Here is a 144179-nt window from a genome sequence, read left to right on the forward strand (position 1 = left end):
GAGTAAAGTTTGGAAAACTGCAGTAGGAGGGAGAAAATACAAATACGGCCATACAGATAAAGTTTAAATCCACCTATGAAAAACTTGCCATCTTTTTACCTATGTGTCTGTTTTAATCTGTCAGAGCAGTGTACATTATAGCTCCTGAGAGATGGCTTTTCTCATTTTCTCAGCTCTGGCTCTTTAGAGAGGCTAAGATAACCCAGATGTCTAAACGCTGCATGCAGTGAGTTGGGAAATCTCCTTCTCCCGAGGGAAGGAAGACCACAAAGCTCAGCTTAAAGCTTCTACCTAACTGCAAGAAGATGGATGGACACCATTTGATAGCCTTGTTGGGACTCACAAACTCAGGTGTCTACAGGTTCAGAGAGCCCCAGGGCATGTGATACAAATGTTGAAATAAACTCTCCATCTAAAAAGAGCTTGAGAAAACTGCATAACAGAGAGTTTAACCAAAGCCATTTTGGGCTTTGGTAAAAGCAACTTCTGAGGATACCTTGGAGGTGCTGGAGGAGTCTGCTTTCTGGCATTTGAGCTGCAAGAGTCTTCACTAGCTTTATTTCTGAAGCTTCTAGTTCTTGAGCATCTGGTCTTGGGGTTGGTTGGTCGCTCAGTGATTCAACAGTCTTATTGGACAACTTCTGGTTGTGCAGGCAGTTTTCCATTGTCCTGTTCTTACGAGGGGGATCCCTGTGTCCTGCAGGGATCTCGTGGCCAGCTCGGTATATGTGGGACTGCAGTGCAGTCCTGCTGGCACAGGGGCAGCCGCAGGTGCCCTGGAAGGTCTTGCCACAATCCTCTGCGTGTCTTTGCAAGTCCCACTCAGTGCCATACGAATTGCTGCCCTTACTACACTGATGCTTCTTTTCGGCATGCATTTTCATAAAGTGCTGCTTCACGAGAGGAAACTGAGAGACTGGTCTGTCAGGGCCTCTAGGGCATCCTTCCGTTGGACAGCAGTAGAAGTGCGGTACAGTTTTCAAATCTTTTCTTATTGGTGGATTCACCATGTCATCCTGCAGGCGGAGGCTCTTGACCAGGTGCATGTTGAGCGCGGGGCGGCTGGGCAGGATCTTGCCGCAGCCGCGCACCGTGCACGGGAGGTTGATCCACACGGCCCGGGACAGCTCGCTCACCGACAGCTGGGCGAACTCCTGGGCCGCTGCCTGGCCACCATGGGTCGCGGCCGGCTGCTCCTCAGTTTTCTCCTGTGCCTGTCTTTGTGCCTACAGCCGACGCCTCAGCCCAGCCTGTGGTGTTGGGTGCCGATCATCAGGGCTCTGCCCCGGGTGCTGTGCACTTACTGCCCTTGTCCATCGGAAGCCTGGTCCTCGGCCTAGATTCAGAGGCTTGCTCTCTCAAGGAGAGCCTCCCTCCTTCAAAGATCGTAAATCCTGTTGCTATTGAGCCAATTAGCACAGGTGTTCCAGTGAACTTGGGTAAAAGTCCATCGAACCCATTACAAGAACTAGGGGACACGTGTCAAAAGAACAGCATTTCTTCAATCAATGTACAGACAGACCTGTCTTACACCGCACAACACTTTATACCGTCCGCACAGTGGGCTAGCCCTGATTCCTCTGCTTCGTCTTGTTTTCAAACCCATTTGACGTTTGGCTCTCAAGTTTCCCTTCCCATTAGTGTTCATACTCAAACCTTTTTGCCCCATTCTAAGGTAACCTCCTCTATAGCTGCTCAGACGGATGCGTTTATAGATACCAGTTTTCAGTCAGGTGGGGTCTCCGGAGAAACTCAGACCAGTGGAATGCAGAGTCCAGCAGATGATCGAGTACAGATGGACCAAGCTGTAATGTGTGGAGACATTTTTGAGAGCGTGCATTCGTCATATGGTGTTTCTACAGACAGTATGATAAGCAGCAGCTTAGTAGCAGAGACTGTGACTCATGGTTTGTTACCTCAGAACCACCCTAAAACTTTAAATCCGGATATTGAGAAATCTCCACCAATTATAAACTTGAGTGCACAGAATAGTGTGCTTTCTTCACAGAACATGACGGATAACCAGACCCAAACCATACATTTATTAAGCGATCTAGAAAACATCTTGTCAAGTCATCTGCCTGGGCAGACACTGGACAATCGTAGTCTTTTGTCTGACACAAATACTGGACCTGACACCCAGCTCCTGTCTGGCCCAACCCAGAATCCTGCAATTGATTTTGATATTGAAGAGTTCTTTTCCGCCTCAAATATCCAGACTCAAACTGAAGAGAGTGAGCTTAGCACCATGACCACTGAGCCAGTCTTGGAATCACTGGACATAGAGACCCAAACTGACTTCTTACTTGCAGATACCTCTGCCCAGTCCTACAGTTGTAGGGGAAATTCTAACTTCTCAGGCCTTGAGATGTTTGAGACGCAGACACAGACGGACTTGGACTTCTTTTTAGACAGTAGCCCTCATCTGCCTCTTGGGAGTATTCTGAAACACTCCAGCTTTTCCATGAGTACTGATTCATCTGACACAGAGACCCAAACTGAAGGAATCTCTGCTGCTAAAAACCTACCCGCTCTAGAAAGCAAAGTTCAGTTGAACAGTGCAGAAACACAGACCATGAATTCTGGCTTTGAGACTTCGGGGAGCTTATTCTTCACCAGCAATGAAACTCAAACAGCAATGGATGACTTTTCTGGCCGATTTGGCCTGGAACACAATGGAATCTCAATTCAGCTCTGTTGAAACCCAGACATGTGCAGAACTACACCCAGTCTCCAACTTCTGAAAGTGGAGTCCACATGGGGGATGGCATTTGAGGTTCCCTTCTGGATTTAGAAGATGGAGAGTGGGGACAACAGTATTAACTCTATTGAATGTAGTTGATGATACAGTTACTTCGATTCTTTGAGGTCTGCCTTTTGTACTTGTAAACATGAAATTTGCGTAAAACTTTGTGAGTATATTATAAAGTGTAAGATGTTGATCTAACAATGATTGTTTTTGTGTTGCCTACGTTTGCCCTTTCAGTGTAGTCTTCCCTTCTTAAGGGAAAAAAATGTATTTCACACCTTTAAAACCCATCTAGACATTTAGCTGAAGCCAAGCTCATCAGGACTAGGGTACAAACTTTTCAAACCTTCAAAACATTTTAGTCAAAGTATGACTTACTTAAATTGCACCTAAAATACTTTTCCAGTGCACGTTAGAAATTCTTGTGTCCTGATAACGTGTAAAGAACTCTGATGCTGCACCATCAGATTGAAACACCAATAGCTTCATCTGCTTTGACATCTTACTCTTCCCTGATTTGAAGACACAAAGGAAAACTACAGTTGTCTTTAGCTTTTGAGACAATTTTCATATAGTCAATGCCATCCCTCCTCTACGTGAACTCTTACTGATACCAACGTAAGTGAATAGTACTTTCCTCACAAGACATGTTGCTGTAAAATTATTGCTTAAGGAAGTAGCAGCAAGCACTTAGTGTCAATAGTGATCCTTTCAGTCTAAGTGACAGTAAGTCACCCAAACTATGGAATTTCAGTCTAAGTGACACCAAGTCACCCCAACTATGGAAACGCTGGACTGTGGAATCATGCCTGTTAGCTCAGACTGGGGTGTGTCCTATGAGCATCCCTCCTACTCCCTACAGAAGGCCAGGGTGGTGCTCCAGAGCAGTTCCTCAAAGCGCACCCACCAGCTAAGTCTGAGTTTTGTCTCTAAATGTTAAAAAAATACATATCGTAAGGAGAAAAGGACATTCCCCGCTAAATTTCCATACTTTGCATAAGCTTGATAGGGCAAGCGTGCAATCAGGAACAGTTTTAAAGTCAATCTTCTTTTCATCCACCTCTCATTTTTCCCTTAGGTGAGGAAACAGATTGGTTTCGCAAGGATAGCATGTGTGCCTTGAGGAGAACAATTATAGAGCAGATCCACCTAAAGTATGGTATTCCGCATTTTGTTGCTTTGTTTTTTAGAGAGGGTAATACCAAACAGTCTTCAAAGAAAATGAGGTGAAGGCCGATTGCTTCAATAATCAAGAACATCTGTGTTTTGAGATGGGTGTGTGGTCAAGTACGCTTTTGGGGTTTTCTGTATTTAGGAGATCCTGAGTCCTTGATTGTTGGCCAGCTTTCAGGCAAGTAAAAATCAGTGCAGTGTGTAAATTTTACTAAGTTTACCCAAAAAAATGCTCTGTTCCTTCTGCTGCACATGCTTATGCTGCTGAAGGGGACTAATCCTTCATTCAAGTAAATCAGTGGTGTTGCTACTAATTCGTATCCCAGAAGAATTGTCGCTAGTGGATACATAACGTATCCTGGGCAGATGAACTCCACCTGGTAGATGAAAGTTTGCTTTGGTCACAGTTGCCTGTGAATATGGGTTTCAAAACAAACATAAAGCCTTAACTTAGAATTTCATTATGTTTTAGAATCATCACTGCCTTAATGTTCACACATCTATTCATGTTCTCCTAGTAAGGAGAAATGCATATTTGTTTATGGCTTTTTGTAAATATATATGCAGTGATCTACAGCTTTAAAAAAATTCTGTGTTTCTGTGACAATGTTTGTTAATCCAGCCAGTTGAGTCATTTACAGAAAAAAGGAGCATGTAATAGTTCTTCGTGTACAAGTAAGAACTGTTTCCCCCTCGAAACCTTAGTTACCTGAATTGTTCTAAGATTATTTGTAAAAGCTGAAATTCAGTGATTAAAGAGAACTGAGAATTCTAAAAAAAAATAAAAAATAAAAAAATAAAAAATAAAAAGAGCTTGATGCCTGGGCATTTTTTCCGAGGTTTTTTTTTAAATAATAGTTATGTAATGGGTGAAAAAATCATACCTGCTGCTTTAAACAACACTTTGCATATTAAGTATATGCAACTATATGTACATATAATATATTATACATTACATTAAATGCATTAGATTAAAATGTAGTATACCAAATTACATTAAGTATGTGTCATACATGAAATATATGTAACTTCACTTTCACAAGGATACTTACACATTTTCATGGAGACAATGGGGTCTCCTCCTCTTCTTTTTGGTACGCTTGATAGAAACTTGTGCATAAGAAACAGTTCATGGTTCTTTTAAATTTACCCTAAGAAAAATGGCAGCATGAGGATGAGGATAAATGGAAAATGATGCAGGGACTGAGGGTCAAAAAAGGAGAGAGGGAGATGGAGCCTGGTGTAGGGGTAGGGGAAGAGGTGGAACTGGAATTTGAACAAAGAACATGGCTCTTTAAAAGGTATAGCCGACATCCAGTCCCTGTCAACAGTGATGAGAGACTACTTCCAAGCCCTTTCCAAGTTAGAACTGTGAATTTTCATATGAGGTTCCCTGATTATTAAATTAATTCCTGCTTTTAAAAAACACTCTTCCCTTTATCCATTTCTCTGTTGGTGGACATTTAGGTTGCTTCCATATCCTTGCTATTGTAAGTAGTGCTGCAATGGGCTGGGGTGCATGTGTCTTTTCAAATTATGGTTTTCTCCAGATATATGCCCAGGAGTGGGATTGCTGGATCCTATGGATAGAGAAGGTGTGGTACATATATACAATGAAGTACCACTCAGCTATAAAAAAGAATGAAATAATTCCATTTGCAGCAACATGGATGGACCTAGCGATTGTTTTTTTTTTTAAATTTATTTATTTATTATTTTTTGGGGGTACACCAAGTTCCATCATCTGTTTTTATACACATATCCCCGTATTCCCTCCCTCCCTCGACCTAGCGATTGTTATACTGAGTGAAGTAAGTCAGACAGAGAAAGACAAATATCATATGATATCGCTTATATGTGGAATCTAAAAAAAGCTTACAAATGAACTGATCTACAAAACAGAAATAGAGTTAGGTTAGAAAACAAACTTATGGTTACTGGGGGAAAGGGGTGGGGAGGGATACATTGGGAGATTGGGACTGACATGCATACTACTATATATAAAATAGGTAAGTAGTAAGGACCTACTATATAGCACAGGGAACTCTACTCAATGCTCTGTAATGGCCTATATGGGAAAAGAATCTAAAAAAGAGTGGATATATGTATATGTATCACAGATTCACTTTGCTGTATATCTGAAACTACTTGACATTGTAAATCAACTATACTCCAATTAAAAACAAAAACAAGGAACAAAAAACTCCAGGGACTTCCCTGGTGGCGCAGTGGTTAAGAATCTGCCTGCCAAACAGGTTCGATTCCTGGCCCAGGAAGGTCCCGCATGCCTCGGAGCAACTAAGCCCCTGCACCACGACTACTGAAGCCCACGAGCCTAGAGCCTGCGCTCCGCAACAAGAGAAGCCACCGCACTGAGAACCCCACGCACTGCAGCAGAGTAGCTCCCACTCGCCACAACTAGAGAAAGCCCGCATGCAGCAATGAAGACGCAGTGCAGCCAAAACAAAACAAACAAACACACAAACGAAAACCACTCTTCCCTCTGACAGCGTCAGCGAAGATTAAGCACTAAGATTGTGGTCCTCATACCGCTTCTTTCCACCTCTGCCTTGGTCACGTAGTGCAAGCTGATCAGGAAGGAGGCCAGGTCCTGGAAGATGAGATGAACTAGGTGTCAAGAGTCAACTGTCTTGGCAGCTGAAAGAATGAAAACAAATGTCGAATAAACACGTGACAGCGTTTTCACCTTCACGTTGATCAAGTGGGAAAAGTCACGAGACAGAATACCGATGAGAATTTTTTTTTTTCACTAAGCAAATATAAAATAATTATTTTAACTGCGAATGCCCAATTTTAACCTGGATACAAAGAATCTGTCCCTCTCACACACTGGCTCATTCATTCATCAGTGGAAATACAGACTATAATCATGAGTGATGGCGACCAGTCCCTGGCCTCACAGAAGGCCGTTTAGTGAAGAGGAACTTGGCCACGTGTATCAAATGCCTTGACTCTCCTTTGATCCCACACGTCAACATCTGGGAAATGCTTCTAAGAGAAAAATCTAGGAAATGACTTCGCTGCAAGGATGTCCATCTCTGTCATGTTTATAACAGCGGGATATGTCAAATACATAAATGTACAACACGGCCAGTAGTTAATTCATCTGGGGCACAGCTACTCAAAGAAACTCTGAACCCTATTTTATTTGGCAGGGTATACAGTGATTTTAAAAGAAGATATCTTAGCTTCAAAACAGTATTTCAGAATCAGCAATATTTGCGGTATTGACATGGAATGAGAGAAATAGCAAAAGAGAGTATTTCTCAGTGGTAGGATTAGGGAATATTATTCCTTTTATATGTTTGCTCCCTGCATATTTTATGAGCATCTATTCCTTCTGTGATGAGGAAAAAAGAGCAGTTTTTGAAGTTTCGTTCTCTAGAATCCTCTTAAACTGTTAACAATTATTGAGGACCTCCAGAATGCTTTTATTTATGTGGATTAGAGCTACAGAAATTTGCCATATTAGAAATTAAAACTAAGGCTTTTAAAAGTATTTACTTGTAAATTCACCAACTGAATGCACAGATCTTAGTGCTGGTGCTGAAATCTCTTCCGAATAGTCACCATGATCTCAAAGTTTGTTTCAGAATTTGCAAGCATCAAGTGTCAATCAAAACTGAAGCTGAAACACTAATGAATGTTGAATTCTCATGCTGTAGGTGTACTTCCTTTTTAGAGTTTTTGATTCTCTGCTATTTTTACTATACTGTTTCATTTAAATTTCCTACACACTAACTTTGTGCAATTGAAATAAAATTGCAGTATATAATAAATTATAAGCCCATTCCGTGTTAATATAAATAACATTTTATGAAAAACAACTCTTTTTCCAATAGCTTCCAACAAAACTATTTGGTTTGTTCCAAAACTGAAAATAAAAGGCAAACATAATGGTGTGGTTTTTCTTTTTTGCCAATCTTTAATTTCTGCCTTCAGAGAAGACAGCTGGATTCTCGTATCTGCTCTATATTCAGTGTGTTTCCATATGTTGCTTTGGTTAAAGTGCAGGAAGGAAATCCAGCCCCACACAGTTGCATAGTTGGAAAAGGAAGAACTATTTCAACAGCCTTTCTCAAATAATTGTGGGTAGCGTGCTATGAGGCTGCGCTGAAACTTGACGAGGGATGGTTTCTTTAGGTCAGTTGTAGTGTGAAATCTGCAACCATGTATGAGCTTTTTATTGTCTCTACACCTGTGCGAAGATGCGAGAGAGAAAGGCAAATAACATCTTAGGGACATCATGAAGACTGTGTAACCTCGTGGACCACCTAAAGGCTCAGAGACATCCGCAGATTCCTGGACCCCACTTTGAGAATCACTGCCATAAATTATCCACAAGAAAGTGTGTAGCTCTAGGCCATAATCCTAGGAGAGGTGGAGTGATAGCTCCATTTTTTTATTTGTTTGTTTGCATTTGTTTGAATAACCTTTTGAATTATTTATTTCACTTTTCCCCATGTGCATTTTAATTTAAAAAATCAACTTTCCTAAGGTCATTATCATAGATTGGTTCTATAGGATGCAGACTCTGGGATGGAGATTTGCCTATGGGGAGTTCATTGGGGTGTGCTCTTGAGAACCACTCCTGGGGCGTGGGGTGGGGTGAAGGGGGTGGGGCTTGGCAGAGGCAGAAGGGAAACATTGCCAATCTGACAGGGAGCTCTGGAGCTGAGTCCACCTTTCAGGGCTGTCCCCACTGAAGCAAGGTGACCAGGTCTTTATATCAGCTTGCAGCAGAGCAAGTTCCAGAGAGAGAAAGGGCCACCCACAGCCAACCCTTCCGGAAGCTGGGACCGGGCACTCAGTCCTGGAGGGTGATCCGGGTGGGCACTGCGGCCTCCCCTGCAGCCACATGGCTGATTCGGTGCCAGAGCTGGGATGAAACCCTGTCCCTCCATTCAACTCCAGAGCCTCTGTAGAGAGACCCTCTGAACACTTTCTTCATGTAATGTAGCTCTACCCATAGATCCATTGTGGTTGACCACCACAGCAGATCAATCCTAAGTTAATGGCATAAGAAGAAAGGGTGGGATCTGCACACCACCCTGTCCGGCGTGAGTGCAGCTGGCACTGGGCTCTCTGCTCCTCTCGCAGTGAGAATCTGATCCACTTGTCCTTTGCAAACATGATACGCGGCCCACGTGCGATTTGCTCTGGCCTCTTGCGGGATGGATTCTGGGAAAGTGGCGGACTTCTCCTGAAGACTCACACATTTTCCCCAGCATGATGGGAATAAGCTAACTGACAAGGACAGAGAAAGGCAAGTGCAGAAATCATGCCTTGAAAGTGTCGCCTGAGTCTGACGTGCTGTTAGTAAAGTGAAATAATCGACGTAGCCGCATCCATGCCCGTCTACAAGTTTGGAGATGGGGTTACCCAGCTACGGGGGCTGCAAATGCCTCTTACACCCACATGGCTGTAGGGAATACAGTAGCTGCCTGTGTCTCTCTGACACAGTAACCTTTTCTCTACTCTGGAAGCCCCCACAGAAAGAAATCTCTAGTTGGCATCTGTGTGGTGGCGCATGTTTGCTCTAAGGCAGAGGGAGACCTGAGGTTGTTTTCTGACCCTCCTGCTCAGGAAACCCCATCCACCTTCCCGAAATCAGGAAAAGAAAACAAAACAAACCCCTGCCTGCCCTTGGATCTATATTTCCTGCCTCTTATCTCATTCACTGTGAGCAGGAAAACCCCACAAGAATTCACACAAGGAGGGAAAATTATTCGCACCTCACAATACCATATTTCCAACTCTATTTGCAGAAGTATTTACAGATGCTTCTCATTTAAAACAGCTTTCTAACTGAAGTCTCTGAAGCAGAGTACATTGACCACAGGGCAATATTTAGTTTTATCCTATGTTCGTGGTAATGAAGTCTTGGAACAAGCTAGAAAGATGGGAGAAAACTGAGTCCTGTCCCCTTGCCATCCCCAAGAACAGGGGTTAACAGGGAGGCCATTCTTTCTACTGATTAGAAGAAAGAACCAAATGACTAAAGTTGTGGGACTCTAACATGGTGTTTGGTTTCCATGCCAGTCTGTGCAGATTTATGCACCTTCTCGGCAGCCTCTCTGTAGCTGTGCGGTTCCTCCCGTGGCCTTTCTGTCCCTGTGGACTCTGAATAAACATGTGGTGTGGAGACCACTGCGAAGCTGGTGTTGGAGGCTAGTCTCAGAGGCAGGTGAGTTAGACAGCATGAGCTCCCTTACCCCGTCTACGCTCGAAATCTAGTCCCCAAATCTCGACGAGGATCCAAACCTAGACTACGTCATATAGAAGCTAATGTCGTCCCTTTCTTTCCAAACCTAGAACCATACTTTGTGCCAGGCAGTGTGTGAAGGATTTTCTCATTTGCAATCATCAGTTATCTCATTTGATTCCCACAACAAGTCTATGACTTGGGTACTGCCAGTATCCCCGTTTTATAGACAATTAAACCGAAACACAGAAAGGGCAAGCTACCTTCTCAAGGTCACACAGCTAATCAGCTACTGAAGCCAGGATTCTGTTTTAGACTTCGTGGCTCCGGAGCCTGGGTTTCTAATCATGTTGGTCCCTGCATTTAGCCTTTTACTGACTCCAGTGTCAGTCTGCAGTTGGAGCAAGACATTTGTCTTCTCAGAACTTCTGTTTCCTCCTTTCCCAAGTATTGGGTTGGCCAAAAAGTTTGCTTGGGTTTCCCCATAAGCTCTTACGGAAAAACCTGAAAGAACCCAAACAAGCTTTTTGGCCAACCCAATAGATACTTCTTATGTCATAGGATTATACTAAAAGCACATCAGATAATGTGTAAGAAAGTGATCTGAAAAATGCCAAGCGAAGAGTGGACACGTAGATTCGATTTACTGTCTCAGCCAAAGCATGGTGGGCATGCATGACCACACTGTGATGTCTGGGTCATTCCCCATTCCGGGTCAGTGATCAAAACCATGGCTGAAATTGGCTCAGAGTGAGTAAGAGGCCTGTGTGTAGAAAGGAGGAGTGTGTCCCACGTTGGCTGGGGGTCCTGGGAAAGGTGCCAGAGAGACTTCAGATTTCAGATTTCCAGTGAATCTTCAGCACAGGGACCAACTCCAGTCCATGTTCCAGGAAAGCAGTTTGATAACAGGAACTGACAACTTCATGAGTTTGTCAATATTTGAAGAGGGGTGGAGATCGTAAAGAAAGAAGATTAAGAGGAGAACCAGGCCATGAGATGTGATGAACACCGCCTAAAGTATGTGTGGCTGGGAGCAACTCCCGCCATGGCGACAGTCACAAGTGAGTTCTTCCACCAAGAAGTTTGCAGACTCGCTGCTACCTCCAGCTAGGGCCCTGAGCTTGGTGTAATGCTCTGTGGTCACCATCTTGAAATCATTAACAATTTTATCTTTGAACTCACGTTGTGGAAGGACGGTTGGATGGGACAACCTATTAGAATGGTCACACCAGAACACTGACAACATCAAATGCTGGTGAGGATGAGGAGCAGCAGGAAATCTCATAGGTCGTTGGTGGGAATGCAAAATGTTATGACCACTTTGGAAGACAGTTTAGCAATTTGGCAGTTTCTTTCTAAACATACTCATGCCATGTGATCCAACAATCACACTCCTTGGCATTTACTCAAGGGAATTGAAAACTTAGGTTCACGCAAAGACCTGCACATGGATGTTTATAGCAGCTTTATCCATAATTGCCAAAACTTGGAAGTCACCAAGATGTCCTTCAGTAAGTGAGTGGATAAACTCTAGCATATCTATACAATGGAGTATTACCCAGTGCTAAAAAGAAATGAGCTAGCGAGCCATGCAGAGACATGGAGGAAACTTAAGTGCATATTACTAAGTGAAAGAAGCCCATCTGAAAAGCCTACAAACTGTATGATCCCAACTATATGACATTCTGGAAAAGACAAAACTGTGGAGATATTAAAAAGATTAATGGTTTCCTCGGTTAGGGGGGAATGAAGGATGAATAGGCAGGGCACAGAAGATCTTTAGGACAGTGACATTAGTCTGTATGATACTGCAGTTGCAGATAACATGTCATTGTACATTTGTCCAAACCCATAGAATGTATAACATGGAGACTTCCTTGGTGGCACAGTGGTTAAGAATCCACCTGCCAGTGCAGGCAACACAGGTTCAGTCCCTCCAGGAAGATCCCACATGCTGCAGAGCAACTAAGCCTGTGCACCACAACTCCTGAAGCCTGTTCGCCTAGAACCCCTGCCCTGCAACAAGAGAAGCCACCTCAGTGAGAAGCCCAAGCACACAACGAAGAGCAGCCCACAGTCGCCACAACTAGAGAAGGCTTGCTCGTCGCATCGAAGACCCAACGCAGCCAAAAAAAAAAGAAAAAAAGAGTGAACCTTAATCAAAACTGTGGATTTGGGGTAATTATGAAGTGTCGATGTAGGTTCATTGATTGTGACAAATGTACCACTCTGGTGTGGGAGGCTAATAGTGGAGGAGGCTGTGCATGTGTGGGGATCGGTGGTATATGGGGCATCCCCATGCCTTCCTCTTAATTTTGCTGTGAACCTGAAAAAAGAGTCTTTAAAAAAAAAATCCAATGGAAAAGGAGGCAGGTACGTGAGCAGAGGCAGTACCTGCAGTACACACGTCCGCTGTTCATTGCTGCCCATTCACAGAGAGCATTCATGGTGCCCCACAGGCAGAGATCCCAGTGGACCCTGATGGGTGGGTGTCTGGCAAGCCTCAAGGTGAGTATAAAGCAAAATGTGTCATCGTTACAACCAAGTTTGTAGAGGCACTAGCAGCCCTGAGAAGCCATCATCCATTCAAACCAGAAATTGTCTCAAGTGCAGAAAGAAGGCAATGTGTTCTAAGAAACACGAGCAAGAGAAGAAGAACCCTATCGTGTCCCTTCTTACTCATGTTACCTCCCCGCAGTGTGAGAAAATGATGACTTAGAAAAGGAAAGATGGCGCAACCAGGAGCTTCTTTTCCTTTCTACCCTTCCTTACTCCTCAAAACACTGAAAGTAGACAGTGTTGGTAGAATGCGTGAGTGTCTAGAAGCAAAATCAAAACAGTTGAGTCCGTTTGTGTGGCATTTACTCTGTTTCAGTGAAAAAAGAAATACGAGTCGTGTGATTTGGGGGATTCTCTTCATTGCATTTAAAACCGATATCGCACAATAGAAAAATGAATGGTAAAACTCACGCTAATAACTTAAATTTTTAATTTTTCTTTACTTAGAATGACATAGAACAGTACATAAAATACATAACACGTAGTGAAAGACCATGAGAGAAAAGAAAACGCTTTCTACTTTAGGACCTCTGCCAGTCCCCTCCCCTGCTTTTAGAAGGAGGGGCTCCGCGTCTCCCTCTTGCCCTGGGCCCTGCACATCACAGCCAGCCCTGCCCGTGCTACCACTGCTCAGGTAACAACTGAGGAGAGCCTGTGATATACACGGTGCCTGAATGATGTTCCTTCACAGCCCAAGTCACTCATAGCCCTAAACCTTATATTCTTCTGTAAAGTGGGTGCAAAGTTCCCACTCACAGTGTGGATGTAACTGAGATGGATGGATGTGAAGTGCTCTGCAAAGAGTAAAACACCATCCACAGGGCACGCATTTGTCGCAGATAATGACAGGGGAGTCAGTCCCATCAGGACGTGCTTGATGAGCACCTCCTCGAGGCGGCAGGGAGGCGGCCATGCTGTTCTGCAGGATGCTGGGAGTCAGGATGCAAAACCAAGCACAAAATGAACACAAAGGCATTCGCAGCCAGGAGGGGCGGCAGAGCCTGGTGGGGCAGGGACAGGCAAGCTGCCGGCTCCCACACGGCAGCTGGTCGGAGTCTGAACCCAGAGCTGGGGAGCCCAGGCCCTTGACGCCCAGGCCAGCCTGCTTTGTGCCTGTATGCTTGGCGTGCGCCCGCCAGCTGCTTAGCTATTGGGTTTATTTACATTCCGGATTTAAAGGTACAGCACTGAGCTGGAATCCAGTTTATAGACCTAATTATGGTGCATCCAGTTGTGAATTCAGTTTTTATTTCAATCGCATTTTTGTCTGTTAAACGTGGCTTTCTGAAAGGAACCTTCTCTAGCTCTGCCTGTTTCTCTCTCTTAACAGCCTCGGCTTTTGTTTCCTAATGAGGATGCCACTCTGTGACTCTGCTTATTTGTAGGGCACAGTGTTTAATTACAATGAGCCCAGGCAGGGTGGGGACAGGGCCTCTTTTCCTCACCCCTCTAAACGCAGGCCTGTGGATAGCCTGGTTCTTGACAAGTATTCATGATGGGTGCTTGGACGCCCATATTAATGAATAAAGCCACAATAATTACTAGTTTGTACTTCTCCTGAATATTTTCTCAAGAACACTGAATAGTATAACTTATCATGTTTCCCTTTTTGCATTGGCTATTAGGAAGCTCAAAGCCACATCTGTGAAGCCTTCAGAGCAAGTTTGTAAATCCACACACACACTTACTTGTGGTCCTGGTCCCATTTGATGTTCCCACTCTTATTTTTCTATCTTCTTTTGTTAACTTTGTATTTTTGCTTTCATACTGCACAGCATATGTCTTTCTAAGACACCTTAGTAAATATCCTTGCTGGAATTAAATAAATTTAAGAGCCTGTCTTGAATTTCTAGCCTGCACAGAAAAAGAATGCCCTTTCCAATGCTATGCTGTGTCTCCAGGGCAATAAGCCACCCTTAGGTTACCTGGCTTTCCAGGATCCAAAGCCCTTTGGGATTGATGTTTACATGACTGGGGCAGTGCAGTGGGTGAGATGCTATTTCCTCCCATGTAGGTGGTTGGGTGGTAGTGGAGGTGGTATTCTGGAAAGAATGAAGGTGAAAGGCAGACCAAATTGTAAAACCTTACAGAACATGTTTTCCCTGCTCTGTCCATGACTCATGGTTACTGGGGAAGGGAATTAGCTACCCAGGTCAACCCAAGTGGCTGCAGCCGGTGAGGGCAACCAGACAGGATGCTTGTGGTGCCAGGAAGGCATTAGCACAAGAGAAATCAGGTACTCAGGTTTTACTGGAGAGGTGAGAACAGCCCCCGAATCCAGGAAGAAAACCTGCTTCTATAGGGCAGTCCAGAGGAGAGCTCCACCCAGACTTGTGTTTGCCCTGCTCTGTGTATTCAGCCAGCAGGCTCTGGACAAGGAAGCAAAGGGCAGGGAGCCGGGCTCAGTTGACAGCCTGGCACTGGGCAGCACCAGCTGGAGACACGGTGCTCCAAGCAGAAGCAGCTCCAGGTGACACCGGAGGACAAAAGACACTCCCACCGGGGGCTCAGCAGGTAACTGCTTGCAGATCTTTTAAGCATGGCTGGAGGGTTTGTTGTTTTTGGCAGGCAGTGAAATGTAGGAGCCAGGGGTCAGAAAGGGTTGAGTCTGACCCCGGCTCTGCCAGTGAGTAACTGTGTGGCATTGGGTGTGTGAGAGCCTCAGTTTCACCATCTGTGAAATGGACCCAAAGATACCCTTACATAAAAGGATACGAGGATTAAATGACAATGTGGGCAGTGTCAAGTTGAAAGCAACAGAAATAGCTCCGATTTGCATGGAACCATTGAGTGTCATTTCAAATGTAAAACTTGGAGGAAGGTCAGTGGATGGAAGGGTGTGTTCTGGGGGACCACTATCTGGACAAGAATCCCCCCTAGTAAAGCCAACTCTGAGTCTGTGTGTAGCAGCTTTGTCTAAGGAAGTAAAGAAGACAGGGAGAAGGGCTCCTCAAGTGCCCTTTGTGAATCTGGCTCTTTACATAAATTCTTTTTTTTTAATTAAAAAAATTTTTATTGGAGTATAATTGGCTTACAGTGTTGTTAGTTTCTGCTGTACAATGAAGTGAATCGGCTATATGTATACATATATCCCCTCCCTCTTGGATACCCCCCCATCCCACCCATCTAGGTCATCACAGAGCACTGAACTGAGCTCCCTGTGCTATACAGCAGGTTCCCACTAGCTATCTATTTTACACATGGTAGTGTAATACCACACAGACATAGAGAATGAACGTGTGGACACGGGGTGGGGTGGGGGGCGGGGAAGGAGATGGTGGGATGAATTGGGAAATTAGGTTTGACATAAGTACATAAATTCTTATTTATCATTCAAGACTGCTCCTTGAGGTGGGTGCAGGATTCAGAAATTTGCATTGCCCTCAGAAACTCTCTTTCCTGCCTTGAAGTGTCGTGGTGACGAGAGAGTGGGTGGTCTAGAGACCAACTGACTGCCAGATGCCAGTCTCGGCCCCACCACCAGGCTGGCCGGGTGCCCTGGGGCAGATGACTTCACTCTCTGGGCTTCAGTTTCCTCATCTGTAAAATGGACATAATAACAGTACCGAGATCAAAGTGACATCCACGAGGGCTGAGGGGACCAGTGCAGGGAACATCTGTGTGCTTCACATGTTAGCTGTGATTTTTGCTGTTGTCATCTCCGTGTGATAATTAGGAAGTGAGGCTGAGGGAGGAAGTGGGTAGGAACTCCTTCTCGATCTCACAGAGAGTAAGTTGTGAAACCGAGATCCAGTCAGGGCCGAGACGTCAGTGAGGTGAGCGAGGCACTCACCTCAGGTGCAAGATTTGAGACAGAAAAAACTCAGTCATCGAGAGAAATTATATTTTAAGGCAATATTTTAAAAATTTAAAATCAATCCCAAAATATCCATGATGAGCAAAGTAGCAACACATTTAGTAAAGACAGGATCGGTCCAGCACTAATTTTGGTTTCTTAAAATATTGTAATAAAATATATGATTTACGTAGATGGCTGAGTTTTCTGGTGCCCCCTTAAATTTTGCCCTGGGGACCACCTGGGCGCATCCTCATCGCGCCCTGCTAGGATTGCACTGTCTTAGAGGCCTGGGTGTATAAATCCTTCTTCTCTCCCTAAATAAAAGCCAAGAGAGGGCTGTGCTAATGGAGTTTTCAAAGTAATGGGTCCCAAATCATGGCGGGATTTTTTTTAAGGGTTCTGAAACTTGGGAAGGGTTGTCTTTTTAGGAAAATGGCATATGCCTCAGGAGAGTAATGGGCCCAGAAGAGCCCATCCTGGCTAGTCTCCAGTGCCGGGGATGCAGAGGGAGAGGGTTGGAAAAGACCTAGGAGGGTCACAGCTGCCGCTCCTGCAGCCTTTTCAGTGCCAGAGCTGCTGGCGGGTTAAACATTTGTGGAGTGTCACTGTGTCAGCAGCTTCTCTCGCTGCCCAGAGCTGGGACCAGAAGTGCTTAACAGGATCTGAGTGCCTGAGTCACGTGGAACCAGGTTCAACCTTAGCTCTGCCTCTCCAGTGCTTTGTTTCTGATCAGGATTACTTTACTCTCCTTTAGCCATTTAATCAGCAAATGTGCATTGACAGCTCACTGTGCAAGCAGGACAAGCAGGGTATCTGCCTTCATGGAGTTTACACTCTAGGGATGAAGGGATTGCATCCCTAAGCCTCAGTTTCTTTATCTGTGTACTAGGGGAATAATTGGCTGCTGTTAGAGCAAACAGAGGCAATGTAAGTAAAGTGCCCGGCGCCAGGCACCGTGGGGGTAAAATGCAGGAGGCACTCACTCTCAGGTGCACATCTGCACCTGCCCAGCCTTGAGAAGGAAGCCTCCTTGCATTCTGTACCCGGACACCTCTCCTGCCCCACCCCACTCCTAGTCCTGCCCGGCTCCTGGTGAGCCTGCAGTTAATGTTACCTGCTATCTTTATTAGCTGAAAGATGTTTGGTGCAATGCTCAGAATCAGAGAGTGAGCTCTGATCCTTCTGGGAACAACAGTGAGTAAATGGATGCAAACACAATCGAGCGTTCCAATAGCAGGACATCAGTCACCAAGCATTCCTAAAACACTCAGCGCCACTTTGATAAAGGAGCCCCTTCTACTGGGCCCACACTGGCCCATACCAGGGCACGGGGCACAGGGCTTGGGGAGCACTGAGAGGGATGGATTTCAGTCCTCATGTGCTCCCTCGTGCAGGTGGCGGCCACCCATGTGTTGGGGACCACGGGGAAATGCAGGACCATGGGACCTGGCAGAGCAGTTCTCTTCTCTTTACTCCTCTTGGCCCTGCCTTTGGAATTGAGGGACAGAGGGCTTGTTCTGCTGGGCGTGTCAGCCTGTCCATGTTGGTACCGCCTTCAGTGGGTGGTGAGAAGGGCCCACAGTTTGCCTACATTCCATTGCATTGATCAGAGGTGTTTCTGTTTACTGGGTGACTAATTCTGTTACCATTCCACCCTTCGAGGTCCTCCTGCTTCCATTTAACAGTCATTTAGCTGCCGGCTGGTAAGGCAGCAGCAGAAATGCTCTTTCTCCAGGGCAGCTTGTACCATATTTGGTGTCTGTTCCCAGGGGGAAGGCATATTGTTAATCTGTAATTGAAATGAGGAGACATTGGCAGAGGAAGGGCTGGGAGGGGATAAAAGTGAAGGTGTTTAAGAGAACAAACTTGTAATGAGTAGTAAATAAGCCATAGAGAGCTAGTGCACAGGATAATGAATACAGACAATAATATTTTGTGATTGTGTAATGTGATAAATGTCACTACCTCGGCAATCATATTACAATATATAAATGCATCAAAGTAACACATGCTACACCTTAAACTTACACAATGTTACACATCAAATTCATTCAATTAAAAATCTGTTAAATTAATTGATTAATTAAATGAGGCCACATGAACACCAGTCACTGGAGTAAATGAGGAGGGATTTGAAGGAAACTTCCAGAATGCCCGATTTACTTGTGGATCAGAACACAGAGCTAATGGGATCGTAACATTAATAAGAGAAATAAATGGTAAGAACTAATATTTTTTCATCTGACTACTGCCAAGCCCTTGGGCTAAATCTTTCCAAAGATTATTGATGGCTTTTCAATTTTTGATTCCTCACTTTAGATCTTGCTACATTCCTTGACTAGTTATGATTTTAATTTCTCACTGCAAAAACACATATGCAATAAATATTTAATATTCTATGTTGCATTACATTACATACAAATACTTAATAAATATACCACAATTTCTATGGCAGAGGAGACAGGAAAGCAAAGAAAGTTAAGAGTTTGAACTCTAGAACTGGGCTACCAAGGGTTAAGTCCTGATGCTCCCTCTTACTAGCTGATTATCTGTATTAGTCAGCTCAGGCTGCATAACAAAAATACCATAGACTGGGTGGCTTAAAGAACAGATACTTATTTTCTCACAATTCTGGAGGCTAGGAAGTCCAAGATCAAAATCCTAACCAATTCTGATTTTGGTGGAAGTTCTCTTCTTGGCTTGCAGTCCTCACACCTCTGCTCTCTTGCTGTACCCTCACGTGGTAGAGAGAGAGAGAGAGAGGGAGAAAGATAGAGAGAAAGCTCTTGGGTGTCTCCTCTTATAAGGATGCTAATCCTGGAGGGTTAGGGCCCCACCCTTATAACTTTCTCTTATCTATCTCTAAATGCAGTCTCTAAATACAGTCACTTTGGGGTTAGGGTTTCCACATGTGAATCTGGAGGGGACATAATTCAGTTCATAGGATGACCTTAGGCAAGGAACTCAGGGTCCCTGGGCTTAGATTCTGTATCTGTACAATGGGGACAATAAAAATACCTGCTTCATGAGGTTCTTAGGAGGAGGTAACGAGTTAATACAGAAAAGCATTTAGAGCAATGCCCAGCATAGAGAAGGCACGGTAGAAATATTAGGTATGATTGTTATAAGTATGGCACGCTTTATCTGCTATTTACAATAGTAGCTAATCTATATTCCTCAGCTGCTGTGCACCAGCCAATGGGCTAAACACTGCATGAACTGCTTTCTTTTCAGCTCAGCCTCCATATAGTGACATTGGGGCCAGATCATTCTCTGCTGTGGGGCTGTCCTGTGCATTGTAGGATGTTTACCAGCATCTCTGGTCTCCACCCACTGAATGCCAGTAGCAGCCTCGCACCTTGAGTTATGACCATCAAAAATATCTCCAGACATTTCCAGATGTCCCCTGGGGGGCTCCCAGTTTGAGAAACACTGCTCTTGAATCATTGTGAGAAACAGAAGCATATTTCTAAGGAGAACATTTTAATATAATATAATAACATAACTCACCAAGAAATATGACAAGATCTGAAATATGAAATGTAAATATATAGTCCTGGATGATTGGGACAAAATGCCCCAGACATTATATAATTTAACATGCTTGCTCCGTGCCTGCTGTGTGCCTACCTCATTTAACCTTCCCCACACACTTCTATGATTTATAAAAGGATACTTGCACTCCAATGTTCATGGCAGCATTATTTACAGTTGCCAAGGTATGGAAGCAACCTAGGTGTCCATCAACAGATGAATAGATAAAGAAGGTGTAGCACACACACACACACACACACACATACACACACACAGAGGAATACTACTCAGTCATAAGAAAGAATGAAATTTTGCCATTTGTAGCAACATGGATGGATGTGGAAGACATTTTGCTAAGTGAAATAAGTCAGGGAAAGACAAATACTGTATAATATCACTTATATGTGAAATCTAAAAGCTACAACTAACTAGTGAGTAAAGCAAAAAAAGAAGCAGAATCACAGGGATAGAGAACAGACTAGTGGTTACCAGTGGGGAGAGGGGAGGGGGAGGGGCAGTATGGGGGTGGGGGAAAGGGTTATATGAAATCGTGTGTGAAACATTTGAAAATTCTAAAGCAGTGTAGAATTTAAAGACTCTTTCGTTTAGTTTAAAAAAAAAAAAAAAGAAAATTGAGAAAATAGCATCTAACCCAGAGAGTGGTTGCAAGGGCCAAGGGAATCAATGCACACAAATCAGGAGTGTGTGGCACATAGGAAAGATGAAAAACAGGTTTATTGCTGCCATCGTTACGAATACTGCCATCTTCCGCAAGAAAAATGCATTGAAAGGGCCCAGTGCTTTGCCCAAAGATGCACAGTCGTGGGGTTTACAGAGGCATGTCTCACTCCAGAGCTCTTTTTCTTGGGGGGAAGAGGGGGTGCCCAGAAAGAGAGGAGAGTGATGGCTCCCCGCTCAGGCTGCCCTTCCACCCTCCTCCCGTGGGGCACGTGCCCCCTCACTTCTCAACAATCAGTTGGGAGGTGAGGCTGTCGAGGAGCAAGCTCGCCCTGCACCCCCATCCTCAGGGAAGGAAAGCCGCAGACCCAGGAGGTTTCTCTTGATTTGCAGGCTGACAAAATAGAGGGCTCAAAAAGCAGTGCGGGACTTCCTGGTGGTCCAGTGGTTAAGACTCCGAGCTTCCACAGCAGGGGGTGCGGGTTCCATCCCTGGTCCAGGAACTAAGGTCACGCATGGCATGCAGGGTGTGCAGCCAGAAAAAAAAAAAAAAAAAAAAAAGGAGTGCTTTGAAAGGATTGTGAACGTTTTCAGATGCCTGGGCTGACTGTGATTTGTGGGACTTGAAAACCAATGCTTTCCTCCATCCGAGAATCCCAAGCCTGCTTCTGTGTATCAGGGTAGTCAGCATCCGGGAGAGTCCCTGGCCTGGAGGATTCTCACTCCCCCGAAATACCCAAAACAGCACCTGTCAGCCTCAGCTGTCATGGAAGGCACCCAGAGATCTTGAAAATATTCCAATGCCCAGGGCCCACCTCAGGGAGTCTGATAGAATGGGTCTGGCTGCGGCCGGGGCACGGGGGTTTAAATCTCCACCAGTGATTCTAACATGTAACCCAGTTTGAAGACTGGCCTCAAGGACACAGTCAGGAAATGGGGAAGTAAAGGGCCTTCCTCATCTGAATGACCCCCAGCCAAAGACTGACCCCACGTTCTCCAAATGCTAGGCCCTCAAACATGAGTCCAATTTCAAAAACAAACTCCTCTGCCACATGGAGGCTTGTGTTTAATGTCAGATAAGGTCATAAGAATAAAACAGCTCACACTGTTGGTTCATGAAAGGGCATTTTGACATCACCTTCAAATTTTCTTTTCCAAATAAAACCTAGCTCTCTCAAAAAATATGTTTTTCCTGATGGAAAAACTCATCATCTGATTTATGTTTCTCCCTTGTTGGAGACTGGAGAAAACTTTATCACAGACAGGAATTGTCATCTGGACCACCTGGAGCCTCAGTTTTGCCATCTGCTAAATGGGGATAAAAAGGGTCCTTGCCTCACAGAGCCCTTAACCCAGCTTCCAGGGTGATCAGCTCATTCTGGTTTGCTCAGGACTTTCCTGGCTTTAACAGGAAAGTCCTGCATCCCAGAACACCCTCAATCCTGGGACAACCTAGATGATGCTACCATCATGGTGCTTCCCCACATGTGCCTGATTGTGAGAATCACCTGTGTGCATTTGCTAAAAATACAGATGCAGGGCCCTAACCTGACTTTGGTGAGACAATCATGGGAATCAGAAATGCTGCCTAGATTTTTGTTTGTTTTTTTAAGATTTTTTGTTTGTTTTTGATGTGAACCACTTTTGAAGCCTGTTGAATTTGTTACAATATTGTTTCTGTTTCTGTTTTGGTTTTTTGGCCGGGAGGCACGGGGGATCTTAGTTCCCCTCCCCGAACCTGTACCCCAGTCATTGGAAGGCGAAGTCTTAACCACTGGACTGCCAGGGAAGTCCCAACTGCCCAGTTCTTTAGTTGATTGTATCAGACAATTTTGGGGGAAAATGGCTGAGAATATCAATGATGATCATGGTGATACTTGCGATCCTGAAGAACACCTTCAGTGTACTCACCGTGTGCCAAGCCCTGTTCGGGGCACCTTCCACGTATTAACGCCTTTAACTCCCACAACAACCTCTTAGGGGTGTGCCCATATTACCCCCATTTTACAGAAGAGGAAACCGAGACCCGGTGAGGCTCAGTAACTTGGCCAGGGTCACCCATTCAGTATGTGACCGAGCAGGGATTCTCAACTGGGTGTTTTGTCTCCAGAGCCCACAGTCTTATCCTGCTGCACTGCTCTCCACCTGGGATTCTCAGCACTGGGCTGGCATGTCACAAGGCAGCCGTGATCATCACTATTGTCTTATTAGTTGTACTATCTTTGGGGCATTAAGAGGGCTTGCCATTCTCTGGCCGACTTTTAATAGAAGGTTTAAGTGCTAAACGTAAAAGCATTTCCTTTGACCTCCCCAGACATTTCGACCTCGCCCTGGAGGCTGAATGTTCGTTTCCGTCGATACTGACATTGACCAATAGGTGGCAGTAACCGTTTGTTTTTGTCTCATGGAAATCTGGCTCACAAAATTTGCAAGAAGGGCAGGAGCAATTTCACAACACATATGTTGTAACTGCTGGTGGTAAGCAATGTTATCTGAGTCCAAGTTATCCCTGCAAAAGACGTGCAAATGGATTTTCCTTCTTTCAGTGCACTTGGCCTTGGATCTGCCAAGGCTCCTTAAAAGTTCAGTGATCAGGGTAAAACCTGAACTCCGTGGGTTGAAAAAAAGTTCTCTCCTGCTTGCACACATGACACCTCTCCTAGGCCAAAGACTGTATCACAACCTTAAACATTTTTATTGAAGGGAGCTCCCAAATTGGACTAAATTTAAATTGAATAATAGGATCTTTGAAAGTTTGTAAACCCATTGGTAAATAATTTTTAATTTTGTAAAAAGCTGGATTTAGATGGACACATCATCCAGTGTATGTAGGTTTTCGCCAGTGGCCTTGGTCAAGGCATTTAGCCTACAGATCTCAGTTTTCTCATCTGTAAAATTGGAATGATGATGCCACTGCCTTGGTGATTTGCTGTAAGGAGTAAATTCATTTACAGCAAGTAAAGCGCTTAGAGCAGCTTCTCAGCACATGGTAAGCACTCACCAAATTTGTTGCTATTATTATTATTACTGTCTTATCATTACTGTGCTTGTTAGAGTGTCGTTGTCCTTTTTTTACACAGTGGGTTCAAATTCTGGTCAGTCTTAATTTGGGCAACACTTAATCTCTCAGCTGCTTCAATCTCCTTATTTGCAAAATGGGTATATGTTACCCGGGATGATCTTGAACGGAACTGATAAAACTTTCTAGAAAGGCCAAGACAGTAAATATCTCAGGCTTTGTGGGCCATATGGTCTCAGTTGCAACTACTCAACTCTGCCTCAGTACGTGAAAGCAGCTGTACGTAGACTATACATAAATGGATGGGCGTGGATGTCTTCCAATAACATTTTATTTATGGATACCCAAATTTGAATTTCATATAATTTTCATGTGTCACAATCTCTGATTCTTCTGATTTATTTTCCAACCACTTATAAATGTAAAACCCATTCTTAGCTCAGCGGCCATACGAAAACAGGCAGCAGGCTGGATTTGTCCCCCAGCTGTCATTTGCCGACCCTGGCCTTGAATATTCAATATTGTATTCATAATGTCCCATTCATAGGTGAAGTGATGGCCTATTGTAAGTATGCATATCTTGGATTTTATAAATAGAAAATATTGCGAGGTAACTAGTGCTTGTATGTTTTAGCACTGCTCAGCTTTGTTACATGCTGTAATTAGTACACATAAAAAAATCCCCAGATTCTAATATCTGCCAGGCTCCCCCGAGGAAGCAGGTGGTGAGGTCTGTGACCCTTTTCTGGTCTCCTAAATTCCTGATTCCTCAAGTCTATGACCAGGGCATTAAAAACTCATACCATGGTCCAGAAGCCCACAGGAGTCCTTGGAGATGCACTGGCTGCTTTCAGCCAGAAAGCAAAAGCCCTGGCTGTTGTTCCGAGAGCCACCAGGGCAGGTGAGCCAGCAGCCAGGTCTTTGGAGACTCGCTACAATAGAATCATCTGTGTGCGTGAAAAGGAAGCTTTTAGGGAGTAAGGCAACTTGGAGTGGCTGAAAGAGCCCCACTTCTGGAACCCGACATACTCTGGGTCAAATCCTCACTTGGCCTTTCTCTGGATGTGTGCCCTGGGTGAAGTTGGGAGACTCAATTCCCTCCTTTCCAAGGGGAGGTAATAATGTGCAGAACATTCCAGTGGTTGGGAGCACAGGCAGCCTGTGTTTGAATCTAGCCTCTTCCATCTCTAACGGGCTGACCTTTGGAAAGTAATTTTACCTCCTCGTGACTCAGCTTCCTCTCAGCTAGACTGACATGATGGTAACACCTGTTTCACATGGGCGTGTAGGGCTACATGAGATGGTACAGGAAACGTTCTCGGAAAACGGTGCTTGGAACTGAGAATGTGCTAAGCTATTGTTAACTATTATCATTATTGTTATAACAAGGCTCTTGAGAGACTCAGCAATAACGTGGGTCAAGTGCCTAGTTCAGCGGCTGCCTGGTGAGGGGTTGTTACCAATGATCGTTCCCTCCACTCAACTAACAAGGAATAACTTAGCACCTGAACAATGCAAATGCAGTGCTGAGAATAGGAGATGCAACGGTGGGTAAAGACAGTCTCTGCCCTCATGGTGCTTACAATTTCTTGGGGAAGGGAGACAGAAGTTAAATACTCTGTTTTGCCCTCCAAGTCTGGACCAATTGTTACTTCATTTCAGAACCAGCCTATCTAGTGCTGCCACCTCCCGCCCTCTGCCATGGCCCCCCTCTTGTTATGTGACAAACGCCCTTTTTATTCATAGCATTGAACTCTGTGTTTTGATTAACAAGTACTTCTATATCACTTATTTAGAGCCACACATTGTTCTAAACACTTTGCAAGCATTAACTCATTGTGTCCTTGTAGCAGTCCTGTAAGGCCCAGAGAGACTAATTAACTCATGCAAAGACACACAGCAATAAGGGGCAGAGAGAGGGTCCAAGCCCAGTTTGTCTTGCTCCCGGTCTGTACTCATAACTAGTGTACCGTGCTGCCTGAACTATCGAAAACAGCCTGATTTGTGGATTTATTGTCTATTTGTTTATTGTCTGTCCACCCAGCAGATTTCAACTCCATGAAGTCAGGGGGCCTCATCCATTGAAGTCACAGCTGCAACCCTAGTGTCTGGCATGGCGCAAGGTGCAGAGCTGGTGCTGAATATCTATTTGTGCATCTGCAAATGAATGAAAATATAGCCAAATAAATATATAATTACACGTAGTGCTAAGTGCTATGGAAAAAACAATGCCAGTGCTATGAGAGGTTTTAACAGGGGACTTAATTTAGTTTGAGGATCAGAGACCATTAAAAATTATAAGTATTATTTTAACTGTCCCCATTCTAAAATCTCCTTGATATAATAGTTGTGACTGGCTAAGAAAGAAGAAAATGTTATCTACACAGAATACACTTTTCATGATGATAATATTCCCCCAGCAATGAAATGCTGTTGAAAATTGGGGCTGCATGTGACCTTTTCAAAAAATTTTTCTTGGAGTACAGTTGATTTACAATGTTGTATTACTTTCTGCTGTACAGCAAAGTGAATCAGTTATACATACACCCACTCTGTTTTAGATTCCCAAACTCTTCCTTACACTATTTTTTTTTTTTTTTTTTTTTGGCTGTGCTGCGAGGCTTGTGGGATCTTAATTCCCCAACCAGGGATGGAACCCATCCCCCCTGCAGTGGAAGTGCGGAGTCTTAATTACTGGACTGCCACGGAAGTCCCTGCATTTGACTTTAATTCTGTTGAATTTATGAGCCCCCAATCTCCCCTCATTCCCCAAAATAAATATAAGCAACTAGTCTGCCTGGGGCTTATGATAATACACCCACGGTAACTCGGCAGGTCTCTGCACTTTGGTTCCATAGGCAGGAGTGAGACTTCTCTTCGTCTTGGGTTTTCATTTTTGTCTCTCTCTCTTGCAGGAACAATGGGTAACCAAATGAGTGTTCCCCAAAGAGTTGAGGACCAAGAGACCGACTCGGAGGCAGACGCTCACAAGGTAGTGTAGTTCTGGTCACTGGGTCATCCGCTCCTAGTTGGGAGAGTTGGGGGTGACGGCAGAGTAAATGGCCTGCCCAGGGCTTATCACAGAGGCGTGATCAATGCTGCTGCTCTTCCCCAGGGGAAGACCCACCAAGGAGCTTGTTAGAAGTGCCGGCTCTTAGGCCCCACCCAAGGCCCGCTGAGTCAGAAACTGCAGGGCTGGGACCCTATGGAACCTGTGTCTCCATGGTGATTGGTTCCCGTGGGGCCAATGTGATCCCTCGTCCCAGGTGGGTTTGGACCAGTGGTTCTCCGTGGTGGGTTACTTTGCCTCCTTACCAGGGGACACCTGGCGATGTCTCGAGATGTTTCTTGGCTGTCACAACTGGGGCAGTGCTACTGGCATCTAGTGGGTAGAGCCAGGGATGCTGCCAGACACCCGACACTGCACAGGACAGTCCCCCACAGCAAAGAATGATCCGGCCCAAGTATCAACAGTGCTAAGGATGAGAAAGCCAGTTTTCCGTCAGTAGTTTGCTGCCGTGGCTGAACATTAGAATCACCTGGGAAACAAAAGGAAAGTACAAGGCTGGAGGTGCACCCTGGACCAATGAAATTGGAATCCGTGTGGGAGCAAGGGTAGCATCTGTATTTTCACGGCTCCTCGGCTGTTGCATGCTCAGCCGACGTGGAGAACTCCCTGTTTGTGCATCCCTCCGTTAGAAGACTGCTCTGGAGGGCTGAGGGCAGGGACGCCCACATGCTTCTCCTTAGATCTTAGATCTACAAGCAGATAGCAGAAAACCTAAATGTCCACCACCAGTGCTTCTGCAAGTCGATCCAGTCTAAGCCCTGGAGCCCAATTAAACATGGAAACCATTGTAGAAGGAGGACTACCTATGAACTGATATTGATCACAGCATAGAGGGAATTCCTGCTCAGGACAGAAGGCTGGATTTGGAGAAATGGGCTGAAAATTCAGAGTTGGTCTCAAACCTGACCAGGTATGAGAATTCCCTGGCAAATGTTGAAAATGCCTGGTGCCCAGCACCACCTGAGACCAACTAAGACACAACCTCTGGGTGGGGACCCCACCATCAGTAGTTTCCCAAGATCCCCAAATGATTCCACGTCTGGGAGCCTCTGGCCTCCAGGGACCAGGCAGTGACGAACGTGAGCACAGCAGGAGGGTGGAGCCCACTGGCAGGAGGCTGGCTCTGGCCAGCTTTACCCTCAGCACATTCTCAGAGCCTTGTTGGCGTGAGGAGCTGGGAAACAATGTTAATACAACCTTCTGACTTTTTCAATATTGGCAACTGATTCCAAAATACTTAAAAGCAAACCAACAAGCTTCTGTGAGCCAAGTAAATCAAATTTGCACACCAAGTGTTATCCCAGGGATGCCACTTGTGACTTTAGAGCCAAATGGTCACATGGGTTTGATATTTAGATTTTATGATTTCTCGGTACAGTTGACGATAAATTCAAGAACACAGGCTTTATTTATTTATTTATTTATTTATTTATTTATTTATTTATTTTTGGCTGTTCCGCTTGGCTTGTGCGGTCTTAGTTCCCTGACCAGGGATTGAACCTGGGCCCCGTCAGTGAAAGCACCAAGTCCTAACCACTGGACCTCCAGGGAACTTCCAACATGGGCTTCTGTTAAACAAAACTTACAAAAATATAAAGAAAGGGAAAGTCTTCCATATCACCCCAGGAGTTTCCCATCTTTGGGGGGTGGGTACTTAGTCTTTTAGTTTTTTCTCTCTCTGCACTTATTAACACATACTACTAATAGTATTAGCAACCTAAGACATAATATGCAAAGTCCTTAGCATATAATCAATATTCAGTTAATGCCAACCATTAGAAGTATAATTAATCTTATTACTAAAATGACATTATGTAACATACATTCTTCTTGGCAAGCTGTTTTTTCTTTCCATGTGAGTGTATGTGTATGTGTATATATGTGTACATGTATGCATACATATATGTGTATAATCTTTTTAAATGTCTGCAGTAAATAACGGAAGAGAAAAAAAAATCAGGGCAGTGGCCTAAAGTTGGAAAGGGGTTGCAGCAGTGCAGTGGAGGGAGTGGGTGTGGAGTAGAACGATAACAAGGAGCTTCCTGCATTTGGGCAGTGTGTTGACTAGAGGCCTGTGCTTGGGTGGAGGACACTGGAGTGTGGTTAACCTCACAGCATGTCAAGTTCCTGTCCCCTCGCTGGTCAAACCAGCGCCCCAGTTTGCCTGTGTGCCCCATCTGTACGACAGGGTCCATCCTACCGTGCTGGTGGGGCTCATTGGAACGAGGCATAGACCACGCAAAGCTCTTATCGACACAGGGACCCAGTCCTTGGAGCGGGTTGTTTAGTTTCTTTGAGGCATGATAGAAAGCAGGGTAGTTTCTAGAAATGCAGACTTTAAGTTTGATTTTGTGAGACACCCTTGTGGCCTTGAGGTTCTTCCTTGAGTTTTTCTGACTCTACCCAAACACTCAGCTAATACTGCCACGTCTTCTGTTCCAGGTGGCACCTGGGGACATGTGTGGTCAAAACGGGATGCCAGGAACACACCCTGTTCAGCTCTGCGAAGAAGGTCAGTGTCACGCCAGGACTGCTCCTCCTGGGGGGCAGGGGAAGGGGTAAGGTCTGCCGATCCTGTTGATGGTGAAACGAGATGGAAGCGTTGAAGCCACAGACTCACGTGGAAGACACTTGTATTGGTTTCCTGGGGCTGCAAACACAGTGTCACGAATCAGGTGGCTTAAGCAATAGAAAGGTATTGTCTCACGGTGTTGGGGCCAGAAGTCAGAAATCAAGGTGTGGGCAGGGTTGGTGCCTTCTGAGAATGTGTGCAAGGATCTCTTCCCTGCCCGTGCCCTGGTCCTTGGTGGCCTCAGGCGCTCCTTGGCTTCTACGTGGTGTTCTCCCTGTGTCTTCACAGCATCTTCCTTCTCCGATTGTCTGTCTCTGTGTCCAGATCTCCCCCTTTCATAAGGACACAGTCACGTGGGATCGGGCACACTCCCACTGGCCTCGTCTTAACGTGGTCCTCTGCAAAGACCCAATTTCCAAATGAGGTCATGGGAGCTGGGGATTCTTCATCTTCTTGACAATTCAGCTTGTAACAATACTCATCTCTCCTGAGTACGTATGACGTCTGGAAGAGGTTGAGGATTTACAGCGATAAGTTAAAAGCAATAAAGTAGAAACACTAAGAGGTTGACCTCTTCGGAGTCCGATAGACCAAAGTTCAAATCCCTGCCCTGCAACTTACTAGCTATGTGACCTGGAGCAAGTCTTTCTAAGCCTCGGTTTTCTCATCTCTAAAGTGGGGATAAGGACACCTACCTCACAGAATTGCTGAGAGGACTCAAGGAGATCATTCACCAAGCATTTTACATATTACCCAGCACTTAGGAATTCCAAAGAAACAAGTAAAATAAAGAAGACAACAGAGAGCAGTATTATAACTGGGCAATGTACTTACCGATTTGATTTTATTCTGAAGTATAAGGCTATACATTCAAAGCATCAAGAGTGACTGAGTCCTATTACATGAAGAATATCTATAAATTAGATATAGAAGAGGCAGTGTAGCTCAGTGACTGAGGGTAAGATCTCTGGAATCAGACTGCTGGTTTTGCTACCTACCAGCTGTGTGACCTTGAGCCAATAACTTCACCTCTCTGAAGCTCAGCCTCTTTGTGTGAGAAGTGGGATAATAACAGTACCTACAACATAAGTATCAGATATAATAAAAGTACATATTTCAGGGCCTGGCACATAGGAGCTACTCTGTCCTGATTATAGGATGGTTATGGTTACTGTCCTTTACATGCAAGTTTCTGGGCTTCAGCTTCCTTTCTTGAACAATAAGGAGATGAGTCATAGCACTGGTTCCAGAGGCTTTAAAATTTCCTAGTGTAAGAAAAAAAAAGAAAAAACCTGCTCTCTGTTTCCCCTCGCTATGCTCTGCTACTCACACCACATCTGACACCAAATGTGTGGGTTTTCCATACCAGGTGATTCTCTGACACCAGCTGGGTGTCCCACCACTCAGCTGCGTTCTGACACCATCCGCCCAGAGCTACAGCATCAGCTCCCACAGGGTCAGGGCTCAGTCCCAGAAGATGCCTCCCACTTCAGTTGCCAGTGGCAACTGGGGCGTCCCCAGGTTATGCACAACTTCTGTCCGACTTGGCTACAGACCAGAGGTTCTCACAGCCTCCTTCTCAGTTTCAGTCATTTGCTAGAATGGCTCACAGAATGCAGGAAGACAGTATACTTACTAGATTATCAGTTCATTATAAGAGGATACAGCTCAGCAATGGCCAGATGGAAGAGATGCATAAGGGAAGCTATGGGGGCAGATGCTGGGGGGTGGTGAGGCTTCCATGCCATCTCTGGGCATGCCACCCTCCCAGCACCTCCATGTGGTCATCAACCCAGAAGCTCTCTGAACCCTGTTCTTTAGGGATGTTTGTGGAGGCTATTACGTAGGCATGGTTGATTAAATCACTGGTCACTGATGGTGGAACTCAATAGCCAGCTACTCTCCCCTCCTCAGAGATGGGGGGGGGGGGCGGTGAAGCTGAAAGTCCCAGCCCTCTAATCACACGGCTTGTTCCCCTGGCAACCGGGGACCCCATCCTTAGAGGCTTTTCCAAAGTCTCCCGGTTAACATAAACTCAGATGTGGTTAAAGGGGCTGACTTGTGACGAATAGCAAAAGTCATCTTCATGGCTCTTAAAGTTAAGTTTCAGGAGCTTTGTGCCAGGAACAGAGATGAAGAGCAAATCAATATTTCTCTTTTTATTTGATTTTTTATTTTTTTACCGCACCATGCAGCATATGGGATCTTAGTTCCCCAACCAGGGATCGAACCTGTGCCCCCTGCAGTGGACGCGCAGAGTCTTAACCACTGGACCGCCAGGGAAGTCCTATATTTCTTATTGTATTATATCCCCAGGTTGCTTGTTAAAACCTTAGATGCCCAGGTCCCAGTCCATAGCTTCTGTCTAGAATACCCTAAGGTTGAGGCCTGAAATGTTGAAAGCATTCTAGAGGATTCCGACGCATAGCCAGGATGGGCAACCACAGGATGAGATCATGTCACAGATCTCTTCCTGCCTTTCAACCCTGGGAGTCAAACTTCGACTTTGATGTGCACAAAGTGGATTGTATTGACAGCAGAAGCCTTTGATGAGAACAGTGTAAAGCTGGCTATTGAGATGCACGGACTTTGAAATGAGAATCATATTGTTTTTACCATTTGCAAACTGTGGAAAAATTGAGAGGCACTGAGAATATAATATGCCCTACAGAAATTTTCTTTATCATCATTTTATTTGTATTATTATTGTTGATGTTATGCCCCTATTTTAATATGAGGCACAAGGGCAAGGAGTGTGTAGGAAGAAGGACATAGGAACAAAGTGTTGAAAATTGAGAAAGCCTCTCTTTCTCTCTCTCTTTCTAGCTTCCCCTCCCTCCTTTTTCTTCTCCCTCCTTCCCTCCTTCTCTCCTTTCCTCCCCGCTCCCAACATTTATGTATATATAATTGGCAGGTGTTCCTGGAAAGAGGAAAATAAGTAACAGAAAGATAGGGTAACAGCCTGGGACAGTGTATGGCTGTGTGGATACCTACACACAAGGGAAAAGAGAATCTCGTTTGAGTGAGTCGTAGGTTAGCTGCATGTAGCTCTCGTACCCTGCAGCCTTGCCTCAGCACCGGCTGGAGAAGCTGTAAATTTAATCCTCTGAAGTCAAAAACTCTGCCTACATCCATTGACAACCCAGCCCTCCGCAGCTCACTTTGAATTGATTATCTCGTTTAATGAGGAAGGCAGCTTGCCATCCTAGTGCTGTTTTCCCTAGGTTATTACAATTTTCAGTGCAGTTTTTAAAGGGGTATAAAAGTGGGATCGTGGGTGACTTTTTTTGTCCTTTGGACAGAATTTTCTGACCAGGTCTTTTCATGCACGTTTGGTGTGTGTTCATCTCCCTTGGTGTTTGCATGTATGCATGCACACAGGGAAAAGCCACCAGAAAAACAGATAAATGGGACCCTGGGTGACTGTTTTCCTTCTTTCCATCTATACTTTCCCCTTGTTTTCCTATTACAATTAAAGCCGTTCATTGCCACGTGGAAATGTTTCCTGTGAAGACTTGTTGAGAAGCAGTGATGGCACAGTGGCTGAACACACAGTGTAGGGAGCCAGGATCCCAAATTCAAATCATGGCTCTGCTGTGTGACCTTAGGCAAGTTGCTGAGCCTCTCTGTTCTCACATCTGTAAAAGGGGAATCATAATAACGGTAGGACGAAGCTTCGAAGATCATTGGGAAGCTTAAAGGAGTTGATACACCTACAGTATTTGGAAGAGTGCCTGGCATGTGGTCAGCACGTGAGAAAAGTGTATTTTTCTGTGTTGGATTTAATGTTAGTAAAGTTTGAAGTTCACTCTATTAGCTCCATCTAGCATAGCTCTTACAAATTTAAATTCTGACCTTAAAGTTTTTTTCCTACATCCCTTATTCTTTTTCAGTGTTTTACTTATTTGTCTTCCAGAGACATTGTGGGAGAGAGCAAAACACTTCTTTTAAACTGATTTATGAAATTACATTCTGTTCCCTCATAGAAATAAATTTATCTCACACAGTATTTTTTCTTGGTAAGGGCGAGAGACCAGGGGATTTTGATGTCAAACATCAGGTAGCACAGCTCATGTGGATGAGGGGTTTCTCTCCAAAACTTAGCATTATAATTCATCTTCAATAACAATATCTTAGAAAATCAAAATGTCTCAGTTTTATTGCCATATTACATTTCTAGCTTAATTTGCCAATTTCAGATGCCATTTGAAAGTTTTGTGTCGGAGAAAGCTGGTAACGATGCCAAAGCCACGCACGACGCGATCTGCCGGCAGTGCCGCTGAGAGCAACGCATTTTCTTGTAATTTGGGGTTAGAGGCTAACGTGTGCTCTGCCCAGACGTGATTGCTGAAATCCGCACCTTCAGCTTCTCCCTTTCTTTTTCCGTGTTGATTTGAATTGCAGAGTAGCTGAGGGAGTGCTTCCAAAAGAGCAACACGTCCACCAGTAGAGGGGTCACCTGTCCCCACGACGGTAGGCCCCGCAGCAACAATAGGAGTGAGCTTCCCCCACGTGCAGCACCGTGGAGGGATCTCAGAGGCACCCTGCTGAGAAAAGGAGGCAGCTGCCCACAGCCGCATCTCCAGAACCCGTGCATATGCTACCTTGCTTGTCAAAAGCAGGCTTTGCAGATGTGATTACATTAAGGATCTTGAGATGGGGAGCTGAGCCTGGACTATCCAGGTGGGCCCAGGGTGACCCCAGGGTCCTTATAAGAGGGGTGTTTCCACACTGGTCGTGGGGAGCCCGACTTAAGCCCTAGCCCCGCCGAAGCCCGGGTCGTATCACCTGACCAGACTTCCCTACCTGTGTATGTAGGCCCCAAACCTCACCAGTGTTTAGGGAAATAAAAACGCCTCATTTTTTCTCTTTCTTTGATTCCTTTCTATCAAATTTATCACACTCGTTCTCCCTTTTTAAAAAATGGTTCAGTTCTCACTGCTGATGAATGGTAGAGACGAAGGCATGATTTATCTGCCAGAAAACGTCATTTTTCAGAAACAGAAGACCGTCTCTGTTTTACCTGGATAAGAAGTTTCTAAAAAATTAATCTTTCCTTTTTGTTCCTAGTCAATTTTTTTCTAAAAAGAAGAATTGCCTAATTTTGCTTTTTTTAAAAGCAGTAAGTGGAATCGTTTTACTGGATTGAAAATCCTTAGTCATTTTACTGGATTAAACAGTCCCTCTGCCGATGCTGTTCTGTAATGAATGAGAAGAGACGCACTGGCCAGTCATGATGCCTGGGTAATGTGTGATGGGGACCCAACACCAGAACTCGTAGCTACCTGACAGAGCAAAAAACGTGGGACCAGCATCACTGGCTGGGAAGGGAGCAAATACATGTGTCCTCTTAGCATCACGGTCTCCCCACAACTGGCTGGCTTTTTAAATCTGTTTCCCCTTCTTGGATAAAAGGCCCTGGGAACAGAGTATTTCCTTTGTTGTTGCAATAATCCTAGAGTTTAGCACAGGCTCTGAGATACTCAGGGCTTGGGAATGACTGATGAACAAGTGAATGGCGGCACGGCAGACCAGTGGCAGCAGAGGAGCAAGACAATGCGGCTGGAGAGAAAGTTCTAGATCCTGATGTATCTGCTGCAAGTAATACAACCCTAAGTAAATGGCACTTTTAATTATAACAAGAAGTCTGGGGGTTGGCAGCTCCAAGCCTGGTGCAGCCTCTTGAGAGCATTATCAAGATCCCAAGTAAGTGTGCCAATTATGTACGGCGGCTCCCGAGATGCCATAGACCCACACATCAAGTCCTCACGTGAGGGGACCCAAAAGCAGGAAGGGAAAAGCCACGATCTGCCACTCTTTTTTCTCCTTTTATGAGGAAAGAAAGGAAGGACCTTCCCAGAAGCCCCTGCCCCAAGTAGGCAACCACTTATATCTCATTGCCCAGAACAAGGTCCCACGGCCCCTGCTAGCTGCAGGCGATGCCTGGAAGTCAGGTATCTCTCTGGGCAGTGAGCAAAGAAAAGGCGTTGGAGTGGGTTGGCCATGGCACAGGCAGTTTCTAGCGTCTGTCCGCCAGCTTTGATTTCAAAGAATTACAATTGAGCAACAAAAAAAGTAGCGCAAATGTTTACTCTGGCCTTGCAAAAGACGTTAAAGGGATCTAGCTCATTTCCTGGATGCTGGTTTTCTCTCTCCTTCCATTCTCTTGCTGTATATATATATCTCACTCAATAAATAAGCTCCTTATCTTCAATTCTCCACCCTGAGACCCTGCTAGACACGCCACCCACACAGGCACTTCCCCTGTGTTGCACTGCATCAGCTCTCTGCGTAAAGTGGTTACAGAGAATTCCGAACACTGGCTCTGCCAGATGGCCCGCCAGCTCCGTGCGTCTCTGTCCTTGGAAGTATGCAGATGTCCCTTTGAAATCTAATACTTCTCAAACTCTTAGTGGTTTTTCTCATCAGAAATTCTAGTGGAGAATTTCTGTCTGATCCATGTATCCTCCCTGTTCCTCTGTTGTGGTAACCAGTCTCCAGAGTTGTACATCCCTGCCCTCCCCCCAATAACTGAGGCTTCCCAGCATTCACAACCCTGTGTGGTTCTCTCCCTTGGAATCTGGGGTGACCCTGTAGAACGAATAGTATGTAGTGGAAGGGATGACACATGACTTCCAAGCCGAAGCCTTAAGAAGTCTTGCAGCCTCTGCCTTTGTCTTTTGTAGCATTAGCTCTGGGGAAAGCTAACCACCATGTCGGAACGACCCTGAGACCACCATGCTGGAAGGGAGCCCCAGCTAGTCATGTGAAGAAGCCATGTGACAAGAAAGGAATGCTCAGCTAGTCCCCAAGTGTTCCAGCCACCCCAGCCCAGAACAAATCCTTGAGCTCCTCAAACGTGTGCAGATCCCTCCACTTGGGCTGGTACATCTTTAATTCATTGTTTTACAACAATTACAAAATACTTTAAGGTGTGGATGTACTGTAATTCGTTCAGCCATTATCCTGATGTTGGGCTTTTTTTTTTTTTTTTCTGTTTTTCTCTACTCCGAACAATGTTGCAATAAACATTCTTGTACATCTTTTTATCCTTTGCATTTTAGATAGCTTCTTCAGGAGGGAAGCCAAGTAATACAGGCACACCTTGTTTTATTGTGCTTCACTTGATCGTGGTTTACAGATACTGCATTTTTTACAAATTGAAGGTTTGTGGCAACTCCGAGTTGAGCAAGTCTATCGGAGCCATTTTTTTCCAACAGCATTTACTCACTTCATGTCTCTGTGTCACATTTTGGTAATTCTCACAATATTTCAAACTCTTTCCTTATTATTATATTTGGTGATATGCGATCAGTTATCTTTGATGTTACTACTGTAATTGTTTTTGGGTGCCACAGACCTCACATGTGTAAGAGGATGAACTTAATCAATAAATGTCCTGTGCCCTGACTGCTCTGCCGACCGGCCTTCCACCGTCTCTCTCCCTCTTCTCAGGCCTCCCTATTCCCTGAGACAGACCAATTGTTGGAATTAGGACAGTTAATAACACGATGGTGGCCTCTAAGTGTTCAAATGAAAGGAGGAGTCACACATCTCTCATCTTAATCAAACGCTAGAAATGGTTAAGCTTAGTGAGGCAGGCACGTCCAAAGACAAGACACACCGAAAGCCATTGCCAAATTGTTAGGCAAGTTGTGAACGCGAGGGGAAAAGTTCTTGAAGGAAATGAAAAGTGCTACTGCAGTGATACAGGAACGGTAAGAAAGTGAAACAGCCTTATTGCTGACATGGAGAAAGTTTTAGTGGTCTGAATAGAAGGTCAAACCAGCTACAGCATTCTGTTAAGCCAAAAAAAAAAAAAAAAAAAAAACGAATCCAGAGACAGCCCTAACTCTCTTCAATTCTAGGAAGCCTGAGAGAAATGAGGAAACTACAGAAGAAAAGTTTGGAGCTAGCGGAGGTTGGTTTATGGGGTTTAGGGAAAGCAGCCGTCTCCATAGCATAAAAGTACAGGATGAAGCAGCACGTGCTGATGTAGAAGCGGCAGCAAGTTACCCAGAAGATCCAGCTGAGGTGATGAGTGAAGGTGGTGACACTGAACAACAGATTTTCAGCGTAGATGAAATAGCCTTCTGTCGGAAGAAGATGCCACCTAGCGTGTTCATAGCCAGAGAGGAGACGTCAGTCCCTGGCTTCAAAGCTCCCAAGGGCAGGCTGACTCTCTTGTTAGGGGCTAATGCAGCTGGCGACATTAAGTTGATGCCAGTGCTCAGTTACAATCCTGAAAATCCTAGGACCCTTAAGGGCGAACTCTGCTCCGCCTGTGCTCTACGTGGAACAGCAAAGCCTGGATGGCAGCACGTCTGTTTACAACATGATTGACGAAATATTCTAAGCCCGGTCTTGAGACCTACTACTCAGAAGAAAGATTCCTTTCAGACCACTGCTGCTCACTGTTGATTCACCTGGTCACCCCAGAGCTCTGATGGAGAAGGACAACAAGATTTATGTTGTTTTCATATCTGCGGACACAGCATCCATGCGGCGGCCCATGGATCAAGGAGTCATTTTGACCTTCAGGTCTTGTTATTTAAGAAATACGTTTCGTAAGGCTATAGCTGCCATAGATCGTGATTCCTCTGATGGATCTGGGCAAAGTCACTTGAAAACCTTCTGGAAAAGATTCACCATTCTAGATGCCGTGAAGAACACCTGTGATTCATGGAAAGCGGTCGACATATCCACATTGACAGGAGTTTGGAAGAAGTTGATTCCCACCCTCATGGATGATCTTGTGAGGTTCAAAACTTCAGCGGAGGAAGCCACTGCCGGAGCGGTGGAAAGAGCAAGAGAACTAGAATTCGAAGTAGAGCTTGAGGACGTGACTGAATTGCTGCAATCTCATGATAAAACCTTCATGAACAAGTTGCTGCTTCTCATGGATAAGCAGAGAAATGGTTTCTTGAGATGGAATCTGCTCCTGCTGATGAAGCTGTGAAGATCATTGAAGTGGCAACAAAGGCTTTAGAATATTACATGAACTTAGTTGATAAAACAGTGGCAGGGTTTGAGAGGATTGACTCCAATTTTGAAAGAAGTTCTACTGTGGGTAAAATGCTGTCAAAGGCATTGCATGCTACAGAGAAATCATTCTTGAAAGGGGCAGACTTCACGGTTGTCTTATTTTAAGAAATTGCCACAGCCACCCCAGCCTTCAGCAACCACCACCCTCATCCAGCCACCAGGATCCTCCACCAGAAAAAGCACATGATGGGACTTCCCTGGTGGCACAGTGGTTAAGAATCTGCCTGCCAATGCAGGGAACATGGGTTCGATCCCTGGTCCGGGAAGATCCCACATGTGCCTCGAAACAACTAAGTCCGTGCGCCACAGCTACTGAGCCCATGTGCTGCAACAACTGAAGCCCGTGCACCTGGAGCCCGTGCTCCGCAACAAGAGAAGCCACTGCAATGAGAAGGCCACGCACCGCAACGAAGAGTAGCCCCTGCTCGCCACAACTAGAGAAAGCCCACGTGCAACAACAAAGACCCAACACAGCCAATAAAAATAAATATATTTGTTTAAAAAAAAAGAGAAAAAGCATATAACTCTCTGAAGGCTCAGATGATGGTTAGCATTTTTTAGCAATCAAGTATTTTTAAATTAAGGTATGCACATTTGTTTATACATAATGCTACTGCATACTTAATAGGCTATAGTATAGAGTAAACATAATTTTGTATGCACTCGGAAACCAAAAAATTTGTGTAACTCACTTTATTGCAATATTCGTTTTATTGCTGTGCTCTGGTACCACACCTGCAATATCTCCGAGGTCTGCCTGTACAGACCACTTGTGTTTGAGGCCTCACTCCACCTCTCAGCAGCCGTGTGAGTTTAAACCAGGGACTTCTCAACCTTCTGGTGGAGAAAATCAGATAATGCTTGCAAATCTTTTTACTTGGTGCCTGAGACAACAAATGATGGCCATTATGCTTATGTAGACTCCTGGAAATAGTGGCTCCCAAACTGGAATGCACATTAGAATCTGCTGGGGAATTTTTAAATATTTAAATTTTAAAATACCCGGGCCCCAGCTAGAATAATATTAATACAATCAGAAGCCCTGGAGGGTAGGGCCCGGGCATGTCTTTTTCAAGTTTCCCTGGGCTAGGTATTTTTAAAGCTCCTCGTGTTCATCCAGTGTTGAAAACCCTTTGAAATACACTCCAATAGAAAATTCCTTATTCACATATTTCAGAAGTAGAACACTGGCATTTCTGCTTTAACTTGTTTGGAAGATGTTTGTCCCCGCCGTGGCTGACACGGGGCACAGCTTCCCGTTCCAGGGTGCAGACCTTCTGGACGCATTAACTTCCACGCGGTGGCCAGGTAACATACAACTGCTCTCTGGATCTCTGGACCAAGAAGACAGCCAGTAGCACAATCCACTCTAAAGACAGAAACATCAACGTGGTTCCTGGAGCTTGAGTGATATGAACCTGTCCATCTCTTGAAGGGAAGACCAAGAGAGTCAGGGAGAGACTGAGGGAAAACATAAAAAACGACAAGAAGAGAAGCAGCATCGTCCTGTGACAACTGCATGCTGTCTCATTTCCCCACAGTGCATTTTCACCAGATCTGGAAATAGGATAAACACACTCACGTGCCAACGCTTTTCATTTAACAAGAATAAAAATAATAAATCAACGAGACTGAAGAAATGGTAAGGTGCCCTCCAAATTGCTGGAAGTTTAACAATTAAAGCAACGTATGAGTGGGTGAGACCTGATGTATGCAAACATACCTCAAAGACCAAATATTTCTGGGAATGAGAGCAGGAAAATGTAAGTGGAGTCTGGCTCCATGTGTCGGTATAAAAGCTGGGATGTGTATCAGTGATTCTGAGTGGTCCCTGGACCAGCAACATCTTGTCACCTTGAACCAGTTAGACCTGCAGCCCAGCTCAGACCTCCAGAATCCAGTGCTGAGGGTGGGGCCCACGGCCCACCCTCTGTCCTCACCAGCCCTCCAGGAGATTCTGTTGCTCCCCCAGGTGTGAGGACCACTGCATCCGAGAACTGGCACGAGATGTGGAGGCTGCAGGAAACTGGAGACCCTCCCTGTCTCAGCTCTCGGCGTGGCTGCCCTGTGGATAACCCCTTGGCAGATATGAGGATATTTCAATGAAAGCCCCGTTTTAGGATTTGCAAATGAAATTCCCCAATTCAGAAACATCTAAACACTCTGCTGGCCCAACCCCAAGCTGTAAGTGGATCTCATATAAGCCAGCCTCTGATTCTGTAAAGTTTTTCTCCCTAAAATCACATCTCTCAACAATGATAGCCTTTCTTATCATCATTATTACTGTCAGATTATCCCAGCCTGAAACAATCAAACCTTTAAATCCTACAGCCAACCCGAAGTGTGCCGGCTTCACTGCTGGGCTCACCGGGCATCCTGCCCGTGGTGATGGGCTCCCACGTGAGTTTCCCATAGGGCGGGTCCACATGGGTGGGAGGTCACCAGGGACCCATCTGCTTTGCAGCTCCATTGTCTTAAACCAATAAGCTGCCTGTGGTTAATTCACAAGTCCTTTTTAGAATGACCTCTGGGAGGTACAGGGACTCCAGGTGACTTAGAAAGTTTGAGTTTCTGAGTTTGCTGAGCAGAGGGTCAGACTCTGGAATATAGAGGTGCCCCAGAGGCCATGCCACTCACTCCAGGATGCAGGACCCACTTGGCCCAGCAAACCCTTCCAGTCAGAGCTGCACCTTGTTAGTTACAGACCCTGCCACCGCTGCTGGGCAGCCCCAGGCAAACCGGAAGCAGGTCATCTCTTTTCTAGACCTTTCCTTTCCCTTTAATTTTTCTTTTCATTACTTCACATTTTTAAATGACATGGGATGGGATGGGACTTTGTACATATACATAGCGAACATTCTCAACAGTCTACATAATAAGATAGGACCGGGAACACTTTCCCACCCCAATTCTGATCACTCCCCAACCTCCATCCCCAAATTTCCTTTCTTAGAGGCAAGAACTCTTTAACAGTTTCTTGTGACCCAAGGTATTCCAAGTGTGTATATTTTTAAATCCTCCCCTCTACCTCTTGACATCGTTAAAAAAAAAACAAATGGGAACATACTATACCGACTGATGGACATGGCTTTTTTTTCACTTACTGTATGTCTTGGAGAATGTTAATGCCTGTGGAGTATTTCATTATATGAACAAAAGGTCATTTATTTAACCAAGTCCCTACTGATAAACGATTAGGGTGTTTCTACTATTTTGCCACCACAATAGTCCAGCAGATGACGTGTATCTGTTATGTGTATCTTTGTGCCTGTGTGCGATTGTATTTATAGGGTAAAATTCCAGAAGTAGAAGTTAGAGCTCCCAGAGTTGGTGAATTTTTAAATATTGATATATATTACTGAATTATCCTCCAAAGAGATGGCCAAATTACACTCCCACCAACAACAGATATGGTTTTTCTTATACTTTCTCCACTGCCTGTTACTGAATGTCTCCCTTTTTACCAATTTGATGGGAGGAGAGCTAAGTCTCGTAATTTTATTTTGCTTACATTTTACTATTCATAAGGTTGCACATCTTTTCATTGGCTTAAAAGCCAGCCATCTGTCTTTTCTGTGGAGTCTCTGCTCATGTTTGGTGTTTATTCCCCACCCCAGAGCCATCACCTGCTGTGTTGGTGTTTGTTTATATAATGTCTTCATTTTCAAAATTGAGGTATAATTCACCTTCCATAAAAGTCATGCTTTTCAGGTGTACAATATAGTGCTTTTTAGTGTATTCACAAGGTAGTGCAACCATCACCACGATCTGATTCCAGAACATTCTCATCAGCTAACAAAGACGTTCCTAGAGCAGTTAATCTCTATTTCCCCTCCCCCAGCCCCTGGCAACCACTAATCTACTTTCTGTCTCTGTGGGTTTGCCTATTCTGGACATTTTACATAAAGGGGATCATACGATAGGTGGCAGTTTGTATTTGGAGTCTTTCACTTAGCATAATGTTTTCAAGCTTCACCCACGTTGTAGCAGGTAGCAGTACTTCACTGTTTTATACAGATGTGTAAATAATACTCCACTGTATGGATGTGCCACGTTTTGTTTATCCAGTCGTCAGTTGATGGACATTTGAGTTGTGTACCAGTTTTTGTGTGAACATACATTTTCATTCTCTTGGCTATGTACCTAGGAAGGGAATTACTGGATCATATAGTAACTTGATGTCTAACTTTTTAAGGAACTGCTAAGTGGCTTTCCAAGGCGATCCCACCATTTTACATCTCACCAGGAACATACGAGGGTTCTGATTTCCCCACATCTCCCCTGACGCTGGTTATTGCCTGTCTTTTTTATTATGGCCATCCTGGTGGGTGTGAAGTGGTAACACATGGTTTTGATTGTCTTTCCCTAATGACAGATGATATTGAGCATCTTTTTATGTGCTCAGTGATCATCTGTATCTCTGCTCTGGAGAATGTCACGTCTTTTTGACTTGGCTCTTTTCCCTGTCCTTCTCCTCTGAGCCCCTTTCTCATATTCCTTTCTGGCTAGATACTCTCAGTGCCCCGGGGTCCCACGCTAATAACTGTCACTCTTTAGCAGTGTTCTATGTGGCCTGAATTCAACCTACTCCCACCTAGCATCTCCAAAACTTACCCTTCTTGTCCTAATAGCTGAGGGCACTAATAGAATGCTATATGATTTCCCCTGGTAAGCTTTTTTTTTTTTAACCACTTAAATGGTGTTTAATATTGTAAATGTATGTGATCAATGTTCCTGCTGCTTTGCAGCCCTGCCACTCTCAGGGATGGGAGACACTCCTCACAGTGCTGCTGGAAATGTCAGTCTCTAGAGCCTCTTTGGGGGAAGTAATAGGGCAGTGTCTATTTTTAAAAATTAAATGCACGTTCATTTGGATTCAGCAATTCTACATCTGTACCTCTCTTCTATAGAAATAAAGCATGAGTTTAGGATTTTTGAACAAGGACGTTTTCCCCAGCTTTGTTTGTAATGGAAATGGAAGAAAAAAGATTTGGAAACTATCAGAATGTTCATTGATTAGGCAATGGCATGTGTTGTTTGGTATATCCACATTAAAGAATAGTTTGCAGCTATTAAAAACAGAGAAGGTAGATTTGGATATATTGAATGGGAGGGAGAACTATTGTTGTCTTCGTCCATCTGGACTGCTCCGCCAAAAACAACATAGGCTGGGTGGCTTAAACAATAACCATTTGTTTCTCACAGCGCTAGAGGCTGAGAAGTCCCAGATCAAGGTGCCAGCAGATTCCTTGTCTGGTGAGGGACAGGTTCCTGGTTCACAGTCAGCTGTCTTCTCACTATGCCCTCACACAGTAGAGGAGGAAAAAGAGCCCTTTGGGGACTCCTTTACAAGGGCACTAATCCCATCCATGAGGGCTCCACCCTCATGACCTAATTACCTCCCAGTGGCTCCACCTCTTAATACCATCACAGTGGAGGTTACGCTTTCAGTGTATGAACTTTGGGGAGACACATTCAGTTGATAACAATGATACATAAAAGCAATCAAAAATGATATCTATATACTCCTGTTTTTATAAGAACCAACCGGGACATGTGTACATGTATCAATATCTGGAGGCTTGTATGTATTTATCTGAGCATGAACAAAGGTCTATAAGCCACACCGGGTTGCAGATGCTCGTTATACTGCAATAAGTGTAGAGGGTAGAGACGGGTACAGGAAAGGGTTGAGAGATTAATCATGTGGGAGGTAAACACGTGTTAAATGTGCATTATTGTCAAGTTGAGAAAAAATCAAACATCTGATGTGTCTTTGAGTGACCGTATTTGCTCACGTTGGAGCAGAGGCTGGTTCTGCATTTAAATAATCTTCGCAGGTTCCAGACTTCTGTAGGCATATGAATGATAGGAAATGCGTGAGTAAAGAGGAGAGGGGAAATCCTGAGCATCACTGTGTAGTCTTGTGTCACAATGAGTAACACTCACGGCTGACTTCAGAGGACGGTTTTGCGAGAGTGTGGGGTGAGTTACCTTCTGCCCACGTAAAGTCTGAACCCAGCATTTTCATCACCAAGTGTTCAGACATCTTGTATCCAGCTGACAGTTGAGAATTCCTCCCTCTTGCCTCCCAAACCCACTCCTTTCTTTTATTTATGCTAGAAACTCTCGGAGAAGATAAACTGCCTTTTTAATATTGCGATGGAGACCATGAAATCTGATCATTCAGTGAAGTTTTCAAATCTAACATCTTCCTCCAAGCCATGAGCAGCTGCCACGTGAATCCTTATTTCAAGACCTTTAAAACAACAAATGCATTTACACAACACAGAAAGCCACAGTTGTTTGAAGTGTCATTTGACTCCTGCAGCCTGACTGCAAATGGGTCATTTTTGCAGAACATTTTGAGGCCTTCATCAGTCTTCCCTAGGGCCTATCGTAATCCTTTGATATTCAACTACACTTCTCTTTTGAAGAACTTAGTGTGTCATCATCTACTTTCCCTTCTATTTTTCCTTCTTCTTTGGTGAACTATTTTAACTCTGCCAGACCCTGATCCAACAACAACCATGTGTGTGATCTTTTCATGACTATGAACGCCTCTGTCTTTTGCAAGATTTGCAATTTCCCTTTACAATTAGTGTGCATTGCATTTCCTCTTTATTTAGTTTTTATCCTGACTGATCACCATATTGACACATGTGACAGTGTCGCATAGGAAGGGATGTCTGAGTGGGGAATTGTAAGTGGGCACTTCGTTTGTGAATAAAATTATGATGACAGTTTTCTGCTTTCCTCTCTAACCTTAAGGACTAGGAATGTTTGGATAATGAATTCTTCAAAGAAAAAAACTGCAAAATAAATTTAGCCATTTTAAAATGAAAGTGGCAGGGGAAAGGGAAAAGAGGGGTAGGGAATGAAGAGATACAAACCATTTTCTATAAAATAATTAAACAGAACCTTATATTAGGCAGCACAAGGAAATATAGCCATTGTTTTGTAATCACTTTAAATGGAGTATAAGCTATAAAAATATTGAATCATGATGTTGTACACCTGAAATTAATATAATATTGTAAATCAACTATACTTCAATAAAAAAAACAAAGGAATTCCATCTCTGCCACCACCATTATCACACGGGTTGCTGTTTTTGGCGCTGTTAAAATCATAGTGGCTGAGCACCTGCTATGCCCCGGGCTCTTCTCACTGCCTTCCTGTGTTCCCTGACTTAATCCTCTTATATGCCAAGCACTGCTGGGGTCACTGGGGATGTAGCTATAATCAAAACAGACCAAGTCTGTCCACTCAGGGCTTACATTCTTATGAAGAAGAAACAAGTAAATGATGAGTTAATGAGATCACTTCAGAGACCAATGAAGGCTCTGCAAAATCCACAGAGTGAATGGGGTGAGTGGGAGGGGGTACTCTAGAGAGGGTGGTCTAGGAAGGCCTGACCTGGGGGGCGGGGGCGCCTGAATGGTAACGAGGTAGCCCAGGTGCAAAGAACAAACAGTGTGAAGGGCTTCAGGTGGGAACAAGATTGGTGAGCTGAGAGGTGAGAGGAAGCACACAGTATGGTCCGAGGCTCAGTATGGGTGTGGTCCACCATAGAGTTTGTATTGCTGAGTCCAAGCTCGTACTGCACGAGAGACCAATAATTCGAGAGATGAGGCTTTGGGGCAAGGAATAGCTACTTTTTTTTGGAAAGCCAGCAGACTGAGAAGATGGTGGACTAGTGTCCCAAAGAACCATCTTACCAGAGCTAGAATTCAGGCTTCTTTTATACCAAAAGGGGGTGTAGCTTGTTTGTTGAAAACTTCTTGGTGACAGAATCCTTTGTTCTTGCGGCTGTCCATGTATGTTCCTGTAAGCCTCCAACAAGATAAATGCATTTTCTGTTCTGCAACTTTGTATCTCTATATGAATGGGAAAGTGTTATACCTTTAAAGGTCAGAGCCTTGGGACTTCCCTAGCTGTCCAGAGGTTAAGAATCCGCCTTCCAATGCAGGGGACGTGGGTTGGATGCCTGATCGGGAACTAAGATCCCACATGCTGAAGGGCAACTAAACCCGCAAGCCTCAACTAGAGAGCTCGTATGTCACAAACTCCAGAGCCCACACGCCCTGGAGCCCATGCGCTGTGGAGCTCACGGGCCACAACTAGAGAGAAGCCTGAGTACCGCAGTGAGAGCCTGTGTACTGCAACAAAGCCCGTGTGCTGAAATGAAGAGCCCACGTGCTGCAACTAAGACCTCAAGCAGCCAAAAACAAATAAATAAATATTTTAAAAAAGAACAACCGCTAGAATGTATAAATAAATAAATATATATATAAAGGTCAGAGCCTTAAGAATGGGCTCTGCCTATTTCAGGCTATAGGCAACATTTTTTTAAAAAGGTGCAGAGCCAGCATGACTAAGCACAGGCAACAGAGCACAAGGGTTAATGCTAAAGGAATAGATCCAAGATGGAGTCAGGTTTGTTCTTCTCTGTTATATTTGGACTTGATTTTAATTGTGGTGAGGCCCTCTTTGGCTAGGTTTATGCAGACTAACGATATGTTCTAATTTAAAACAAACAAAAATCATACACCAGTGGTGCCCTGATGTGAGAAGGAACAGGTGTTTTTTTTTCCCCTCTTTTTCATAGTTTATTTTTTTCCTTGAAAGTGCACTCATTCTATTAACCAAACTTTGTTCCACTCATCTTTCCTCCCGCGCTCTTCTGCTCTTGAGTCTGCTACTCTACATCGCTAGGAGTCTGAGCTTTGAGATCAGGCACACATGGGTTCCAATCCTGACTCCACCACCTGTGAGCAGGATAATGTTAACAAGTGGCTTTACTCTCAGAGCTGCAGTTTCCACACCTGCAAAATGGGAGTGGTGATGGTACCTAGCATGGATTTGCCGAAATACATAAATAAAATGCTTCTTGTTACATACAGCATTTACTATAATGCCTGGCATCTGGGAATCATTCAGTGAATATTACCTATTGTGTTTACAGCTGTACCAAGTGAAAATGTAGCTTTGGCACATGAGAAAACAAAACAAAACAAAAGATAACCCTTACTCAGAAGTTCTGAATAGTGTAACACAAACCTTGTGTGTGTATGTATGTGTATGTCTTAAATATGTAATAGAACTCTGATGAAGCACTTTGGTTTAACTAAGAATACTCAGTGCTTGGAAAAAGCATTGAAACTTCTCTGGCCCAGGTTCTTAGATTTCTGAAGATAAATTAATTCATGTCATCACTGTTTTAAAAAGTCCTTCCAGAGCACCCAAGTTTATAGGTTAAACCATTGGAATAATTCCTTTCCTTATGCTTCTATTTAGGAAATTAAATAGTAATTGTAATAATAATATATAAATATAACAGAAACAACTAATATTTATTAAATATCCAGCAACATACCCGCCGATGTTAAGTACCATGTAGGAAGTAGTTCATTTAATCCTCACAGTCACCCTTTGAAGAAGGCACTTATTTTCTTGTTTATTTTATAAGAAAATCGTGGCACAGAGATATAAAGTAACTTGTCCAGGTCACATATTTATTATTTTAGAGTTAAACCCAAGTCCCTCTGATTCACAATCTAAGTACTTAACAATTGCACTAAGAGGCCATTAGAAGTAAGCTTAAGCTCTCCATCACGTCTAGATGAAATGACTTTCATAACACACACACACGTATACACACACACACACACACACACACTACAAAATATCTTTTCTGCACTAGAGAGATCAAAATTTTCAACTCTTCTAAATATTTGAGAGCTACCATTTGCATTCTACTTGATTTCTTTTTATCTTCCTTAAACTCTTACACATTTTTTTTTTCGTGGAAAGTAAAACCTCTTTGGTATGTTATCTGTTTGTCAGCTTTATGAGAACAATTTTTATTGAAACTAGATTCCAGATGGGCTTCTCCCAAGATTTTTTATAGGAATGGAAAACTTAGTTCTGGTCATCTAGAAGGAAGTTTTAATTTTTTCCATAACAATGTGAGGAAGGCATGTAAATTATCCCCATATTTGCAAGACTATAAAACCTGGAACTCCAAACGGGTTTTCTTGCTACTCATTCACACAGATTGGAGGTGTGTGTGTGTGTGTGTGTGTGTAAGTTGTTTCAGAACATAATTTATTTGTTTTTAATGCTTATCTAAGGTCTCAAGTGACTGTAATCTCTTTCCCCACGTGGATTTTTTTCCTTTACTTTTACAAGGAAAACAAAGTGCTGGTGGGTATTTTTTTGCATCTGTCCAGTTTCTTAGAACTCACTTTCTCCCATTTCATTTTCTTTCCCCTCCTTCATCCCATATTAAATGCCTCCAGACATATTTGAAGAGCCTGGAGACAACCTCTCAAGGAGATGATTGATTGCTATTAATTAACAAGTGAAATGGGAACTGACCAATTCCCTGAAATTCTAAGTCACTGAGTATGTACTTAATTTAAAGTGGCATAAGTGGGAAAAAAAAAAAAAGATTTGCTGGCTATGTAATGGTAAAGCAGCTTCAGGGATGGCTGGATCCAGGTGTCCAAATGCTACCATGGATCTCTTGGCTCTGCTTTTCATGTTGGTTCTTAGGCAAGCACTCCCAAATGAGATAGCCAAGGCCACCAGCTCCAGCTCTACCCCCTACTGGTTTGCCAACCCAAACACAAAGATTTGTAACTGTTCTAGTAGTTTCCGCAAAAATCACAAGGTTTATTTTTATTAGTCTAGCTTAGGTCATGTGCCCACCTAGGAGGTGAGCATTTTAGCAAGGGAAATAGAGTTTCCAGGCAATAGACTTGGATACACACTCACCCAAGCCTGGGGGGAAAAGCTTCATGGAAATGGGTTGTCCTATCTAAGAAGTCCTAGTTCTTACAAGTTATCAAAACACTTTACCCATTCTCTGATATCAAGGGTTATGGTTTGCATCTGCTATAACTCTTCATGCATTGAAGTCTAGTCTAGATATCTGGATGGAAGGAACAGATCCTTTATTGAAGCCATATATTGGCACTTCTTAAAAAGTCTGTCCATGGGAAGATCTTTTTTCAAAGACTTTTCTCTGACTGTAACACTCTTACTTACCACTAGCTCCTTTGGTTCCCAGCCAGAGGGTAAAGGAAGAGAGGCAAACAACTAAAAGAGATCAGTTGGTGTTCTTGGCATTTTGAAAAGCCCTTCCTTGTTTTGAATCCTAGTCTCTCCCTTTTTTGTCAACTGTTTCCTCTTCTCCTGGCATGGAGCATCCCCACAACTCATTTGTATTCACTCTGACACTTCAGCTGCCTGGCTTGCTTACTTGCCATCCAGACACATCCATCCATCACTTCCTAATTCCCACTCTTCCCCTGCCTCTTCCCTTCTGAGTGTAATATTTACCACAATTATTAATTCCAGGACCACAGAAAAATGGTTAAGAAGAGCTAGAGGATATATCCAATGTTCATAAAGTGTGGTTTCCCTGAGGTCCGAGTTTATGAGGAACCCCTAATGCTTGTCACTGGTCTTCTGTACCATTTCTTCTCTGCTCCTCAAAGCTTAAAGAGGAGACCGCCACTCTGCACAGGAATCCAGTGTGTGCTCTCTCTCTCTCTCTCCCCTGCCCTGGGCCTTTCCTCTGTGTTCTTGACTTTAGACACTGTGAGATACTAGAGTTTGGCAGAAATAACTGCTAACGGATGTGTGTATTTCTCACTATGTATGAGCAATATGAGAAGACCTAAAGAAACCTTGGTTTTCTTCTTTCTCTTTCTATCTTCCTGCAAACAGATTTTAAAAAGTGGTTGACTACAAACTACACAATCACAGAGTATTCATCAATTATTAAACCCCTACTATGGAAAAGGCAGGATTCCTGATCCTTTGCATGAGTTTTCTCCTTTAAACATCACCGCCACCCTGCAAGGGAGCTTCTACTTTTCCCATTTTACGTATGAGAAAATCCAGAGATTTTTGGTGACTTGCCCAAGGTCACACAGCTTATCACTAGAGAATCTTGATCTTTAACTGTGATTTCCAATTTGTAGTGTATCTTTTTTCCTGACTATTGTACTGCTTTATAAAAGGGCCCTACAAAAGGAGGCAGTTCAATTAGGTCAATGCAGAGTTCAAAACAGAAGTGGATGAATTCTGGAAACAGCGCCCCTCCCTGAAGAAGACAAAACCTGCACCTACAGTCTTGCCCGGGTATGGCTATGCTCTGCCTCCAAGAGCCTGAGGTCTAATCTGCCTTTTTTGTGTAGACATCTGCATTTCCAGGCTTCAAAATGGAAACTTTCTGGAATATAAGAGAGAGGGAGCATGAACTTTGGAGTCAGATTTCTGCCCATGAGCAGACGCTGCTTGCTGGGCAGCCGTGGGAAGATGGATCCACCTCTCTGGCTGTCAGTTTTCTCACTCGTGAATTATGATGATAACTAATGTTCATGGCATTTGTTGAGCACTTACTATATTCCAGGCACTGTTCCATGTACTTTAAGAATATTAACTTATGGAACCTTCATAACAAAATTACGGGGTAGGTTCTAGTATTTGCCTCAATGTATCAGAAAATTGAGGCGCAGAAAAGTTAAATAACTCAGATTCAAATAGACAGTCTCGCTCAGTGGTTCCCAAGTGTGAGCTTTGGCAACATCCAGAGACATTTCTGGTTGTCACAGCTGGGGGGTGCTATGGGCACCTGGTGGGTAGAGGCCAGGGATGCTGCCATACACCCTACAAGGTGGACCCCAGAACACAGGATGAAACCGCCCCACGTGGCGCCAAGTCCCGAGGCTGGGAAACTTGTTCTCCTAACCCCGTGACTGCTGTCCTGCCTGCCAGGTGCAAGCATGATAACCTGCCGCTCACGGGAGTCCCGTGGAGTTAAAGGAAGGTAGCTAATGAGTCCTGAGCACAGCACCTGGCGTGTGCTTTCCAATAACGTGGCTTTCCTCATCCCTAACCGTCCGTTCCTCTCTCCCCAGAAGAGCAGGGTCAGAAGACACCTCGACAGCTGACTTCTGCTCCGCAGAGGGGCCCGGGCGCAGCAGAGTCCCCCACACGTGGGGAGTCCATTAGCAGTTCTTGAATTTCCTCGCTGGGCTGAATGACCGCTGTTTCTGTTTGTGTTTACAGTCGATTTGGAAATAAGTGTCCAGGAGGAGAATGTGGCCACTTCTTCCCTCAGGACAATGGAGATAAGCGCTACTGCGGATGCCAACGGAAAGAATCTTGGGAAGGAGGCCAAAGCCCGGGCACCAGCTGCTAAATCTCGTTTTTTCTTGACACTCTCTCGGCCTGTACCAGGACGTACCGCAGACCAAGCCACGGATTCATCCACTGCATCAGTGAAGCTTGATGTCAGCTCCGATAAAGCTCTAGGGAACAAAGACCCGAGTGAGCCCATGGCACTTCCGGTGGCAGCTGCGCCCGGGCGCGACCCAGATAAAACCCCCGGGCCGACCCCGGCCCAACCCGAGGGCCTCTCTGCCACTTGGGGACCAGAGCCTCGTCCACCTGAGTCCGGGGGAGAAGCCCCCTCTAAGCCCAAGGACGCCGGCTTCTTTGACAGACTGTTCAAACTGGACAAGGGTCGGGACAAGGCCCCCGTGGACCGCCAGCGGGAAGCCGAGAGCGCGGAGCATCCCCACCCCGCCGCCGAAAGTCCTGGATTCGCCACGCAGTCGGACGATGTCCCTGCAGAGAGGGTAAGGCAATCCGTTTTGTTCTTAATGCAAGCTCGGGGGCGGGGGGGGGGAGACACCCACGGGGCAAGACGACGGCACGTGTGTTGCTCTGCCACCACCAAGGGGTCCTGACACGGTATCAGGCCGTGGACTCCTCTAGAACAAACGGCACATTGTAGCGCGGTGCCTGCCCGTGTTTCTGCGGGCAGAAACATCTGTTGGAAGAACCATAACAGCTGTGGCATCTGTTTTATGTAAAAGAAAAGAGGAGGTGAGTTACATACAGATGAATCCGTCCTTCCATTTATCAAAGGCAGAGGTGGACAGGCTGCATTTATGATCAATGGAGTCTGGAAGGAAAGGCATTAGCAGAATGAAAACGGTTCCTAAAAGACTTAAATACCTGCCCGCCTCAGTAGATGGTTTCATATACAGTATGTTTATGGGCTTTTGTGGGAATGCATTTCATTTCTTACTTTTAATAGCCTGGACTGATCTTTAACTATCTTTTGCACTAAAGTGTGCGTTTAAATAAAGAGCTTTTACAGCTCTAGGCAGACTCTTTTATGTACAAATTATTTTCCGACAAGCTGAAGTAATACCTTTGTAAAAATGAGATTTTTTTTTTTTTAAAGGAGGCGTCTGAACTGGTTGCTTTCTTTCCTGGGCAAAGAAAGGCAAGTTCTTTTGATCTTAAAAAGAGCATTTGCTTTTAAACTTGAGAGTTTGTTTGCATTGAGGAGGGAGAAAAGAACTCCTTGAATGAAGAAAGATACTTGTGTTTTAAGGCCCTTATTCCCTTAGTTAATGGATTTTTAAACTACAGTATTTTTCAAAATTTGGGAATAAAGTGCCTCTGGTTGAGATTAGACCCAGGAAAAAATTAGATGGGCTGTTTTTTATTACATGGTCGTGTATCGTGGCTGTCAATGTATTTGTCTTAATGACAGCTAGCTTCCCTGCCAAGTTGCTAATAATAACACTGGCTGTCATTTATTTAGCATTTACAATGTGCCAGGCTCTGTTCTAAGCAGAGTCCAGATATTATTTTCCTTCAGGAAAATGAGTATCACATTAATCTGACATTTCAATGCATCCAGGGTGGTGTTAAGAATTATATTGTAAATATTAGACACCAGCTGAAAATTCTGGATAGTTAGAATTGGGGAAAAGATAATTTAGGCTCATGCTCTCAGCAGTCTTGTCGTCTCTGTAAATTTTTACTCCAAGAACTGATTTTTAAATTCTCTTTCAAAAGTTAGAAAAATTTGCCCTTTAAATGCCCCCTTCGCCAAGTGCAGCAGTTCAGGAGCCAACTGGATAGCTTTCTATTTAATCCAAAGTGAGTCTTCAATTGTGTGCTGGCATCAAATCTTTACTGAGGGTGACACTGCCAGGCACAGGTGAGGTGTGGCCACCCTGTCCTCGTGGACAGGACAGGGTCCCTGTCCCCAGGGACTTTGTGGTCTAGCGAGAGAAGAGGTACAAAAAAGTCACAGTTATGATGCAAGGTGCCCAGTGCTCTGGTGGGGGAGGCCAAGTGTTGGAGGGGATGTCCAGACACAAGGAGAATTCGCCTAGCTGGCCCAGGGAACCTTCCATCAAATGTGTAAACCTGGAACCTGAAAGATCCTTATCTTGGATCTGTAATCTGATGATCAATATTCATGAATATTTGAGAAACTATTTACTACTTTACTTTGAGTGGGGAAGCTCTTGTTGCCTTCTTGTTATTGGTCATGGGCTCCCAAGGCCATTCTGAGATTTTGAATAGTCACATGTTTCATTTCCATGGGCATCCAAAGTTAGCCCATTGCCTGAGTTAGGAAAAGACTGAGTTATTTATGGGAAGAGAATGAAGGACTGAGCTTTACCCATCTTGGAACAGGTATCTGGTGATGCATCCAAATCCCCATCCTAATTAAATAAACCAGTTTGGCCTCTGATAAGCTACCCTTGAAAGTATCTAACCTTAAAAGCTTAATGCGATCGATCCATTCCTATCCTAGAAAAGGGCAGACAGTTTTAGAAGTGTGCTTTATCAACTCAGTTTTTTTTTAATTGAACGCTCTTTGGGACAGCCCCTCAATAGGAGTGGAGTGAGTTCCAAAATGAGATTTGGTTCAGAAGATGGGGTCTGTGTTGGGAATATGGCAGGTATTTAATTTGAAGTTTCAGTAACCTCTCAGAAGATCTAAAAATTGTCACTGATCTTCCTTTTGGAATATATGAATTTGTTTCCTTAGATTTACCCATGAACATTTGCATCTATGTTTGTTCCACTACAAATTTCCATTTTTGGTTGGTTGTATCATTGGAATTTGAAATATGGAGTGCTCACTCTGCCCTACGTGCTTATAAAACATGGAAAAGTTATGAAATAGCCACTCCTCTTCCAGTGTGTAAACTTGTGGATATTCAAATACATATATCCGCAGAGATTTTTAACAACAACAACAACAACAACAACAAAACAGTCTTCTGATTGTTAAGATTTCCGAACAGTTGTTAAGATCTGATCCCTGGCTGCAGTCTGTATGGGGGGGTGGGGGGAGGTGGGGTTCAACTGTCCTGGAAGTTTGATGAGAGAATCCAGGCCTCAGAAAGTAACGGGAATAAAACTTCTCAATCAATGGCTTTCTTGGTGGGAGTAGCACATTATGCATCAGTGGCCATCAATGTATTGATTCAGAATTCTTAGGGTAAATTATGCCTTGGGCTTGGCCCTGTCAGCTGTCTCTCCGCTTCCACCCACACAAACCCTGCCCCCCAGTTTCACTGCATGTCTCTTACTGGATTGGAATTCCAACCACAAACCCACAGAACTGTGAATTGGGAGAAAGATGCCACCATTTCATTCTGGGGGAAACACACAAATCTTCTGTGTTTTCAGAACGACAATCTTATTTTTGTGCCTTATAAAACTACATTCAGAGCAGAGCATCATTAAAACAAGGCCAGAATTCATGAACAAATGAAGCATTTACGACATAGGCCAAAGAAAAGATAAATTATATGCCTGAAAGGTTTCACTGAGCTGTGACTCACACTAACCAACGTGTTGGCAAGGATGAGTTTTGTTTTTTTGTTTTTAATTTTTCTCTCCCCCCAACAATTGAACCAGAACTATAAGATACACATTTAAGAGATTCATCCCTCTCAAAATTGACCACATCATGAAAACCTGACCTTTATAGGTTAAAAAAAAAAAAAAAACACACACACACTAAATTTCTGTTGTCATTGGTAATTCCAGAAGTGTCTTTGTGTTGTGGGGAGCGGGAGGTGCTTTACGTGTTGCCAAGCACAGATTCAGGGGATTTAAACAAGAATATTCCTTTTCTTTTAAAAGTTTAATTAAATTCTGCAATTTTTATTTAAATGCTAACCTTGTGCAAGGCACTTAAAAGATAAATCACAGTCCTAGACCTTCAAAGATCATATGATCTAGTAAGAGACACATTTTTAAGGGAGGTTGTGATAAGTGCATTGATCCTCAAGTTGATGCAGGCTACAGATACTAAGAAAAATACTCAGTGTTTTGCTTCCTCCTCTCCTTTTCTCTCTTGAACAACTCCATTCAGGATTTTGTCCTCCATAAAAACTGCTCTCATCAAAGCTGCCATGATGTCACACCTCCCCCCACCTCTTACCTCAGCTGCCAAACTGGATACATCTCCATCCTTATCCTACCCGACTTGTAGGCCACATCTACACAGGTCATATGTTGGCCATTTTGACCAGATAAATTTAAGGGGATAGGGGAAAATACAGTGAGAGAAGCAGACTGAGGAACGCTCGTAGAGAGCCTTGAATGTCAGACTGAGAAACTGGGGCTTGTGGGCATGGGCATTTAAATTCTGTTATTTCTAAAATAATTTTACAACTCCTGCATCTTTTTTTTTTCACCCAAATTAGGACTTATGCCTTTGGTTATGTAGCTTTCAAATTAGATTCAATTGTGCTATCTCTGCCAAGTGAAGTACAAGGTGTGTTTTTTATTTCATTCTGTTTACCTCTGGCCACAAGGCCATGACATTTAAACAGGTAAAGAGAACAAGCCACCCAAAAGTCTTTGTCAGTAAAGAGGGAAAACCCATCTTTAATTATGCAAGTTATGAAGTAAGCAAGCTTTTCAGCTGTAGCACTATAATTTTTATGAACTTTATAAATTAGCACTAAGAAACATTTGCTATGAAACGTTTATAGTAGCAGAGGTGACGTGCAAGTGTTAAGAGCTGGATTGACATGGGAATGAGTTCAGATTCGACCACTTACTAGCCGTGTGGTAGAGTCAAATAAAAGCAATTGCCCCAGTTTTTAATGATTGGTTATTCCTCGCCGGTGTAGTAAGCATTTGGCACACCTTTTCTGCTTTGATTCTTACAACAACACAACAAGGTAGATATTTTTATTGCCATTAAGCAAATGAGGAAGTCGGGGCTCAGAGAAGTTGCTCAAGGCCACACAGCTAAATTAGCGACAGAGTTGGAATCAGGATCAGGCAGTGACCAAAGCCTGTTACACTGAGTCACTTCAAACTGTGTGTTTTCATCCACAAGAGGAGGATACGGCCTGCCTTAGAGGCCGTTGGAAGGACAGAAGATGACACAGGAAGCCAGTAGTAATGGTGCTAAATGAAACAGCGTATTTTCTAAATTGCCAGAAACTTAGAAATAAAGAATTGTGAAATACAGCAAATAGGGTCTTCCCGCATCTTGGAGTTTGGATAGTATATCACCTCGGGTGCCTTTGGCTGCAAGTAAAAGAAACAAACAAACTGTTCAATCAATAGTGGCTTAGTGGGGACTTCCCTGGTGGCGCAGAGGTTAAGAATCCACCTGCCAATGCAGGGAACACGGGTTCAAGCCCTGGTCCAGGAAGATCCCACATGCCACAGCACAACTAAGCCCGTGCACCACAACTACTGAGCCCACATGCCACACCTAGTGAAGCCCAAGTGCCTAGAGCCCATGCTCTGCAACAAGAGAAGCCACCGCACTGAGAAGACCGTGCACCACAAGGAAGAGTAGCCCCTGCTTGCTGCAACTAGAGAAAGCCCAAACGCAGCAACAAAGACCCAACACAGCCAAAAATAAACAAACAAACATGTGGATGGCTCTAAAAAAAATAGTGGATTAGTTAATGAGGGAAATGTACTGTTTCTTCTGCATGATAAGAATTTGAGAAGTGGGGTGTTTAGTCTGGTTCAGCATCTTCACAGCTCCAGAATGCATCAGTCTCCAGTGCCCTCCGTGTTTTGGCTTGGTTCACAGCCTTGGTCCCTTGTGGTTTTTCTTTTTCTTTTGTTTTCTGGGTGGTTTTTTTTTTTTTTTTTGTGGTATAGTTGATGTACAATATAAGTTTCGGGTGTACAAGATAGTGATTCACAATTTTTAAAGGTTACACTCCATTTATAGTTACTGTAAGATATTTGCTTTGTGGTTTTAAGAAGGTTGCCATAGTTCCAAGCAGTGTATAGAGTCACAATGTCTGATAAAATGAAATAGGAGTTTCCTAAAATTTACTCACTGGTGAAACTGAGTCACATGTCTGGATGGAGGTACAAGGGGGCGCGTTGGAGAGGTTCTTCAATACAAAGCAGGCCCTGCCAGCAAAGAAGATATGTCACAGGTAGAAACCAGATATATTATTTTGTATCCAACTTTATGTTAGAAAATCATTACGTGGGTGGAGTTAGTAAGGCTACTACCGTATCTCCCTATGGTAATTTATTTAAGTAAACTTATCACTGTAGCTCTTTAACTTGACTATGACCCACAGTAAGAAACAGATTTTACATCTTGACCTGATATGTATGCATATACATGAGACAAAGAATTCACAAAATAGTACTATTCTTACAGCATGTAACATGGGCTGGTATTTTCTATTCTTTCTAGTCTATTTCATTTGTGGTTTTTAACACTGGTTTGGACCCACTAAATTATGTTCCAATCCACTCATAGTCACAATCTGAAGTTTGAAAACTCCTTTCTGCCATAATCACCCTTTTCATATAGAGAGGCAGTGATCTTGAGGAACATGACTGTTTCTTATGCAACTGGGCATCCCCAGTGCACCCTGCCTGGCACACCTTGGCAGCCACTCATGTTCGTTAGGTGAACCTGACAAAGATAAAGATGGTACCCATCATGTTGCAGTTTTTCAAAGAATGTTAGAATATATTATTGCAATCTCATCAGCTCTGCCTAACACAACTTTAAATAACAATGATTTCAAAATACATGTATGCTATAGATGTTTCAGTTAAACTATGTAGGATCATGTATCTCTACCATTTATTTGGTATTTTTCATTCAGTCTTTAACATGTTATGGTGTTAATCATCATGGTTGAATATCAAGTGAATTGTGTTTTGCGATGGATTTGCAAAATAAATTTTGAGTTTACTTTCCCTTTGGCATTATCCAGTCTGGTTCTCTCCTCCCAAGGTTTTAGGAACAGTCCTGATTTATTGAGTATTTACTCAATAAATGAATTATTTACTCAATAAATTCACAGAGAGGGGAAGTAACTTGCATAAGATAACATGGCTAGAAAGCAGCAGAGCTGGAATTTGTCACCTACACGCTTAGCCACTGTGCCTATGAATTCAAAAAGAGGGAACACTTAGAACCTTTGGAAACATCTTATATCTTTTTAAAATTCCTGAAGCTAGTGTTTCCCAAACCGATATTCTGTGGACTCATCAGTCCAATGAGATCAGCCTGGAAATAGGGCACCACCATCAAATAGTTTTGGAAAATAGTACTTGTTTTATACACCCTCCTGAAGATTCACAGTGGATGTCAGCCTACTAAAGGCTCTAAGAAGTCCTGTAGCAAGCATGCCTGCTTCGCTTTAACTGCTTCTCAGACTTAATTATCCTTAGAACAGGTGTATCTTCCAAGGAATAGTTCTTCTAGGAAATGCTGAGCTAGGCATGTAGACCAAAGTTGGAAAATGGGCTCTTTTAGGATGCATCAAGCTGCAGATGGGTTTTTATTTGACCTACACAGTGTTTTAAACAATATTTTAATTAATTGATAACATTTTGAAATTGATAAGTTGACAATAGTTTTAATTTATGAGATTTTAATAGAATTCCATATTTCAGGAATTTCTGAAAAATGGCACGTTTCATCCTATATTCCAAGGTGGGATGTGAGTTGTGACTGCCCCTCGAGATGGGGCATTCACTCGCCAGTTTACCCAAGTCCCCACCCTCCCCTATCGGTTCCCAGTAGTGCAGCATGTGAGTTGTCCTTCATTATAACACTTGCATTGTTATTTTCTTGTAGTAGAGTTGAGAATAAAGTAAAATATTTCCATCAGAGACCACTTTTCATCCTTCTTGGCTCGTAAGGCAATTTGAAGCAATTTAGGTGACCATCTGGCTAATAAACTGTAAAACCAGCCCGAGAGTCAATTCGTTAGCAGGTGTTGAACAGTAAATATGAGGCATCGATACTTTCTTTTATTCATTCAACGAACATCTGAGTGGTTTCTTTGTGCCAGGAATGATTTTAGGATGTATAGAATGATGTACCTCATGGGACTTTCGTTCTAATGGAAAGACCGACAATAAACATGAAAATAAATAAACAATTCCAGTGTATTAAAAGAGTTACACATGAAATAAACAGAGTTTTGAGATAGAAAGCAGAGGAGAGAAGAGACTGATAATTAGGATTGGTTAGAGGGTAGGATCAGGAAGGATTTGGTCTAATGTAAAAATTTAGGGAAAAGGATGTGACTTTTCTTTTTTCTGCTTAAGGCCAAATCATTCTTAGAAAATCTGCAACCTAATTTTGGCAGCACTTAAAACAGTTTTCTCACTACCGGGAAGTGTTTGTTAAACAGATGACAAACTTGTTCTAGGCTATGGGTTATTTGCTTTTGTATTTTGAAGTAGTTTTTTTCTTTTTTAGTGTTGAATATTTTTCCTTTAATAACTATAAAATGTCATTATCAGTCTGGGGGTTGTGCATGTTGGAAGTAATCATAGAACAGAAGAATCTACTGCAGATTTTTTTTGCCCAATGTGACCTGGGAATCACTCTACATCCATTCTTAGCCCACAGTAAATGTATTTTTCAATTTTATATCATACATAGTGGACTTTAGGTAAGAGTGTGCCAACTCACGTGTCCTTAGAAATATCCCCAAAGTCATTCCTGTTGCCAAAAAGGGAAGCAAGTAAAGAACATTGTATCGCTTAATCCTCTGCCCACATTTCACTTGCCATTGGAAATCACATTGACAAATTCACTCACCCCTCACGCGGAGGAGTGGCTGAGAGAGAAAATGGAAAACCCTTATTTATAGGAAGAAAGTGTGACTTGCTTTCTCTGATAGATTTCTTTCCACTCTCCACCTATGACTACAATGAACAACTGGTTTATTGAATCTTATAAATAGAACATCTCTGCATCAGTCAGGATCATGGGCTAATGAGGCTCTACTGTGTCAAGGTGCTATGGTACACTTCTGCTGCCAAGATAGAAGGTGAGTTTTTAATATCCTGAGGTTATGTCTACAGAGTATTAAAACAGGTGGCGATCTTATGATTTATAATAGAAAGCATCATACGGGATAATTGGTCCAACATGGCTTGATTCAATTCGTATAAGCAGCTAAAATGAACAAGGGTGCCTCTCTCCTCCCAGAAAGAGGAGGGGAAATGGGTAAGTGGAGCATTTTTAGATCTGTGTCATGCAGGTTCCCCCACTTAGAAAACATGCCAGAAGACAATGAAAATCTAGATTTCACGTTTCAATATTTGTATGTTCTTTTCATTGCCCTCTGAAGTGTTTGTTAATTTCTTAGCTACCTGCATTACTAGGACGTTTATTTCAACCGTGGCACCTCGGCAGAACACAATTTTAAAGTCTTAAGAAGATTGAAAGGACAATTTGACATCTAGGAATTTATTGAGAAAATGGGTGACGTTTTATCCCCAAGCTTTTTTTTTTTTTTTTTTTAAGTCCAGCATTGTCTGTAAGAGAAAAGTTGGGAAGATCTGAAAGATCTAATTGGAGAGTTCCTGAACTGATTCTGGTACACCCTTAGAGTGGACATCATAAACAAGGATGACAGAGAAATAGAATTATTGACACATTAAGACAGTTAGAGCACAATGTTAAATAGGAAAAGCGGGTTCTGGACTTTCCCGATGGTCCAGTGGTTAAGCCTCCACACTTCCACTACAGATGGCGTGGGTTCGACCCCTGGTTGGGAAAGTTCCGCATGTGGTGCAGCCAAAAAAAAAGGAAAGAAAGAGAAAAGAAAAGTGGGTTTCAAAATAGTATATACAGAGAAATCCCTTTTGGGTAAAAATCATGTTTGCCTTCCCTGCTCACACATACTAGTCCTCCCACCCGAAGAGGGGTGTGGAAAGGAAAATTGCAAATTGTTAGTAGTAGTTATTTTCTGTAATGGGATAATGGGTGCATTTTATAGTTTTACTTTTTGCTCATCTAGATTTTTCTCTTTTTTGAAATAGAGCAGTCTGCGGGAGGGAGGGGATATAGGGATGTGTGTGTAAATAAAGCTGATTCACTTTGGTGTACCTCAAAAGCTGGTACAAGAGTGTAAAGCAATTATATTCCAATAAAGAGGTAAAAATAAAAAGGAAGGAAGGAAGGAAGCAAGGAAGGAAGGAAGAAAGTGCAAGTGCAGAGTACTGCCTAAGTATAAAGGAAAATACTACAACGTAGGTAATTTCCTGATTCCCCCACTAGATAGCACTGTGAAGCTTGCAGCATCCTGAGTTGTATTAGAAACTGCAGTAGTAACAAGGTTTAACAAGAGGTTATTTTTACTTACAATAATTCCAGAACTGTGCCATCTAGAGCTTGCGTGGCAATTTCTTGTTCAGAAATAACACTGATTTGTAACACATCTAGCTAATGTGTATTTTGGAAAGAGAAGTTTTGTTGTAGATGGACAGTTTTCGAAGTCCCTTCATAACTGGTATTTCTTACAATTGTGCTACTTGAGTTCTTTCTGTATTTTTGCCATGGGCTTAAAAGATGTGAATGCATTATTATCCACTGATGTGAATTGGGCAGGAATAGTGGGAAAAACTAAAAATACAAAATTAGCTGTAGGGATAAACCTTCCTTCAGTGGTTGTGAGCTTTGTAGTAAAACAAAGTTTCAAGGAAAAAAAATCCCAAAGTGCTTCAGAAATGTTGAAGTTCCATTAAATATTATTGGTAGACTTTGGTCTTAGAGTTCCTTCCTGCTTGTTTAAGTAATTTGCTTTCCCTTCTAGGAATTGGAGGAAATTTCAGAATTAACCAAATCCCATTTTTCATCTCCAATCTGACAATGGGTGTATGCAGGTGATGTGCTCCCAGAAGAAGAAAAGTAGAGACTTGATGTTTGTCTGGAGAACATTGCTGCCAGGCAAATTGATGTCCTCTGTGCTGCTGGGGCAACCAAGTGGAAGAGGAGACATAGCTCTCCCTTTTATCCCAGACAGCATGTGGCTCGAATTTCTAACAGATGGAGAAGAGTGGAGTAAGGGTTTCTGTACTAGTCAATGTTTTTTAGACAAATTTTTCTGTGTTAAACTGTGCGTTAGACACTGATCCTTGGTACAAAGATTCAAAATGAGACCTGTGATGCAGAACCGATGGGAATATCTAGATGAGGTAGACGTTCCTCACACATAGTTCCAGACAAGACTTTTTTTTTTAAGCCCTGATCATCCTGCCTTCACTTATATTTTCACTTGGACAATACAGACCTTGCTTAGAGGAGGATGAAATCCATTTGACAATTTACAGTGGAAAGAAGGTGCCAGAAGTTCCATATGGGTTTTATTATAGGCAATCAAATTATGACAAGGCAGCACAATTTTTCAACATGACAAATTGTGATCACTTAACTAGCATTCCTATCTGTTTGCCCTTTGAAGCCAACAGAAAGGAAAAAAAAATATATAGGTCTCTTCTGTACAGATGAAAAACAAGGTGACACCATGGACACCTGTTCGCTTAAAAAGAAATTTCTAGAAATTTCCTGGAGAATGCCTGTGTTTCTGTCTAAAATTTCTGTTTGCTGATAATGATCTGCAGGCCTGATGAGAATAGCAAAGACGTATTTGTAGTTAAGGACAAAGATCCTACAAATAACCCAGTATTTAAGGCATAGGCCACAGACGCATGGCCTTGGGCTGGGTCATCTTCCCAACTGTGTTGAGTTTGGTCCTCTGGATGTTTTTTAAAATTTGGAATTAGTCGCCCACATTTTGTTTTCATTTTAATTTTTAATAGATGGTACATTCACATGGCTCAAGTAAGAAATTATAAAACGGTATGCTTGTCTACCAGTGCCACCTGCAGTAGATAATCACCGTTTGTATTTTTAAAGGAATCTTTTTTGAGCATATATAAGCAAAAGACAAGTATAAATTCACATTCCTTTTTTTTTAAGCAAATGGTAATATAATACACACTCTGTTCCATTCCATGCTTTTTTTCCAGTTAACACTACCTTCTATATCTGCAGCTTCCTCATTTGTAACACTTGCATAGTTTTCCGTTGAATGGATGTACCATGATTTATTTACCCAGGACATTATTAATGGCATTTGGCAGGTTTCCAAACATTTGCTATGACCTCACGGCAGTGAATAAGCTTGTGTACTTGGTAATTCACACTTATGTGAATTGAGGTTTAGAATCAACTCTTAGGAGTGGAATTGCTCGGTAAAATAATATATTCTTTTTCAGATTTTAGTTGATATTGCCGAGATTTCAGTCCTCCATCAGGACTAAAGTAATTTATACTTCAATCAGTAAAATATGAGGGTGACTTCTTCTCACCCCAGCCTCCCTACTGAATGTTTTCAAACATTTGGATTTTTTGACTTTCAGTCTTTCCTTTCACGACTTCTGGATTTTGAGTCAAAGCTACAAAAGCCCTCTCAATCCAAAATTATAAAAGTTTTTTTCCGTGTGTTCTCATATTTTTATCTATTTAGATTTTATCCTGGTATAGGGTTATGACACTAAGTTAAATGTTTTTCAGATGCATCCCCCCCAGTTGTCCCTACGTCTTTATTTAAAAGTCCTTCTTCATTTTGATAGATTTCAGGTGTCAGCTTTATCATATACTAAATTCCCATATGTCTTTGGTTAAAATGTGTTGTATGTGTAGGATAACAAAAATGGGGGAAATATACAGCAGGGAAGAGGAATAGAGACAAGGGAAATTAAAATAGGTAAACTCTTGGTAAGAAGCTGACATATGAGTAAACACCTGAAGGAAGGGAGATATGAGATAATGTAGATGGTGCTTAAAAGCTTTTTGCCTCAGAAATCATTTGGCCCTGGGGTCAAATCCTAGTTTCACTCTATGACCAAAGGCAAGTTATTCTTTTCATGCATCAATTTATTCATCAGTAAAAATGGAATTACAAATTGTACACACTTCATGGGACCATCATAAGAATTAAATGAGATCTTTTTAACTAGCTTGGCATTGGGCCTGACGTATAAAGGTTAGTCATTTTTATCATTATGGATATTTCTGCTTCTCATTCCACATTTCTCAAAGAAGTTATGGCTGCAGGGACTTCCTAGGTGGCACAGTGGTTAAGAATCTGCCTGCCAATGCAGGGGACATGGGTTCAATCCCTGCTCCAGGAAGATCCCACATGCCACAGAGCAACTAAGCCCGTGCGCCACAGCTGTTGAGCCCACATGCCGCAGCTACTGAAGCCCACACACCTAGAGCCCGTGCTCCACAACAAGAGAAGCCACCGAAATGAGGAGCCTGTGCAGCACAATGAAGAGTAGCCCCAACTCTCCACAACTAGAGAAAGCCTGTGTGCAGCAATGAAGACCCAATGTGGCCAGTAATTAATTAATTAGTTTAAAAATTATTAATTTTTTAATTAATTTAATTTTTAAAATTAAGTTTAATTAAATTTAATTTTAATTAATTTTTTACTTAAATTAAAGAATTAATTTTTTAATTAATTAATTTTTAAAAAGAAGTTATGGCTGCAAAATATCCCATCACAGGTCCATAGGTAAATTGCACGTGTTAATATCACATGACGCTTTATTTATCTGTCCCAGAATTGTGAGGACTTTCAAATGGTTCTTCATTCTTACTTTTTCAGCCCTCCCCTATAATGCTTTTATAAACTTTTTAATCTTGAAATTACTGTAGATTCACATGCAGTTGTAAAAAATAATACAAAGAAATTCCTTTGTCCAGCATCCTCCAATGGTAGCATCTTGTAAGATGGTAGTACAACATCACAAGCAGGATACTGACATGGACATGATCCAATGGAAAGCCTTTCCATCATGACACCACCTCATGTTGCCATTCTATAGGCACCTCCACTTCCCTCTCACCTCCACCCTTTCGTAACTTCTGACATCTGTTCTCTGTTTCCATAGCTAGGTCATTTCAGGAATGTTATATAAAGGCAGTTGTACACTATGTGCCCTTTTTAGACAGGCTCTTTTCCTTCAGTATAATCCTCTGGAGACCCATCCAGGTCATTGAGTATATCAATAGATATTGTTCCTTTCATTCCTTTTTTATTGCTGAGAAGTATCCCGTGCTATGGATGTACCACATTGTGTTTAAACATTCATTCATTGAAAACATGTGGTTGTTTCCAGGTTTTGACCATTACAATAAAGTTTTTATAAATGTTAATGTATAGGGTTTGATGTGACTATCAGTCTTAATTTCTCTGGAGAGAAAAAAAACCCAGAAATGTGATTTCTGGGTTATATTGGAGTCACTTATTTAGTTTTTTAAGAAATTGCTGGGACTTCCCTGGTGGCACAGTGGTTAAGAATCCGCCTGCCAATGCAGGAGACACGGGTTTGATCCCTGGTCCGGGATGATCCCACATGCCACAGAGCAACTAAGCCCGTGCACCACAACTACGAAGCCCATGTGCTACAACTACTGAAGCCTGCACACCTAGAGCCAGTGCTCTGCAACAAGAGAAGCCACCACAATGAGAAGCCCGTGCACCACAATGAAGAGTAGCCCCCACTTGCCACAATGAGAGGAAGCCTGAGTGCAGCAAGAAGACCCAATGCAGCCAAAATGAATTTAAAAAAAAAATTAAAAAAAAAAAGTTGCTAAACTTTTCCAGATGGGTTGTGCCCCCATCAGCAGAATATGAGTGAGCTGGTTGCTCTGCATCCTTGACAGCATTTGAAACTGTCACTGTGTTTTACTTTCCCCATTCTGAGGTGTGTGGTGACAGCTTATTGTGGGTTTACTTTGCATTTCCCTAATGGCTAATGAAACTGAACATCTTTCATGTGCTTATTTGCCAGCTATATCGTCTCTCCAATGAAATGTCTTTTCATGTCTTTGCCATTTTATAATTGGATTGCTTGAGTTTTTTCGTTTTTTAACTGTTGAGCTTTGAGAGTTCTTTATATATTCTAGATTATAGTCCTTTGTTGGATAAGTGGTTTGCAAATACTTTTTCCCCCTTTCTAGCATTTTTTTTTTCATTTTTAAAATGGGATCTTTCACGAAGCAAAATCTTTTAATTTGGATGGAGACTGTACCCTTTGACCAGCATCTCCCCATTTCCCCACCCCCCCAACCCCTGGCAACCACTTTTCCATTCTCTATTTCTATGAGTTCAGCTTTTTAAAATTCCACATGTAAGTGATATCATACAGTATTTGTCTTTCTCTGACATTTATCTTTTAGCATAATGCCCTCAAGGTCCATTCATGTTGTCACAAATGGCAGGATTGTTTTCTTTTTCATGGCTGAATAATATATATTATATAAAGTCTTCTTTACCCATTTATCTGTAGACAGACACACTTAGGTTGTTTCCAAATCTTGGCTATCGTGACTAAGGCTGCACTGAACATGGGAATGCAGGTATCTCTTCAAGATTCTGCTTTCATTTTCTTTCCCACGAGCTGGATCGTGGGGTCATATGGTAGCTCTATTTTTAATGTTTTGAACAATCTCCATACTGTTTTCCATAGTGGCTGCAGCAGTTTAGATTCCCACCAGCAGTGCACAAGGGTTCCCTGTTATCTCTTGTCTTTTTGATGATAGCCGTCCTGACAGGTGTGAGGTGATATCTCATTGTGGTTTTTATTTGCATTTCTGAGGTGTTTGGCTGGTGGAGAGCAGTTATTGTCTAAAAGCTTTCTGTCATGCTAGACTGGCCCCTTTGGTTTGAGCAGGTGTTTTGAGAGGATTTTTTTGGTCAGTACCCATCGGTGTTTCCAGGTCATTGGCTTCTCCAGCTCCAACTCCAGGATACTTGCAGCAAAAAGATAACCCAGGGGATTCACCATCGTGTTGCTGTGCAGGCGCCTAGCTGGTCTGCCTTCTCCTCTCCACCACTTGGAGTCCTTCTGTGTTTGTTTTCTATATAATGTCCAGGATTTTGCACTGTGTTTAATGGGAGGAATAAGGGAAAGTCTATATCCTCCTTCTTCCAGGAAGCAGAATCTCATCTTCTTTTTTAAAACTAGCCTAAGAAGAGAAATGTTTTTCCAAAAAAAGGGCTCAAGTTCAGTTTAAGAGACCACAAACTCTCACTTTGGAGGAACCCTGGGCCAACAAGCCAGCTCCCTGAATCGGGCCAGCAGGTCGCTCATCCCTGAGCTGCTGTCCACCTCTGGAGACATCCCTGCACCAGGGGAATCAGGGAAGCAGAGGACGACATCTTCAGAGATGCCTGGACAAGATGACACAGGGCTGAGCAGAAAGTTGGGGGGCTCCTCTATTCCCAGAGTGCTGTCGAACTGTGTCTCCTCCAGATGGAGTTCTCTAGCCTGGGTGAAGAAGTGAGAGTAGTTCTCTCCCTTGCTCAGAGGACTCCCTCCTGGCAGGTTTTCCCCGATGGCAGCTAGACCCATGGCACTGCCCAGTGATCTACCAATTCGTTTCCTCTTCAGTTGACGTCCCTGTCGTTCAGTTTGTCGCCAGGAAGTTCAATAATGCTCCCTGTGTGTCCGGCCCTGGGATCACAGAGAAGACTGAGTGCCCCTTGCTCCTGTAGGAAGCTCCCTGTCTGGGAGGTGGGTGTGACCAGACACAGATCCTTCCATTCACTGTGGTGAGCTCTGGGGATCCCAGAGGCTGAGAGACCAGCGTGGCTCAGAGCAGCTGGCCCAGCCTGGGGGTCAGCCCCCCCCCCCCCCCCACGGATGCCTCCCCACCTCCGTGCAAATTTCTTAGAGAACATCACTGACTCTCTGAAGCAGCAGCACCCTGGTCACCCTTCATCCCCTCGTCTTCCTCACTTTCTCCCTTGCAGTCTTCACCTCCTGAGTCATGGGTTACATTGATTGGTTTATCTCTACTTTTGTTTGATTCTGTTTTTCTCCCCTGCTAGGATTTCAGCTCCCTGTGTCTCGTTCACCACTGTATTCCCAGGGCCTCTGTCAGTGTGAGGCACTCAGTAGATATTTGATCAGCAGCTTGTATCCTAATGCTTCATGATGTCATAGGCAGATTCCAAACCTGGCAGTGGTTTAAAAGTCTGGCTCAGTCCAATTTAAAAACTTCAGTCTTACATACACACTACTACATATAAAATAGATAACTAGTAAGAACCTACTGTACAGCACAGGGAACGCTACTTAATACTCTGTAAATGGTCTCTATGGGAAAAGAATCCAAAAAAAGAGTGGATATATGTATCTGTATAACTGATTCACTTTGCTGTACACCTGAAACTAACACAACATTGTAAATCAACTATACTCCAATAAAAATTTTACAAAATAAAAATAAAAAATAAAAACTTCAGTCTCGTATCCATTTTAACATGCATCCCAGTTCCTTCTGTAACCAAGCTCTGGTGTGCCCATGGCCTGAGGTCCTTGCCGTCTGGAAGGAGTTGATTTGCTCTTTTATTTCTTCTCCTCCTCCCTCAGGTGTGCAAGGTCAGGGAGGAGGAACTGAGGGAGAAGAGCTCTGTCTTTTGGCCTTGCTGGTGTCACTGTCCTCTCCTGACCGTCCGTATCTTTTCTGTCACAGGCACCCAAATGAGGTCTGGCTCTGGTCATCCGCGGGGCCTTCTGCACCTCAAAGTTCCCGAGTAGAACTCCCCACCACTTCTGCTATTGGGGCTCTTTGCCCTGCACGCCACCCCCATGATGGGGTACAGCAAGGCTCTGCTGGCCCAGAAACCCTCCACCTAGAAAGCACCTACTTTCCAAGCTGCCACTCAGCAGATTGAGAGGATGCTCAGTGTGACTCACAGTGGTCTTTCTCTAACCACCTTGCCTTTCATAACCTACCCCTTAAGCCCTTGCCACCCGCATCCCCACCCCATCCTTCTCTACATTTTTTCATGCCCTTTCCTCTGTCTGAAACTCCTCACCACCCCATCCCTCCCTGACCTCTATGTGTCGACCTGTAGCTCAGGCTCCAGGGCCAAGGGCAGATGCTGCCTCATCTTCAAACCTTCCTCGTCCCTCTAGTTCAGCTGTCCTCAACCTTGATGCATACTGGAATCTCCCAGGGCTCTAAAAATATTGATGCCTGAGTCTCACCTCCAGGCATTCCGATCAAATTGGTCCAGGTGGCATCTGAGAATTCATACTGGTTTAAAACGCTGCCCAGGGCTCAGTGGGCTAGTGGAATTCTATCTTTTTATCCAAGCACTTATCATCTTTTACTGGCCTTTATCCACTGTGGGACTGTAAGCGCCTCGAGAGAGGAACATGTGTGATTCATTTTTGTTAATCTCACCAGGCTCAGGACAAGGCTCAGTACCTTAAAAGGTAGTGATAATAGTAATAGCATTTCCTGAATGTTTGCTATATGCTGCACACTATGCTAAGTCCTTTAGATGAATTATCTCATTTACACCCCGGCAACTCTAAGAGGTAGGTGCTCCTGATTATCCTTTTACAAGTGAGCAAACCCAGATGTCAGGGAACACACCCAGGATCACACTGGTGTGAGCGATGGAGCAGAGAGTGGAGTCTGGGCGGGCTGGCTTCAGAGCCGGTGTTGATATCGTGTTGCCTCTGTGCAGTGTGGACATAGTCAGAATTCCACCACCAAGTTATTGCATGAAGGTGAGCATGTGAGTGGTTGGAAATAAATAACGGTTTCCCGGGCAGCAGCTCCATCAGGCCTGGTGGGGCACTTCTCCGTTAGAGTTAGTCCTGGTACCACTTTCACAGTGGCTCGTCTACCAAACCCCTGTTTGATGATTTATGTAATCTTTTTAATTTAACATTTTATCTGAAATTTTTCTACGCAACTTCTTCCAAGCAAAAATATCCATTGTACCAGAGAAATATCCTTCCAAAAAGCACTTTAAAGAACAACCTCGTGCGTGTGTGCACACGTGTGTGCGCGTGTGTGTACACACCACCTAAAGTAAAATCACCACCCCTGTAGGTACACCACACTCATCTGCTATAAACAAAATTTTCAGCGATCTTCCTTATCAACCTACTTAACGATCTGGATCTGAATTATACCTTGGAATTATAAAAAGTTCAACTCAGAGTTCTGATATGAACAGTAAGTTATATTAGAACCTGTTTAAAGTGCATCTCTTCCCAAGTAAAACACATTTTGCCTGGAGTTAACTAGAAAAGCTGAGAATGTTTTAAGGCCATGGCTTTCACCTGTGTTGGGTTTTATGACGTTCCAGCTCTTTAAGAGATGTTTCACAAGAAGCACTGCTTCATTCAGAGAGCGTGCTGGGGCTGAGGAAACCCTGTGGAATACAAGTGTTGTTATTACCTTTTAAAATATTCACCAAATGTGTTTATGCACCTTTATCACCATTCCACAAAAGCCTCGTTTTTAATGCAAGCTATTCTGGCCCAGTCCTTGGCATTCGGTTAACCCATGTGCCAAGTGGTGTGCAGGAGGAGGTGGGCTAGAAACTCAGAGAAGGGAACAGGGTCCATGGGTGCTGTGACCCAGAAAGACTTCACTGGAGAAAGTAAACTTGAGCCCAAGCCTAAAGAATGGATGGGTTCAAGGTAACTTGGCTTGGCCCAAGGTCATGGGAGTGAAGATGAAAAAAGGAGGACATTCAGCATCCCAGCCTCCTGGGTGAGTGAGAGGAGAAAATCTGTCCCTGTATCACATCCTTTGCACCAATTAACTCCCAGATCCTGAAAGCAGAATGATTATTTTAAAACATCAGTAGTGTGTTTTTTTTTTTTTTTTTTAGTTGATACAATTCACCACTGTGGGGAGTGTGGGAGATCAAATAGAGGCATCTTCCATGAGTTAGACTGGAAGACCACAAAGTACTGGCATCACACACAACCTCTTTGCCGAATTGGGAGAAAGGGGTTTTTGTGTGGGATGCAACGCGCTCTGCTGTGTTTGTTAGCCTCTGGCTCTGAACAATGTCCCTCCAACGAACTGCAAATGCTGATTATGTGAGAAAGAGGGGGCAGGGAAGGAAGAGTGACTCTCATAAGCTCCTGATTGTTCTACACCCCCGTGGGCAGAAGAAGTATGGCTGGAATTAGGGGGTAAGGGAGACAGGGGCACGAAGCAAAAATATTACTTTGAGAGTCCACATCCAACAAGTCGCAACCGTGAAAACTCTGTCTTGTTCCTAGGACGTAGCTGACGGCAAGGAAGAAGGACAGGAAATCCCATCTGTGAGTTGCTCTGTCCCCGGGGACCCTGAAGTACTGGAGGTTGCAAAGGAGGACCCCCAGACAGAGAATAATTCCATCATGAGCTTCTTTAAAACTCTGGTAAGGGGTTTCATCTCCTTTTCTATTCTGTTCCTCAATTCTATTGCTCGAAAGTTTTGTTAATTCTAAGAAGGATGCATACTTAAATGTTATTGTTCTAAACGGCTGATGCAGCTGAGATATTGGAGAAAAGGGACAAGATGTGCTTCATAAGGGAGTTGACTTTCAGTGAAGGATTGTTCAGTGCTGGGAACTGTGAGATGGACAGCGGGTGCCCAGACTATACGACATGAGTTGTGTGGTGGTGGAACTCTACTGCAATTGGATCTTACGGTCATTGATCATAAAAGTAATTGGAAAATACTTCCCTGAGTTGCTGACCTATCAAAGCATTTTTGTCACTCAAATAGCAAATAAAACTGTAGAAATCACTTTCTATCCTGTTACGTCTAAAGCTCCTATTCGATAGGGTGGAGGCAGGGACCCACGTCTTGCATTGCCCATGGCTTGGCACGTGCCAGGCACTCAAAAAAAGGGCCGAATGAGTGAACACACAGGTCAACAGACAGCTCCAAGTGTTTGGGCTCTTTCCAAAGACCCAGACCAACTTCAAAAGGTAAAACAGAAAAAGTCTACAGAACGTGCCACAAACACCAAAAGGTTGTATATCTGTTTGGATTAGTGGTCGACTTGGAAAGTCCGTGGCCTTCCAGAAGACAATTTTGAATGTGATCAAGCTCTTAGTGAATGTATAAGATCTGATGCATTTCACTATAAAATATTAGCTTTGTTAACTTATGTATACCTAGCCATAAGTCCGTGGGTTTCTGCTAAATTAAAAGGACTTCTCATTACATTCCTTACCTGTAGAGTGAACTGGACCACGCTAAATAAAAATATGAAATAGGGAATTCCCTGGTGGTCCAGTGGTTAGGACTTGGCGCTTTCACTGCCAGGGCCGGGGTTCGATCCCTGATTGGGGTACTAAGATCCCACAGCATGGCCAAAGAAAAGAAAGAAAGAGAGAGGAAGGAGAGAAGGAAGGAAGGAAGGGAGAAAGAGGAAGGAAGGAAGGAAGCAAGCAAGCAAGAAAGAGAAAATCACCCTAAAGAGCTATGGTTTTTAACATTTGTTTTTTTTCAAACTTTTAAGGTTTCGCCCAACAAAGCTGAAACAAAAAAAGATCTGGAAGACACGGTAGGTCATTTGAAGTGTGTTTATGGTTGGGTTTGTGTGTAGAATTGGACTTGGATTTATGTATACTTCTTTGTTTTTTGAATTTTATGTGCATATGACGTACATATACACATATACATATTTAGCAGTTTAATAGTGCTGTTAGACGGTCTTTAAAATGTTCTATTTACGTTAATGGTATTTTAATGAAAATTTTGTTGGAAAGCTTGAAATATGTACCAATTCTGGCTAATGTCACAAAAACCAATTTCTTATACAGAATAAGAACAGAATACTAATAATTATATATCATCTTAGTCTTGTTAGTTGTGTGTAGAGAAACCCAGGAAATATGGTAAAAGCCACTGGAAATGAGAGTGAGGAGACTCAATTTAAAGCAGATGTAAGCTGCTAGATTTTTGGTTTTTAAAAAATGTCTTGCTTTGTTTTTCATGTAATTTGAAAAAAATTAGTCCCCACTGCAACGACAATTGCTTGGTGACATGAAATAGTCACCAGTCGACACTTGCCAAATGAAGGAACGTGTAGAGCAGTTAGGATGCCCTAGAGAGTGGGCACTTTTTCACCGTCATCCTAGACATTCAGCCAGTTCCCCTCAGAATACATTTTGTTTGGAATGACTGCTTTCTAGAGATGTTTTCCCTTTGCACTTGACAGAACCGATTCTCTTTAGTAGAACACGTGGTTTAAATCTCACAGGAATCATGAGGAAGATTTAACTTGGTGACAGATAAGTGTCTTGTGGCCTTCTCTTGATAACTGAAAGTGCTTTGAAAGACACTGGGACCAAACAAATGGCTTGGCCAGGCCAGTACATCTGCTCCCCGTATCTGAAGGGGCTAAGTTGTGAAAAGGACCCTAGAATTTGTCTCAGAAGATCTGCGTTCAGGCCACAGTCCTGCTGCTTGACAGCCGTGTGATCCTAACCTGTCTGAACCCAAATTTCCACATCTGTAAAATTGGGGCAATAAAAATTCTACCTCCCCAGCCCTAGGACTGAGTGAAGGTGCGATAGCACCTGGTAAACCATGCAGCTCTATTCACGTTATTTCCATAGTCACTGCAGGACAGACTGAACACCCGGGCTACATCTGTATTGTATCAATTGGTTCCTCTAGAATTTTCTTCTTCCATTGCAAAAAAGATATAGCTGAGGCATCCACATGCATCTTCCTATAAGGTTATTTATTTGCTACAAGGCAGCTAGGGTCAAGTTCAATGAATGGTCGGGTCCGAATGTTTCTCTTTGGGTTCTGTGTCTGGCATTGTTGGAAATCACATAGTCAGCACGATAAGCTATAAACAGTGGGATATGTGGGTGTGTTGTGTGGCTTCCCGAGTGACCTGATGCCCTCACTCTCTTTAGCTGCTCACGCATCAAGACTCCCCCCCCCGAATGTGGTCCCAGCTGAAAGTACTTAGTGATAAAATCTCATGGCCCTGCCCAGAGAGCTGTGGGCTCATTGCTGATGGAACTGGATCTCAGAAGTGGGTTTTGTGAATGTAGGTTGTCCGTGACACCCACAAACAAACCTCTTTCTACCAACCTGGTTCTCATATTTGTCTTCTTGGCATCTTTTCTACTGAGGTTCTTGGATTCATGCTTTTGAAACGTGGACACCTTTGCCCATCTTCTCATTTGGCCCTGGGCGATTTTTAGCACACTCTACACCCCACACAAAATCCCCCGCCATTTGTGACTTGAGACAACAATTCTGAATGGTTGTAGCTGGGCTATTTGAGTTCCAATTTCCCCTCACTTTGGCTCAGTGGACTGACTCACTCTAGGAACATCTTTTGCCTGGGAGATCTGCCGGTCTAGAAGTCAGTTGAAATTTTTGTGGGTGGTGCTGCTTCCCTGAAGTTTCTAATACCAAACAAGAGGAGATCAGGTTGAGAATGAAGCCACTTAGTGGCAGCACTTGACTCCAGGATGCAAAAACAGGTTGCTTGTCTTCGGGTGTATTTTTTCCTTTTTCACGTGACAATAGCATTTAGATATTTAAAACCATCAGGTAGGGACTGCCTTATCTTTTTCATTTCTTAAATTTTTTTCACCTGAATATTTCATGTCCTATAGACAAAGCTTAAATACCTTGTTATTGTCTTTAGCAAAGAGAGTTGCATTCATCTGGGTCATTTAAATAGGTTGCTGTTTTGAAAATCAGCGTGCACCTGAAATAGACTGTGAATTTGCTCTTGAACAAATTGTCTTTGAGAGTTTGAAAAAGATAAGTATTCACATGATGTCTTGTGTTTGGGAGGTGGGGGTGATATACCAGCAGCTAATTAACAAAGTGGATTACTGCATTTAAAAACAACAGGAAAAAAAAAAACACGGATTTTGTTTAAAAACAAAGTTCTAAGCTGTTACTGCTGTTGCCCGAAAGGCATCTAAAGCAGAAAGTGTCTGTGATGGCCAAGCTGGGCAGAAGACGTCCGAGACCCAGGCTAAAGGCACCAAGAAAAAGCACCTGCATAGCCCCAGGCTAGGACTCGCCTTTAGAAAATTCTTTAGGCATAAGGTCTGTATCTTGTTAAACTAGGAGGAAAAATAAGAACCCTGGTCCTCACCACATGACACACGTGCCCATCTTGTATCCACCCAGTGCCACTTCAGTGACGTCAGAGCCTTGGGTGGTGGGGGTCGTTAGAGGGGAATTAAGTATTATGTGAATCAAATTTCAGAGATTTTAAGCCGCCATAGTTGTAAACATCTCAGACGACTTTCTTAGTGTGGACCAGGGTTCTGAGATTATTCTTCTAACTCAGTGTTTCCCAAATGTTGAATATTTGCATACCACCTTCATCTTTGACAGATACACCACTATTTACGTGACATTTTTATACTGAAATGGACTTACTTCCTATTTAAAGATATCTTTAAAAGAAACTTTGTGTTACATCACATTTGGAAAAGCAGAATCATTTTTCCTAAGAGGAAGGTACCATTATATCAGGAATAAAAAAAGATTACATTCTAGCTACCTCGCTTGTGTTACGCTCTGAATCTATTGCCCTTTCTAGCTTTATGAAAAGGCAATTAGCCAGGCGTAAGGAAATGTTAAAGATTTCTCTACCAGCACCAGACTGAAAATTTCCCCTGAATGGTCTTAGGAAGATTAGAATTGAAAAAGGAAAAGTATTTTCACGATTTTAATATTATTTAATATCATATCTCAGCACAGTCTAAAGCCATCTCTGATCCTACCAATGGTATGCTTTCTACACTTTGGGAAATGCTCTTCTAACTTCAAGATAACAATTCTATCTTCCTGCAGTCTGTTCCTTCTCTTCCCTGTGTTAACTAAACTTATACTGAGCCCAAATGGAAGCCCAGGCGGAACCAAACAATGAATGAAGGCAGAGCAAGTTCTGGCTCCATGATCTTGGGAAGTAAAGACAACATAGAAGTCAGTTTTGGAGATTTCACTTTTTTCTAATGTCTAAGAAAATGCCATTGTTTGTCTGAAACCATCAATTAAAAGGATCCCTGACTTGAGCAAGCATGCTTCTACACTTGTTGAAAATATCCACCATTCTCCACTAAGTTGAATGAACTTATTTTAAAAACTTCCCCAGCTGGATGTTATAGTCCCAGAATTGTGTATGCAAATAAAAGCTCCATAGACAGCTCTCCTGGCTGAATCTATATTTGCATAAACAAACTCTGTTATGCAGCCACCCTTCGATTCCCAGACAGGGTTATTTTGTTCCGTAAAGAGGGAAGGAGGTGGATGAGAGATACGGCAGTGGGGAAGGGAACATTAAAAAGTGGTACTACTTATGCGAGCGACCATTTGGCAACTGCTAGCGAAACATGTCATAGATCTGGTACAAAGGAATCTAGCTGAATTCCCATGGGGCGCTTTGGTGAGTCGGGAGCCCTAAAAGTTTATGATGCTATGACTCCCCCCGCCCCGCCCCCTCGCCCCCTCCTGCCCCCCACAGATCTGCATTCATTATGACATGCATTTCACGCGCTGCAAAAGTCCACGTCTCCAGAATCTCCCCGCTCCTGCAAGTGGACCAGCCAAATTCAGTATTCCTGGGGCTTCCCCAGATCATTGGCCTCACATCCTGCCCACTGAGTTGCCTTTTGGGGTAGGAGAGGATTCTGGAACTACTGGGAAGATGGAGAAGAAGCAACCTTTCCTGGGATTCTGTAACACAGACCTAAGGTTTTGCCTTGAGTTCCCTTCAGTCTATTTTTTTATGTCCAAGTAAAATACGGGGACAGTTCCCAGATGTTCTTAATTCTCATTTAGACAGCAGTTTGGTAGAGCTCATTGGCTTTTACCTTTGTGCCTAGGACAATGTTTTTCTTTTCCTCAGTTGATTGTTCTGTTGTCCAAAGCGATTAAAAAAATAGGGCCATTAAAACTGACCGGCCAGAGTCCATCGGTGAACCTGTTGCACGATTACAGGAGGTGTGATACTCATCCTCCTCGATTTCAGGTGACCAAGACAGAAAAGAAGACATCTGAGCAAATTCAAGGATGAAACATTATCTTCTAGTTTTGCTCTTTCAAAAAATACAGTGGTTATCAGTTCTGGTTAACTCCTAGGTTCATTTCTGTGTATGTCAATTTTCCTTCCTATAAAAAGAATTTTGCTTAGTTTAAAAGAAGAGGAAAGCCTGGACCTAATCAATGAAATAAGTTTATTGTTATAAGTAATAAAGGGTCAGCATTTCTTTGCTGCATCTGATTTTTTTTTTCTTGGCTTAATCACATGCAATTTCTCATAATAAAGCATTTTCACACGTCCTGCAAACATTGGACATGACACATGCACAAAAGGCAGGATATTGTTTTAGAATGTCTTTGCCATGCTCAGAAATGTTCCGCTCCGCACTCAGATTTGCTCAATGCTTACCCTCTTGGTAAGGCAGCTAAAATACCAGCAGCTACCTCAGAGGATTCATACTCTTCTGCCATACATTCATTGTTTTTTGGTTCTTGCTATAATGTTTACATCTTACTAACTCTCCCCTCTCCCTAGCTTGTTTTTTGGTTCTTGCTACAATGTTTACATCTTACTAACTCTCCCCTCTCCCTCCTCAAATGTGGAAACAAGATGAAAATTTATTGCGGAATAAGGTAAGGTGATCTGATATGCGGTCTCCAAATCTAGTACATTAGAATTTCACGAGTAGTGATATGCGGTCTCCAAATCTAATACATTAGAATTTCACGAGTAGGGTTGCCAGATAAATAACAGGTGCCCAGTTAAATTCAAATTTCAGATACACAGCAAATAATGTTTGAGTATACATCTATGTCCCAGGCACTCTTTGGGCCATCCTTATGCGACAGAAAATTATTCTTTGCCAATCTAAAATTTAGATTTAACAGGACATCCTATGGTCTCATTGTTATTTGCTAAATCTGGCAACCCTGCTGAGGAGATTGTCTCCAGAAAACACAGAGAGAATGTTCGCTGTCTCCTCTGTAGTGCACAGAGTATGAATTCAGAGGATGCTGGTGGAACACCATTTGGGGCAATTCTCTGGGAAGCGAGGAGATGAGTAGGCAGGGAGAGGATGATTCATGGGGGTCTGTGACTCCACGGCCCAGTAAGGAGGTGGACGGAAACATGACATAGCAGGCTGCTGTGTGGGTAGCTCTCTGTGGTCCCTCTCATAAAGTTAATCTCTTCTTTATTTAATGCCTATTTTGAGCCAGACACTGGGTCTGATGGGAGGTAATGGTGACCAAGACATAACAGCTCTTACCTTCACAGCTCTCAGAGTCTGGCCAAGGATATGTGTATTCAATAATTACACAAATATATTAGTTATATTATAGTACTGTGATCGAATCATGTAATGTTTTTCAAAGATCTCAGGGTATCTTCCCAGGGCAAGGAGAATTGGCCATTTCCCAACAAAACTGATCAGCATAGGTGTGTTTCTCAACCTTTTTCTCATGATCAGCCCCCCAACCATGAAGCTTCTTTAGATATTTTCTCCCTGATTGCTCTTCTCTCCATGGAATTTTAGGACAACAGATATACTGTTTATCTGTTTATGTACTGTGGCCCTTAGGACCAAAGGTGATACTAATATTTAAAAATTGTTATAACACATCCCCCCAAGAACAAGGACAATATCACCCACAGCTGTCCCCCGACTTGGGTTAAGATTGCCCGGTTGAGAATGCATGGTGTAGACGGTTCCATCCCCTGATGGGCAGAGCAGCACGTAGAGTGGGGAGATCTTGGTTTGTTGGAAGCAGTGTAGATAGATTAGCTATTGAGAGTTCGGGTATCAGACTCCCTGGATTCGGGAATTAACTCTGTCCTCTCATTAGTACAATCACAGGCAAGTATTTAACCACCTTGGACCAGAATTTCCCTAACTTTAAAATGGACGTAACAAGTAATTCCTTCCTCATAGGACTGTTGTTAGAACATTCAATTGCTTAGAACGGTGCCTGGCACTGGTACCTTTTATTGTTATTATTAAATCAGAGTTAAAAGTTGGCCATCTCTCTACCTGGTCCAAGGGGCTGAGAGAGGAGGCTGAGGGAAAGAGGTAAAACCATCCAAACCAGAGGTGTGTGATGTCGTGGAAGAATTCTAGAACTCCAGAACTTTTTTTTTGGTAACCTCTATGTGGCTTTGGCTGAGTAGGCTGAGCACATATAAAGGGGTAGCCAGGAGCTGGATGGGTAACACGGCCTCTCAAGTATAGAAAGCAAAGCAGCAGAATTTAAATCAAAACAGCATGGGGCTGTTAAGCAAAGGAGCATCTACTGTAATGACATGAGCAGGATGGATGATGTACTTAAGCCAACAAGAACCTTTTCTTAGAGATGGAAGTGAGGCTAGCCCCACCCCCCAGATTCTTGATCTAAAATGGACCCTTGAGCAGATGGGGATTTTTCCAGGAGAGCAGAAGGGGAGTTGATGTTGGGGACCACGCCTGGCTACTCCTGCTCTTTCTGCCTCCGTCGTGGCCCTCTGATGCTTGCCGAGGGCTCTGGCAGCACGCTATTTCCTGGGCCTGGGGTGCTCCTCCTCCTCCCTCCTGTTAATTTCCAGTCACCCTTCAGACCACCGCACAGCATCCTTCTCTGTCAAGCCTTCCTGACTGCTGTGATGGATCTAATTCCCTAGTTTAGCCTTTTTTTTTTTTTTTTAGCACCAAATCCTTCCCTCCACCCCACAGCACTTATCATAGTTGAAATTTTACTTTTTTTTTTTTTTTTTTGGAATTATTTGCGCACTCTCTCTCTCTCTCTCTCTCCCTCTCTCCATGAGGACATGTAACCCCAGCACTCAGTACCCATCACAGGTCATAGAAGGCAGTTGATGCATTTTTTATGAGTAAATGAATAAATCATAATACTTTCCTCCTATTTCCTGAAAAAGAAAGCAAGCTAGTTGGTGGAGGGCACTTCCCCTTCAACCAGTCCTCGTTAATTTAATTACCATTTAGAGCTAAAACAGCACCAGGTGTCCAAGACCATTTGGAGCATGCATAAATGCAGAACCGTCTGAGCTCAGCCATTTTGACTGCACTGTTGATACAAGGCAGAGGTTATTTTAAACCCCAGCATTATGCGGTTTTATACATTTTTTAAATGGAACTGGGATTATTCCAGGATCACCTGTCACAAAAGTCATTTCTACACATTGGACCTTTAGCTCCTGATTTGAACATAGAACCTGCTCAATAAATGACTCCCTCTTAGCATCGAAAAAGTTAGCACAGAAGATATTGTGTCTTGCATCAGACGGTAAAGTTATTTGGGAACTCCCTTTGGAGGGGCAATGCCCAGTGTGGAAAGAGTGCCATGGAGGAGCCGGAAGTCCGGATCTGAGGCCAGACTGTGACCCTGGCTAGTGTCAGACAGATCGTGGACCTCAGTTTCTGCATCCGTGAAAATTCTGGCGTTGGATAAGATGGTCTCTAAGACTCTTTCCAACATCAAAAGTACTCTGAAGTGTTCTGGATTTTTCCACACCTTATTTTTACTGCCAGAATTTTTAAAAATATTTATTTATTTGGTTGTGCTGGGTCTTAGTTGCGGCAGGTGGGCTCCTTAGTTGTGGCATTCAAACTCTTAGTTATGGCATACACATGGGATCTAGTTCCCTGACCAGGGATTGAACCGGGGCCCCCTGCATTGGGAGCATGGAGTCTTCACCACCACACCACCAGGGAAGTCGCAGATTTTATTTTTTTATCTGAAAATGTAGTCAAAGATCTGACATCCCTGGGAATTTAAAGGGTTATATCACAAGTCCCTGGACCAAGAATCATTACAACAAAGATGCTTAAGATGACGAGATTAGGTCAGACAAACCCAGTGTTAAACTTTTTAATACAATGTTCGCTCATGTCGAGATAAATGGAGACTGTAATTCTCCCAACTGTTCCTTTGTCCCCTGAGTCAGGAGGTGGCAGAGCACGGAAGTAACAGCTGAGGAGTAACACTGAGGAGGTCAGATGTCCCACTGAGGAGGTCAGATGTCCCAGCATTGGAACTCAGCCTGGCCGCTCAGAGCGAGGAGAGTTGGGGGGTGGGGCGTGGAGAGAAGGTGAGGGCGAGAGAGAGAGAGAGAGAGAGAGAGAGAGAGAGAGAGAGAGAGAGAATAGGGACCGAATGAATAGCATTTGGAGTTTTATGTCAATTACAATCCATTCAATCACATCTAATTTAGATGTGGAGGCTGCATCTAAAACTGAAGAAGTGGGAGTTGTGGGTGCTCTTCAAACTCAAACCTCTTCCCTGAGTTCCTTATACACACTCTATAGACTATAGGTCTGTAGATCTTTATAGACTAAACTTTGTAGACTATAGATCACTATAGTAACCTCTAAAGCAGAATGTGGGAGGAAAACATCAGCACTTCTCTTTTAAAGTATATTTATTGGAATCCATCTTTCATTTCCAATTTGGATTAGTAAAACAATACATCCTTATCATGTAAACAAAAACGTGTGTATTGGAGGTGCATGTTCAGTGTATTTTTACTGCTGTGACCATGGTCAAAAGAAGACCAGTGGCTTCAACACGAACTAACATTCTAACAGCCAAGTGCCTCTTCCATTCACTTTGAGTCCTGATGTGTTACTTACATAAACATGATACATAATGGTTCTATATATATTTTCTGCAAAAGGAAAATATCTTGACTTTTTCCAAGATTTTAAGACAAATCTACATCCATGTAGAACATTTGGAAAATACAGAAATTTATGAAGAAGATATTTAACGTGCATAACCTTAGCCCATATTTGTAACAGAGAGATCTTTCGCTTTTGAAATCCTGAGATCATTTAAATTTTTTAAAACTCTTATAGGGTACCGAGAAGTCACCAACCACTTCAGCCGACCTCAAGTCAGACAAAGCCAACGTTACACCCCAGGAGCCCCAAGGGGCCGCCAAGAATTCTACATCCACTGAAACAGCAAAGGAAGGTGTCAAGGAAAAGGGGGGCCCCACCTCTCTGCCTCTGGGCAAACTGTTCTGGAAAAAGGTAAGTCCTAGTTTCAAGATGTGGAGAGTCCTTGGGCTAGCACGACTTGAGAAATGGTTTCTGTTGGGCCAACTGACGTATTCAACAATGCATGGAGTTTCTTCTTCTCCAAAATGACTCAACTTGCCATTGAGTTAAAGACTTCTAACTCACTCCTGGGAGAAATGAAATGCCTGTCTTGTTAGAAGCATGTGTTTTGTGGGAAAGAAAAGGAAATGAACAAGTAGAATTTTTCATTCTTGGAATTACTCCGGTTCATGACAGAGGGCTGTGGTATGTTGTGATTTCATTTTCTTTCTAAAATGGTGGGTTACTCTGGTTTCCTCCTGTTTTTCTCTGAGCTCTCCCACCCGGGTGAGATGAACCACCTCTGGGCTCTGTCTCTCCCCTCCGAGCCAGATCGAATCAGCCATCAGGAGCCCTGAGGTCTCCCTCTCCTTTTGGAAAACAAGCTGTCAACCAGTTCACTACCAGGGCAAGCACACAATGTGCTCTGTGAGAGGAAGATTCAAACTGCTGTCTGAATTTTTTCCCCTGCAGAATTAAGGTGCCAAGCAAAGAAATGAGGTGGGCGGGGCTGAGTGATTCTGAGAGCTGTTCCTTGATCCTCATGGCTGAGCAAACCCCAGCTGTGACACATGTTCAGAGCTCTTGCCTGTTTTAAATGTGGCCTAAAGCTGAGCGAGAAGTCAGGGGTGGGGCGAGGAGGTGGGGGGGGGGGCGGAATTAGAGCTGGAAAAATCTAATTTCAACAAAACAAATTTCAACAAAACATCCATGCCACTTGGCAGACAGTGCAAGGAAGGTGATAAATACAGATGCCTCTGTGCTGTTAGTTTAGTCTCTTGTCCAGAATCCAGCTGGATTTCTGAAACTTTTTCCTATTTGTATTCTATTGTACAGAGATCTCCCTTCTAGGTTCTGCCCAGAACACAGACTCTAATACTTCATGAAAACTTTGGATGATGTCACTTGGCATTTTGCTCTAATCCTCCTTCCTCACCAATCTTTTTTTACAAAAATATTTTATCAGCAATATAAGGAAGGGGACAGTTTCCAAGTAAGTTACATCCATATATTGGTGGCAAGGGAGAGACTTAAGTGACTCATGTTCAAACATTTTTACTTAAATAAGCATATATATATTCAAAGTGTATTAGGAAAAATAAAACTAGCACATTAAACTCAAGATTTAACATATATTTTGGTCAAAGTGAGACCATATGTATTTAGCTTAAAAAGTAATCCAATGAAAAAGAACGTGGAACATAATTAACAGTACCGCTATTAAGTAAATAACGGAAAATCGGGGTCCTCCAAGAAACCAACACTAAGACAGAACTGATGTGCAGGAGATTTATTGGAGGAAACCGACTGTGGAGAATAAAGGGGAGGGGTCCGGAGTAGGTGGCAAGAGGCTGCAGACCACAGGGAGGGGCTGACATCTGTGAAGGGAGAGAGGGAAGGAGAGGGTGGTAAAGCCCTTAGACTGAGGGTGGTGCTGAGCCGGGGGGCTTCCAGAGCAGAGCCTGCTGCGGGGAGAGCCCTGCGTGGGGCAGGAACAGCCCAGCACCCCCTGTGCTCAGTCGTTTCCGGGGAGCAGCGGTGAGACCTCAGCAGTACTGGAAGCTGAAGGCGTGACAATTGGAGGCTGCCCTTCTTGCAGGGAAATCTGAACAGCACACGGCCACGGCTGCCACGGATGGTGTGCACAGTGTGGCACAGCTACACAGGAGGTCGGCAAATGACTGAAGTTTGAGCAACACTGATGTACGAGTTAAAGCTTAAAGTCAGACAGATCCGACTCTGAATCCCAATCCACCTCCGTGAAGCCTTAGCTTCCTCATTTGTGAAATGCAAATGATAGTAGTACCGATGTCATGGGAATGATGGCGGATTAAATTAAATAAGGCCAGTGAACAGTACCCCCCCCATCGCACCCCCCGTGGTCCACAACAACAGCGCCTGATGAGCAGTCACTCCTCCTTACACGTCATTTCTTTCCTGAGTGCTCAGAGGATGGAGGCACGAGCCATGTTCACTTCTGCATCTTTCTGTGCTGTCCAGTTTGGGGGAGCTTCTAAGCTTCTTAACCTCACATGCTTTATCTTTCCTTATCTTTGGCATAAGAGAGACTAAAAACCAAGTCACCTGAAAATTGGTCTTTCCTTCTTTCACCCATGCTGAAAGAATAGATCTATATGGAAGTGAAATAGGGGAGAGTCACTTGTTCAGCAGTAGTTTTTATCACTTTCTTTGTGCTAGTTTTTTTGTTTGGTTGGTTGGTTGGTTGGTTGGTTGTATGTGCAAGTCCTAGGCATTGAAAAAACATCAGTGAAGAGATTGCTGCCCTTTGGTAGCTTACATTCTCATGGAGGAACTTATTTCTAGTAAGAAACAAAATGAAAGTCTTTGTTTTCTTTTCTTTAAATTAGAATAAGCTTTGGTTATAAAACCATGCTTGTAAAAAGTTTGAGAAACAAAGAGAAACACTAGAAAATTCTGATATTTCCACTAAGCCTAAGCTCACTTTCTTCTCTTTTAATTGAGAAGCTTTTAAACAAACACATTTCAAAGTTTATGTCTAATGTTCATAAATGAATTTTCCCCTACAAGCAGTCAATATGAAATTACACATTATTTTGATGTAGTCTAGATTGCTAAAGTAATTCTTATTATAAACAAAAATAACCTTTGAGAACATTAATTTCAAATTATGTTTTGCTTGCCAAAAACTGTTTAAATCCAGGTACGTGGCCTAACTGCTCCCTTGATCGTTCAGGGTTAACTGGAATGCCATTTGCTCTGTGACCGTTTCACAACCTCTGTTTGGGTTTCTTTTTCCTCATCTGTTGAGTAAAAAGATTGGAATAGATGATCTTAACGAATCTTGGGGATGGCAAGTTTGCATAACAGCCAGAATCAGAAATATGGGGCTATATAACCTTGGATGAATTATTTGATGATTCAGAGCCTTTGTTTTTTATCTGTAAAATAGGGACCATGTTTCTCTCACAGTGTTGTTATGAGAATTCAGTCATTTACATGGAGAGCATCTGAGACACAGCAAGTGCTCAGTGAACAGTGTTACCCTCATTTCTTCAATGACATCAATGGTTATGATCTAAATACCCATGTGTGGCTTCTGGTGCCAACAGCACCCGAGGTAGAAGACAAGTGTAAGGCTTAGTTGCTACCGTCAAAAGCTTGCAATCCATCTGCAGGAACAGGATATATATACATGCAACACACAGGTTCCTGTGTATGTGTGTGTGCCTGCACACAGTTAGTCAGTGATACATGTGGAGTATCTTCAGAATGGCTCTTTTCCTGCTTTCCTTGCAGGGGAGACAAAGGATGAAGTAGAAAAATCATGTGGGTTCTGAAGCCAAAATGTAATCGAATCTTACCTCTGACAGTTAGTGGCTATTTGAATGTGAGCAGAGCCTTAAACCCTCCAAGCTTCATTTTCCTCAGCTCTGAAAGTAGGAGGTGATACCTACCTTTCGTGATTTTGGGGAGAACTGAGTTGGAAAATGGATGCAGAGTGACTGGCATTCAGTGAGTGATACCTCCTTTCCAAAAGCGTCCCGTTTGGAGTCCAGTGTTAATCCGTGAAGTACAAGTTACAAATGCTGCAAGTGTTTAGACAAGGGAGCAGTCAGTGTAGGTCAAAACTGACTAAGAGAACTTAAAAATTCCTCTGACTCATCTGGGTTATTTGTTTCAAACACAGAATCCTGTGTGTGATCCCAGAATCCATGGGAATCCTGGTTTAGAAAGCCCGGCACAGGCCTGGACAATTATGGAAGCCCTTGAAAGATGGGCTGAAGTAGCCAGACTTGATAGAAAAGGTCTTACGTCCACCGTGAAATCAGTGAACTGCTGTCACATGATCCAAATTGTGCTTCTGAAAGTCCTGGTAGCAACAGGGTGTCTTCTGGCTTAAGTGCTACCGTATGACAGCGTTTCAAAGAAACATTCCTTTAAGCATTGAATGTGTTCTTTAAAGGAGAGGAGCTCTTGTATATCAAGTTTATGTGATAAGTGCCCATGCCGTTTAGATCCTTATTCCCGGCAATGTAAATGTTCAGATGATGCTTTAGATTTCAAACTGGATTTTTGTTGTTGTTGTTAATGAGGCTGGACAATTTTTAGACTCGCCAGATAACAGCCAGATGTCCAGTTTACTGAAAAAGCCTGAAGTTTCTGGTTTTGAGATTTGAATGAGAATCCCATGCTCTATGTATTTTCTGACCAGCCCCACACCTTATCATGTTCCTCTGACTGAAGGGCTTGAGAACATAATAAACGCCTCTGGTCTGCAGAAATCGACCTTGCACTTGAGGATCATTCTGTCTTATTCACTTTGAAGTGAGCTGCAGCACCGTCTGATTTTCCTTCCTGTCTCTGAAATTCCCTTCCCCCACACATTCCTGATGCGGAAGAGTTAGTCATCCCTCCTCCTCCTCAGAGAGCATCCATCACAGAGTACTCGCTGGCAGTGGAAATGGTGAATTGGAATCTGGTCCTGCCGGGTCCTCAGCACGTAGGCTTTCTGCTGTGTGGGAAAGATGAGGAGGAAAGGAAGAAGTTGTCCAATATCTTTGTCGTCGTGTATTGAGTGTGGAAACCATCCTGGTTGCAGATACACATTAAATGTGAGATCCAGGAGGTCAGCTTTGAAGGAGAATTAGAGACACACCTCAAACTTCAAAGGGAGGTCTGGTTTTTAGACTAAGAGCAAAAATTAATAGGTATTGGAGCAGAGGCCTAGAAATTAGGGGGAATCTGCTTCCATTTTGAAGACTGACATGGAATACTAATGTAAAAAAGTGAACCTACAGCCTAACACATGGCCCAATAATAAGGGTTGCTGCCGTTATTATTATCTTTGTTAGTATTACTGTTTTTCCTCAGTTCTGTAGAGGTGCATCTAAAGGCATGTTCACAAGATGTGGAGATGCAAGCCAACAAAGAATGTTTATTGAGGATCAAAACCACATGCAAGGAGCTGTCTTTGGGACGGCCTCTGGAATCTGGCCTCAGGCCTGTTTATTCAGAGTTTTTATTTGTATCTCGGTCAATACACGGTGAAGCACATTCATCAAGTTTACAGGCTGCTTGGGCTCATTAATGCAATCCAAAATATAAAGTATAAGGATCTCAAAATACTGGCACAATGGGCTGAAGTTAGGATGTCCTGGGATTCTTGTTTTACGAAGGTCAAACACTACCTGTGCCACTCTGCTATAGGGAGCAGGTCATCATGATCTTAACTGAGATCCACACCATCCTGTATCCCATTCCAATGCTGGAGCCTCATGTAACCTAAGAGCAGCGTTAAAAATGTCTGCTTCCTAGGGATTCAGGAGCAAACATATATCTGGGGCAGATATAAGAAATTTCAAAAGCAACGTGGAATTAATCAGGAAAAGTTTTTTGAATATATTTTATTGAAGTATAGGTGATTTCCACAATGTTGCGTTAATTTCTGCTATACAGCAAAGTGATTACATACATATACGTTCTTTTTCATATTCTTTTCTATTATGGTTTATTGCAGGATATTGAATATCCCTGTGCTATGCAGTAGGACCTTGTTGTTTACCAATTCTCTGTGTAATAGTTTGCATCTGCTAATCCCAAAGTCCCAATCCATCCCTCCTTCACTGCCCTCCTTGGCCACAAGTCTGTTCTCTGTGTCTGTGAGTCTGTCTGTTTCATTGGTAAGTTCATTTGTGTCATATTTTAGATTCCACACACAAGTGATATCATAGGGTATTTGTCTTTCTCTTTCTGACTCACTTCATTTAGTATGATAATCTCTAGGTCCATCCACCTTGCTGTAAATGGCATTAGTTCATTCTTTGTCATGTCTGAGTAGTATTCCATTGTATGTATACACCATGTCTTCTTTATCCATTCATCTGTTGATGGACATTTAGGCTGTTTCCATGTCTTGGCTATTGTGAATAGTGCTGCTGTGAACATGGGGCGCATGTATCATTTTGAATTATAGTTTTGTCCACATATATGCCCAGGAGTGGGATTGTTGAATCCTAGGGCAACTCTATTTATAGTTTTTTGAGGAACCTCCATGCTGTTTTCCATAGTGGCTGCACCAGTTGACATTCCCATCAGCAATGTAGGAGGGTTCCCTAAGAAAAGTCTTAAATAGGTCAAGTAGGCCTAGCTTATGCTCCTTCTCCCCGGCATTCACAAAAACCGCTTCCATTAGTTGAACACATGCTATGTGTAGGCACTGTGCTGAGTGCTTTACACATGTAAAATTCACATCAGCAATTTTCGTAGACTGGAGCACGTCAACCCACACCTCTATTCATCCCATGCAAATAGTTCTAGGAATGTAAGGAAGGTGTTCCTGAATCAGTCCAGGCCCTCACACGTCCCTACTGGGTGATCACTCCTAAACCACACCACTGCCACCAGAGTCAAGGAGAAGATCCACACCAAGTTACCCTCACTGGTGTCCTCACACGCCTGCCATAGCTCCCCTGCCATTTGCAAAGCAGTGAGGAGAAAACTCTCTGTGTGATGCTCAGCTCTGGGAGCAGCTGCTGGGGACACAGAGTGACACCGTATAACAGGACCCACCCTTGGCATCCATGCAGCCCTCTTCTCCCCAGGGCACAGCCAACTCAAGGGTAGCTGAGCTGGGCTGAGTTGCTCTACCAACCACCAGCATCCTACCCAGAACTGACCCTGCAGGTAGCTGGCTCACCTGGAGTCCTAACTTCCATTGACGAATTCTCTTCCTGACGTCCTTTTCTTAAAATCTTTATTTCTGCTTCGCCCATACACCCTGACTTCTAGAAAAGACTATAGACAACGGACCCCCATTGCAAACGCGGTTCAAGTTGTTCCTCCCACCATACACATACACCTTCCAGAGTCTCTAACTCCTGCAGAAAGGCAGGTCTTCATGTGTGTACCTGGAGGAGCTGTGGCCTGAGCCCAGCCACCAGACATAGGTGAGTCTCAGCTCTGCCTCAGCTCTGACTTTCCCTTCACAGGCTTCACTGTATTTATTCCTTAGAAAAACCCTCTGGTTGGTAGTGGTCTAATAGCCCACTTTTGAGTAAGTGAACTGAGGCTCACAGAGGTGTGGCTGACTTGCCCAAGCTTGCACAGCTAAAACAGTGAGTTTGAACCTGACTCCAGAGTCCAGGATGCTCTAGACTTGGATTGTGAGCAGGTTGTCTCTTGCGTGTGCCGAACACTAAAGGGAAATAAGAACCTGGCGTCTCACTATCTACTTTTGGGTTCTTCTTCTAACTGGACATTTCAGCCACCCCAACATGAAGGCTATGCCTGTAGGCAAGTGTGCAAAAATGTGCAAAATGATTTTGAGTGGTTCTTGGAGACACAGCCCTAAACATTTAATCAGTCACATGATGCAAAGTTATCTTCTTTCCATTCTACTCCATTTCCCCTGGTGACCTTAATTATAAACTCTCTTCTTGATATTAATAGGCATTTTTTTACTGTGTTAATATTTTCTTATCTCCCTTTTTAACAGAGACTTAAAAATAATTAGAATTTAATGAGCATTTTTGTTTTATTCATTGCAGTAGTTTTGGTACATGCTTCTGGTTACAGAGAGGATGTTGTTATTACATTCATGATAACGATAAGATGTTTTCTTTTAAAATATATTTGTTTAAGTAAAAAGATAGTCAACTTAAAGAAAAATATCAAGTAAATACAAATGGTACATGGGCAGGTCAAGAATCGTGAAAATGATATGCAAATTACTGACGTTTGAGAAATGTTCCACTGGACTAATTCCCAAAATAATGAGTGTTTCCCGGGTAGCATAACTTTAAAGTAGGAAATAGCAGTTTCTTTTGAAACAGGCAATGCTTATGATGCCAGTTTTTGAAACATCGGAAAGATCTGGACATCTGAAGCCACAACAAAGATGACGGAAACATCACTGTTAGAGAAGCTCCTTCCACACCTCACCATCACCTACACCCAGTTCTCCGTTTCCTCCTGAAAACAGCAGTCAATGGCCAAGAACTTTCCAAATACAGGAAACCAAAGCACAGGCTGGTCTCCTTACAACCAACTGGGACAGGAAAGAGGCCTTGTAAACCTAAAAGTGCTGTTCTACGTAGTGGGAGGGTTTTCTCAGCCTAACGTAGACAATATATTGACTCTTGAAACTTTTGTGGGTCAGGTTTAAGGAGGGCCGACTTTTAAAATATCATTTAAATCTTGGCCTTTTCATAGGATTAAATAGCATCCAAGTGGTCTCAGGAGAAGGGGTGTAGTTCCAAGAAAGCTATATTGCTTGCAATTCCTTCTAAGTGTTCTATAATTTTCTGACAATCAGAAGCTTCCAGAAAACCCACAGTCCATTTTAGGGACATACTTTGTGCCCAGGTAAGCTTCAGTATGAGAAGAAGATAAAGAAAAATAAACGGTCCAAGGTGAAGATCTCATCTAGCAAGAAAGCAAGTCTGATCGAGGAGAAAGAAGCCCACACAGTTACACACACACAAAATGTGATTCTTATCCTTCAGGTTATCAGGGCAGGGGGGAAATTTGGTTTTTGGAACCATTTCCACTACTTTCTAATTGTACCACCCTGAACAAGTGACTTCACCTCTCTGTGCTTCCATTTCTTGCTGAGTATGTGAAGATTATCATACTGACTGCTTGGGGCTACTTTAAGTGAGATGGTGAGATCGTGTATACAAAGTGCCAAATGAAGGAGATGTATTTGTAAATGTCAGGTCCCGTCTTAGTCTCCCATTGGGTGCTCTCAAGGTAAAAATAAAGGCAGGACTTGGAAGAAAATCAACTTAGGTAAGAGTTCTTATCCTGGAATCCAAGAGAAGAAAGGCAAGGGTCTATGAACACCCTGAAATTATTTGGAAAATATTTTGTTCTTGTTTACTTTTCTGAGAAGAGAGTCCAACTGTGTCAAGTGAGTCTGGCAGTAGTCTATTAACACCACCACCCACCCACACCCACCCACCCAGAAACGCTTTGGAACAACTGCAAGAAATGTGCAAAGATGACCTCCCAAGTAGGAGCTTGGCAAACTGATATAGTGATTGTGACATAGACCTTTGATAGAATTTGGATAACTCCTCTCCTATTTGGGGCAAGACTGTAGATGCCAGAATTACTGCAGGGATTAACAGGGTCTGAAGCTGGATGTGTTGGACCCCAGCCCTCTGGCCCTTCATAGAAGTATTTTAACCAGATTGTACTTTGGCATGATGACCTTGGCCCATGTTGACGGCTGATGTAAGATGGAGCTTTGGATGCTGGCCACTGGCCAACCATCAGGTTAAGGCTGAGCACTGCTTATTACGTCAGTGCCTGCTTGCTCTCTGAGGACCATGGGATGGATTTCTCTGGACATAATACCAGAATTTTCCTGAGCAGCTCATGCGTCTTACCTAATAGTGACTGTATTGTGTGACTGATCATAGAGCCCTCTTTTCATCAGCTACCAGAAACTGTCAAGGCAAATGTGTTACTTGCCCACAGCCAAGACTGTGGTTTGTATTTTCTGTGGCATCCGCTCTACTCACTCCATTTGTATTGGGGTCGCATCTGTATGTTTATTTTTTCTTTGTTGCATTTTCAAATACGTAACTTAATTTACACTGTTTACATTTGTGTAAAGCTCCTTCAGGTTCTTCTCCGAACAAGGTATACATAAGCAGTGCTCAAGAATGGCACCAGAAAGCTGTTGGCCCTGGTTTTGGCAACATCCTGATTCTTGCTTTTGTTTTTATCTTCCCTTTAGTCAGTTAAAGAGGATTCAGTCCCCACAGGTGCAGAGGAGAATGTAAGTTATACATTAAATGACAGAATCATTCCATACTCATCTCTGGCATGTTGGACCGCTGCGCATGTCAGCTCTGGGGTCCTGGGTTCTTGCATGTTCCAAGTGTGATTCATCCACTGTAGACTCTTTCACCCTTTCACATAATTAGGGACTGTGGGGAAACAACTTTGGATGAATATTTGTAATGCCCATTGAATCCATGCAAATAAAATGCAAAATCAGAGCACGCATTTTTAGCATTTGTTACCATTTAGGGGGTGAAAGAGTCTACTAAACATAAGAACATCTTACCACTTTCTTAAGGGACAATGGTGCTGTGCCCTCTGCTTCATTTTACTTTGATTGCTGTTTCTCCTTTATTTCCATGGCAACCTAGATTCTCTACTAACCGTGGGTGGTACCCAGGACAGGTAGTTGCATCAGGCATGAGAGCATATTGCTGCGATAGATACTATGAGACTGTTGGTCTTGGGCAGGAGAGCTGACTGTGTGGGTCTACACTTGACAGACGTAGGTTGAGCCTCACTCTCTTTTTGGCCTTTAATTTCTGAGAGGGGTGGTCAAAACCTGCAAGACAGCGCATCCGTGTCTGAAGGAGAGGGCTCCACGTGAGACACCACAAAAATGATTCTTTCCAAAACATCTTCCAGGAAGACGAATAAATTGGCCTCATGATTTTCAGACCCAAAACAGCAGCTTTCTGCTCCGAAAGAAATAGAGTCTTTGGCAAATGTTGTAAGTGGGCTAAGTTCACAGCTCCTTAAGATAGAAACTGGTCGCTATCACTTTGCCAAAGCAGAATATGTTTGGCTCTTCCGCAGTGTCTCTTGTTTGCTTGCCATGGTTGGGGCTTGTGTTTTCACTTTTATTTAATTGCTGGAACTGAGCAGAAGTTGAAAATCCAAATATGTTCCAGAAATGATATCTGTGATGTGGAATAAAAATTAGAACAGCTATGTTGTCATTCTGGTTGGGAGAAAGAGCTTAGGAATCTGCTTTGCTGCTGTTGTTGCTGTTATTTTTCTTTCCTTCTCTCCATCCCTCTCTTCTTCCCCCCCCTTTCTTCTTCCTCTTCTTCCCCTTCTTCCTCTTCCTCCCCCTCCCCCCTCCTCTCTCCCCCTCCTCCTCCTCCTCCTTTTTCTTCTTTCCCTCCCTGTCTTTCTTTTTGAAGCCAAATTTAGTAACTCCCAAAGCTCAGGTCTCTTGTAATTCAAATTCTCATGAATTTACTGGCTATTTTCTAGTGAGTCTAGGTCTCTCTTTCAGCCACCTACAAGGGGGAACTCCATGAGTCTTCTTCCCATGAACTTTAAATTTAAAAGCTGCAGGTTAAATTCAGAGCATCTGTTAGCTTTGAAGTTCCAGGTGTTTTTTTAAAGAGTGACGTCCTTTCGGATGATCCTGTGTAGTGACCTACCCCAGGAACCCCGTGTCTCTTGCAGCTCCCATGCGAAAATGCAGAGTTCATCTCTAACAGGCAAACAGAAAGTGTTTCATTTTCTAGTGTGAAATTTAAAACAGAAACACAGCATGAATTAGAGTTAAATGATTGATGCCAAAAGATAACACAAAATCAGATAGAGATAGAAACGAAAGGGAAATATTTTGTCAAGAAAATAAAGAAGCATTTAAAAATTGCTTTAAATTGCTTAGTCCTACAAACGTTTCTATTTTTAAGCTTTTCATCTCCTGACTATTAGTTGGAAAGAATGAGGCTAAAATGTTGTGATCCTGACCCCATCATCCCCCGGCCATCATCCTCTTGGACCTCGGTTTACTCCTCTTTTAAGTGGCCATAATCATATTACCTACCCCTTAGGATTCTTGTGAGAATTAAGTGAGTAATGCAGGTAGAGTGCATATTTCAGTGCCTGAAACACAGGAAGAACTCTGGAACTCAGGGGTTGGCAAACTATGGTTCACGTGCCAAATCTAGCCCATCACCTGTGTTTGTATGGCCCGTGAGCTAAGAATGGTTGTTACATTTTGAATGGCTGAAAAAAAATGAAAGATCATATTTTGGGTTACGTGAAAATGATACGAAATTCAAATGCCAGTGTTTATGAATAAAGTTTTATCAGAACACAGACACCCTCCTTCCTTTACACAGCCTATGGCTGCGCTCCCGCCAGAAGGGCAGAGGTGAGTAATTGCAGGGCCCTTTGCAGGAAGTGTGCCGCCCCCTGCAGGAATGTCTGTGCATAGGAATTGTAACAGGAGGCAGTGAGTGCTTCCCAGTAATCAGGGGCTATATTTCCTTGTGAGATTACACACCTCACACCTGACTCAGTGTCCACCTGGAGGTAGGGTATGTGTAAAACCGTTCGTCTGATTTCCTTCTCCCAAGTAAGAGAGATGGCGTTAATCAAACCAGTGGATGATATGCTCAACCTTCAGAACAGGACAGTTAGGTGGCATTAACCATATTACAAGAGTCCTTAAACAGTCACAACTTCGGGCTAAAATGCGGTTGCGTTTACTTTTTAAAATTTCTCTACCAAGAGTTTTCAAAACTGATCTATCAACCGCTGCAAAGAGAAGAGGAGGGGAATTTCAACATTTTTCAAAATCAAAAATCAAAAGAAGAAGCATATTTTGTGATATGTGAAGATTATACAAAATTCAAATGTCAGTGTCTATGAATAAAGTTTTATTAGAACACAGACACCCTTCTTCTGGTCCTCTGGTCCTAACAGGAAAAAAAGTCTATTTATCCTGACTACAGAAAGGATTGAATCCTTTCATTGTAATCTGAAAATGTCTTGAACACTGGTTAACTGAGGTAATGTTCTAACTAATGGGGGTGGGAGGGCTTTCCTTCCCAATGACCTATAAGATCAGGGAAACAGGTATTTCTGTTATTTCTCTCTCTTCATGAGGAACTTCTCAGTTGCAAGTGAAAGAAAACCCCACTCTTTCTTTAAAAAGAAAGGGGACTTTACTGGCTTTCATGCTCTCCCTTGGCTCAGTGGCCCTGGCCTGGCTGCACTCTCCACCTTCCAGCGTGACGTCAGCCAGTGCAGAGTACAGGAGAGACTGGTCCAGCAGCAACCCTGCGTGTCCTGGATATGTTCCTTTTCATTGACTTAAACGGGTTCGCATGCTCTGTTAGCACCCACCAGGTTGTGTTGCAATAACAACGAAGCCCCAAATTCCAGTGGTTTTCAACAGCACAGATTCTTTTTTTTTTTCCCTCACTCATGCTGCAAATCAGCATGGCTTGTGGGTGATCCTTATGGCCTCTTCCTACTGAAACTTAGATGGAAAAAGCAGCCCCTTCAGCAAGGAGGTGCCACCAGAATGGCAGAAAGAAAATAGAGCCGTGGGCAAACCATGGAATAGCTCTTAAAATTTTCACTCAGTCAAGGTTTTCATCATTTTCCAAAGCAAGTCACGCAGCAGTGGACACAGATGCGCAATTCTTTTACAGGAAGGCAGAGTGAATAATTGGGAAAATAATTCTTTCTGCCACATACTCCCATCCCTGAAATCATATGGCCAAGGAGCTAGACCATGTTGATTGGCTTAGACCTGCTCAACCAGCTTTATGCAAATTGCATAGTATTAAAGTTAGGGAGGATTGTCCCCCCAAAAGAAAAGCTGGGGAGCTGTGAATGAGGGAGAATGCGAGAGAGTTACTGGACAGAAAAATTAAATCTCTACAGTGTCTTTGCAATCAAATAGTCGTGTTATAAACAGAATCCGAAAAAAACCTAAAGATAATTCTGAAATTAAAATTTTCAGTATCAATATTATCATGTCATGGGTGAAGTTTAAGTGGAGGAAATCTGTTTTGCTATAAATCAATTTCTGAAACTCACAGCTCTAGCAAAAACTGTATAAACCAAATTTCAAGAGTAACTATGGTATAATAGTAGAGGCAAAAAGTGACACCTTTTGCTGAAATGTGTATTGTCTGTGTTCATCATACTAGCCATCTTCATGCAATGTATAATATTCCCTACTGAAATCAAAGGGAGATTTAATTCTAAAATACAGCACAAATCTGATTTTCACTCTGCCCACCATACCCAAAGTTAAAATGTGCAGATGCAGTTATATATTCTGAATAAGGAACAACTTTTCCCAAATCTCTGGCCTGGAAAGAAATCAGAAAACTATCCAAATAAAAATCAAATTCTTATGTCTGTATATGCAAATCAGATCCTCACTTAGCTCAAATCCTTCTAGATTTCCACACTGGATGTCATTGGATTTTTTTTTTCTTGGCTGCCGAGCCAACTTCTTGGCCTGACTTCAAAGCTAATGAGAGGCTCCAGAAGTCCCTTTTTTCCTTCCTACCAAAATAGTTGTGTTTTGAAGAATGGACTCTGGGCTAGGATTTATAAGTTGACACCCCTTGACATTTGGAAAGGGCCAGTAAGAAAACAATTGGCACTCAAAGTTGGTTTACAGAGTTATTGCCATACAGTCATTTTATCATATGAGTAATTGTCCCTCCAGGCTCTCCACACAAGGAAAGAACTTGCTGCTTCAATCACAAATGATTCTGAACCCAGAGTCAGTGAGTCAGACTCTGTTCATTACCGACCTAAGGGCCATTTCCCCTTCCTCCACCCTTTTTCTCTTGATATTAGGTAAGGGTTGGCAGCTACCACAGCCCTGAAGTATTCAATTGTGATTTGTCTAAACCAACAATCCCATTTTCTTCACCAATAATTAGTCTAAGGGTAAGGATGTGACCTACTTTTGGTCAATGAAATGTACCCTGATTAGAGGATCAAATACAGAAGTTTTTTTGAAGCCGATTTTTTGCTGTGACCTTCCTTCCTTCTTAGGATATTGGTTTGAGGATGTGATGCATGGGACTGTGGCAGCTACTTTATATCCATGAAGTAGCAGCTAAAAGGATGAAAATTCAGCATGACAAGGATGGCAGAGCCAAAGGATAGAAAGAGCCCAGGTTCTGGAAACATTATAGAGCCACTGAACCAACCCCATAACTTCCTACTTTCAAACTTCTTGTTCCATATTGTTATTGGTTAAGTCACTGTTAGATATTCAGTTACTGGTAAACAACTCCATCCGCATTGAAATGACTACTTGCCTGTGGTGTGACTTTAGCTAAGTCATTCACTCATTAAGATTCTTCATCTGTAGAATAGGGATAATGTTATCTACTCTGAGCTGTCTTGAGTAACTCAGTAACTGTTTACTGAGGTAATATATTAAAAAACCTTGTACAATGTCTGACATAGTAAGAGATAGTTATTGATATCATCTCTAAATAATGGACATGTGCATGGTGGGTGATTCCAGATAATCCATACCCATGGTGTAAATGGCTCTCAAATAGCATCAGTAACAACCAGTAGTGTTAATTAAGTGCTTATTGCATGTCACCCACGGTTCTAAGGACTTTACATGCGTTGCCTGATTTAATTCTCAAAACAACTCTCTGATGTGCGTACTATCACTATCGAGAAACGAGAAAACAAAAACAAAGAGGTGTTGTGTAGGAACCTTGGATTAGAGCCCCTGGGAGGGGGAGAGTAAAGATTTAGGCCTGGGCAGGCTGGTCACTACATCAGGCTGCCTACATTTCAGAGGTACCCCAGGGCCCTTGTGGCTGAAGCTTATTTTTCAGAAATGCGATTGAATTAAGTCAGGCCTGGATGTGGAAATCAAGGACCACATTTGACCACCAGTCCCATCTCTTATTTGGCTCTAGTCTCTGCCTGGTTTCCTGAAGACAGGCCTGGGTTAAAGACAGACAGCCCAGCAGCAGAAGCCACCTCACAAACATGTCTTGTTTGACTGGTCCAGTGGTTTTAGTCTTTTACTGTCTTTCAGTGGGACAGCTTAACTTTCGTTTGCCGTAGCCCGCACCTCTCCTTTTTGTCTTACACCTGGTCAGTCCGTGCTAACTTTCCCTGCCTTACATTCTGGGGACTTTTGACTTTATGAATCCCCAACCTAGATCTTAGGTTACAAAGGGAAAATGCTGGAAGTTATGTCAATACCTTGAGAAATGGAAGGTGGCTACTATGATTTAATTGCCATGTTTTGGGATGTTTCTGTTTGCTGATTTGTTGATGGGCATCTTCCTGCTCCAGCTGACAGCGTAACAATGAAGGGTCCTTCTCAATTAGGATCATTTGGGTTATTTGCAAACCAACGGTATATTCCTCATGGAGGAAAGGAAAATGATTTCTCCACAATCTCTCTGTGTTTTTGGAAATGACGAAGTTCCCTTCCCCTTCTAGCTAACAGCAAGAACAGGATTCGGAGGAAGCTGGTGGGGCTGGCACCAGCCAGAACAAATGCAAAGATGCCTTTGGCTCTGGAGGACCTCCCTCTGAGGCGGAGATGGCAAGCGTTTGTGTAAAGAGCCAGATAGTAAATGTTTTAGACTTTGCCGGCTACATGGAGTCTCTGTTGCCAATGTTTCATCTTTTTAAACCAATTTTCCAACCCTTTAAAAAAATGTAGCATCTATTCTTAGCTCAGAGGCCATCCCTAAACAGGCTCTGGGATGAATTTGGTAGTAGTTTGTCAACCCCTGCCTGAGGAAACAAAAAGGAAATTATAAAATTCTTTCCAGGCCAATTAACTCTGTCGTGTTGCAGGGACCAGTGCAAACACAAAAGCTGCCCCAGATGTAACGGCGGCACAGCCCAGATGGAATGAGCCAAGGCACACACACAAAATGTGCAATCAGAGTGCAGGTGAATCACCTAAGGGCAGGGCTTCCATCTCAGGCCCCCTTTGCTGGCCATCCCGTCAGACATTCAAGGGGTGCTGAGCTCACTGGGTACCTTGCCGGAGGCCATAGGAACTTAGCCAGAGTTCTCTTGCCAAGTTCATCCTGCTTCTGAAAGCAGGAACTTCAGTTAAGTAACAAGAACAAGTGACTGGTCAGGGGAGAGGTGGGAAAATGAGTTAACGAGGAAGTCCTGGCCCTTAAATTGAGAGGCTTTCACACTATCCTTTCTGCAAAGAGGATGGTTTCTCTACAGCCGCAGGGGAGCTAGGATGTGCCGTGGAAAACATCCCGGCCACCGTCCTAAGATTGGACTTTTAAGGAAATAATTACTTCCAATTTTTACACAGGCCAGGTGCGATTCACCTTTATGGGAGACCAAACAGGTGGTCTAATAGAGTGGAAGGGGTATTGGGCGTGCTCTGAAGGGCAGTCCTTAAAAGGGACTCCCTGTTGAAGCTTTGTAGCTTCACAGGGCAGGAATTTTGCCTCTTCCGCTTCAGCATATTTGGAGAGCACATGATATGATGTGAGTGTTACTTCTTAAAGATGTGTCTGTGTAGAATCTACACCCCAGCCTGTAGCTGCCATGTGGATGAGGGGACAACCGGGACCCCACTTTATAAAACATGTCGGGGGGATGTCTTTTTTTTCCACTGTCTTATTACCTGGCAAAACAATCCAGGTGGTGTGTGAATCACCAGTAGAGGTTGTAAAGTCCGAGGAAGTAGAGTCAGCCTTACAAACAGTGGATCTCAACGAAGAAGGAGACCGCACACCTGAACGCACAGAAGAAACGCTCAAGAGAGAAGAACGCAAATCACCGAGACCCTCCCTGATGGCACTTCTCAGACAGATGGTAAGCCCTTGCTTCCAGTACAGGGAAACTGAAACATCCGCATCAGCTTCCAAGACCAAGGGGCTCAGGTCAGGTGGGGAGAGGAGATTCTAGGTGGTGTAGGTGGCGTATAAACCAAGTAGGAGTTGTGCAGTGAGAAAATTCCCCTTCGTCCTCCTGATGCAATTACAGAGAATGTCTCTGTTTGTTGCTAATTTTCCTTAACCTTTAACCCCTGCTAACTCCCTTTTTAACAAAGGAAGAGCTGGCCTGGGCTCCTGAGCTGTGGCCAACAGCAGCACCCACCTGGAAGTCAATAGTGTTGTTCACTTTTATTTACATAAAGAACATAAGGCATTTTTAAAGAACTAAGTAATAGTTCAAGTTATATTTTGATGTTGGAAAACTTCTGACGGGGATGTATGAGGGACACAAATTTGGGCAAAGCTGGTTTATAGATAATTTCAGAAAGGGTATGATATGAAAGGAAGTGAAAATTTCCTAATAGTGAGGGTGTATAATTTAGTTGGTGACTTTGCCGTGTTTTTAATTTCTATAGAATGGGAAGAATGTGGGCAGACATCTTTGGGCGTCTATGAAGAGTCACATGAATTAAATATCTAAACATCCAGGAACTTAAATAATATAATACAATCAAACCCCAATCGGTTGGAAGGCAAAAAAAAAAAAAAAAAAAACATGTAAAAGGTCATTGGTTTAATTCTCTTTTAATGAAAAACAAGAATTTCATTATAGTGTGCCTTTATTTTCAGCAGTATTTGGGCATTTAATCCTTTGAGAAAGCAACTCTCTAATTTCACAAGCTCAACCTGTTAAGGAATTCTTTCTAGTCCACAAAACAAAACAGAACAAAATCCTTGCCAGTGGGAGATGAGGCATATTAGAAATGACTGTTAGAAATTGTTGACAGGAATCATTTTCTTTTATTGCCGGATTCTCATGGAGTAAGAAGTAGTGGGCAGCCTGCCTGGCTGAAATCCCATCTATATTCCTGGCCATTTATTCTGCAATTTGGTACTGAAAATGGGCATCAAGATTTGAGATTTTTAAGTCAATTTTTACACGACATCAGGGAAGAAAAGAACATTTGGCCTCTTTCTGGCAACCCATCTGCATTACAAATGGGATCCCCAAATAGCTCATCATAACATTGAGGATGGTCCAGCTTTCTCATTTCTGGATGGAGTCGAAAGATACAAAAAGAGAAAAAAAAGGCAAACAGAATGATTTTCTCTTCCAGATAATCAACATGAGACTTCTTCATTTGAAAGAGAGGAAAATATAAGAGACTCCAAATAAAGCATGAAAGACCGCTAAACCTCCCACTGCATCCATTCAAAGCAAATCCTTAAATTCCATACTTAAATTCATCCTCTGGAGTTATCCATTAGATGCTGTTTTGGGGATATTTTCTAGCAGTAGAAACTGTGTAAGTCTGAACACATTGGAAACAAAGAGTCCCTTGGGAACTGATTTTCCACAAGATAGGGATGGGATAGAAAAGGACCCATTTTCCCCAAGTGGTCCTCAGTCAGTTCATGGTACAGGTCTCATAATGTCCATTGTTCTTATTTCCTATTGCCCATTAAAAGCGTTGTACCTGGGAGCTTGAATATTATTGCTTCTTTTAATTTTTTTTTTTGAAGTAGGAAATAGCTTTATTGCTTTGCCAGATACAGGGGGACACAGTGGGCTTGTCCCTCTCAGAACTGTGTGTCCCAACCCGGGAGCTTCTTTTAATGTTTAAACTCCCACAGCTTCCATGATTGTTGGGACTTTCCCCTAAATTCCAGATATGCTAATTCTTCTTGTCTCGCATTCTGTTTTGTTTTCATTAGGACATTATCGTCCCATCGCGGTTAATTCAAATACACAAAAGACAGGATTTTTTTTTCCAGTTCACCACAATCCCCACGCCTCTCTATTGTCACACCCAGGCCACCTCCCTCATTTACAGGACTGGTCTATCCCTGTGGGTGTTTGGGTTTGCAGCCCCAGATGTAGAGCCACCTCACTCTTTATAGGAACCTCATTGAATCACATTGTCTGGGTTTCTCATGTTCTGACTAACCATGGCTCTATTGATAGATATTCGGTTTGTTTCCAACTTTCCACATTTCATTTATTCCCTTATTCAACAAATAATGATTAAGCTCCCACTATATTCCAGGCAATAGAGATACAGCAGCGAGCATAAATAGATGTGGTCTCCGTCCTCGTGGAGGACAAAGCCTGGTAAGGAAAACGGAGACTTGTCTCGAAGTCTGCGCCACATTCAGGGAGCACGCCCCACGTATCTTCCACACGTGGCCTCAGCTGCTTCACTGAGCTGCGTGAACATCCTTATACGTCTACTTTCTGCACGGGTGTTAATGTTCCCATGGTGTGGATGCCTGCAAGTCGGCTTCAGCTATTATTTTCAGGACACACTTTTGGGTAACATTTCATGACTTCCAAATTACAGTCTTTGGATTTATATAGGGAAAAAACAAACAAACAAAAACCAACTGGTTTAAGGGCCTGAAGAGAGAGGCAGCATCTGGCATGTCACTGTGGGATTTTTATTTCCTTTTTTTTTTTTTTTTTTTTTTGAGTATGTGCCTGAGCATTAGAACTGAATAAGTGAATGTTTTAAACTGATTTTAAATATTTTTAGCAAAATATAGTTTTAAAAAATAATTGACTTAATAGAAGAGAAAACTCAATAGCAAACACATCACCCTTGTTTTGCAGGGTTTCCATTCATCTGATCATTGATTTTCTACTTTCTAGCCTTCGCTTCCCTTAAATTTCTTTCAGATAGCGTATTTTTACTATCCCATGGCAAAGTATCTCTTGGTTGAGTATTTTTTTTAAATAAATGCATTTCCTGGTTCATTTCTAGAGGGATTTTTTTTCTTTCCAGAAATTAATCTTTCATTAAAATAGAAGATCATTTTTCAAATAAATCTATTTCAGGAAAAAGAAAATAGAGCCATATAAGTCCTAACATTGCATTGGGCACATGTTGATATAGCACTTCACAAAAATCCTATGGACTCCTACAGACTTTTGAAAAAATTGCAAGGAATAGCTAAGACATCTGTCATGCCCTAAATAGAAAAAGATTCTTATATGTATTAATTCAATTGTATGTCAAGAAATTGGCTATTTGAAGCACTAGTATATTTTTACAAAGTGAGTGGGTAGGGAACTGAATTCATGTACCGGCAAACCAGGTAGGCAGATGAAACCAGAAAGGTGGTGGATGGAAGGATAAAGATAAAGATGTATACTTTGTCAATATTAATAACACCTTACACTTGAAAAGAGCTTTCTCCTGCAAACTGTCGTCACATACATTGTTTCATTTAAACCTCCTCCTGTCTCTTTCTTTAGACCATTAGTTTTGTAAGAAATTCTTTGTTGAAATAACCTTCTAAGGCTTAGATAAGAAAGACTCTTGAACTTTAATAGTGGGCAAATTAAAGGCCCAAATGAGACAGGCATGAAATCAAAGGGGTTTTGTTAATTACATTCAATCTAATAAGTCTGAGAAAACCTGAAATTGACTGTCTTGCAGAAAAAAGAGAATAGTTTGTAAGGATAATTATAAAACAAAAAACAGGAGTCTTTTAACCAAAGTTTTGGATCTCAGATTCTTCCTTGAGTATTAAAATACGAATACTGAGTTGTTCTTTAAGGAAAGGTTTCTGAAAGTAGCATTTGTTCGGGGGCAATTCCTGTCTCCTCTGGCAACTTGCTTTCCTTCCTACCCTAAAAGGGGACTCTGTAGTCATTTGGCGGGTCTCAGCTATTAATGGTAATAATAATAATAGCCACTGTTTGTTTATTTCATGCAAATGATGTGGCCATGCCTGGGCTAAGCACATTGCATGCATTAACTCATTCACTAATATAAAAACCCTGTGAAACAAACACTCTCACTGCCACACTGTGCAGATGAGAGCACGAAGACTCAGTGTTTAAGTGACCTGCCCAAGGTCACGGAGCTGGTAAACGACAAAGCCAGAATTCATAGTCAAGCTTTTGTTGCTTCTAAAGCTCACCCTTGTTATTGCTGCTTCCTGTGCTTCTGCCAGCTATTTTCTTTAAGAGTAAATGGAAGTAGAACAACTATAGCTCCGTTTTTGTGATTCTCTTCTTAATGTTTTCAGTGGGAACATCTGTTTTATGTGTTGGGCTTACCTGTAGTTACACTTCCCTGAAATTACAACGAGGGAAAAGAAAGCAGAATTAATACATGACTTACATAAAGCTTGGATGTAAGTTTTCTGAATATACTTGTCACTAAAATGAGATTTACCTTGGCTGTGTCATTTTGTCTGAATTGCCCGATTTCATTTCAAGTGAGCGTCTTGGCAAAACACAAAGGTTGGACTCATAACCTTTGTTTATCCTGGAACTTTCTAGCTGGTCCAGTTCCTTGGATTTGTTGTAATGAGGCTGATTTAGTAAACAATCGGCCTACTATACTCACACAATTAAAATGTCATCCCACTTCTTTTAAATCTCAGCTTCAGTTGGAGTAGATCTCTATCAAAATACATTTGCATTTCTCTCAAAGAGATGTGAACTCACCGCCAAACATTTCCACTAGAATTTTGAGTAAGTGATATATATCGGAGGTGCTTTAAACATTCTTCAGAGTATCAAGCTATAGGAATGCATGACACAATGAAAGAAATTAAAATGTGATTTCATTAATATGCAAGGCTTGGATTCACAACCAGATCCTATTTCAGCACCGCAGGCTGGACGCCCTGAGATGCTTCATCTTTGATTCTCATGAATAAAAATAAACTTTGTAAAGAAAATGGCTCAATATCACACTGGGAAATCTCCAGAATTACTTAATCGTCTTCAAACCGTTCTTTAAAGTACTAAATCGTCTCTGAAAGAATGTTCGTCTCTTTAAACAGCAACTCTGTTATTTTTGACAGATGGGAAAAATAAGCTTCTGTGGTTATGGTCCTTTGAAAACAAAGCCCAACAGGAACTATTTTAACTGGTCACTGAAAGAGGGCTCTGCAAAGAGGAAAGAGGAGGGATAGAAAAAAAAAAACGAAAGAAGGAGAGAGGAAAGGATGAAGGAAGGGAAGACAAGGAAGGAAGGAGGAAGGAAGGGAAAAAGGAAGGGAGGGAAGGGGAAGAAGGGAAGGAATTGTTGATAACTGCAGGTATTGAAGAGACCTCAGATGGACTTAATGAGACCCTTAGTCTAAACTCAGCATACAGTCACCTTTGCATAATATAGCTTGATATGCCTCAAAATGAACAACAGAGAAAAATAATAGAAAAGCTTGAGGTATTCTCCCTTGTTTTTCAAAAGACTTTGAACCTCTTTGCAATGGTTTCCCTGGCAGCATGAGGGTCTGTTTTCAGGATGGGAGCCTAGATCCACTGCTGTCAAGGGAGCCTTCAGATTCAATCCAAGTTCTCCCTCAAGGGCTAGCAAGGAAAGAAAGAAAGAGGAAAACCAGTTTTAACCTTAAACTGGCAGGTACCTAACACTACCAAATTGATACAATTAAAGGGAAGTTAAAATCTCTCTCTTAGGCGATATAACATGATCCTAATATCCGTTCAGGTTTTGCTTTAAAAACCATGTTGGTTGGTAGGTTTTTGCCTTTCAACATTCCCTAAAGCCCAGCTCATGAGGATAGGACCGTGTATCCTAAAGGACACTAGAGAGTGTGTTTGAGTGGGAGGGGCATTTGGAACACAGCCTGAGTTCTGGAAGCCCCGTGAAATCCCAAAGTGGTAAAACTTTGGGGTGAGAGCTGAAAGAGCTGGTTGTAGGGAGAGAAATAATAACTGAGAGCCCTTTCTTTTTCTAAATGTTCTCAAGAAGACTGATCCTGTAGAACAATGCAGAAGACCTAGAGGAAGGAAAAAACCACCTTCCATCTGAATGGGTCTAAATTGTACATAGAGAACAGATCCTTATTTGCCTTTGGGTTGAGCAGCTTGGGGGAACCCATGGCAATGATATCCCTAAGAGAAGTTCATGGAACTTCCAGACAGCAGGAGTTCAGGCCAAAGAAAGTGTTCAGGAATGGCTTCTCCATTCCCAACCGATGAAGAAGTAAGTATCAAGGTTGTAGCCTGTGCCTAGATCTGGAAAGGTTGCTTTGGGGGTAGGAACAGTATTGGAATTCTCATACTGTGTTCACCCAAGCACAGTCCTAGTCAAGTCTTCTGCATCAGGGAACAGCACCAAGCAGTAAAGACAAGCATATTTATGCCGCAATGATAGGCATGTCCCATAAACATCCCCATTTGAGATTTTCAACCTCCACCTTATCCAGGCCCTTATCATTTCTCCTAACTGGGTAGCTTCATAGTAGATGCTCAGTAAATATTTGTTCATTGAATGGTACCTCCTACCTTCCAGGGGCGGTATCAGGAGGTGGTTAAAAATGTAGAATATGAGCTTATTGCCATAGTGTCAAATCACGGCTCCCCAGCCTACTTCTTCCATGACCCATGTTAGTTTCTGGAAGCTTCCAATTTCTTGCCGGTATGATGAGAACAATAAAATTGTTCCTCTATCTTAAGGTTCTGGAGTGATAAATAAATGAACTAACACTTTACTATCTCATTTAGTACAGTTCCTGGCTAATTCCACCAAAAGTTAGCCTTCATAAATAATAATTTTTATTATCTCCGCTAATATGAGTACCCTATCTCAGATTATATTAACCAGTCAAAAAAGTATTGAGTGCCTTTAATGTTTGTAACTGTTCTTAGCTCAGGTGTCACAGATTCTTGCTGTCCGTAGGCAGAACAGCCAAGATAGTAGCAGTGGAATCCAAAGTCTTCCTCTTGGCCCCACAGAGCTTAACCTCCACTTCCTACAATCCCTCCCTCTAGCTGGGAGGAGGAGACCATAAGCATTGAAAAAATATGTGGGGGTTAAACCTGAGTCCGAATCGTTGATAAGAACTGAATGATTCATCGCCAGATTTCTTAGGTCTTGTATCAAGCATCAAGCATAGAACGTTACTAAATCCCCAGCTAAAACTACAGACTCCCCTATTGGTCTGAATTTGTCTATGGCCAGTTAGCTTAAAACAGTGATGCCTCAGAATCACCTGGAGGGCTTGTTAAAACACAGATTGCTGGGTCCCAACCCCAAGAGTTATTGACTCAGTAGATCTGGTGTAGTTCTCAAGGGTTTGTATTTCTGTCAGATTCCCAAGTGATGCTGAAGTTGCTGGTCCTGGTATCACACTTTAAGAAACTTTAGCTTAGATTGTTGGTTTAAGGACCTGAATCTGTGACATCAACACCATTCAACCCTGTCCCTGATGCCACTGGAAAATAGAATGTTCAACATAACCCATCTCTCTACTAGGGGCAAAAAATACTACAACAAAACACCCACCATTTAAAAGTTACCAGTAGCTAGCTACCAATGGTTTAATTGTTCACTTACTTATTCATTCATTCTATATGTTCAACCACCTTCTGGTTCCAACATCAGTATTTTCATTATCATTTATCCCAGAATTACCTAATACCAGGGTTTGAGACTTTTATTGTCATTGTTTTTGGAGACCAACACTTGAATTTAATCAGACTCTGGTTACAGACCACATGGAAATCATGTGACTTATGAGTAATGCGTTTCTAGTTGGTCTTCCATTTGTCTTGACCTTGAATCTCAACAATGAATGACTGAGGTCATCTGTTTCACAACTTTCCTTGCGTTCTTCGTGTTGCTATGCTTGTGGTAGCTGAAAGGCCATTGTCTGTTTGTTATTTTAGTCAGTGAAAGGGGATGGAGGGATCACCCACTCAGAAGAAATAAATGGGAAAGACTCCAGCTACCAAGTAAGTGACCTGTAAACTCGATTTGGTGTTGGGTTTAGCTGGCATGTTCTTGGTTCTTTCCAGCCTCATTTCTGATGCAGTTCTCAACCATAGCTAACTCACTTGACATGTCTAGGTTGGGCATCTACTGTATACCAGGCACCATCTTGGGCTCTGCAGATACAAGCATGAACAAGCTAGAGTTCCTTAGCTATTTCTTACTGCAAAGCTCTCACACATGCCCTTCCCTCTCTCCACATGGACAGTTCCTTCCCATCCTTCCCATCTTGGTCTATATGTCACCTCCTCAAAAAGCTATTCCCTTTCAACCCATCATCCCTGCATCTTGTTCTTTTACTTCATGGCACTTATCACACATAGAAATGTCATTTGTCCATCAGTTATCTGTCTTCCCTACCCCTTCCCACCCCGTCTGGAGTATTTGTAGAGCAAAGAAAGGGCCTCTTCTATTTTGTTTATCACACTGCATGGTGCCTGGTACATAGTAGGAGCTGTTTCCTGAACAGATGAGTGAAAGATGTGGGGTCATGTGGTTCATTTCTATCATTCTCTCCATCCTAAAAAGACAGCTATGATGTTTTTATAACTGTACGTATTCTTTTTTTACCCAATGGAATCATCTCATGCTCAACACCCTATTTTATAACTTGCACTCTTTCTTAACTTAGAAATATACCTCCATGAAAATGTCATCAAATGTTCTAATTTTGGCAATATAGAGACGTGGTTAAAAGCATGGGTTGCAGACTCACACTGCCCAGATTTGAGTCCTGGCTCAGCGATTTTTTTAGCTGTGTGACCAAAGGCAAATTACCAGTCTCTTCATGCCTCAGTTTCCTCATCTGTATAATGGAGCTAGGGAAAATGCTGCCCATAGGGCTGTCATATTTAGATGAATCGATACATGTAAAGCACTTAGAACATTCCTGGTATGGAGGACTCAATAAATGTTAGTTGCTGTGTTTATCAGCATGAGCTGCTGTAACAAAATACCATAGAGAGGAGAGAATGAGTGTTTTGGTGTCTCTTCCTACAGAGACACTAATCCTATTGGATCAGGGCCCAATCCTTATGACCTCAGTTAACTTTAATTACTTTCTTACTCCAAATACTTTCACACTGGGGGTTAGGGCTTCACCATATAAAGCCATAGCTGTTGCTATTGTTTTATTACTATTACTATTATGCTTCTGGTGAGAAATTACCACCCTGTAATATTGTTCATATCACACACACACAGACATACACACACACATTCTGGCAATTACTAAATAATTTATGATATTTCTACTCCCATAATAATTGGTTTATCCTGTATATTTCAACATGGAATATACTGCTTTTTAGTGCATTTAAATTATTTTCATTTTTCTTTTTTAACTTAATACTGTGCCTGCCCCCCAAATCATATTCTAGACCACTTTGGAACCAAAAATCCCAAAGGTTACTACCTTGGAAACATGATAAGCTTACGTTATTCACCATGAAACATTTAAATATGTTTGTACATTTTGTCTGGAATCTGACAGTGAAACAGTTATGCTAGTCATTTTGATGATTCTAAAATCTGAATGCAGTCAGTGGAAATTTGAATGAGCTGGAAACACCATTCTATTTACAGTCATCTAGAAATGTTTTGAGAATTCCATTTTCCAGGGCCTTAGATCCAGACATGAGAAGATTGGTGTGTGCTATTGGGAGGTGACAAATGCTTGGTTTAATTCGGGGGGTGGGAACAGACATTCTATGCTCCCTTTAGATCTGCCCTCTGAGTTATAAAAGCCTTAGTTGATGTTTCCATGAAAAAAAGCCCAAGAAATTCCTAGCCCGGATCAGCTTCCAGGGTCTGAATCGAATGGGATGTTCTGAGGACCTTGTCCTCCAGCTTCCTGCCAGCGTCCCTGGGTTCCAGGAGAGGATACACTCAGATGACTCAGATGTGAATAATTTTTGTTATAAATTTTGAGACAGAACCCCCAACCAAAGGTTCTAAATCTTCTGCATTTCATGACAAAGCAGTCATGCACAGTTCAGATTCTTAGCTCACTCTGAAGGTCAGGAACCAGCCATGTATTGCTTCCAGAAGTTAGTTTCTAAGCTGTTTTTAAAAATTTAAGCCTAATAGGGATGGAGTAACCATGTGGTAAATGGATATGACCCAGGGAAAGCTCCCCTCTTGGAAAAAAACCAATGTCGCATGAGAGCTGCTGGTTTGTGGGGACTTCCTACTTCACACCCGAGTAATGCGCTAAGGGAAATATCATGGAAACATTTAGAAGGCGAGTTGCTGGCCACTCATGTGGCCCATTTTGACGAAGCCTTACCATGAGTTGGGCTCGGTGCTGGGGATACAGCAGCGGAAGAGACACAGAGGGGTTTCTGCTCTGGAGCTTCCCTTCCCTTGAGAGGGAGTCAGGACATTTCCTAGTGAGCAAAGAAATCCCCACAAAGCCTGCACATCTATAGAAAATGCAGCAGTGTTCCACAGGAAGGGAGTCAGGCTTCTTTAGAGCATCTGATCAGGGACTGCATCTCCAAGGAAGCGACATTCGCGCTGAGACCTGATGGGAGAGAAGCAATCATCTGAAGCCCCGGAGACAGACGGAGCAGAAGCACAGCCAATAGGAAGCTCTGACTTGAGGATAAGCTTGTGCAAGGAAAAAAAGCACCGTGTGGCTGGAGCCGCATAAGCAGGGGCGGGAGATGGGCTAGAAGATGGGACTGGAGAGACACAGGGAACTCGATTCAGCAAGAATCTATATTTCTTGAGCGCCTTGTCTGTACCTGGCACTTGGACCCACAGTCCCTCAGAGTCACTGCTGGGAGTGTTAAGGCAGGACGACCAACTCATTCCAGTTTGCCCGGAACATCTCTGGTTTTAAAAATACAGGTTCCATATCCTGGAACCCCCTCACTCCCATACAGACCAAGATGGTTAGTCCCTTTCTGTTTGGCATCCAGACACTGTGTCTAGTGGGCTTTCCATTCCAGCTAGTTTAATCCTCACAACACCGTGAAGTATGATTTTGTTGCTGTTACCTCCATACAGAAGACGAAACTGAGAGATCACACCATTTATTCCAGGTCATAGAGCAAGGATGTGATGAAACCAGAACCACACCACATTCTTTTGACTCCAGACACTAAGCTTTTAGCTACTCGCTGTATCCTAAAATCTTCTATGCAACAAAAGCAGTTAACAGGGTGTCTGAGCAGCGGTCACTCATTTCTGGCCTTTCTGCAGAGCAGCACAGTGGGAGTTTCTGTCTCCTTCTAAGGCGAGTATCTGCTCTGGGCTCTCTGTTGTACTTGACCTCTGTGTCTTAGCGTTTGCTATAACTTGGGCAGCTGGCATCTGAGAGAAATATTTAGGATGTGTGCTTGTAAAACAGCTTCTTGGGGTGCACTGGATGTCTGAGGCTTTGGTCTCCAAGGAGTTCTGCCCTCCAGGGGGCTGCAACCTGGGGAGGCCTTCAGAACTGGCGGATTGTCTCTGTCTCCTTGCTCACTTCTGAGGGGTGTGTTTGATCCACTGATGTGAAATGACCGTTCTCTGCCCTCTGAATCAAAACTGCCACTTTGTCATAGAACTTTGTGACCCAGGGACAATACATAACTTTTATGAATCATACGTTGTAAATATGTATCCAGTGAACCAAATGTAACCCACAGGGGTACTCATGTCGTGGTTGCCTGCGGTGAACAGGGCTTTAGAATTGACATGTTTTGCATTTAAAATAATTCAATTTCAAGTTTCCGTTGAAAACATAGAAGATATGACAGCACTGAGGCTGTACTCCTACCCCGTATCTTCTGGTGGGTCTGAGCACTTGTTGCACCTTTAAAAAAGGCCTGTGACGTTCAATTCACCACAGTCCCCCTTACTCCAAAGTGTCTCCCCAACATCAAAGCCAGCATTGCTTGAACTGCTTTTCTTGCCCTAGAGAAATATTTCTTTGGCCTTATGTTGCTTTCATGACTGGGGAAATAAGGTCACCACATGATTATTCTTACCCCTAGCCTCTTTCATATGTTTATTTTATCTGTCTGGCCCCCAGAGTCATTTCATTTCAAGCAAATTATGGGAAAAAGCCTTTTACTTCCTAACAGATTTTTGGTTGTCTGTAATTTACCTAGAACTTTGGATTTTACAGCCTCATTCCTCCAAAATCATAGGAACCAAGTAGGGTTGCAAACGTTTCACTTTACCATGAAAAGATGCACATTCAAAACTAAAACAATTATCTTCTTTTACCGCTGTTTTATGAAATGACAGTTTCACACCAGAAATTAAGACAGACATAATCATGAAGAAAAGACCAGGCATCCCCAAGAAGAGTCACATATGGTTGCAAGTGGGAGAAATCCTCTCAAAGCTGGCTCATGCAAAAAGGGGCTTCAGGAACAGCTAGATCCAGGGGCACATGCAATGTCATCCATACTTGGGCTCTTTCTCCCTTTCTCTCTCTTCATCTCTCAGCTCTGCTTTCCTCTGTGTCACATGGTTTCTTTTTCAAGCAGATGTTTCCTTGGAATGGTGGTGGTTCTGGAAGCTCCAGGCTTTCATCTTCACAGCTTCAAGTTCAAGGAAAGGGAACAGACCTCTCTCTTGGATGTTTTAGAAAAGCCCTGAGATTAGCTCAGGTTTAGCTGTGTTTGACCAGCCTGAACCAATCCTAGCAGCCCAATCACACTCAATGCTCTGATTGATCAGGCCTGAGTCACGTGCCCTTTGTGCAGGGATGAAATTAGTGTGTGAAAACCACAGGGAATAAACCAAGGAGAAGAGTGGTTTTCCAAGGAAAACCCAAGTTCTAGTTCCAGAAGAAGGAGTAAAGAATGCTTGCTGGGGAAGCACTGATCAATGAGTGAATTATCAGATTGGCAAATAAATGTCCCCACTGTGACCTCATACCATAAAAAGTATTTACACATTTTTCTTATTTTTTCCCCTCTCACCTGGGAATCATGAACACGTAGACATCTCAGTTTTAGCATATTTATTCACCTGCTATGAGCGTGGTCTTGCAGAGACTAAAAATTCATTTTGTTTGATCTTACTCTAGACCTCGGAGTCCACGGAGAAGGCGGTGGTGCCGCCAGAGCCGGAACCAGCAGCCGCGGGCCAGAAGGGCAAAGAGGGCTCCTCCAAGGACAAGAAGGTGGCCGCTGAGACCAGCAAGCAGAAGAGCAGCAAGCAGGAAGTCAAAGAGCCGGCCCCGAGCCCGGAGCCGGCCCTGGTGGAGGCGAACTCGCTGCAGAACGGGGACAAGTCCCAGAAGAGACCCGAGAAACGGCGACAGTCCCTCGGGGGTTTCTTCAAGGGCCTGGTGGGTGGACGGTTCGCCTCTTCTTTCTGGGCTTTCGGGCCGGGGGTGTGGGTCCCGCCTCCAAAGGGGACCGGCTGGCCATGGGGTGGCTGGACGTTTGCCAGACAAACACCGAGCACCTGCTGTGTGCCAGGTGCGAGAGAGCAAGGTGTGCGCAGGCATCACTCTTCCGCGGCCACCGGCAGGTGTGATGCTGCTGGGGGTGGGGGGTGAGTGTGGGAGGAGCTGGGAGGCAGGGGCGGCCCGGGAAGGGAGCCTGAGGGCGAGGGCGTGGCCTGGCCTTGGGTTTGAGAGGCGTGTCAGAGGGGGCTTCTCAGCGGTTCCATGTGAGGTGGGGCCTCAAGGTAGCCTGGAGAGGGAGGAGGCAAGGGAAGGTCTGAAGGCCGGTGTGTTCAGGCCATGGGACAGGTGCGCAGGTGTGCTGGAGGGACAGCGTGGGTCTGAGGCTCCGTCTGGCTGGCGGAGAGAGAACACAAGGACTGGGGAGGTTGGCAGGAACAGGTGATGAGGAGAAGCAGCGGTGTTCATCTGTGGCCAAAGGCAGCCTTGCGGAGTTTCCACCCGGGAAGCTGCTCATGAGTCTGGCCCCGGGTGGTGGGTGTACAGATGAGGCTAAAACTTAGCTCCTTCCCTCAGCGGAAGCCCAGTGAGAGGAGGCCAGACTTTAAATAATGAATTAAGCTTTGGGTTCTTTGTGTCTGTTTGGTTCTTCTCTGTCTCCTCCCCCAGACTGTTCGCTTTGGGAGGGTGGGGACCAGACCGGTCATGGGCAGGTGGGCTGTGCCACCCCGCAGCGTGGTGGCCAGACACAGTCGACATTGGGGGTCGTTGATGAGCAGTGTCTGTTGATGAGCGGACAGATGGAGTGCAGTGTGACACGAGTAGTTTTCTCTATATCTGGGATAATGTAAATCCTGGCAAATAGGGAGGGGCTGAAAAATCGTTACTCAAATCATAAGCCAGATGATCACGCCTAAACCAGGAGGAGAGACAAGTGACGTCATCCCCAGGGCCCGTGGGAACGTGGGTCGAGCCAGGAGGGCCAGGCAAGGAAATACTACTGACATCAGCCGCGGGACCGGTGAACTGGGGTTCACCTTCATGTTGCAATAAAGGTGGGGTAGTTTCGTGAGCCAGACTGCCCTAGTCATTCCTAACTCTTCCGTTCTGTGAATGTCTGTAGGCATTGGTGCCCTCTGATGTTCTAGACAGAGGCAGGTGAGGGCTGTGGTTCCTCTGGCCCCCGTTTGGTCTCTAGAAGCATCTCTGGGGAGCTTATTAGAATCTCAGGCCCCAGGTTGAAAGTCTTATCATCAAAGTCATCTATTTCTGTCTCGTCTTGTGTCCTTGAGTATGTGTATAGAACTTCAATTTGAGGCTCACAGTCTAGTGGACGCATGGAACTGTAAGGTAGACAAATTAAAAAACAAAAACGTGAGTGTGGGAAGTCACGGAGGGGAAATAAACATGGTAATGTGATAGGGTTACACTGGGCACCAGGACAGCGATGCGTGTGCTACTTGGAAGGGATGGATTGAGAAAGTGTTTCTGAGACAGGATTGGCTATCAGTGCCAGACAGGAAGAGAGCAAGGCTCTTTGTTCCGGGAGGCAGGAACAGCACGTGCAAGGGCCCTGGGGTAGGAATGAGCTTCATATGTTTGAGGAAGAGATGGGAGGCCTGAGTGGCTGGGAGGTGGTGAGCTAGGTGGATAATAAAAGTAGCTAAGGTTGGAGTAGTGAGGAGCTCATGCCAGCTGTACAGGCTGTGCAAGGAACATTGACATAATCCTACTTCAGTCGGGAAGCTATTAAAGAGTATTAAGCAAGGAAGTGTTGGACCCTTGTTTATAGCCTTTAGAGACTGTTTTGCTGCTATAGTGCAGACGTGGCCATAGAGGGGCAAGAGCAGAAATAGACACCTAGGTAATACACATCTAGGGTTACCTGGGAGAGCCAGTGGCAGTTTGGCATTGCGATGCCTTCAGAGATGACGTGAATTATAGTTCAAGTCACCGAGCCCTTCCTCTGAGGCTGCACTTCCTTATAGTCACCGTTTCTTTAATTATGGCAACGTCTCTTTGAGGTAGAAAAGCTTATTCCTCAGGTCCTCCATCTTCCCATTGTCACAACACTTCCAACAGTGGTGGAAAAGGAGGAAGGGGTTTCCTGCCACTTTGCAAGGATCCCGTCAAGCTCTGAGGACTTTCAGGCTGGACCCATTTCCCCGGGGGCTGCCTCACCTCTCTCCTGAGAGGGCAACGCTGGCAGCGGGACTGGCACCAACCAGGGAACCGTTGCAGCCCTGTCACCTACAGGAAATAAGCTTCTGGCCACCCTCACATACACACCCCCACCCCTGCCTCAGCCCTCAAATCAGCTTCTCAGAGGCTGCACTGCTGGCCACTCCCTGCGTGACCTTTGTCCTCCTAGTGACATCCTGTTCATTCCATCCCTTTTTCCTTCTTCCTCCATATGCTGCTTGGATTCTAACAGAAAGCAGCCTACATGGTTATTACATGAAAACTTTTCAAAGATGTTTTGTAAGCAAAGTAAACAGGCAGTGTGGTTAGAAAGTGATTAGAGAGGGTGACAGAAGTGAGCTGTAACTATGGAAGGTTTTCTACACCCCAGGTACTGTTCTAAGTGCATTACGAGTCAGGACTCGCTTTATCTTGGAACACCCCTCTGAGATAAATGTTATCACCTCCATTCTAAAGATGAGGAAACTGAAGCAGAAAGAGTTCAGTCACTTGTCCAAGATTTTGCAAAGGCTGGAAAGTAACATAACGGGGCACCGAACTCCGGCATCTCATTGGAGACCATCCTTTTACCCGCCACCCACGAATAAGGTGTGTTTATTTAGCACAGCACCTGGCACAGAGTACGTGCTAAATAAATGGCAATTGTTGCTGTTGCTATTACAGATCTTCACTAGGATGCAACTTCTTTTATATTTTTCTCCAGGGACCAAAGCGGATGTTGGACGCACAAGTGCAAACAGACCCCGTATCCATCGGACCAGTTGGCAAATCCAAGTAAACAAATCACCACGGTTCCCACCAAGTTCCGCCACCAGGAGGCCTTCTCCCTGCTCCATCTCCTCCTCAAACCCACCCCGTGTATATATTTTTTCTTCTGATGGCCATCAAATGAAATTCTGCCTACGAATTAAGCCTGAGCTGTTGTATATTGAGGTGTATTATTTACGTCTCTGGTCCAGTCTTTCCTGGTAAATAACTGTAAAGATGGTTTAGCAGGTTAACTAGCCAGGTCAGAAGAGTTGATGGTTGCCAAGCAGCGTGGGGGAGGGGGCGGAGGACTGCATTCTGGTGAAGTTATGAAAATTAGCCCGTGACGCGTAAGTTGCAGAAGGAAAACGCCTGCTGGAGGGAATTAAGCTTTGTAGTAAATACATGCTCATCCTCTTGGCTTGAAGAGGAGAGACGAAAATCCGTTTGTTTGAGTTCACATTTCAAGGAGGGAGAACATGGGCTTTGCGTTGGGAAGTTGCCAATTTTCTGGAACGGAATGTGTGGGGAACGACAAAGGAATGAATAAGAGTTGTTTTTCAAATAGGTCCTTGAACGTTATTGACGAGGGGGAAAAGATTGACTGGAGAGGGCTTGACATGATTTGAGAAAACAATTGCTTTTTGAGGCTCAGTGACGAGGGCGCGGATTACAACTTCAAAAAATCAAAAACCCCAAACCAAACCAAGTAAATGAGGTGGCGAGGTTATTTTGCAACACTAGGGGGCGCCAAGGTCTCCATTTTCCTCCCGCATCCTGTATCCCTAACAAAGATTTGGTCTCTGCAATCTTACATTATTAATGTTTCTCAGATGGCTGAGGGGCTTGCTTCATCTGTTCTGTCTGACACTAATCTCAAGTCTGTCTGTAATTTCCTAATGTTCTCAGGATGTGCCCTGATAAAACCCTCCCTATAACCCCAGTTAATAATAAAAATTTACAGAAGATTATTCAAATACCTGAGTTTTTTTTTTAATACTTGTACAGAGGAGTACATAAGACCATAAGTGTATTAAAATGTAATTCAAAGTAGCCATATGACTGACTGATACCATGTATACTGTATCTTTCCTTTTCTGATTTAATAAAAAAATACATTTACATCTAAAGGATCTTTTAATTTTCAACTTTTAAAGCAGGTCTCTCGTGCTCTGAGATGCCTTTATCTTCCACAGCAGAAAATCAATGCTCTTCCTCCATCTTGTCTCCTCTCCCAGGTCCTCCTCATTTTCTTTGTGTGTAGGCAAGTGTACACACAAATGTGTGTACATGTGTATTTGTATATATGCACACATGCACATGTGTGTAAATACTGTCTTAGGCCACGCCGCCTAGAGCAGAGCCTGAGACGGGGATTCTGATGCCCACGTTAGGCTGAAGCAGGGCTCCCAGGGGAAAGGGAGGAAGAGAAGGACAGGGCAGGGATTGGTCTCAGCTGGAGTCGAGTTTCATCCTGATCTCCCAGGGGCCGTGGAGCATGAATTGCACCATAAAGATGGTTTTACCTACAGGCAAGGGGGCTCAGCCTTTGTCCCCTTGTTGCTGAGTCATGGGCCACCCTAGGAGGTGCCGAGAACAGGCAAGCTGCTCCCACTGAGCTGAGAAGCTGGATCCCTTACTGGAGAGGATGAGGGTCATCCCAAGTGTCCACTACAGATACACACGTATACATCCAGGTGGGTATTTATACCCACATATGCACACATTCGTACTTATAAACATATTTACTTCTATACCGGAATAAACAAATACACGCACACATTCATACTCATACACAGACAACTAGACACATGTAACTGACACAGAACCACACACACGCAGCAGCTCCTACAAATCCATTGCATGTACAATTCATCACACAGTGATTAGAAATAACATTGAACACTCTCTCCTGACGGATCTATACCTTAGGCAAATAAAACCTTAGCTTGGGCAAAAAGGCCTTTGGAAAATGTGTTTGGGACAAAAATGTTCCTAAAAAAACAGATTTGGGAGACCCTTGGTTCCTGGGACCCACGGGCTCCCAGCTTGGGCTGGCTGAATGCTCAGTTTCCAGTAAAGACCAGAGGCCTTTTCCTTGCAGAGGTGTCGGCTTCTTCAGCCCTCCTGCCTGAACCTGGAGAGTCCTCAGTGTCTGTGACTCACCCAGCTGAGAATGACCTCATGCTGTTTCATGTCTGCATGCTTCACTTGCCCCAATTCAGGAGAAAAAAAACCCATTGGGGAAGCCCTTGGTGGGGGGTGACTTGCCCTCCACCATCACCATCACAGCCCACGGGCTAATCCAAGGCAAACAGGCAGCTGGTTACTGCTTTGTCTCCAAAGACCAGGGGGGTTGACTGGTGTGACATTTGAGCTCCAGCCATACCCGTCCACTGAGAAAGGTGACAGTATTATTTGCAAGTTTCACCTCACTGGACACAGGGGCTTTTGGCCCTGATGAGAAATGTCCCCGGGCAGGACTGAGTCACTAATACTGAAGGAGCCCTCCCACCCGCTCCCGCCCCGGAAAAAATTTTTTTAATTTTTAGAAAGAAGTTCTCTGCTGAGAATCTTGCTGCAAAGCATGCCAACGGTTTCTGTAACTGGTTTCCCACCCTCCTGGCCAAAAAAGAGAACAATCTTTTAATGAAATTGCTTGTGTTTTTTTTTTTTTTTTAAGAAAATTTAAGCCAGAAAGGACTCAAAGCATGGCTTATTGGGAGGATTCTAAAGCCAGTTGTAGCCTGAGAAGCAAGTTAAAACTCTATTTTTGTGTTTTGTGGGGTTTTTCTGGTTTGAGTGGAGAGCCCATTCCTGACATTTACAATAAATACTAATTTCCATGCCTCCTGCTGAACTACTGTGAAAAGAGCAGACAGTCCCCAAGTGAGCTCAGGAAAGTTTCCGGGGCACAGATTCACAGAGGGACTGAAGTTCTTCAAGCCAGAGCCCAGGAATGCCATTTGGCTAGAAAACCTGCAGTAAAATGTTAAGAACACCCTGAAACTGAAAGAGAAATTAAGACCTGGAGGAGGGGGCAAAGTTGCCTTTTCGAAGTTGACACACTCATTAACTTATTTACTTATTTATTTTTAGGTGCACATGGAAGAGGGTCTTCTCCAATGTCAAGAAGAAGTGGGCTGTTGAGCTGAAATGGCTGCCATCGGGGAAAACAAAAAACAAAAAAACCCTGCTTTCCAGCTCCGGCCGACAGTGACTTCTGGACTGATATCCATAGAAGAATTCATTCAAAAGCACAGTTGTTCTCAGCAGCCCCTGAGGTCTCTCATGAATTCCTCATCTTAGGGAAAGGGACACATACCACCCAAGGAAATGCCAAAAAGGGAAGGAAAAGAGGAAGAAAGTGACATTCTTGTGGTTTTGTTGTACCCCCCTGCCCTTTAAACAAATTATCAGGGATTTACACACACACACACACACACACACACACACACACACTCTCTCTCTCTCTCTCTCCCTCTCTCTCTCTCTCTCTCTCTCTCTCTCTCTCTCTCTCTAGCCGGATTGTTGTAATTTGTTTGCAAACAGATGCACTGGGGTCGCATTTAATTAGATTCCAAGAGGCTAGAATCTGTGTCCTGCTGGCTCCTTGTCAGAGTGCCTGGAACCGAGCAGACCTGTATCATTTCTTTCGTCAAATAATCCCAAATTGATCCTAAGCCTTACAAAATCAAATCCACTCGCCACCCTACCTTAGAGAGAAGGAAAGGGAAGTGATTTCCATTATTAACTCACCCAAGTTGCAAACGCAGGGAATGCACTTTGCAGAAACGTAAGGTGATTCTTATCAGCTTTTAACTACTCTCCCAGTGTCCCTTTTTGGGCCTTTTAAAAACACAGTTCGCTCGGTGCATAGAATTAGGCTTCTCTGTGGTCTAGATCTTGTTCTCTCCATGAGTGGAAATAAAGTGACACCAGCCCCCCCTGGAAATTACGGTCTCCATTAAGGAAGAAAAGAAATTACTTACAGAGCAGCAAATTCTGTAAATTTGTAATTCAGATCCTTAGCCCTGGCCTGAATGCCAGCCGGGATCCAGCCCTTTGCATAAATTGGTTTTCTGGGGAGCTTAACTCTTTCGCCTCTGTTTCCCTTCCCCAGAAAGCTACTCACTAGAACCTCTCCATGCTCTGGCCCTTTAAGTAGCCAGAGCCCGTGCCTGGGTAGCAACCCCTGCAATTTCACAGAAGTAAGGGTAATAATAATGCCTTACATTATCACACTTCACAGTGTATAGACTGCTTTTTGAATACATTATCTAATTTAAAGCTGTATGCCCCTGAACTTAATTGCCTCCTTTGTTCTGTTTTATTCTGAGGGGGACTGGTGTGCACCTGTAAGGCTTTTTTTCCCCCCAAAGGCATACTTCTGAACAAAATGGCCCCCAGCTGGATTTCTGGCAATGGGCGCTCAGTGCTCACGTGATTTACTCTCGTTGAGGGACAGCGCCCTTTAAATCTGGCCACAGGGGGGCGTTCCAGGACCTGGGCTGTCACAGTCTCTCCTCTGGTCCTTTTCCCTGGCTGCCCAACCAGGAGGCTGGGCGGAAGCAGCTCTTAAGAATGTTTGTTGAGTAACGTCTAGAAGTGGTCACGTTTAATGAAGAGAACTAGAATAGGAGGGCCAGACCGGGTAAGTCAATGGCCTTCTGTGCTCCTCAGTCCCCCCAACAAAGATAAAGTTGGTTGTTGGTTGGTTTTTCCATTCTTATCAGCTCAGGCTTGGAAGAAGCTTGAAGAAGGATAGTGGGATTGCAAACTGTGTAAGCTGGGGTCATTGCCAAGCGTGTAAGTCACCCTCACCAGCCCGTCATGCTCCACAAAGCAGCCTGACCTCTCCCATCTCCACACCCAGCTAGAGGAGAGGGCAAGTGACTGAACCGGTCAGTTTCCTCCCGAAACAGGAGGATAAAAATAGTGCAGACCCTGTGCAGTTGCTGCGAGCGTGGGGCAGGATGGAGCCAGGCAAACGCTTTGTGCAGTGGCTGGTGCGTATGAAACAGAACGGGAGGGCTCTTAGAGCGCAGGGAATGTTAGCACCAAGTAACAGAGAGCTCCTACTCAAGTTGGCTAATTAGTAAGAATAACAGCAGTAGGGACGTGTATCATTTCATGTAACAGGTGTTTTGTCACAGCCTGGCTCTGATTCTCTGGGACTCTGCTCTGCCATGTCCCGTGAGCTGACTTCATCCTAAAACCGGTGCCAAATGATGGCTGCGGTGCCAGACAAGGGAATGACGGGATTACCACAAGCAGTTTTGATTTATCATTTTGGTGAAATCGAGATTGAGAAGGCAACTACGATGATGCACTAAACAGGAAAGCAAGCATTCACGTCAGTATTTTTAAGGGTAGCCGTTCCCCAAACCAACCAGGCCCCTTCAATTCAAACTGATGGGACCTCAACAATGAGGATGCCTGTCCTGCAGATCAGGGCCATTAGACTGTGGGCTCTTCAACGTCAGGAACCCTCTTGTCTCGTTCTCTGCTCTGTCGTCAGTGTCTAGCACAATGCCTGGGCATAGTAGGTACCCAGTAACTGGCAACTGAATGGGTAAACTGGTAGATAAATATTCTATGGCCACATCCATTGGGAAGAGGGTTGCCTTGTGCTCTAGTATGAGTTTATTTTAGCTGCAAGTGTTTGATCACTCTAATCAGACATCTTTCCTCCTCAGGTGCCCAGCTGAGTGCTCCTCAAAGTGGTCCCATAACGATCAGCATCACCTGAGAACCAATTAGAAATGCAAATTCTCAAGTTCCCCCTGCAGACCCACTGGATCAAAAACTCCAGGGGTAGGGCCTAGCTATATATGCTTTCACCCTCCAGGTGGTTCTGATGCAGAAAAATATTGAAAACCACTGGTCTAGGTTGATCTCTTACTTCCCTGAGCATCAACTAAAAAAGACCAGTTCTGAAGATGCAAAGATAATAACAGCTAACATTGGACTTTACTATATGCCAGGCATTGTGCTTCACATGAATTTCCTTGTTTACAGCCCATTTTACGGATGAGGAAACCAAAGCTCGGAGAGGAGAAGTAACTTCACCCGAAGACACATGGGTCAGAGCCAAGGTAGAAACCCAGCCTAAGCTCTTACAGGCAGGTTTTCATGGGGGAGAGACAGGCAGACAAAAAGACAATCATAATATAATGTAAGATAAGTAAATACAAGGTATTGTGGAACTCAGAGAAAGGCACTGCCACAAGGCTACAGGGGATGGAGGTTGGCCCTTTGAGGAGGTGACAGTTGAGCTAACTCTCAAAGAATGGCCAAAGGCTTTCCAGCAGGACAGAAGTGCAAAACCCAGAGTCTACAGAGAGAATGGCAAGTAGGTGAGCATGGCTGGAGCGAGGCTGCGGGGAGGACAGGTAAGATGGTGAAGGCCGGAGAGGAGGTAAGATGGTGAAGGCCGGAGAGGAGGCAAGACCCGATCAAAAGGACACGCAGTAAGGAGCCCATAGTAAGAAGTTTGAATTCTCTCCTGAGGGCAGTGGGGAGCCATGGAAGAGATCTGAGCTGGAGGGTGATCAGATTTGTATCGATATTTTGGTGGCAGCAGATTTAATGCAAACTCAATTCAACTAATATTCATTGGATTCCTTGAGTGACCTGATCTACTAGATACTGTAATCATTTTATTTTTAAGCTTCACCGAGTGTAAGAAATACTCACTTAGATAAAACCCTCTAAATGGCTTTGGTCCTTGAAAGGATGCTTAAATGCTTATTTCCAAGTGTCATAAGTGTGAATTTGGAATTTGGTCCCACAGTCCATCCAGATTACCCACATCTATGACCCAAGGCTTTGAGATCTTGAGTCAGTTACTTTACCTTAGTTTGCTCCTCTGTAGACTGGGAATAATAACGGAACTTATCTCAGAGACTTGCTGAGAAGGGTAAATGAGACAACACATTTACAGCTTGTTAGCAGAGTGCCCGGCAAGAAGTAAGTGCTCAGTCAGCATTATTGATGAGAATGCAGGTGACATCTGCCCAAGGTGGAATGTGTGTCTTCTCTTTCAAGGGCTCAAAGCCCACCCAATCTTTGGGACACCCTTAAGCTGTGTCCCTCTCTTTCCCCATCTGGTAAGCACTTGGCTGTCTGGCTCATCCAAGAAAAGAGAAAGGAGGGAGGAGAGAAGGAAACGTTGCTGATCTTCCCTGGTATCCATCCCACTCGAACACAAAGTAGAATTTGAGCGGAGGGAACTCAGGCCTGCCTTTGACTTTCTTGGTTGCATCTACTTACACGATTAGCCAGGTTGCCATGGTAGCAGGTGCTGCCTCTTTGCTGCTCAGCCCAACGCTGAGTTCACCCGCGCTGCTAATTTCCTACCGCAATGATCCCTCCCTTGAAATTTGCTTTTCTTCTTGGTGGCTTTCTCCAGGGGCTGTGGGAACTTGTTCGGCCCACAGGCAGGGCATCCTGGAAATGCCTGAAAGTTCATGTCCCCAGAGGCTACCCTCAACCAGTGAGGGATGGAAGATGGCGGATAAATATCTCAGCTTCCCCATCTCTCAGAGGGTCTTCCACATGTTCCCACAGTGTCCTCAGCAAGGCTGAACCCAGCTGCTCACAGTAGTAACACACACACACACACACATATTCTCTCTCTCTCTCTCATTCGCACTCCCTGGGTCCCCTTTCCAAATAAACGACCTGCATCCAACGTCTCGTCCCAGGGGGGATTAATACGGGTAGTGGTTTTAAAGGTGCTGGAAGAGCGGACCCGGCAAGCGTGTGACGAGGAGGCCGTCCAGAGACGAGATGCAGAAGGAAGCCGCAGCTACCGTTAGGGCCAGGCAGATCAAAGGAAGAGGTGATGTTACCAGACTAGGGAACCCAGTGGGTTGTCCTGTGGGAAATGGGGCGCCTTGTGGGGAGGTGGGGGAGGGGAAAGACTGCCTGAGGGCGGCTGTTGGGGTGGGGGTGCTCTGCGGAAGTGCTGCTTTTCTGCTGATGGGAGGGGAAAATATCTTGGTGCCAGGGCTTCCAACTGGTTGCACTGAACCAGGAGCCAGTTGGCAATGGAAGCTGGGAAAGGAAGTTTGAAGGGAAGCATGGAAAGAGGAAGTAGGAGCGAATAGGCAAATGCCCAGCACAATCTGAGACCCTGCTTTGAGAGAGAGAGAAAAAAAAAATCAGGGAACAGCTTTGGTGAGGGCCTCACCCCCTCCCCTGGGTCTAAATACACAAACATGTATATTAGGGTCCCTGTGACAACCCCGTCACCTTCTTTATCTTCAGGACAGAGCAGGGGTTAAGGACACAGGCTCTGAGTCCAAAGTCCTGGGTTGGAATTCCAAGTCACTTCACCTCTCCCAGCCTCACTTTCACATCCATAAAATGGAGCTGATAGTGGAATCCACCTCCCAGAGTTGCCTGCGGCGGGGATTTAACCACGCTCTTCCTGCGACGCTCTTCCTGCAAAGCAGTTAGCACCACGCCTGGCGCATAATAAGTGCCTAATAAAAGTTCACGCTTATCAGAACATTTTGAGATTCAACCTTATCAGAACACGTTGAGATTCAACTGTCGTTTGAATATCTGGAAACCCATTAAAATTCCTGCTCATACTTGTGCCTTCTTCTCTTTACCGCTCAAACCCCCAACTTCAAGTCTAGAATCTGAGACTCTGCCTCCAGTCTCTACTTCACTGGCTTTAAATCACAAAAATAAAACACCAAAAAACTTTTCCACTTTCACAGAAGTTCTGCCAGCCCTGAAGGAGAAACAGCCTTCTCCACCCCTCTTGGCTCACAACCCTCTCTCGGCAACCGCCGCCCCCTCCCTCTCTTGGCCAGTTGTTCACTAGCAGCTTAGCAGTTTTGAGGATACAAAAACAGGAAATTGTGCACCAGTCCTGACTCAAGCTAAAAACTCATGTGCAAGCTCTTCATCATACAGATTTCTTCAGCTCTCAAAAAACTGGGGCCTTGAAAAATCAGGTCCTCTCGCCAAGATCTCTGGATTTGCTTAACCATTTCCTTTGCAAATTTATAACTTCTTTAACCATGAAGAAGAGATGGTGAGAAACAGGGAGGCGGGAGGTGAGATGTTTTAAGTCAACCACAAGACAAGACAGGAAATTCTGGAATGGGGGCCGGTGGTGATGTTCCTGTCCTCTCTTGGTGCCACAGCAGCCGTGGGTAGCAGCTCTGGGAAAATGACCATGCTGGGAGATTTTTTTTTTCCTGTTGACTCTGACTCAGAAGGAAATGTAGGCTTCTCCATTCAGGGTCTAAAGAGAGACTATTAGAGCCGAGAAGCAGAGAAGACTCTGATTCTTCCCCATCTGACACAGACAGCAAACATTTGTTGAGGGCTTATTCTGCCTTGTTGTGTACAGAGACAAGGAGAAAGATAGAACAATTTTAAATCTACAAACTCTTGCTAATGTAGCTGTGATATATATAAAGCAGAAACCCCCAGATCTAGGAGAAATAAAGAAATCCACCATCACAGTGGTAAGCTTCGCCATTCCTGTATCAGTAACTAATAAACAAACCAAGAAAAGCAGATTCGTAGGAATAAGAAAAAAATTCAACCAGCACTATTTACACACTTGGTTGAACTGACATGTATACCACAAAGCAACCGATAACTGCAGAATATGTAATCTTTTTCAAGTACACATGGAATATTTACCGAAATTGACATGTGCTGGTTTATACAGTAGGTCTCCAATTTAGAAGGTGGGGTGGGCAGGATTTGGATGTGAGTATCAGAGAGAGACGGGAGGCAAGATTGACCCTGAAGGACTCAGAGCTCTGAAGTCAAGAGTGTCTAGTTCATGCTGCATAATTAGCACTTTGGAAAGATGGGGGGGGGCGGGGAATGTGTGTAGTAGTCATAAGATAGGAGTATTTCCACATGTGAGTCAACCTGGGAGTGAACCTGTGTCCAACTGAACGTGAAGCAATTATTCAAAGTTGGTTTCTGGAATGTTCCCAGGGTGAAATTCGTCCCTGGCTTTATCACCGTCTTCTCAGTTTAAGCGTTTGCTTGTCTCGCAAGCTGGGTTTGCATTATCTGCTTCAGTCTGGAATGGCGGACACCCAGAAATAACTCCACAACAGTCCCATGGCGTTGACGAACACTTCTGGACAAATGAAGTGGATGATGACCCAATTCCTGCCTGCCTTTGTCAAAGTGGGGTGGTTTATTCATTGGCTGACTGAGTATCAGTTGTGAACCTGGGGCTGGGAGAGGGGTAAAGAAGAGACGCAGGGGACACTCACCCCCAAGGCCAGATATCAAGGAAATTCTGTAGGAAATCCCACACGCACTGTTGTGTTCTGTGCCCTTGGGTGACATGTTTGGAAAACTAATTAAGAACAGTCTAGGACTGAGGTCTCCTATGAACTCTCTCTAAGACATTGGGTTTATATAAAACATCATGTCTCAGTCTCTTCACTGTAAAATGGCAGTGATGTTATTGATAATCTCATCACTGTAGAAATAAACCAGATTAAATTCGCAGCCTGCACAGAGCAGTGCCTGGGATTAAGTGAGCAGAAGATTAAAATTTGCAACTCTCATCGTTATGCTGCTTCAAACATTTCTATCCTTTTTTTAAAAAATTGTGCAATCATATTTCTTTAAAGATTATACTCCATTTACAGTTATAAAATATTGGCTATATTCCTCGTGTTGTACAATACGTCCTTGTAGCTCACTTGACATCAGTATATAATGGTTTGTACCTCTTAATCCCCTACCTCTCCATTACCGCTCCTCCTTCCCTCGTCCTACTGGTAACCATGACTTTGTTCTCTATATCCGTGAGTCTGTTTCTTTTTTGCTATATTCATTAGTTTGTTGTACTTTTTAGATTCCACATATAAGTGGTATCATTCAATATTTTTCTTTCTCTGTCTGGCTTATTTCACTTAGCATAATACCCTCCAAGTCCATCCATGTTGTTGCAAATGGCAAAATGTCACTCTTTGTCATGGCTGAGTAGTATTCCATTGTCTATTTGTACCACATCTTCTTTATCCATCTGTTGTTGGATACTTAGGTTGCTTCCATATCTTGGCAATTGTAAATAATGAGTGTAATTAATTATAAATACATGCATTGGCGTGCATGTATCTTTGCAGATTAGTGTTTTTGTTTGTTTTCACATATATGCTCAGGAGTGGAATTGCTGGGTCATATGGTAGTTCGATTTTTAGTTTTTTGAGAAACCGCCATGCTTTTTTCCACAGTGGCTACACCAATTTACATTCCCACCAACAGTGTACTAGGGTTCCCTTTTCTCCACATCTTTGCAAACGTTTGTTATTTGTGTTCTTTTTAATAATAGTCATTCTGACAGGTGTGAGGTGACATCTTATTGTGGTTTTGATTTGCATTTCTCTGATGATTAGTGATGTTGAGCATCTTTTCATGTTCTTGTTAGCCATCTGCATGTCCTCTTTAGAAAAATGTCTATTCAGGTCTTCTGCCCACTTTTAATAGGGTTTGTTTTTTTTTTTTTTTTTTTTGATGTTGAGTTGTATGAGCTATTTATATATTTTGGATACTAACCCCTTATCAGTCATATAATTTGCAAATATTTTCTCCCATTCAGTAGGTTGTCTTTTTGTTTTGTTGATCATTTCCTTTGCCTTCCAAAACCTTTGAGTTTAATTAGGTCCCATTTGAAATCATATATTTTTTAATGTTGGGGGAGAATAAAGATAAAACAACCGATGATAATCCCATCTCCCTAAGTCTTATTTTTATATAGTCCCTGCAGATATTTTTTACATAGATTATTTCATAGTTACAAAGTACCTTGCATACAGCAGGTGATCAATAAAATGCATAGTGACTGCCCAACTGTCTGATTCAATGCAACCTACTTTGTGTTATGCTTTGTGCACCTATTATGTTATATACGATGATATTATAATTATAGCATGTACATTCCTCTTATGTTTTTTCATAAGCTGCATGATTATAATTTTTATAGTTCTAGGATCTCTCATGGCAATGTGCGAGCTTGGCTAAGCCATTTCTCTTTTGCTGTACTGTCGTGTGTAGAATTACTACAAATCCCTCTACTCGGGACACTATCACAGTAAACAGTTCTGTATATTGTGTTTTGCCTTTTTTGTAAATTTCTTCAGACAATCGTAGACTATGGAATTAAACATCCCAAGCTAAACCTTTAACTGAGCTGAGCAGGGAGCCACAAAAGATTAAACCAAAATGGGATTCCTTCCATAAGATTGGGTTGAAATAAAATGAACTCCACAAGATGATAAATCATGTGTAATCCTATTTTCATTTTGAAGTATTGCTTTTCACTCTTTCAGAAAACATTGTATGAAAACCCACATCTCCCTGAACACAGTTCCACCAAAGGTCTAAGTATTTGGGTGTATTCATAAACAAAAACAGCAGCACTTTCACTCTTAGTAGGTACATGGTAAAAGAGCTCATCAGACCTCTGGTTAATCCAAAGATTGGCTTTTTAAAGCTGCAGAGAAAGTTTCTCGGCTATGTATGACGTTTCCTGAAGCAGAACCTCTGAAATCTTAGGGTGTGTTGGGTGGATCAGTTTCTCCTCTCACGGTGCTGGTAAAGCAGAGAGGAGGGAAGAATCTTACCTAGCAATGCAGAGACAGCCAGCTGCACCTTGATGTTTACTTGTCACAGCAATGATGGGTGACTGCAAGCCTGGCGGTCCAGAGTAGGGTCTCTGGAGCCAGGCAGCCATGGGCCTGAAAAGCACCTTTGTCACTTGCTACCTTGCAACCAAAGGTACGTTAGTAACTGACCAAGGCAGGGTTCAGTCCCAAATCTCCCTGGTTCTAGAGTCCCTGGGTTTCCATACATAACACCACTCTCTCTCTCCAGATTGCTTGTTCTTCTATTTTGGTTGATTCCAAAGTTCACTGGAAATGGGAAGAATGAAAGAGGGAAGGCCGAGGAGAAGGCTATTTCTGTGCCTTCTTGAGAGAAGATGGTACCTAAGACTAGTGTGGTTGCTTGAGAGATGGTGAGAAGTGGCTGTTTTCAGGACTTATTTGAATAAAACATGATAGCGTAGGATAACCTATGTGGCCCCTGCTCGTGCACCTGAAAGGGAGCTTAAGCACACTGCCTAGCAGGTAATAGGGCTCAACAAATCGGTTCATTGGCTCCAAATGGATACCAACCTGCAACTGGAAGGTTTTGCTTTTCACAGGAAAATCTGCAGCCTCACAAGAGTATCTTTCTCCGCATGCCATCTTTTCTTATTTCATCCCATGAATGATGGCCCTAAGGTAGGGTGAGAAGAACAGAAAAACAGGTAACCTGAGAATAAAACTACTGATTCAAAGATTGTTACATGTCTACTCTCTGTATTTTACCCTATTTAATCTTCAAAGGAGCCTGATGAGGTGGGGATCTTCTCCCCATTTTACACATGAGGAAACAAAAGTACAAAGGAGTTACAGAATTTGCCGGAAGCCACAGAGCTAAATTAAAAAAAAAAAAAAAAGGCAAGGATTCCATACGGGTTTGTTTGATTCCAAAGTTTACAGGCTTAATCATGAGCTGTATTGCTTCCTGTCATGTTAGTGGGGAGGAGGGTGATTTGGGGGGGAGAGAGAGAGCTTCGTTCTTCTGTCTGCATGTTATATAACTTTCAGGGTCGGTCTAAGGAAACAGGGGCCAAACCTTTGTTGCCAGCCTGTGGCTCCAGCCCACTCAAGTTCTGTGTTTTCTCTTATAAATTTAAGAACACACAACAGGGGCTTCCTAGAAGGCACAGTGGTTGGGAATCTGCCTGCCAATGCAGGCAACACGGGTTCAGGCCCTGCTCCAGGAAGATCCTACATGCCGCGGAGTGGCTGGGCCCATGCGCTACAACTATTGAGCCCATGTGCTGCAACTGCTGAAGCCTGTGCACCTAGAGCCTGCACAACAAGAGAAGCCACGGCAGTGAGGAGCCCACGCACCACAACAAAGAGTAGCCCCCAGTCACCGCAACTAACAGAAAGCCCGCGCACAGCAAAAAAAGACCCAGCACAGCCAATTAAATAAATAATGTATATTAAACACACACACACACACACCAGTCCCTTGGGATGGGGGGGGTGGGGGTCGACACGTTATCTAGCGTTGGGGAAGTTGATCGTTTTAGGTCCTTTTTAACTGTGTGAATGCCTGACACTTGACGTTTGGGCAAAAGGGGTAAAAAGTCCCCAGAAGGCTGCCTGCCTGCCTGCCTGATTCTTTGCCAAACAGGAATCTTCCCTTGGCTGTCTTCCCTCAGAAATGATTTTCAAACTACGGTTTTCAAAACAGTTCCTTTGGGGAATTAAAAAAGAATCATGTTTTCGATAGAAAAGTGTTGTGTCAACAGAAATGCATGAAAAATAAAATCACCAATTTCCCTGTCACCCAGAGAAAAGCACTGCTAAATAAATGAATACTTCCTTCTTTTTTCCCCTTATGCATATAGACTTATTTTTATACATGTAATTGGACTCAACGACATGTAAAGTTTTGCAGCATGCATTTGTAAAATCAAATATTGTATTACCAGCATTTCCCCATGTTCTCAAATTTAAAAACTTGGAAAACTTGATATTTAATAACTACTTAAGGGTCTACCCCACTATATGTTATAACATTTAATCATTTCTCCATTGGCAGACATTACTTTGTGTCCTATTTCAAGCGGCGTTTTCTCCCTAGGAATGTTTTGCCTTTATACAGGTATTCCGGCCCTATGCTACCAATCAAACAATTTTCATTTCCCATCAAAAATCCTTCTAGGCTTTCCTACATCAGAAGAGTTGGGATGCAAATCACAGAAGTAATCTCTCATCAGAAGCAAAGCCCATGCTCTACTATAGAAGCAATGCCCTGTAAGAGCAAATCAAAATGCCCTTTTATCGAGCTTTTCAGTCACCCCGGTTAAAAGGAAACCAACAAAGAACTTTCTCTTGCGTCCGCTCCGCCCCGCCCCCAGGCCTTTCTGTAGCCTTACGCTCGTCTTTCCCTTTGCTTTGAATTCTGTCTCTTAACCTCCCATTTACCCCTCAAGATGCTGTCATCTCTCCTCCACTCCCATTGCCCTGTTGCAACAGTCCTTGCAAAATGCCAGATGCATTGTCCTATGCTTTCAATTAATTTCTAACTGCACAAGTGACAGAGAAGGGCATTTCCCTAGTTAAAAATAATTAACCCCTTAAAGATAAAGGTAGATTCCCTGGTAACCACTTCTCCCTCATCTTGGAAACTCTCTCCTCCAACAAGGATATCTAATTTTGCAAGTGGGGTGGTGGGGGAGGGGAGTGGTTTCCAGGTCCTATCTACACACACAGAGAGATTGAGAGAGAGAGAATGGGAGGGAGACAGAAAAGGTGTCAGGTATTATTTGTTTTGTTTGGAAGTCTCTTAGCGTATCTTATCTTTCTAAGTGTTCCCTGTGTCTCCACGGCCCAGATATACCATGGACCAGAGTTTATTTACCTGTAACTCTACTGAAGGACATTAGATGTTTACTATCACAAACAAGGAGGCAACAAAGAATACTCTTGGCCCTGTTCCTCTGGGCACTTGTGTGGGAATTTTACTCCTCTAGGGAAAATATCCAGAATTGGACCTCCAGGCCACTGAGCGCGCACTTTTTCCTGTTAACGTTCCCACACACTGACAATCACCTCCTCCAAGGTGGCAGCACCAATTTACATGAACATCCTACTTCGATCCTTCTACCCTGAGCTCTTCAGCAGCATTAGGCAGCAATACTACCCCTTCGAATGCGTTTTAACTGAAATATAGTTGATTTACAATTTGTGTTAGTTTCAGGTGTACAGCAAAGTGATTGTTATATATATATTTTTCAGATTATTTTCCATTATAGGTTATTACCAAATGTTGAATATAGTTCCCTGTGCTATACAGTAAGTCCTTGTTACTTATCTATTTTATGTTTAGTAGTTTGTATCTGTTAATCCCATACTCCTAATTTATCACACACCCCCCACTACCTTTACCCTTTGGTAACTTTAAGTTTATTTTCTATATCTGTGAGTCTGCTCTATTCTGTATATAGGTTCATTTGTATTATATTTTAGATTCCACATGGAAGTGACATCATATAATATTGGCCTTTCTCTGTCTGACTTGCTTCATTTAGGTCCATCCATGTTGCCGCAAATGCCAATATTTCATTCTTTTTTATGGCTGAGTGTGTGTGTGTGTGTGTGTGTGTGTGTGTTGGGCACATGGGCTGTTTCCATGTCTTGGCTATTGAAAATCATGCTGCTATGAACATTGGGGTGCGTGTATCTTTTTGAATTAGAGTTCTCATCTCTTCTGGACATATGCCCAGGAGTGGGATTGCTAAATCATGTAGTGTTTCTATTTTTAGTTTTTTGAGGAACCTCCATACTGTTCTCCATAGTAGCTGCACCAATTTACATTCCCACCAACAGCGTAGGGAGTTCTCTTTTTGCACACCCTCTCTAGCATTTATTATTTGTAGATTTTTTGACGATGGCCATTCTGACTGGTGTGAAGTGATATCTCATTGTGGTTTTGATGTGCATTTCTCTAGTAATTAATGACGTTGACCATCTTTTCATGTGCCTGTTGACCATCTGTACGTCTCCTTTGGAGAAATGTCTGTTTAGGTCTTCTGCCCATTTTGGGTTTTTGTTGCTGTGGTTATTGTTGATACTTAGTTGTATAAACTGTTTGTATATTTTGGATGATAACCCCCTGTCAGTGGCATCATTTGCAAATATTTTCTCCCATTGCATAGGCTGTCTTTTCATTCCATTGATGGTTTCCTTTGCTGTGCAAAAGCTTTTAAGTTTGATTAGGTTCCATTTGTTTATTTTTGCTTTTATTTCTTTTGCCTTGGGAGACTGAGCTAAGAAAATATTGCTACGTTTATGGCCAAGAATGTTTTGCCTGTGTTCTCCTCTAGGAGTTCTATGGTGTCATGTCTGATACTTAAGTCTTTAAGCAATTTTGAGTTTATTTTTGGATGTGCTGCGAGGGAATATTACCCCTTCTGCTTCTTTTATTCTACTTCTCCTTCTTGTCGTTCTTTCGTTCTCCCAGCCTATCTTTTCTAAATCCCCTTGGCAATCGTCCTCTTCTCTGTCTGTCCTGAAGTGTGGCTGTAGCCTGGAATTCCTCACTTCTTTCTCTACCTGAGTGATCTCTTATATTCCCATGGCTTACACAATCACCTCCCTCAGGGGTGTCACAGACTCAAATGTGTACAGGAACCTGGTGGGTAAAGTAAATACTGGGGAGTCCATGAACCTCTCCCCTACTACCCAATTCACCCACAGCTCCAGCCATTGTTACTTTCTTGGAATCTACATCTAATACTCGCAGATAATTTTTTTTTTCAAAAGAAGCTGGAAATCTAGATTGTGATATAAATGCACACATTTTTCAAGAATTGGAAATTAATTTGAAAGAAACTGTAACCCCATGTGGTCCACACAACATGCCTATGAGGATGATTTAGCTGCCAAGAGGCCACATGGTAACTTCTACCTCAAATATTGATATAATCACTCCCTGTCTCAAATCTCCCTTTTCCTTCCTTGGGCCTGTCCCTTACCCCATCAGTCACTAATCCTCTGATTCTGCCGAAGAAATCGTGCCAGAATCCAGCCCACTCTTCCATCCTCACTGCCGTTACCTTAACTCCAAAAGTCACCAAATCCCACCCTGCCTGGGACTCGAGCATCCTAACTGGCTTTCCCTCCATCAGTAGATCCCTCCCAGCCCCCATCTTTGTGCTACCCTCCTTGCCATTCTAGAGCATTCTTCCCCACCGCCAACCTGACCAGAGTCTTAGTGGCGCCATATTGCCCACAAAGCAAAGTTGCCAGCTGTGGCCACATTTATCTGCATTTGGCCCAGCATTATAAAATTTCACCCAACATAATCAAAGCAGACTTCATATAAACACTCAGATAGTGGGCTTTTCCTGAAAGAGCTGCCTGGCTGACAGCACTGAGTCTGCAGTCTCACATGGAATTAATTGGCTGGAGCCCAGCAGTGACTGTCACCACGGGGAGTTGGGGACTTTGCCCCCGGCCCTCTTTTCTCACCCTGGCCAGCCTCATGTACCTGTGTTGCTGCCTGGCCCTGAAGGAGTCTGCAAGCCCTGAGCCACAGGCTGAAGTTCAACATGTTAACTTGCACATAAGACCCTGTTCTATCTGGCCCCTCTACCCCTAGCCTCAACTCCCAGCCCCTCTTTTCAGCTTCCTTTTTTCCCCCGACTCGCAAAGAAATTGTTTCAGACCTGAATCTAAGCACCACTCAAATACTGTGACGGTTTTACTTAAACCAAGGTAAGTATACACTCCCTTCAGAGAGGTCTTCCCTTTGGCTCAATAAATCTCTCTTCAAATCGCTAATGAAGTTGAACTTGCTCTAGACGGTGCCTTTCAGGTTTAAGAAACTCCTCCTGAAGTTAGTTCTCAGGAGGATCCCACTCAGCTCTGATCCTAATGGAAGGAGACTGAGGGGCTGACAGACTAAGTCACGCCTACTTCATGTAAAACCTGGGGAGGAATGTCCTGAAGATCACCACACAGTAGGACTGCAGCTCACCTTCGTGGAGAAAACACACACACACACACACACACACACACACACACAGGCACGCACGCTCCTCGTAACTAACTGGTTTTCTTCCTTGATATACACATTTAATAGCAGGCATGAGCACTCTTTTACTACATGGTAATTAGTTATACATAAGTCATTCATAAGGACTATCAAGATTATTTTTGCAAAACTAGAAAAAAAATTTTTATTTGTTTTAAGATGCTTTAAAGTGGTAAAGTCTGCTCAATTCCTATCCCATATCCAGTCTCCCTTCTTTCTTATTAACAGAATATCAACTTTAATGGGGATGAGGGGGCTTTAAAAAACTTCAGCTTTAAAAACTACATTCCCAGCCTCCTTTGCAAGTAGACATGGCCACTGAACATGGTGCTGGCCAATGAGATGTCAGAAGTCATTGGGTGGCCTTCCCAAAAAGCTCCTCAAAGTTTGGGGGTGGGGGGGTGGTCGAGACTCAGGTGATCTCTTTTCCCATTCAGTTTTTCTGCCACCTGGAAAAATATGTGACTATGAGAAAAAGGACCCAAAATTTTGGCCTTAAAATCCATATACCAACATACCTCTGAATTTCTTACTAAATGGGAAAAATAAATCTTATTTAAGCTGCCAACATTTGGGTTTTCTCTTAAAGGCAGGTAAACTATATTCTACTCAAAGCTACTTTGAAGGGAGGAAAGAAAAGGAGGAGAAAACCCATTTTCCCCTCTGGTTAGCGCACCAAAAATCACCAGAAGGGACTAATTAAGGAACAGCTGAAATAATATTTCTTTATTCATAGTATTTCAAAATTCTTAATGTCCTGTTTCACCATATTCTGTCTTTTGGCTCAAATGCAACCCAATATGAAATTTAGCAACTGTGCGTATAATAAAGGCTGACATGAAGAACTGACCATCCGAAATATTTAAACCCAAGTCTTCATTCCATTTTGGCCGAAAGCAAGTTGTTCCTTTCAGTGGTAAGAGGCCCTCAGTCTCCCACTTTGTCTGTGTGACTCAACCAGATTGCACTCCCATTGACATTCTGGATTTTTCTGTAATCTCCTCTCCTTAATAAATTCAAGATAGCCCCACCCTTCGCAAACAGCTTATAATAGTGTGACTGTTTCTGGGCTAAACCGGGGATGCAGCCCCGGCCCAGTAGCTATGTCTGTGGATATCTGAATAATTGCTTCAATTCTCCACTTGTTTCTGAGTGAGCGTCGGCCTGACCTCTGGGCACGGCTGATCATTACTCATAGTCAAACTGAGAGTTTCAATGCTAAATGTGACCGTGTGGGCTATATCTGCTTTCTCTCTGGCAGATTATACAAATACCATCGAGTTGAAGTCAAGTCGTCCCAGAGCACACTGAATCTTTACCCCAAAGGTCCCCATAGGAGTCCTTCCTTGAAGAGCTTCTTTTGCTATATTGTAATCTGTTTCTCGGTGAATATGTGATGATTGGATGCTTTCAGCCTGATTCTTTTCTCTTGCCTCACTCATGTCCCCTGGAGATGCCGCTGCCTCCTTATAAAAGCCATGTGTATCTTATCTCTCGCAGGGCAGTTGCTAATACCAGAAAGTAGCCTGGAAAACATTTCCCCAAACTGTACTGTTTTTCATCATTTCTTTCTGACACCTCCAGATAGCTTGTTAGCATATTGTCTTTCTCTATTCAGCTTTGCCCCAGTGGGTGTTTGGGGACTGAATGACATCACCCAGGAATTTATAATTAGAAATAAAAACGCCTCTTTCCAAATCTATAACACCAGGAGAAAACCGGAGAGATTTTGTTCTTAAAGATTTATTTATTTTTGGGTGTGTTTGGTCTTCGTTGCTATGCATGAGCTTTCTCTAGTTGCGGTGAGCAGGGGCTACTCCTTGTGGTGTGTGGGCTTCTCATTGCGGTGGCTTCTCTTGTTGCGGAGCACAGACTCTAGGCACATGGGCTTCCGTAGTTGTGGCTCTCCAGCTCTAGAGTGCAGGCTCAGTAGTTGTGGCACACCAGCTTATTTGCTCCACGTCATGTGGGATCTTCCCAGACCAGGGCTTGAACCCATGTCCCCTGCATTGGCAGGCAGATTCTTAACCACTGCACCTCCAGGGAAGTCCTGGAGAGATTTTGAAAGTTGTTGGTGAAACCCCAAATGTCAGAGGTCTTTTCTGACCAGGTGGACACTCCACTGGCTTGTAGGACACGACCAGGAAAGTACTGGGAACAAGCAGCAAATAATCTTTCCAAGTGCTGATTGCAGTGCCACATGCCAGGGCGGACACTCAAGACCTGGGGTTAGCCTTGGACACTTAACAGGAAATGTCACTGGGATCTTGGCTTTCCCCAGGCAAAGCTGTGTTTCTCGGAGTTCCTGGAAGTCTCTGAGAAGCGGTCTGAATTTCTGCCACTGCAGAGTTGGAGCATGGTGACTTCTGATTATTGAGTTTTTATTTGCTCAACCAGTTCTTATTGAGGGCCTATCTCAGCAAGTCTTATGCCTGGGGCCTTAGCAGCTGTTGCCAGAGCTCTACTGTAATATGTTAGCCACTAGACACATAAAACTATTTAAATTTAAATTTAAATTGACAAGGGACTTTCCTGGCTGTCCAGTGGTTAAGACCCCTAGCTTCCACTGCAAGGGGTGCAGGTTCCATTCCTGGCCGGGAAGCTGAGATCCCGCATGCTGTGTGGTGCAGCCAAACAATAAAAATTAAAAAACTAATTTAAATTAACTACAAATCTGTCTCCTGAGCTGAGTTCGTCACATCTGAAATACTCAATAGCCAACAGAGCTAGAACATTTTTATCACCGTGGAAAGTTCTTTTTGGACAACACTGGGCTACAGAGTCTGACCTGCCTGGGACACGCCTGGATTTCACCTATCGACTTGCTGTAATCACTACTAGCACCTTTTTTTATTCACAAAGTGTAAATAATACTTTAAGAATGGAAATGCATTTGGCCACCATCTCCCCACAGCTCCCACCCCCCAAGCCAGTCTTTGCCGGGACTTCCCTGAGACCCCCAAGCCCTCTGCTTCGATGAGAAAGGTGGCAGTGACCGTGTTTTCCCGAGTCTCTCACACCTGTCAAATTCAAAAATATTTATTAAAAGGAAAAAAAAAACTCAGTGAAGAAATTTGTCAGTTCTCCCAAAGTGAATGATTTACTTGTAAGCAGTTTCAGTTTTGCTTTTTAGTTCCCCTTGCCCGAAAGAGCTCAGCTTGGCCCCATTTGACCTGAAGGGCGCGGGTGGGTCACACAAGAATTGGGGGAGGGCGGGGAGGGGTAGAAGAGGAGCAGGCCCCGCCCACCAGCCCCAGGCCCCGCCTCTATGCCAGGGCCCCCGGCGCCCAGGCCCCGCCCCCAGCTGCCTGTCCTCGCGGCCTTGGCCCCTACCTGTCTCGCCCAGCAGAGGGCGCCGGAGTTTACGCTTCTCTGTAAGGAATATTTACACAGTCGTTAGGGTTTTTTTTCTTCCAGGCTTACTTTTTTTGTGCGCGGCCATCGAGGTGCCAGATAATATAGGTCACTTTAAGGACATGTCGTGGAAACGTGGAGATGAGAGCCGTTGCGCGGCAGGCGGCTCGAGGGCAGCGCACGCTCGCCTCCAGGGCGGCCGCACGGGCCCCGCGGCGCCGCGCTGAGGAAGCCGGTCCGGACGGCGCTCGCTGCGACCCGAGCCGCCCGCGGGCCGGGCCTGGGGGGCTGGCGGGCCGCCCCGGGGGCTCCCCCGGTGCTGGCTCCGCGCTCCGCGGGCGCTGGGGACGGCCTTGCCCCTCGCCGCCGGGCCGGGGACAAAATGGTGGGGCCTGGGGGGGGCGGGCTGCGGGGGCCAGAGGCGGGCTTGGACACAGCCTGCTCGGCCGCCCTGCCCCGCACCGCCAGGCCTTTCCGACAGCCTGTCTGTCTGTCATCCAGCATCTCTCTCTTTAAATCTCTTTTTTCTACCCCCCTTCATCTCTTCCCCCCATTTCTCTCTGTCCCCCCCCCACAATCTCTCTCAATCTCTGTTTCTCCCCCGCCACTGCCTTCTTCCCAATCTCTGTTTCATTCTCCCCCCTCCCCGGTTCCCCCTCCCTCCCTCTCTCCCCCCTCCCCTCCCTCCCCCTCTCCCCCCTCCCCCTCCCCCTCCCCTCCCTCCCCCTCTCTCCCTCCCCTCCCTCCCCCTCCCCCCCTCCCCTCCCTTCCCCTCTCCCTCCCCTCCCCTCCCTCCCCCCTCCCTCCTGCCTCCCTCTCCCTCTCTCCCCCTCCCTCTCTTTCCCCCTCCCTCTCTTTCCCCCTCCCTCTCTCTCCCCCTCCCTCTCTCTCCCCGTCCCTCTCTCTCCATCTCTCTTCTCATTCTTCCGGCCACATTCTCTGCAGGAGTCTTCCCCTCCCCCCGCGGAAGGGGGCCGAAGTCCCAGCTGATTTGATGTCCGCTCTGGACGTCTCAGTGTTCCTAATTCATTACTGAGCGGAGTTCGTGATTTGTTTTTCTGTATCTAAGAGGTTAGGGGTTTCGGTTATTTTTGCCTGTTTTGGTGCCTTGAACATATTTATGAGGTTGAAAATCTCCTTTCTAAATGCATGTGCACTGCTCTCTTTAAGATTCCTGGAAAACTTTTTTGGAAGGGGCTTCTCAGTGGCAAACCCCCAGGACGTCTTTGCTGTACCTTTTGGGAAGAAGATAAGCCTGGGGCTGAGCTCCTGGGCTCTGGATGCTGGGCAATGGCCAGTGATTTGTGGGCTGCATCCTCAGTTTCCTTTTCTGTAATAATTGCGCCTTCCTTAAGGAATAAGTAACACAGTGCAGATAAAGGACTCCGGGAAGGACATGGCATGGATTCAGTGAACACCAGCGAGTACTAGTTTATTATTTCTTTGCCACGAGTCCCCTCCAGCCACGAGCTTGCCTCTAGCCAAGCAAGGCTAGAGCTTGGCTTTTGAGCACAAATGCTTGATGGAGGGAGCTTTGTGTTACCTGAACCGAGGAGTCCTATGGGAGAGGTGTGGCCCCACCTCACCTGCGACTTCCTCTCTGTGACTTTTTAAGTCAGGGCTTTGTGATTCAGTTTCTCTTTGAATAAAACAAATGCTCTTTACTTATCATCCCTCCCATATGGTTCATAAAACACACTCAACACTCCTTTATAGAGCCCTTAGATGAGCTAGGGTCTAGAAAGAAAGAAATACCTGGCCACGGTCCTCCTCACTGCCTCACATCCCAGGGTGCCTGGGACAGCGCCAGTGTTCACCTCAGTGCTAAGGGCACCTCCTTCCGCTCCCCAAGTGTGCTTGATTGGGTGACGAATAAGGTCACTACGGAAAACATAACACCAGGCCTGGGTAAGCTCAAAGTCAGGTATAAGAGACAAAGAGACCTTGATAGATAATGGAAAGATAGATGATAGATTAGATAGATAGATAATTGATAGGTAGGAGATAGATGATAGATAAATGAATGCATAGATAGACATAGACAATTGATTAGAGATATGATAGATGAAATATAGATAAATAGATAGGTGAGAGAGACAGACAGACACACAGGAAATTAAGAGAGCTAGACTGGGCATGTCCTACCTGCAGAGCTGAGTAGCTCTGTGACCATGGACAAATCCCCTCCTCTCTGCGTCTCTAGGGATCACTGGGTGGTTCCCACCTCTGGGGCTGGTGGGCTGACTAGCGGGCAGGTGTTTTGGCCTGTGCTGGTGCATAGTCAGCTCAAGTTTTCTCAACGGGCAACCAATCACATGGTTGCGGCTTTAGCAAAGAAGGGAGTCACCTCCCCAAGAAAGAACAAGAACACGTCAAAAGGAAATAAGTTAATTGTAGCATATATAATGTTGCGTGTCATGTCAGGAAATAGAGTAGTATATTTTTCTTTCGGACTTCATCTGGGGCTGGGGAGATGGGCTCAACTATCAGATTATGTGTCATCTAAAGACAATGACACAGCAGGCCAGGAGAGTGAGGGCTAGGGTGGAGGACGTACACCATGCAGTAGGGGAAAGGATGGCGTGATGGCTTCTGCCTAAGTTGGGGGACAGGAAAGGGGCAGGGAAGGCAGAGAAACTGGCCTTGCAAAGAAGAGTCCAAACCTCCTGCCATCTCCTGCTCACACATACCCCCAAACAGAGTAGATGAGGCAGTGGGCAAAGGAAGGACAGTGTTCATTTCAGAAACATCCACACCTACTCCACCAACTCCCCATTTTTTTGGGGGGGGGCCATTCCATACGGCATTGGAGATCTTAGTTCCCCAACAAGGGATCGAACCTATGCCCCCTGCAGTGGAAGCGTGGAGTCTTAACCACTGGACCGCTGGGGGAGTCCCCCAAATGTGTTCTTGAATTTTATTATCCCAGCCCCTGCCCACTGGGGAGGAAGCTGGAGCCCAGGGAGACAGGGTGATTGTGACAGCCCACAGCCACAGGCCAGAGGACCAGTGTTTGGACTCCCCTCTCTCTCTCAGGCTTTCCTGCCTCTGATTACTTTCCACCTTACGTCAAGTTATCGGGGTTCTCATAGCTGGTATTTGTCTTACCTGCTTTTTTTTTTTTTTTAAAGCTCTTTATTGGAATATATTAGCTTTACACTCTTGTACCGGTTTTTGAAGTACACCAAAGTGAATCAGCTGTATTTATACATATAGCCCCATATCCCCTCCCTCCCACAACTCCCTCCCCACCTCCCTGTCTTGGCCCTCTAAGGCATCTCCCATCATCAAGTTGATCTCCTTTTGTTATACAGCAACTTCCCACTAGCTATGTATTTTACAGTTGGTAGTGGAAATATGTCTATGCTACTCTCTCACTTTGTCCCAGCTTCCCCTTCGCCCCCCACCCTGAATAACTGAGGCCCTGCTTCTTTTCTTAAAAATTTATTTATTTATTTATGTATTGGCTGTGTTGGGTGTCGTTGCTGCATGCAAGCTCTCTCTAGTTGCGGAGAGTGGGGGCTACTCTTCATTGCAGTGGCTTCTCTTGTTGCGGAGCACAGGCTCTAGGCACACGGGCTTCAGTAGTTGCGGCGTGTGGGCTCAGTAGTAGTGGTGCATGGGCTTAGTTGCTCCGCGGCATGTGGGATCTTCCCAGACCAGGGCTTGAAGCTGTGTCCCCTGCATTGGCAGGCAGATTATTAACCAGTAGCGCCACCAGGGAAATCCCTTACCTGCTTCTTAAACCTCAACTCAAACTAACTTAAGAAAAATAGGAATTTATTGGCTCATCGAAGTTAAAGATCTAGGAGTTGATAGCTTCAGGCATGGCTGGATCCAGGACTGGGGCTCAAACCAATATCTACCAAGTTCATCTCTTTTTCTGCTTTCTTTTCTCTTGGCTTCATTCTCAGATAGGTCCCCTTTCTGCCATAGCCCCTGGTCACTTCACATTAACATTCTCTCAGCTTTAAGCCCCAGTGGACATAAAACACCTCTTTGCCAATAATTCCAACAAAAGTCTTGACTCAGGTCTCATCTGACCAACTTAGACCATTTGTGAACAGATCAATTGGCCAAGCCTAGAAAGTAATGTTCATCCCTGAAGTCAGGATTCAGGGTCAGCCCCCCCAAAACTCATATGAGCTGCAAGTGGGGGTGAGCTTTTTACCCATAGAAGGGAAAGTAGATACTCTGTAAACAAAATCTGTGGATGTCCATGGCACACAGTAAGTGCTCAGTATACTTTAGCTATTAAAGCAAGCTCTTGACCAAAAGCTAAAGACTTTTGGGGATTCCTGAAGCTCCAGAATCATACCTTTAAGCTGGTGGTTCTTTATCTTGGTTTGTTACCCTAAAACTCTTCCAACCCTGAGCCCCTCCCCCCAAGGGGTTCTGATTCAGTTGCTCTGGGGTGGGGTCTGCCCAGCACTGGGTGTTAAATGCACCCAGGAGAATGTAACGTACGGGGCTGAAAACCACTGCTTTAAGCTAATGCACACGCTTGGCTGGTGCCCACAAAGCTCTTAACCATAGCACCACCTCCTTTAAGACCCAAGGTATTATTAGGGAGTAATGATTATACGTGATGCTTCAAGGCAGAATTTGGAAATCTTTCCACATTATTTCTTCCAGTTTCCCATGTGCTGAAGCTGGACTTTGGTCATAGCTAAAAAAATGCAAAGTGGAACAGAGTTTGGGTGTGTGTATTTCCCTTGTGAATATACAAAACCGCACTTGGAGTGGTTAAATCAGCAACACAGATGACTCAGGAACTTAACTAATGCCCAGTCATATGCCTCCTTGTTATTTCAACTTTCTTCCCCCTTCCCCCACCTCGTGTCGTCTACAAATGTTGGATAAAAGGATGTGGGTATTAAACATCGCCAGTGACAGACAGATGGACATCATGTGCCTTCAGAGACGATACCCTGAGAAGGATACAACATCCTCTCTGCTCTGCATTCCAGCTGAGAATGCACAATCTATACCTCATCAGACAAACACAATTTGAGGAACATGCTGTTAAAATGAGGCAGGGGGCAGGGAAAGGATGGTGGTTTTCAAAAATGCTAATCTCACAAGAGACAAAGAAAAGCTGTGGAAATGTTGCAGGGCCAAGGAGGCTAAAGAGATGTGACAATTAAATGCACACGCTGCCCTTAGACAGGCCGCTGTACTGGAGGCGGAATGTCAGAAGGAAGAGTCCAGGCTAACTGATGAAACTGGAATATGGATGCGAAGTTAAAGAGTTGCATCAGGATAAATGTATGAAGCTTAAATCTACTACAGCTGTGTGAGAGAGTATCCTCATCCTCTGCAAATATATACTTGGAGTATTTAGGAGTAAAGGGCCGTGATGAAGGTAACACCCATGGATGGTTCAGGAAGAAAGTGAGTGTGGGGGGCGGCGGGGGAGAGACAGAGAGACAGAGAAACCAAACAATCAAGCAAATGGAGTTAAGTATTAATGATGTTACCTATACAGGTAATCTGTATTATTCTATATTCGCAACTTGGTGTGTAAGTTTGAAATGATTTTCAAGTAAAAGGTGTTTTAAAAGCTGGAGACAGAGAAAGATCATAAACAATAAACAGAGCGTTCATTTAGTTGAAATGTGGAAACACAGTTCATGACTCATCAAGATTAAGAATTCCAAACACATGCACCCCCCCTGCTGCCATATATCAAAGCTCATACCTCGTACTAATAAAAAGAAGCGTTCTCATTTGTACCCAAGATAATTCGACAGTAAAAACGTGAGGTACATTCCTGAACATTTTCATACATTCTCCCACATTAGGGGATTTACAGCTGCCAGATGGTACAGCCACACCCCAACGGTTTCTCAGGATTCTAGAAGTTTCTGAAATACAGACCACTATGTTATACTGAAGTACACACAGAGATACTCCCTCTACTTCAAGCTTCCCAATGGTATTCATTGCCCCTTAGAAAAAAATCCAAACTCAACATCTGTAGGCATTTGGTCTCCTTTTCTTTTTTTTTTTTTTCCTTTTTTTTTTTTTTTAATTTGGCCACACCGTGCGGCTTCCAGAATCTTAGTTCCCCAACCAGTGATAGAACTCAGGCCCCTGGCAGTGGAAGCACGGAGTCCTAACCACTGGACCGCCAGGGAAGT

The 144179-nt window shown here is 43.6% G+C and overlaps 1 protein-coding gene and 1 pseudogene across 10 annotated transcripts; both read left to right on the forward strand.

Moving 5' to 3' along the window:
- Nucleotides 1-1044: 1044 nt before the first annotated feature.
- LOC130833901 (ATM interactor-like) lies at nt 1045-2860 on the forward strand (annotated as a pseudogene).
- A 12188-nt stretch (nt 2861-15048) lies between these two features.
- BCAS1 (brain enriched myelin associated protein 1) lies at nt 15049-117084 on the forward strand. Of its 10 annotated transcripts, XM_057703976.1 has the most exons (13): nt 15049-15221; nt 26653-26729; nt 29250-29319; nt 51511-52082; nt 71650-71790; nt 72883-72927; nt 75318-75452; nt 82244-82420; nt 92214-92255; nt 99665-99838; nt 107612-107677; nt 112744-113007; nt 115973-117084. In XM_057703976.1, exons 2-13 carry the CDS (start codon nt 26658-26660, stop codon nt 116045-116047), a joined length of 1833 nt encoding a protein of 610 aa, XP_057559959.1. In that variant the 5' UTR covers nt 15049-15221; nt 26653-26657; the 3' UTR covers nt 116048-117084. The 10 variants fall into 10 exon arrangements, with proteins under 10 accessions (XP_057559959.1, XP_057559960.1, XP_057559962.1 ...); XM_057703977.1 differs by lacking the exon at nt 107612-107677; XM_057703979.1 differs by lacking the exon at nt 75318-75452.
- The last annotated feature ends 27095 nt before the right edge of the window (nt 117085-144179 follow it).

The sequence above is a fragment of the Hippopotamus amphibius genome, chromosome 12 (assembly GCF_030028045.1).
Source record: "Hippopotamus amphibius kiboko isolate mHipAmp2 chromosome 12, mHipAmp2.hap2, whole genome shotgun sequence".
Classification (NCBI taxonomy): domain Eukaryota; kingdom Metazoa; phylum Chordata; class Mammalia; order Artiodactyla; family Hippopotamidae; genus Hippopotamus; species Hippopotamus amphibius.

Excerpts from the sequence above, each read along its gene's own strand:
- BCAS1 (XM_057703976.1), top strand. The coding sequence starts at position 26,658 with ATGGGTAACCAAATGAGTGTTCCCCAAAGAGTTGAGGACCAAGAGACC. Across the intron at positions 29,320-51,510 it reads TGTTCAGCTCTGCGAAGAAG|TCGATTTGGAAATAAGTGTC; the intron begins GTCAGTGTCACG and ends TTGTGTTTACAG. Across the intron at positions 52,083-71,649 it reads ACGATGTCCCTGCAGAGAGG|GACGTAGCTGACGGCAAGGA; the intron begins GTAAGGCAATCC and ends TCTTGTTCCTAG.